Genomic DNA, 139,083 nt, shown 5'->3' on the forward strand with positions numbered 1-139,083 from the left:
GGTGCAGGAGATTCTGTTGGTTCAGGCTTTACACTTGCTCCTGCAGGAAAAAAATATTTATTAGGACTGTACACTTTCTGCTGTAAGAGGAAGTGTTTACCATGACTGATAGGCAAGTTTTTCCCTTGACATTGAATTTTAGTGTTAGCAATGGATTTAACACCAAAATCTAGAGGGAACTAAGTGGCCCACATCTTATTTTTGGCAAATTTTAAATACATATTCTTATTCCCTGAGGCTCTAAATATAAGCTATCCCTAATGCACAAGGTATTATAAACTACCTTGAAATTTGTTTGAATTATATTAGTAATTATACTTACATAATTATAATTATATAGTAATTATATTTGGTATTCACTGGATGCTGAAAGCCTCCTGTCCCAATGCATTAACACTATCAAGACTGCCCTGTATCTTCCCCTCCCTCCTTTCCCCAGGTCATGTATACAAGAATTCTGGCTTAAACCAGAGACAGCAGGTGATCTTCTTCAATGGTGCCATAGCTACTAGAGTGATGTTGTTGCCATCTTCTCTGAGAAGAAAGAGCTTCTTAAAAAATTCCATAGGAAAATTCCCACTGGAAAAAGATATGCTCCCAAGAAATGAAATGGATCTTTTTAACAAGAAGATCTCATGCTACAGAATTCCCCTATTTGTTTTGGTTATGGCATGATAGAGATAGCATCATGGAGGTCATCAGCATCTCAGGAAAACAATTTCTAAAACAGGACATCTCTCACTTTACAGGTTTACCCATTTATTTTGTGGTAAGAACAGTCTTATAGATATTGGCACTTAATAAAATATTCTCTGTCCAATAAATCCTTTTACCAACATAAAGCAGATCTGTCCATAACCCAATGAGGCATATTTATTTTGCACCCTGCCCTCCCAATATATGAATGTGGTAAAAAGTTTAACTAAGGATTTTCCAAAATACTCAAAGGTAGTTAGATGTGCTGTTTGTGGAGTTCAGAATTTCCCTATAAATTTTGTCTTGTTTTCAGAAAATTAAAAGAATGCAAAATTAGATTTTGAGGGCACTTTGCAAGAATCCAACAAATGAATATAAAACCTGGCCAAAGTAAAATAAAATATCCCCAAATCAGGCTGCATCTTGCAATTATAGATTTAATTAGCTGACCAACGCCAAGTACCTAAGCCAAGTAAAGGAGGGAGTTTTCACATATAAAAATTCAAGTATGTGAACTGATTTGTGAACCATTTTCTTCTAACTCTTCTAACAGGTAATTCTTATGCCACTTTCATATTTCACCTTCCACAGGAAACCATTTTGATAAACACGTTTTGAAAATTTTTGTTTCTCAAAGTTAAGAAAAAAAATCAACCAAGAATCTTTTCTTATTATAATAATATGCAGAAGGAAGCATTAATACCTTTTCTTATCTGGCAAATCCATCCATATAGATAATCACAGTGCCTGTCATTCCAAAGCATGCTGGAATCACCACTGATCTCTGCACAAAGTTCAATTCCTTGATAATTATTGGGTTCTCCAAAGCCCCAGTTTTCATACCTCACCTATGACGGAAAAGGTTTTGTGATTCTGTTGTACAGCAGAGTAATAAGAGAGAGAGGAAAGATACAGCACCTAAAATCTGTTCCTACTGTCAGTCTAAAAACCTGAGACAGGAGGAATCCAAAACTTCCCCCTGCAAATGCTGACTTTTCAAATTTGTTTTCAGATTGTAACTGGACCACCGCTTAGATAATTTGTTTCTTTCCATACTTGGAAGAATATTGACATCTTTTTTAGGTATAAATTCTGTAAAATTCATCTGACAACAATGATGATACATGCTACATGGCATTATTAAAATAATTATAAATCCTATACGACTAAAATAGTAGGACATTGCTGAGACACAACAAAAATGTTGGAATTTTACTCACAAAAATACTGCTATTCTAATTCTAATTTTCCTGCATGGATTCCAAATTTAGTTTTCTCTCCAGTAAACTTCCATCAATATGTTTTGACCAACCTTGAATGAAATGCAACCGCATCTCTAGAACCACTTTTGTTTCTACAGTTTTCTACACTGGCATAAGAAATTGCCTTCAGCTCCATTGAATGTAAGTAATTTCAGATCAAGAGCTAATTAGCAAAGAAGAGAAATATTAATGATGAACTATTTTACTCAATATATATATATTGATAATAAACTATATTTACTCAATATATTCGATTATATATATGTATCCTTTTTTCATCTACATGATTTTAACTTTCTCAATAATTTAATGCACATTTTATTATTAAAAAAAAAAAATCAGTATTTTTAGCCAAAAAAAAACAAGTCATTAAATTTATGTTCATAAGCTTTCCTAAAGAGAGCATGACACAGCAGAGGATTATGATTAAACATAAAATTACACACAGACATCTACACCACACACAGTTGAGAAACACAGGGAATGCAAAATAACAGCTGTGAATAATTAAACCACTCACTGGAGATCCATCACTCCAAACAAAGCCATCATCAGGATTCAAATAATATAAACCCATCCAGAAACGCTGGTGATAATAACCATTGTTCCTAAACAAAAATTAAAAATATCCAATTTATAAGAAGTTTAAACATAAAAACAAAGCCAATAAGGGCATTACAGTATTTTTTAAATCTATCATTCACAACAGCTGATAAACTTCTGCAAAAATCCTTAAAGCTGTTAGAAACAATAACAAGGGAGGACAACAACTAAAATACAACTATTTCTAGCTCTTAGCACTATACCTTAACTCAGACGATTTGGAACACTGGCCAAGACTTCATTCAGAAAGTGTGCAGCCAATCCAACTGCTGAAAATCTGATAAGGTTGTTTAATACTTTTCTCTAATGGTCCAATATCTACTGTTTCTCATTTTCTCTTTAAAGGCACTTAAAATTTCCAAGCTGAAAAATACTTGCTGCAGTTGAACTGCATTAAAAACAAATAGCATCTTAAACGAATCCTTGTCTGCAAGCAGACACAGTTTACAGATTTATCAGAATTTAGTGAGTCAATATATGGTAACACAGCATCTGAGACTTCTTCCTTTCCAGAAGTACATAGCTAGGATTCTAGTACGGTTGTAGTATTTTACAAGGCTGCCATGTTTCAGTCATGCTTTCTAGAGAGACAGATATGTATGTGCTCATTGAGCCCAGCCTCTTCAGGTCATATCACAAGTGTTATCTTTTTAACAGTACTTAAACACATTCAGAAATCTTTCACCTATTTTTTACAATTCAGGGACCTATAAACTTTATTTACATCCCGTCTATGTAAAAAAAAAAAAACTAATCTGAAGTTGCCTCTGCTTCCTGATTCGTTCATAAAATAATGAAACAAAACATTGATCAGATTTATATCATGACTGTTTCCCTATTTGTACATTTGCTTATGCTAAACCAACTAGCATCTGAGGTAATTTTATAATATCCACAAATCCACAGGCAATAATTTTATATCTGATCATAAACGTTGTCTCAGCAAGGTATCCTGCCAATCTCACAATAGCATTAGCTTCTGGGGTGACTGCCACTAGTCATACTACAACTGCTATTTCATCAGCTCTGCTTTCTTGCTGTGCGTTTGATACAGGTGCTGATAATAAATCAAGACTAACTTATACTGAAGTAATAATACAGACCTAAAATGAAATATTTCAGAAAGATCAAAAGGGTAGTTGAAGCGGATGGATGACCACGCTACAGATACTCACGCAATAGAACGCCATATCACGTACTGTTCTTCTTTACCATTAATGGAGGCCAGATCTCCTCCTATAGCTCGACAAAACTGTTGCGATTCAAGCCATGTTTTCTTTTGCTCTCCTTTTGAAAAAGGCTAAAGAGAGCATATTTTGCAATCAGACATAGTAGACCATACAGATCACAAGAAAAAGAAACACCGGCAACACAAAAGCAATTCATTTACAATTAACTTGTTCTGTGGGGATTACAGAAACTTGGAATATAATGTTAATGAGCATTCATCTGTGTGAAAACCAGGTTTCACATGAGTGTCTTTGAGGCAAGTTAGCAGACTGCATTGCTGACAGCAGTATCTGCTCCAAGACAACAGACAGAAGAAAGGTATTTACAATCTTAACAGAACAGGGATGGAAAATTAAGCTCAGAAGATCAGACCTCAAGATCAGACTTTAGAGGAGTAAACAAAGCCATAATCATTTCAATAAAAGGGAACAAGACCTCCACATATAATCCATAAATATGCTTATGAAACAGCAAGTCTTCCGTAAAACAATTTTTATTGCATATAAACACAGCAAATAGAAATTACCTTAACGCAGAACCAAGCAAAATACTTACTTTGAAACAGAAGCTGATACGATTGTTTGAGTCCCAGCCTTCTGGACACCTGGGAACAGGGGTAGTTGTAGGAACAGGTGGTGGCGTCACTCCCTCTGCCCACACTTTACATAAGAATTTTGCCTTTTCTTCACATTTTATTACATCCCATAATCCACCTGCAATTCCAGTTCTCATGGCAACACAGCCTGGCTTTCTTCCTGGTTGTAAACAGGAATGCATAAAAGCAGCATTTCAGATGTCACTGTAAACTTCGAAAAACTCCATATTCTATGATGATGGAAATTAAGTCTTTGTACAGAGTCAAAAATGTTTCAAATTCATGAAAACAACAAATGGCAAAAAATAAAAATCTGTTGTTCACCCATATGTGAGATATGGAATTGTGGCTCACATCAGATCACATCAGCCTCCAAGAAACATCATAACCTGCAATTCTACTAATTCTCTCCTAAAACTGAAGATATGTTTAGAGCTATTTTCCCAAATTTGTCTCATTTGACAATGATTTTCAAAAATGAGCTGGCTGTGTGCAGACCTACTGTTGGCTTCACAGTCTATGTAGCCTTAGCACTCCACCTGACACATTTAAATCAGCATTTAAGGCACTGCAATTAATGAGGATCAGAGGATCTCCTGAAAGCCAAATACAACACACCAGAATCTTGAATGCTAGAGACCATCCTCTTTCTAATGTGACTGTGTCAGAGACAAAAAGGCTTCCCATCCCCACTGTTTAATTAGAGCAGGAAAAAAAAAAAAAAAAAAAGCAAGGTTTTCAACTTAGTAAATAAAGAAAGCACAACTCATCTAGAAAAGATATTAACTAAAAAAGACTAAACTTCCTCTTGTCCTTTCCCACAATCCCATTTTCTCTAAGACCAGAGACTTTATGTATGCTGTGATCTCACACACCTCAAAGCATGCAGTGAGCAAGTGTAGTATGAGATACGCTGCACAGGCAGGGCTTGCAAGCAAGGCAAAGCATGTCAGGAGAGACTGATCTTCTAGAGCAGTACATGCAGAATGGAAGTAAATCAGAAACTTGACCTCAGTTTAAAGTTTTTTTCTGAGCTCATGTTAAAAACTCACTCGAGCACCAAGCAGGAAGTTAGCAACAGCATTGCATGCTTGAGAGAGCAGCCAGATATATTTGAGAGCAATCACTCTGTATACCATCAGGCAGGGGCTATGGATTGGAAAAAAAAAAAAAAAAAAAAAAAAAAGTGGCGAGTGATGCATTGCACTCATTAAAGAGCATAGAGTCATAGCTACCAGGCATTTCAGAATTCCAGTGTGTAAATAAGACAGATTCGCCATTAGCCCACTTGAAAGTTCCCTTTTCTTCTACATCCGAAAGTCCAATCCAAAAGTATCTTTCTGTTCTCAGCCCAACCAGGCTAGTCAGATAGGCTTGTTCGTATCTGTTCAAAAGAACACAACCGTTAAATTAATACCACTAAAATATTTTTAAAAGCTGTTAATAGTTCCTTATTTTCTCAGAATTACCTTTGTACCTTCTTGAAAGAAGGTTTTAGATGGATCTACTTGAACAAACCAAATAAAACATTCATTATATTTATTCTGTAAGCTTGAATACCAGAATATTCTGTCTTCTCTTCTGATGTCCAATAAAGAAAGTGATATAAGGGTGGACTGATTGGAGAGGATATGGGAAAGAAGAAACTTTGTAGGACTTAACAGGAATATCACTGTATTTCTGAGTTTCTGGTACCATTGAATTTAATGAATTCTTGCTACAGACAAATCCAAAACCAGAAAAGAAGTCTCAGCACTACTACGGAAATGCAATAAACTAAAGGCCAGAGTAGTATGATATTAAACTATTAAACTAAGGAAAACCTCAAATTAGATCCAATGATCACACCTGAAAAGTTATGTTGGGAAACAAACCTATGAAGAGGCAAAATCTGCCATAGTTTATTACAGCATTTAAACAAACAGCTTTTGCAAAATCAGAGCAAATTAAAAAAAGGCTTCACCATAACAACGTATAGCCTAAAGGCCACATTATTGTTAAACCATTTTTATCAGAGGTGCGGTGCTACCTACATTTAGAGAGTTACCATCCATATCAGATTTTTCAGGCTAAAACAGGTCTATTTAAATTACAATGAAACAAGTAAGAGAAAGTGTAAAGCACTGAGTCAATTGCAGGTGCACTGAGCTTCGTTTCTTAACCCTATCTCCTTTTCACAATATGCCATATTCGATAATGTGTATCAGCTGCTCAGAAATTTAGCACACTCTGAACCTTGATGGAATTGTGATGGGTTTTCAGGCACCAAGTCCTTCCACCCTCATTTAGATTCTCATTTTAACTTTGAAAAAGTAGCTCAGTTCTGAGAAGAGCAGCTAGATGAAACTGTTGTTCTCTTGCCCATTCAACTAACTTTTGAGAAGAATTCAGAATCATTCTGTGTACTACACTCAAGTAAATCCATCCTCAATCCACTGCAATTAAAGAAAGAAAATAAAGTTCTATTATTTTCCTCAGCAAAACCACCTATAGCAATGATTTTACAGCCATTGCCTATTTTTACTATGAACTGAATTCCTGGATTTGAATACATATGCAAAAACTTAGAAATTCTTTATCTTCAGATATCTGTCCTCTCAAGCAAGATTTTCATCCAATCAGAATCTTTATTTTGATATTCCGATGATGTTTGATGTTAAATCCTCAGGAGGCCCCTCATGCAAGCAGTTTTCACATACCTGTCTTCAACAGTTGCTAAAAAAGCCTTATGCCTTTCACAGGTTTGATTTGCTTGAGAAAATGATACAAATGTATTTCCAATGAAGTAACAATAAAAGCCATGTCTTTTCCAGCCCTGTGAAAATAAACATGAAGTGATCATATGTTATACCTTTTCTAAACTGCTTATCAACAATAAATGAAAAATGTAAAAAAATATGAAAAAAAAATATTTATGACATTGTCAGCTAACCATTGGACAAAGGAACAACTGAACTGGAAAAGCCAGAGTGGAAACAGCCCAAAACAAAGTTTTTAAAGTTTTGATTCATAAAATAATTTTTGGTATATAATGAATTAATAAATCAGTGCTTTTCACTTCTATAAAGGCATGAGAGGCTTTGTTGTAGGCCTTCAGTGCTCACTGTTGGACTATCTGGCACATAAGCATGCAATCATGAAAATGCTCATGAGAAGTAAATATCAGTTTGTCTTTTCAGAAAGGGAATGGCACCTCAAACATGGTTGGTTATTATTAACTACCTTTAACACTCTTTTCTAATGTTTTATCAGTCAAATGTCATTAGCTCAGGAATATCCTTATGGAGGAATAGTTTGCTGTGACCCAGCTACAATTCACACAAATTTTCCCAGATGGTCTTAAATTTGTCACCAAGGAGACTTCTTTTTCTACCAGTATGCACTTAGTTCTCTAGACAAGAACAGCAAACATAAGCATTAGGATCACTTTATCTTCTCCCAGGGACTCTTTCACAAATACAGGGAATTAATATCAAAGAATTCTCTGTGGCTGTGTAGAGCAGACTTTGGGGGAAAGGATTCCCTATGACATAAGACGTTACAGTCGGTTTTTTGGAACCACTTGTGTCAACAGAACATTACCAAGTGAGCAGTAGATCCACTGGCAGTTCAGAAAGAGCACAGTGGATCTATTTTGCTTAGGCACTGGTAAAAAATTCTTTGAAGTAAGGAGCACTGCCAGAACAACATGAAGACAAGCACACCCTTACTGTTGTGAATAATATTGAACAAATTGTAGGTAGAGCTGAAGAACAATTGTAGGTAGAACTGAAGAACAATTGTAGGTAGAGCTGAAGATCAACTGCTGCTGCAAGCCTATTTCTTATGAAGGCCTGAATGCCAATCACTGAAAAATAGTCTACTGCAGGGACAACATGTTTGAATTTTGTTTGAAGTTCTGGAAAACTAGAGGGAACATCAAGAGTCAAATGACAGTCAGAGCCTGGATTTATTAATACATATCACCTCGCCCATCTGTCACTGAAATGAGAAGGCCAACTGTTCTAAAGATGACAAAACAGAACCCATTTTTTGCCTCTCTGTTCTTGCAGAGCCATCCAGGTGCTATTTTCTCCTCCTAGTCATTCCTAGCAGCCTGCCCAGCTCTGACAACTTTTCCTTTACTTACTCTCTGGCAGCCTGTGTCAATAGTTTCCTCTTCTGTTGGAGCTTCTGACATGGGTTTCCTTTTACAGATGTAGCCAATTTTCTTTTCACAAGAATGGTCTGCCCAAAATCCATCCTGAACATCAGAACACAACAACACAGTCAAGTTGGATTTAGTTTTCAAAGAATGTGCTCGATGCTTTTAAGTATATAATGACTTTTTTCTACCTTTAAAGGAAGCAAAACCTACATGTAACTTCAGTAGTAGCCATTCATTCCAACCTCTGTTCTTCTACGGAGGCTGATTCACCACTGACTTACACTTTCCTTCATTATTAACCCTGCTGAAAAATGAATGCTTTGAGGTGGCAACAATACACTGTCTTTACAAAGACTACTAATTTAATAACCATGCAAAAGGCAAGGGAGATCACAGAATCATGGAATGGTTTGGGCTGGAAGAGACGTTAAAATTCATCCAGTTTCAACCCCATGCCATGGGCAGGGACACCTCCCACCAGATCAGGTTGCTCAAGGCCCCATCCAGCCTGGCCTTGAACACCTCCAGGGATGGGGCAACCACAGCTTCTCTGGGCAACATGTGCCAGTGCCTCACTACCCTTTGAGTTAATAATTTCTTCCTTATATCTAATCTAAATCTACCCTCTTTCAGTTGAAAACCATTACCCTTTGTCCTGTCACTTACACTCCCTGACAAAAGAGTCCCTCTCCTGCTTTCATGTAGGTCCCCTTTAGGTACTGGAAGGAAGATGTCATCTCTAATTGCAGAAATGCAGTTACAACAGAAAACTGAAGACTTCATTGTAACAACTCCTTAGAAGATGCAGAAAGTTCCTTGTAAAAGTTAGTATTAAGATTGTTACTCGCCAAAAGAATGGAACCGTATATGACCCTATAATTGTGTAAGTTAGACAAAGCACCTACATCCTTGTCTAACACTGCCATAGCCACTGCCCAGGAAGCACAGTAAGTGAAGTACAAAAATCCTTGTGCCCTTAAGAATCTCTTTGTTTGGTTACTATGTATACCATGGCCTGGTTGTCGTGGAAGAAATGCACATTTACACCCTTGTCACCAGAGCATGACCACTACAGCAGTGGAGAAGAATTTTAACAGAGATTATAACCTCACCCCAACTTTGGCCCAAAGAGAACAACCCCAATAAACACACACAGCTCTTCTCAATTTGTATGTTGTAGCCTACACAGTCCTTCCTCTTTCATGTATATTACTGTGGTTTTGCTCTCCCAAGGTTGTTATTCCAGTTCTTCATTTCTTCCTGGAACTGGTGATGTGGTCTCTTCTTCACTTTCTGCTAATGCTGTACTTGCTAACTCCTCCATGCCCCTAACAGCCAGATGTGTCACAGGGCTGGCTCCCTCTGCACTCAGTCTCACCTTCTGAACTGGTGTGTTTGTGCACCAGAACAAAGCAGACACACAAATCGGCTGCATGCATAAACACCTCTGTTGCTCTTGATAGCACTAAACCTCTTGGGAAAAAAATCCTAATTTCCCTAAATTTAATGAAGTCTCCTTTTTTGAGTCCATTAGTCCATATTGCTACCCTCACACCTTTGGATTCACTTTCCTTCAAATTTTCTTCCATCTTGAATATCTGTTCTGGTTTCAGCTGGGAGGGAGGTAATTTTCTTCATAATGCTGGTAGGGTGCCCTGTTTTGGAGTTAGTAGGAAAATAATCTTGATAACACGCTAATATTTTAGTAGTTGTTGAACTGTGCTTATACTAAATCAAGGACTTTTCAGCTTCTCATACTGCCCTGTTAGCAAGGGGACTGGGGGTGCATCAGTCAGCTGGTGGTAAGCAATTGCATTGTGCATCACTTGCTTTTTGTATTCTTTTATTTTTGTTCTCCCCCACCATTCTCTTTCGTATTAAACTACCCTTATCAACCCATGAGTTTTTACCCTTTTTCCCCCTTCCCATTATGCAAGAGGGGAGTGAGCAAATGGCTGTGTGGTACTTTGCTGCCTGCTAGGTTAAACCACAACAGTCTCTCAAATAGCTTCTCATTCTGAGTTAATAAATACTGAAGTCTTTCCATATTTTGGGGGATATTTGCCATTAAATATATTTATGTCATTAAATAGTGTACTTCCCAGGAAGTATACTCAGGAGTTAAAAAATAAAAGACTTTTTTTCCCACAATATCAATGACAAATACAGAAATATACAAATACAAAACAAGCAATATTTGTGTATTTGTTCCTTATGTATGATAGAATATTCTAAGACTTGATATTTGATAAATATGGGAACTACAAGCAAGAACTAAAGTTTCATTTATCTTTTCTTTAATTTTGCTTCTGCGCATGGGCTTGCCTGTGAGGTAAGCTCTCTACAGTCTTCCAGCCAGTTGGGAAAAGTCTGTAGCTCTCCTCTTTTAGAAGTGCACTCACCAAATGTACAGCCCTCAAGTGTTAATTTTGCTAAATAAGAAGATGCCTTTGATATGGGTAAATGCTCTTTTTTTCTCCTGATAACATGGTAAACCCTCAAGGAGGTGCTAAGTTCAATATTTTTAATTATCACTAGGAGGAAAAATATGGTTTTGCAACACCACACTGTCTGACTTTTATACCAGATGATTATCTCAGTTCCTATAGTACACCTAGATATTGATCATTGCTATACTCCTAAAGGAAGCCTTTTCAAAACAGCCTTGTAACTGGAGGCACATGGTCACTGAGGAAAGGCTTCCTCTAATGTCATTGCTAAACACTTTGCTCACAGCTTTTCACATGCAGTGCAGATACAAGCATAATACGTAATCTGTCTAGATCCCAGACGCAGGTTTTATTACTTTGCCTAGAAAAAGAAAACAAAGGCTTCTCTTTTGTTCTAAAGATAGTATTTTCCTCTAGCAACAAATAAAGATTGCTAGTGCATTTTCTTAAAGTACCTATATACAACATACTCAGTCAAAGCAGAAAAAAAAATCCAAATGTATCTATTATGTCTTTGTAGATTCCTGAAGAAAATAATTTCTATTTTCACATGCTTCATAATGTAATTACAAGTTTCTTCCAAAGCCCCCATGCAAATACTGAAATCTCTGGACCTTGCATGTCATTTACCTTGAAGGAAAGCTACCACTTCCTTCTTAAAGAAGCAACAACAAAAAACTTTTAGCAAACTTGAATAGGGAACTTTCATCTAAAAAGTAAAACCTAAAAGAGTCTAAAATGGGCTGCTTCAAATAGCAATGTCCCCCACTCCTGTGTTCTTGCATAGAAAAAATCCTGAAAGACAAATTAAATGATAAGATAATTAGGTCAATAGCTACACATGACTTTACCTTTCCCTTTATAACAACACAGTCCTCTTGCCTGTTGTTTGCATGCGTGGGCTCTCCACGAAGCCACTTGGTGTACGTGACAGGTGTCCCATCACTCCATTCGAAATACATCTGAACCTTGAAGTCATTCAACCCAATCCACAGTTCATCATCTGGCTCTAAAACAAGATTAACAAGATTGATAACAGTCCTTTTATATGATGGGAACTTATCTTCATGGAACAGCAAAGAATTTATTCTTAGGAAGGCTAAAAGGCAGTCACAGGAAATTAAATCTCCCTGTTTCATAAAGACAGCACACCATTTCTCATATACCTACTCTAGTCATCAGGAAAGACCACTCACTCTAGTGGCAATGCAATAAAAGTGTTTAGCTTTGTATAAAACAGCACATTTACTCTCTGTGTTGAATTATGATGTAGCACTATTTGGTTTGTTCTCATTTTCCAGCTAAAAACCCTTGTATAACATAAACAAGATATGACAACACCTAAAGAAAATTCTACTTTCTGTTTTCCTCTTACCTTTAGTACAGCAAAGTAGAAGTGCCATCTTTTCTAATGCTTACACACCCAGTGCTGTGTTTTAGAGTTAACAATCAAAGTACTTGCAAGTCTTCCCATTACATGTTCCTATATTTCATTTCATTCCAGACCAAAATGAAATTCATGTAGTTACTGGACTTTTTTTAGTTCACGGTAGGGTAAACTACTGGTTTTTAGCTGGAAGTGCAGGGATAATCAAGTACTTTACAGTAGATATATCTTGGAGGTTTATTTTTCAGTGCTTAAAATTATCTACGATACTGCTACTATAATGATCATTATCTAATTTTCTTCTGAAGAAAAAAAATCTATTTGAATATGGAAAAAAATGGGCATTTAGAATGTGAACTCAATCATCATCAAAGGGAATTCCTTTGTAGTACTGATTTTATGACTTTGTTAAGTGCATTTATTATGAGAAGCATAAAAGAGATTTAATTCCATCATTAGCAGCATGGTAGAACTGTACTTTGAAGTAAATGTACCTTTGTGGAGAGAAAAAATCATAGACTGATTGATATCTGAATATGACTGCAGTAAAAGGCCTGCTTTCCTTCTGGTATGTCCCTGTTTTTAAGGTCTGCTATAGAACTCTGTCATCAAGCCTATACTAAAGGCAGTATAGATGTCTCCTTTGGTCCACAGCACCATGAATCAGAACACACTGACCAGCTACACACACAATCCTTCCCTTGGCTAACATTCATTCCAAGCAAAATGTGCACAACACTCAGAGGTCTTTCCTGTTCACAGTTTGTTCCCACAGTTCTTCCTTCCTGAATTAGTCTTCCTCTAACATCTTCTACCCAGACTGACCACAGTCAACTTGACAATGGAATCACCCATGAAAATTAAAAATGGGATTGTGAGTCCACCCATAAAGATATCTGCTGGTAGAGTGGTCTCTGAATGGAAGCTGGAGCTGTTTCTATTCTGTTACTGCTGTCACTAGCAACAGAAGTCTGCAAAGCACTGTTAAAAGTCATCTCCCTTAAGGCAATCCTTTTCTGATAACACTTTTTGGATGGAGGTTTTAATAGACACCCCCACAACTTAAAACTCTCCTGTGACATTTCTCCCATCTGCTAGATAGAAGAACATGGAGGCTTCCTATTCTGACAAATTGAGTTCCTGCAAAAAAACACCCTCCCAGTGTGTCACTTTAATGGAGTCACCTCTCTCCTTTCTGTTTCCCTCCATTTCCCTTCCTGTCTTTATTATACCTGAATACAATCAGTCCTCATAGCTCATCCGTACTGACCTTACCATCTCTCCCCCAATACCAAGGGCTCAGACTCACAGGACACCAGGTCCATTTTCAACAGTCACCTTTACCCCTTCTTCCAGACTGCACTTCACATTCAGAACAATACACCTCAGTACCATTCTTCAAACTCTCCTCTGATACCAAAACTGAAGCTTCCTCTTATTTCACTGCCCATCATGCTCATTAATGTCTTGTTCCCTCTTTAGCTGCTGTCTTCCATGCTCTCTATTTTTTTATTTGTTTATCTGTAAAAAAAAATAATAATAATAAAAAATAAAAAAATAAAAAAATCTGACTGTGTTTATTATTTGGCACCCAGGACAACATAGGTCCATAGCAAGAAATCCTAATGTGGTGGGCTCATACCATGGTAATACCAACAAAAAACTGCAATCCATAACAAAACATTTACATCTAAGTCAGCTAAATAAGCCACGTAAATCAGAAATCACCTAGTATTATTGAAGCCACTTCCTACATCACATTTTCTCCTCTGAAGAAGAAATGCTGTCAGAGACTCACGATCTTCTCTAAAGCCAGGTGACTAAATACCAAGATTTTTTTTTCCACAGCCACATTATAAATGAGTTATTTCCCCCTCTCTCAGATATGCACTGGGCCACATTTGTGCAACATCAGACGTTGCACTTCTGTGTAAACATATACAATGCACTTCTCTTTTATTCTTCATGTTCCTCTCTAAAGTTCTCCTTTGTGGGTGATGCCAAGAAAAACTGAAGAAGCTTGGCTGCTACATCAATACTTATCTCATTGTACCCCTTACTGCTTGGCTTCATCACGGGACTGTGAATTGCTTGGTGTGAAGATGGACTTTTGTTCTGTTTGTACAGCACTTTTGTAGCAGAGCTTGATGCAGACAGGATTTTCTAGGCACTGAAATACAGCGTTCTCATCTCAGTGGTGAGCAATGGCAATCTGATACTGTCTTACAAATGCCTTAAAAGGCTTCTTTGGTAGTTCCAGTTTTCCCCCTCTGAAAAAAATACTTTCAAAATAGTCTGTTGCAGTGAGTGTGCCATATGTGAGAGGCCTGGTTTCCTTCAGGACTATATGCCTTTCAGAAACATTCGCTTTTACAAAAAGAGTGCAGTGCAGTCAGTCTTGGAAAGGCCTTTGGAAAAGGCATTAATCTATCTGTGAAATGATCAGCTTCCAAGGAATATGGTGAAAACGCATCTAATTTCCTTTAGAGCCTAACTTATTTCAAATGTCTAATGCCTCATCAAGAAGTCTCACCTTTCCTAATTGCCTCATTTGAAAGAATAGAAGTTTCATGCAAAAAAGTGGTTGGGACCCAATGGAATTCATCCCAGGGGCCCCAGAGAGCTGGCTGATGTCATCACAAAACCTTTCCCAATTATTTTTCAGCAGTTTTGGGAATCTGGAGAGGTCCCTGTTGACTAGCTGGCAAATGTTGTTCCAATTTTCAAGAAGAGACTGAAAGAAGATGCTGGTAACTACAGGCCTATCAATCTGATTTCAGTGCCTGGAAAAATTATGAAGAAAATTATTCAAAAACACCTGAAGGAAAATGCAGTCGTTGGTCACAGCCAACACAGGCTCACAAGAAGGTCCTGCTTAACAAACTTCCTTTTATGACAAGGTCACCCATGTAGTTGACCAAGGAAAGCCAGCTGGTGCAATCTCTTTGGATTTCAGTAAAGCTTTCAATACTCTTTCCCATGGTATCCTTCTGGACAAAAGGTCCAGCATAAAGCTTGAGAAATACGTAATATGATGGATGAACAACTGGCTGACAGATCAGGCTGAAAGAGTTATAGGAAATGGGGTGACATCAGGCTGGCAGCCATTCACTGATGGGGTTCCCCAGGGCTCCATTTTAGGGCCAGTTCTCTTCAATGTTTTCTTAAATGGCTTGGATGCAGGACTTGAAGATAGACTAAGTAAGTCTGCAGATGACACTAAATTGGGAGGAGCTGTTGATTGTGACAAGGATGGAGAGGCCTTGCAGAAAGATCACAGAATCATCTAGGTTGGAAGAGACCTCCAAGATCACCTAGTCCAACCTCTGACCTAACACTAACAAGTCCCCCACTAAACCATAATCTTGACAAATAAAAGGCCTGGGCAATCACCAGCTATATGAAGTTTAACAGCAAGTGCCAGATTCTGCACCTGGAAAGGTGCAACCCTGACTGTATGTACAGACTGGGGGTCGAGAGGCTGGAGAGCAGCCCTCAAGAAAGGAATCTGGGCGTTTTGGCCAATGCCAAGCTTAACATAAGTAAGTGGTACGCCTCCTGCCAGCCAGGAGGGCCCAGTGTACCCCAGGGTGCATCAGGCACAGCGTGGCCAGCCAGCTGAAGGAAGGGATTGTCCCACTCTGGTCTGTGCTGGTGTGGTCTCGCATCAAATACTGTGTGCAGTCTTGGGCACCAAAATATGAGGAGAATTCAGTACTATCACAGGGTGCCTAAAGGAGGGTGACAAAGATGGTGAAAACTGTAGAGTACAAAACATATGAGGAGTCCTGAAGTCATTTGGGTTGTTAAGCCCAGAGAAAAGGAGACTATGTGGAGGCCTTATGGCAGCCTGCAGCTTCCTCATGAGCAGAGTGGAAAAGCAGGTGCTGAGCGCTGCTCTCAGGTGACAGAGACAGCATGGAGCTGGGACAGGGGAGGGTCAGGCTGAGTTTTATGAAAAGACTCTTCACTGAGAAGGTGGTTGGGCACTGGAAGAGGCTCCCCAGGGAAGTGGTCACAGCACTGAGCTTAACAGAGTTCAAGAAGCATTTGGACAATGCTCTCAGACACATGGTTTGATTTTTATTGGGTGGTCCTATTTGGAGCCGAAGTTGGACTCAATGATCCTTGTGGGTCTCTTCCAACTCAGAATATTCTATGATACTATGAATGTGAGGACAAGCACAAGTTGCTATGGAGTTGGACAGGATGCAAAACTAAAGCATGCCAGCTGTTTTATGATTGCTGCTCCAAGACTGCTGTTAAGTTGCCCAAGGCAGCTTACTGCACTTTTAGTGAGGATAAACTAACTGACACTTACCTGGCATTAAAAGCACACACAGGATCAGTTACTGCAATGAAACAAACACAGATGTGAACATGCGTCCCTCATCAAAAAGTCATGTCTGAGGCTAAATACAAAATCAGGTCCATGTAAAGCAATAGCAACTACTAAATTGCCTCAGCATCAGAATGGTTGTTTCTCACCTAAGGAACACACAGCATCTGTGGCTTAACTAGTCTTGCAACAACCTGAGTGTGTGAGCACCTAAATACCACATTTCAGATGAGACACATCTGAGTTCACATACTGGGACAGACAGCTTCCTTTTTCAGAAGAAACTCAAGTGACATGACATGAAATATAGGAACATGGCAGTGCTGGTAACAGGATCCACATCTTCCCAAATTCTCACCAAAAAAAAAATTGTTTCCCCTCACCCATCTTTGCAGACTGTTAGTAAAAGTTCTTCCAACTTCTGAAAAGGTTATAAATTGCTTAATCTGTATAAAAGGAGGTAGAAGCAGACCCAGAGATACAGGAGCCTGCGTTTGATGCAAGTCTTAACACTGAGCACAGCTTTTCCATGACAGCATAGTCTGTGTAGTTTTAATTCTCATATTGGTATTTTTCTTCCAAAGATTTTTGAAGTTTAAAATTCTCCTTCTGTACTCTGTGATCAAGACTATTTTTTAAAAATAAATTTCCTTAGTAGATAAGACTTATTTTAAACTCTTTATTTTCTTAGAATAAAAGTCATTATGCTATTGCAAAAAAATACTCACGGTACCCAAGCTGAGAAATAACAAAGCTGTACTCTTCAACGTTATGGATGCTTGCCAGATCCCCATCCTCCTTTCTACAAGATGTTAAGGCATCTTTCCATATTTTGGGATCCCTGTGAATTCTGTAACAGTGACCAGCATATGATATCCATTGATCAGGACATCTAATAGGCACATTAGTCTCTGAAAAGAAAAATAACCATGAAGAATTTTAGGATTCTATTCTCAACTAAAGACTGAAAATTACATAAGGAAAGATTTAACAAACAAATAAATTATATCTTTTCTAGACGAACAATTGCAGAGTTGAAAAATATGTAAAAGAAGCATAATGTACAAGTATGACCAAAAGTTAAAACTTCCAGATTTTTTTTAAGAACAATACAGTTGCAAACAAGTGCTTGAAACTTGTGAAAAGAAAGATTTAAACTGACCACAAAAACACACTTTTGACCCTTATAAGCATTCATGTATACCAAAATATAAAGTTTACAGAGCTGTGCTCTGTCACTTTCCTGTACTCACATCAGCATGACTCTTCATTCCCCATGCTGCATAGAACCTAATAGGAACCTAGGCTTACAGAAGGTATATAGGAAGGTGTTTTTTTGTCTTTTTTTTTGGTGTGTGTGTGTGTGTATGGTTTGTTTTGTTTTTTTCCTTTCCTCAGCAGACTTTTAGCATTTTATGGATTAGCCACATTTGCTAGATTAGCGAATAAAAAAACCAAAATGATTCTATAAGATCGTGCACAAATCCAGATAAGAACACTGCTTTAGGAGTTTTTTAAAAGCTCCATTGAGAAAATTACACTGTCAAAGTAAATGATCTATGCTTTAAAAATTGCTTTTAGAAGTTCAGCAGAACAAAGCAGAGTACTGCCAACAACCACCCTGCTGTTCAGCAAACAATTCAGCCTGAGGAGAAGTGCCATCCAAATGTATAATCAACAGAATACCACTGTTACAGAAACAAATTATGACTCTTGAAGCATTTTATTTTTAATCTGCAGACGGGTTCAGCAAACACCAATATAGAGAGTAGAACAAGGACAGCAGGTTTGCAGAAATTCTGTTGGCAAAATAAACTTATATATGTTGGGGAAGGAGAAGCGATGAGTTTCTATAGGACAGGGGAGTACATTCCATGGAAATATATAAGTAGGCATCCAAGTCACGATCAGTCATGCCCAGCTTGCAAATATGTACCCTGTTTCAGCTGGAGTATGCTGACAAGTAGAAGGTACTCAGTGTCAGAACCCAGATTTAAACTACAGCTATAGTTTACAGCTATAAACTACTTGGCTGCCTGCAGACCTCCTCAAAAAAGCACCAGCATCTTATCAAAAGGTCAAGTAAAATTGAACTTTGTCACCCCGGATCTCAGTGCATGGTTGGAGCCCTGTCACTCCTGCCACAGAACCAACTGGAGTAGAGACTAGGGAAACTGCGGAAAGACAAACTGATTGCTTTTGGTGTTCTTCAGAGAAATGACACAGATGTGGCAAATGCTGTTGCAGAGGCTTGTCCAATGCTTTAAACAGCCGCCTAATTTGTCTTATGTCTGCTGTCAACTCTGAGCATATGGATTTTACAGTGCTTTGCTATAACAGTCAGTGAGCAGCTCTTAAAAAACAAACAACAAAAAAAAACACTAGGCTTATATGCACCTTCAACACACTCCATGCACCCTTGTGCATTAAACAGAATAGATCAGAAATCAGCAGTTCAGACAGGGCTACAAAGAGAATTACAAAGGTCTTTATTCCCCACTAAATCTATGAGAGTTTGACTAAATCTGTGAGAGCCAGACTGAAGGAGACTGCAGGACTATTACTGTTAACACTAAAGCAGCTATGGCAGGCTGGGAGACTCTTTTGGTTGTAAATCCAATAACACCAGGGAATTTGTTGCAGGCAGAGAAACAGGAATAGTAGATGACAGTTCAGCTTTTTTTGGTGGTCTTATTGGGTTTCTTTTGGTGTTATTGAATGACACAGCTGGGCATTTCTCAGTAAAAGAAAGCCTTCAGTTCTTCATTTCCATTAGTCAGCAATGAACTCTGTGCTTCCCTCTTCTTTTAAAGACAGCGCTCAGTGATACAAGGCCATATGATATATTTTTCGTCTTAAAAGAAACTGGTACTAAACCCTGAACTTCAACTGACTTAAGCAAAAGAAGCAAGGCAAATTAAAACAAATAAGATGTAACAAAGGGAATCATGCTATTGTATAAAAATGTTATCCCAGATGACTACCTGATGAATACTGTGGAATAGAACACCATACAGAAACGAAGCAGAGATTGTTTTTTTCCCTCAAAAACAGAACAAATAATTTTGTAACCTATAAGCTTGGCTTGCTGAAGGCTGAAGATCTCCCAGTGATTGACTTGTGTGTCTATGAGGGTGAAAGCACTAGCTGAAGTTTTAATTTAGGCATTAAAATTTCTCTCTCACACATCCATTCTCTGCAGTCTGATATGAGAGAGCTCACAGAGCACTCACAACAGTTACACTAAGAGCATTTAATTCTCTCACAGATATTTGATTTTATGAAATATTTGGAAACTTAATACTTTAAGATCATTGCACATTGTCCAATTGGGATAAAATCTATTTTGTCAGTCACTTGGTGGAGGTAGACAGTCAACCAGCCTTTCCGTAGAAAATGAAGTTAAAAAATAAGAAAGTTATGCAACTGAAATTAACAGGTTCTTATTGATCCACTTTGCTGTATTACAGGGCAAATGCTTTGAAGCCATACGATTCTACATGACTTAATGTATATAATGATGTGGCCCCCTGCTGGAAAGAAACTTTTTCTGGGAAAAAAGATTCTAGAAATATTTTTCTCTACTTTCTTGGGGATACAAGCATGATTATATTTTGTTGTAAAGTGTTCTTTTATCCCACGGTATTTATACTGCTTTGTTGGACTTAACTGTAGTGTTAAAATAAAAATGGATTGCCTTTGCATTTAATGCATACGCTGCTAAGTGCATGCATGAATTTGTGATTAAATTATATTTTGACTCAGGAACCCTAGTCAGGAAAACATCATCTGCCAGGAGTTTTCCTTTACATCATTAGAAGCTGAGGGCACTTAACACCTTGCATGATTGCACACTTATTCTTTTTATGACTTCCTCCCACAGGACATTTTGGAATATAGTTTCTGATGTGAACCACCACCAATCTCTGTTTAATCTGTCACCTCACCATGTTTACTCAGTAATTTTCTGAACAACTGAAAACTTTTGTCTCTTTGGTGTTCTTCCTCCAAATTATTGATGCACTTGCGGTGTGGGAGGGAGGGGATGAGTTAAAGCCTAATGCATAAGAAAGAAGTGGCCATTAGCCCTGAATTAAAACTTAATTTAGACTGAATTTAAAACAAAATAAAATAGCAGCCAGAACTAAATCAGTATTATATGCATCAGTGGCTAAAGATGGATGTATGAATCTGAAAAGCTGAGCAGTAGCTAAATGAACAAACTAAGACAACCCAAATTAATTAAGCTATCTGGTTATCAGATGTATACAAATACTAACAAAAAAATTAAATTTAATTCAGGAAAGCATTAAAATATGCACTAAAGTCTTTCCCAACCCAGACAATAAATATGTTTGATTTAAATACTAATGTATTATTTAATTAATATTAACTAATTTCAATATTTAGTTAACGATACACTAGCTCATTCTTGTGTTCTTTTCTCCTTGCAATAAAGCAAAACAAGTTTGCCAGAAGGCTGTTCAAAGTGCTTTTGACTGGACTGGTTGTATATTGGCTATGGCAGGAGAAAATATTTTAAAATGTTTTTAAGCTGAATATTTTGGAAATTCAGCAATTGACATCTGGTTTGCCAATAATGTATATTAATAAATGGACTGGAAATAGGGTAGTAGTTTGTCTGCTTCTAAAACCTATGCAAAATTATGTCAATGGATTTGGGAGACACCTGTATGTTCTAGAAAGATAAAGAAACTTGGAAATAAGGGATAAAAGAAGGAAAGAGTGAAGAAACAAAGGAAGAAGCTAAAAGGTAAATTATAGAAATAGGTAATCAGGTCTAAATAAAACTATGAGATCCTCTCACTGGTTTCTTTCTCCAGTGTACCTTAAGCAAGTACCAGAATTACATTTCTTCTGAAAAAGTGCCTTTATCTATATAATTTAAATAATTTTAAAATTAGGTGAAATAGTTTTTATACATATAATAATTTTGTATGTATGTATATTTTAAATACTTTAAAATAAGTGTTTATAAATATCAAGAGAATTTTTTAAAATTCCACTACCAACTTGCACTGTGAAACTTACTTTGTTTCATAAGTAGAACAAATGACAAGAAGAAATAGATGTGTTTCAATGAGAACATGAGGCTTTAGATAATCACACACTTTTTTAAAACATTCATTTACCTTTTATTCTATCTACAAAAATTAACAGTTCTGTTTGGTTTTGGAAAGAGAACTCAACCATTTCTGCAATTTAGAAAAGCTTCTGAAAAAAGATGCCTACACAGGAAGTAGTGAGGCCAGAATAAAGGGGAAGTACACACTGTTCACTTTTACATTGAATCTTGGCCAAGCCACATTCTGCACAGATATAACTTTGCTCAGTTTTACCATGTGCAATAACAAATACCTATTAGAATTATAGATTAAAAAAAAACACTGGCCATTAATTATTTGTTAGGGGATTATTACCAAACCTACCTGTAGGAACAATGAAGGATTCTAAAGTTGCATTTCCTCGTTTACAAATGTAGCCAAGTTTCTGACTGCATTCCCGATTCTCCCACTTAGCACCTTTGCCAGGATTTAATGCTGCACAGATTTTTCCAGGTTCTGGAGAAGGATATCCTTCAATAACAATAAAAAAAAAAAAAAAAATATTTAACAATAATAACCAAATATAAGCACCTCGTGGTTACACTTCCAATTGCTCACATATTCTAAGTTGTTCCATGCCTTAATTAATTATAAGATATGTTAATATACTGGCAACTGTAATTCTCAACAGTCCCTTAGCCTAAACAATGTAGCTCGTTTCCCTTAGCAGATACTCTTCTCATAGCAACCACAAGCTGAGATATTTATCCAGTTTACAATTTTCAACCTCTTCACAGGCTCAAAGTCTCAATGTAAGGTATTACAGTGCACATACTTCATTTGTTTTTTCCCCTTTCTCAGCTCCGGAATATAATCTTCAGGTGAAAATCTGTTCAGTAAGCTAGTCAAATTCTGCAGTTAGTATAAAAGACATAAAAATAGTAAGTGGTTATGCTGGTAACGTGAACTTCTTGTCCACTTGTCTAAACAACACAACAGTGAGATATTTGGCTTTCTTCAGTTGAAGATTAGCATTAGCACTAACAGGAACATCTAGAAGGAAAGCAAAAAGTGTAGAATACAGCACATTTCTGCAGTAAACTGGATGAACTTTCCAAGATCTGGTCTATGATTAAACTTAACATGGATTTTCTTTCATATCTCAACAAGTTGCTACACCACATAACAAGGAAGTGATGGAATGGCTCAACAATAAATACAGCAAAACAGTAATTTCTAGTATGCAAGATTCAGTGAAATTTTTCCAATGTCATTATTATTTCATTTTACCTTAAATTACAGTCCTTACCATGGGAGGAAAAAATACTTTTATGTCAAGAACAAAAATTTTGATTGGTTTAATGCATGAGAAAAGCTCAGCTGTTGGCAGTTAGCTCTCCCAAATGCCTAACCAGCATAACTTTAGTTTAAATGTTGATAACTTAGCTCCTTTGTTGCAGATTTTTTTCTGTTATCTATTTAAGGCTAGTGAGATGGAAGAATGTGAAGCTTCCACAAATTCTTTTAAAACATCCTAGTAGAAGAACAGTCAACTCTTGAACATCTGGGAAAATGGGGATGAGAAAAAGATAGGCTGACCAAAGTAAAACTGTGAAGGACATATTACAAGCATAAAATTTGTTAGATAGACATAAGAGTATCACCTTCAAATAAAATTAAGAAACTTAAAGGGTTAAAGAGAAATGGAGCCCATTTTGGTTACTCCAAAACTCATATAATTCTTTGCAGGATAGCTGAGGTTTGTCAGCAGTTTTAACAACCATGAACAGCTTCCCTTGCTGATTTGGCTCTGTCTCACAAACAGGTTTCCTCTACTCTTTGTTACATGCAGATTCTCACCTGTGCTCTTAGAAGACAGACCTATAAATACCCTCACAGCAACTTGCAGTTCAGCCCATCTGTTTTCCTCATGTGCTCTCTCAATTGGAGAGCTATTTATACAGTGGTTCAATTCATGTCAAAGCTTACAAAGAGGTTTTCTCTACCTAGAATGTAGTTTGGGCTTATCTACACAAGGAAGCTACTGGGTGATAAAATGGAGTTTACACCATAATTTACACCATCACTGCAGGTTAAATACATGTGACATGCTTGGTGAAGATGAAGAGCATTCCCACTGCATAACTTCAGACCTCAACTTTGTACTAGCTTCCAAAGACTTCCTGAATACTCAGGGCAAGGAAACAGGGGTCTTGCTAAAAGTCACCTTAACACAGACACTGCAAATAGTAAACCGGAAAATCACCTCTTCTCTGCTGATGGCATAAGAGGCTAGCTTTGTAACACCAGCACCAGAGCTTAACCTGCTATGTGCAGGTGTGGAGCAGCTGTTTTGGCTTCAAAGTAACAGCCTAACACGTTCAGTTAACCCAGACCATGCATCAGTTAATCCAAGATGAAAATAAAAATTGAATCATTAAGCAAATAACCAAAACAAACTGGAAAAGAAAGGAATTTAAAAAATAAATAAATGACCAGTTTGAGCACACAAATGAAGACACCCAGAGCATCAGATTTACTCTGTATTCGCGTAGAAATGAAGCAAAGCAAGATATACAGATGGCTTAAAACTTTCCTCTGAATTTGGAGGCTACGATTTGCATCCTAAATAATAAATTACACTCATCATCTATCCGTAGCATGAGGGCTGTCATTAACACTGTTTATGGCCACAGTCAGAATCTTTCAACTTCAAAACAAGGTGAGTAGCAGCAGGACAGTAGAGCGCAAGAGAAGAAATCTGTTATACAAAGACTTTTTTTCTTTCTTTTGAAACCTATTAGAAACACATTTAATCTTACCTGGAACCCAATTTAAGTATCGAAAAGGAGCACCACCAACCCACTGCCATCCACTGTTGAAATTCAAACTGTTAAGACCAAACCACAGAGCTGAGCTCAGCCTGCCAGTCAAACCTAGGTAACAGAGACAAAGAGAGACACTGGCAGTGCACAGCAAGAGCAAACACTCACTTAGAACTTGAAAGCTGAACTCCTTTGGTTCTCCTTTTTCCCAGTACAAGTTTTTTAAACTTTTAACAATATACTTTTGAGGTGGCTATGCTAAACTTGCACAACATGTAGTCTTACATGGCCATACAAAAAGATTAATTTCAGCTTTACAGTTTTCACAATTCCAGGTAGGGAATTGTGTTGGAATGGAAAACAAAATGACATACATGCTCTTTGTAAGCTCATTATCATAAATATGAAGCAAGGTGCAGAATTATAAAATATAAGATGGAAGTTACATAAAAGGAAAAAAAAATAAAAATCAGTTTTCCAAAAAACAAATATGAATTGTTTCCTGCTATGTATTTTCCATCAGTTTTAAATATACAAAATATTTTAAACTAATATTGTAAAGTGTTCATATTTTATCACACTATATTTAAACATGTTCATTCCAAAAATCATCTTTTTAACAGCACACCTTGTGCATTTTCAGACTCATCTGATTTCACTTCTTTAGCCAACTGTAAGTCAGGTTTCCAAATGCTGTTCCAACCTTCTGCTCCACATCTGAAAACCACTTATTATGCTCATGTATGGTCCTACTGAATTCTCTGGTATTATTTATAGTAATTATTAATCAATTGTCTCTCTCTGCTTTGTGTATAAGACTCAGAAGCCTTGCTGGATGACTGCTGATTATTTCTGAATTAATTTATTTCTGCATAGCTTACAGAAAATCATTGCACAACATATATTATTAATTTCTGCTGTTACTGGTGGCATCATGCCAGTAAGCAATTTTGCTCCACGTATTTTAGTTGTCTTTGACACTGTGGTTATGAGCTGCGCGTGAAGCATGGCCAGGTTAAAAGCAGGGGTAAACACTGGAAAAGGCTGCAATGTCATACTGGAGCCTGATCTGGCAACAACACAGTGATGTGTTCCAGTACTACGTCTGTACAAACAAGTGGAGGTTAAGAGAAGCAAAAACTGAGCATGACAGGAAGTCCTGGTTCTGCCAGAATAGTTGCAGAATGAAAAATGGATTTCCACATACATTTGGCAGCAATATATAATAGTCTGCAGTTCAAACATGCCTACTAGTAATTTACTCCTAAATTTCAATGTTCACTTGAGCACTAATTTTAACAATAAATGTATCATAGTAAATAAGACTCAGGTTTTGACCAAATACTTAAATTGAAACAGAAGTTTACACAGAAAAGGCTATGCATCACGTTAAAAATGCATTTACTGAGTACCCAGTCATCCTCTGAATTTACAAAGCACATGTATGTTATATCATAGAAAGGTTTATCTCCCAATTGATGTGACATATTGAAAGTATTTTCTAATTTATTTAATAGATGTAATAGTGGACTGATTCATGTGTGTGCACAGGCTCAGAAGGTAGTAAAGACAGGACTGCCGCTTTACAGAATGCAAATGCATTCAAGCGTGAATTCAGGAGTGAATTTTCTCAGGAGAGAAGTTTGAAAATTACTTTGGGAAAAAATGAAAGAGACTGAAATTAAAACAAGCTATTTGTAAGTCCTCTTGTATGTTGCTTATTTTTCATTCTTTTCATATTTCAGCACATAGCGATGATATAACAGCTTTAATGAAATAGGCCAAAATGCTTACTAGTACACACAGCAAGTGCAGCTTAAAAAAGATGTAATCTTGGTATTTGCCTTTTTGCTTTGAAAACTACTTTGTATTTTCATGCATTCCAAAATTCTTTATTTCTTGCATTGCTTATTTGCTGTTATTTTGCATGTTACTGTAAGTTTCTGGCAATGTTGATTAAAGATAAAATAAGCATTAACTTTCCAATTTTCCAGGTGAATTATTCAAGACAACAATTTAAATCTATTAGTTAACAGAAATGAACAACATACAAACTTTCAAGATGGAACATGCTATATAAGTGCCACTGTTACAATAATTCCCTTTTTTAAAAAACTGCTGGATGATATTTCTCTACCTGTCAGGTATGTTTGTTCATGCAACTCTGTGATGCTTAATAACTCTGCCTTCTGTTGTTGACAGCTTTTTCTTGCTTGGTGCCACGTCAGCGCTGCCTCAAAATTTATCTGATACTGGACATTTGTTAGAGGATCAGTATTCCACAGTGAATCGATATTAACTGTAGGGAGAAAAAGAAATGCTGTAACTGATCACAAATACTAAGTCAGATAAAATATAGAATGAATTGCCCAGCAAAAATACACAAACCTAACAACTGCAGTATAGAACTGGTTTAAAAGGAGTCCCAAGGCTCTCTAATATGTTATAAACCCAGGCCTGAGCTAAACCATGACGATAGCATGAGACAATAGACACATAATGAAACAACCCCATTATTTTCTCTGGTATAACAAAGCTTCTGTTTACAATGGAAGATGAATGGCCAAAGTCATTCCAAAAGAACTGATTTTTAACTATGGAGAAAAACACTACAACCTGACAGACTCATGCTAGCTAAGGTGTACATGAAGCTGTTCTGAGCTAAGAAATCCCTGTTTATTTTACAAATGTTGGGTGCTCTATAAAGTGGCTATGGATTTTCTGAGATAGAGGTAATTAGACCCAAATACCGGATGCAAAATTTCCTTATCAGCATGAGTCTCACACTTTTCTGCAATTCCTGACTTGTCTTATGCATGTATACGATATACTTCCATGCATTCTTCTCTGTCCCATGACTTGACTGAATCTTGTTGAAAACCTGAAGTTGGCAAATCTTGGCAATGTCAAACCATTGAAAATGTCATCCAGCAGGGCCTGACATTAGAAGTGGCCCCAGAAGGAAACACACTCCTCAAACTGTTACAGCCTTTCCTAGCTCATATCAGGTTAATCTCCACAACACAACATAAAACAGCATGATCTTGCTCTGCCAAAAACAGGACCTACTCTAGATCCCAACTAAGTATCACTCCATAAAGTTGCATGACAAAAGTAGAATATAGTAGAGGTCATTGTATGTCTGCAGACAATGGGAAAGGGACTGAAATTCCTGCAGCGTCTATCAGCTCCTTAAGTTGCAAGCTGTGAAAAAGTTAAGAGAAAGGGGTCTTTTCCTTTTTCCGAATTCAGAGATCACAGAAAACATAAGAGTGTAAATAAGAGGAAAACAGTACAATAAACAAAACTCAAGACAAAGGATGGTACATGTTAAATGTCAGCAGGTCAGTAACCAGTTCCACTTTTTCCTGTATTAAATCTGATAGACAATATGAAGTGCTTCTTTTCAAATTACCCTTAGACAACAACATAAATCCATAGTATACTGTAACATAGACACTCAATATGGGAACTTTCATCCAATTATCATTACCCACAAACTAACTTCTATCCAAAGTACTTTGTGACTACCAGAAGCCAAAATTGCTTTGCTACACTGAGTTCTACAAAAGCTTTAATTCCTGGGTCCAAGCACATGCCTGGAATAAAATAGAGATTGTAATATTAAAAGTCTATAATTTGTAAAGAAATTTGTCTCTGACCTGATAGAACGGGTTTTAAAAACCTTGTACAATTACTAGAGAAGAAAAGAAAAACAAGTCTCTAGCATTCATCCAGTCTTCAACCTCCCTCCCTTGGTCTCTTAATTTATAGATGACTTGCTTTTGGTGCTGCTCTATAGAACTTTGGTCTTTCATCAAAATAAAGTTCATTTCTGAACCTTTTTTTTAAAAAAAGATATTTCTATTTATGAGGACAAACGCCTTCACGGAGCGGGTTTTTAGGAAACCTCCATGTTATTGTTTAAAACTCAGTATCCCCAGAGAAACCAGAAGAGGAATCACTTTTCTAGAATGATATGTTTTAGCATCTAAACTTAATTCGTAATAAAATACACCTGCATAACTGGAAGAAGAATTTTTAAAAGCTCAACTTTATCCCTACACTGATGAACTCAACATGCATTTTTGTATACATGGAAATTAGTGAGAGCTAGCTATTTCCGCTAAGTGGAAAATTCCACTATCTTTAGTCTTTAAAAACAAAGTGAAGCAGACCAAAAATGCACTGAATTTCACTCATAGCCCTTGACAAACAAGCTAAAACCTACAGGAAAGAAAAATGTCTCTATTGATGAAAATATTTATTAAAATTAAAAAAAAAAATGTTAATAGGTTTATCACATACAGTATTTCTACTGAATCTGGAAACAGAAGAAACGGGAAATCAGTAATGGTCTTGAGAAGTTTAAGTTCCAAAAATGCTAGCTGAAATCTTGCCTTTGACTAGCAGTAACAATACAAGTGTTCTTGTTTGCTTAGTTAGCCATCCAAAACATGCTAGAGTCTCAGTCCAATATTCTTGGAAACCACATGAACAGAATCATGGCAAAAGAAAACTGAATATAAATCTTGCTAGACAGCCCATAATATAACTGCCATCTCTTCCTCTCTGACCAGATAGTCAGGAACAAGTCCCATAATAAAGACTTTATAATTTATATGAGTTTATAATATAGTATATGATATAACTAAATGCTGCCAGTAGTAATAAAGAAAATCTAAAGTATACTAAATTTCCTTCACATAGTTATCTTCACTTAGATATTTTTTCCTAAAGTGTCTCTTTTTCTTTTTCCTAGATTAATTTGTGAGGTCCAAAGTCTTTTGGGTAAATCAGAAAAAACATGGTAAATCACCCTGTGTAACTTATTTGGCTATTTAACATGGCATTTTGAACTAGAAATAAAACCACACTGAAAAATTCCTTAAAAAACCTTGAAATGCCAGCATGGGGGAAAAGCCTGACATAAAAAAATAATAATAACATTTTAAAAAATCATTTTTTTTGAATTAATGCAAGGATTTAGGTTTGCCCAAAGATTAATATGCAAGGCTATTTAACTATTTCCTTACTCCCTGCATTTTTGTTTACTTTCTGGGCTTTCTAAATTCTTTACAGAAGCTCTAGCTCTTTCAGCTCTCAAGAAAAGAGCCTCAATGGACTTTTGCCCACTTCAGTACAGCTATGGACATACGTCATGACTTGATCTCTTGGTGATCTTACCTTGTGCAACCTGTTCTCTTCCTCAGCGCCTAGTTCTACATTGCAATGTAACATACAGCTCAAAAATACACAGCGTTAACCTGTAAAGAATCAGTATTTCCTAAGGTATTAAAAATTGTCTGAAGTGGCAGAAACACTTCTCAGTTTCTTCCTGTGGGATTTAAGTTTCATCTGTCAGTGTATCAGCATCTCTTTTTAAAGAACCAACTAAAGGGCTCATACTCACAATTATGTTACCTCTACTAGTCAAATTTCCACATTTCTTTTGAGTATAATAATTACTTATGAGTATAATCTTAGCCCTCTTCGTACTGGAGAACATTTAGGTTCTGCTCACAATAAAATGTGACTGGTTCAATTGTAATTTCAGAGTGCCCAGGCCCTATTATGAAGGGCTGTAAACGCCTTCATATCAGCACCTTTGCCCCCTCCAGATAGTTTAGAAAAAGAACAATCCTTAAATCTTATTAAATAAACTTTAACATACAAAAGACTTCAATGTTCTCTGTCTAAAAGGTGCTCTTGAAGTTTAACAACTTACCACTGTCATGCAGTGCAGTTCTCAGTCATACGGCTGGCTAAAACTTTTCTACCCCAGCCTGTCTCTCATTAAAATATATGATCTAAACATGAATATTTTATAGCCAGCACTGAAGAATTAGGAAGGAAACATGCAGGCAATCAGCATAAAGCAGCTTTTTCCAAAAACAATCACAGTCATCTGAATGGATTTCCTTGAATTATGCCAGAGAACTAAACAAAAATGTAATGATACCTCCTATTTGCGTTGCTCAAAGAATGCTAGACAGGTAGCATACTTAAGCTGATTTGCATGTGCTCTATTTATGGGACTGATATTTCCAACATGTTTTTATATCTTGAAAATAATATTGGCCTAGGAAAAAAATAGCATGCAATTTTTATTTTTCTGAAATAATGAATGCAACATTCATGGAAATCATATGATGACACTGATACTTCATCATCAGACCAGTTAAGATCAACCCACTCTGTTTTCTTCATATCAAAGGAAAGATGTGTTTTTCTCTTTTGTTCTTACTGTGGTCAGTTGGAGCTTTACAGCCAAATACAATCATCACAATCATGCCACCTCTCCCAGCATGACAAAAAAAAAAAAAAAAAAAAAAAAAAAAAAAAAAAGCTTGCAAATTGCTTCGTACATATCTTACAGAAGTTCAGATAAACTTTACTCAAACTGCAAATAATTCAAATATATACAAGCATATTACTCCAATTTACTTAAAGGAATGTCAACATTTCCACATAAAGATCTGTATTTTCATAACACTACAGTTAAAACCTAGCCATACTCAAACCAGGGAATTTAGAATATAGACCTTTCTTACTGCTTTTAATTACAGAAGAGTAAGTAATGTAGCATGTACTAGGATTTAGTAACAAGTTCACATAAGTTGTCTTATGTCACAAGGCAATTCATTTGTATGAAGTCTCATTTTTCAGTTGTGAAATTCTAGCTTACAGTTCTGCAGCAAACTTCTTTGCCATCTTTTGTATATACTAATGTAATACCTTTACATCTAATTAACTTGCTATTTGAGCAAATGCTGCAATTATAGATACCAGTATACGATTAACACACTTTCAACAGGATATATTCAGACAATTTTTGTATGCTGAGCCCTATTTTCTCATATTTAAGTTGTTCCTAAGAAACAGCAAGCTGCATGGTGACAGAAAGCATAAAGTTTTAGATTGCATTTTGTACAGTAAAGCACACAACAAGGACAGCAATATTCTCAATAACAGAGCACAGCAGAATCTTCAATATACAAAACTCACACTTCAGTGGGCAAAATCCATACATCTTGTCAACATCAAAGTTGGAAGTGGTTCCACACCAGAACCAGCCATCTGATCGGCCAGCATCTGTGCAGTCAGCATACCATTTGTCACCAAACTTAAAAGGGAATACACAAGGTGCTCCATTGGCATTTCCTTTCACTGTGTAGGTATCTAAGGAGACACAACAATTTAAAGATGTATAAGATGTAATAAGCATGGGATATGTATCAGTTCAGCTTTATGATCATGTTATAGCCAGCAGAGCTTGCTAGCTTAGTATCCAATCTGTACTTGAAATGGCATGTTGACTGTTTTTACTCTCTAGGTCTAAGCTGATACCCAGTTCCACAATGAGACAAATTTTAATCAGTTACAGAGACCACTGGCCAGAAAAGGAGACTACTGACCAGAACTGACTGAGCCAACACAAGTGCTTTCCCACGCTAAATTTTACATCCATAACAAGTATAACATCCAAAAAGTTAAGTAATTTTCTTTTTAAGCCCAAACAACTGTTGGTTCTTGTGTTGATAACTCAATTATGGACCATTTTAGATGTAATGTCACACAGGTATAAACTTGCAGGATATACACCACAGAGTGACTCCTTCATACTATGCCCAAATAAAATTTACATCAGCATCTAAAGGCCAATTTTATTTTCCAGAAAGCCGAGTTAATGAAACTTATCAAAGTAACTAAAGCAGCTTTCTACATGTGCACACACGATGTATGTACCTCGGTGAGAGGATGTACAGAGGAACACCACTTGACAGGGACCACTACGGAACTGACATACCAAGGTCACTGTCTCACAGAGCTGCTAGAAAACAAAGGGCGAAGGAGAGATGGGGCATAACTCCATCTCCTCCCTGCCTCCTTTCACATAATTTGCTTCGCTAGGGTTCTTTTTTTCTGGATCTGGGTCAAGGACTAATACTGTAATCAGCATTTGTGCTAACCCTAGAAAATGCATCCTTCCCTTCCTCTGCCCCTTTCTGTTTACCAAAGGGAAGCCAGATGTATTCCCAGTTACTATCATAAACATCCATGTATGTACATTTTCATATTTAACTATTTAAAATATTTTCTTTGTCTAACACTTCAGCACCAACCCTGAGAGGAACTTCAAACACCTAGAAATGCACCTTTAGTATACTGGACCTGAAGATACCATGAGTTAATTAAATCCTCACAATATAATTTATATTTGCTCCCCAGGAGGGGGGGGGAAAAAAACATAATCAACAGACTATACACTGATACTATGTTTTTTCTGTAGAAATATAGTCAAAGCTATCACTAACAGTTGTGTACTGGTTATACACGTTCTGAATAACCACAGGCTTTCCTCTTCCTCAAAATGAATCACCGCCTTATATCGTTAATTATCTACCATAACTTGGACAAAAGAAAAGCAAAACAAACCCCTCAGAAAACATAAAGCACACTCGCATTGTTGATTTCACCAGAAGTTACACTCACTGATCACTGACAAGACTAAGGGAATTCTCCTACACTTCTAAATATTTTAATTAGATACACATAGAAATGAGCTTAGAATACAGAAATTAATGTATAGAACTTTACCTTCATAGCCTCGAGAACACAGATCGTCTGTGGTTCCGTAGACTTTCCACCTACTCCATAAACCAGATCCCTTGTACAGCATAATATTCCTTTCCTGTCTGTTTCCATAGTTGAAAAACAAATCTTCCCCTTGGATTGCAAAGAGAGTCTCATTTCTGCATTCCCATCGCTGGAGTTCGCTAGCCTTGTCACAAGGATACAGAGTGATCGGAACCCAGTCTTTCTTCGAAGGCACTCCCAAGCACAATTTGAACGCTACGCTCATAAGCTGGTGATCTGAGACCCACCTGAATTTTTGTGACTCACTTTCTTGAACGCAAGGAGCAGTAGTCACTGAATTAGAACTTTGAGCCAGTACACAGCGCTTGTGGTCTTCATTATATATTAAAAAGATGCTAGTATCTGTAAGGCAAAAAGCAACAGAATTATTTGGAGTAATCTTACGTACTATCTAAATGAAATATGAGTCTGGTTGCTGCTCTTGGGGTTAAAATCTCATCTTCTGTTCAGCAAAAGAAGGTGTGTTACTCCAGTGGACTACATCTGTTCAAGTGACTGAGAATGCAAACAGTTCAGATTTCAGGACATTTCAACTATCTTGCATCAGTGAAAGCATCTATACTCAAAAGAGCAAGGCAGTAGAGACAGATCTAGTGTCTCCTGCAGCTTTAAAGCTTTTTTTTTTTTTCAAAAACAAAACAGTTTTCCTCTTAAGGAAAAAAGCCCACTTAGTTTCTTTCCAAGCTGCAGCCATGGGAGTTAATGGGAGGAGGGAGCACACACACCATACACTGCAGATCCTGGTGCTGAGCGCTCAGCTCCTTGATCCTGGCTCCCAAGTGTGAGAAGATGCCTACAGCAGAAGTTCTTCAGGCTCCATTTCACCTTGATGGAGATTTTTGCTCTCATAAGCTCTGCTGAAATCCTTGAAGTCTTAACTGAGGGGAAGGATTTTTATTTTTTACCCTTTGTAAACAAGCTACTTGTAGGGCTAGAACAGCATATTATTTTTTCACTCAACTGCAGTAATCGGTGATTACTTTGTCCTTTCTTACATTTTTCCAGTGACTGAGAATTTCTCCTCCTTCCTCTGATCGCCTTGAGATACATTTTAGGATGGTAAATTAACAGTTCACTGATATTCTATCTCAAAATGTAACAGGCTGCACAAGGTCTTAAAATTGTATTTTAACTGGGCTACAAGCTAGGAAAAAGACCAATTTATGCTACTCCGGGGATTGAAGCTAATTGAAATATTATTTATTTTAATGCTAGATTACCAAATTAAACAAATTCTACAATGAAAAAAAAAATATTTAACGGGAAACAGGTTAACCACAAAACATTTTCCTGTCTCCGCTGTGGTCTCAATGTGGAAATGATCATAATTTACTACAGGAGAACAACCTGGGAACAAATAACCTCTATCTCAGACAAAGAGCTGACCTAGACTTATTTCACCCCTGATTCAGTTTCCTTCTCCTGTCCTTTGGCTTCCAGCTCACTGGGAAGCAGTATAAAACTGATGAGCACTGGAGACAAAAATTGTTGCCTTTTGCCAATCAGCTTTACTCATAGACAATACAAGGAAATATATAATTATCACTTCTGGTGATAACTTTATTTTAATTCTGCATTTCTACTAGGATTTAGCACAATGATACATGCAATGCTTGCAACTCTCCTTTTCCTGAAATCTTATTTAAAGCTTCCGGTTAAAAGGAAATGTCACACTTCTTCACAAGTGTGGAAAACACTGCTTGATCTTTTAAGCTGCTAAAATTTTATTTGTGGCTTAATATAACATTATATGTTTTATGCAACTTGTGGTGTTAAAGAGAGGACACTAGGCATGTAAAAAATGTACCCCAAAGTCAAAAGCCTGGACTGCTGTACCCAGGCCCAAAAGAGTGGGGAGTTCTGGCTTCAGAGACAAGGTCAGAAAGCTGAATAAAGAGGACTGGCCAGTGGGAGTGTGAAAAAATCTTTGGTCCTCTGCTTTTCTGACTGTACCTTTACAAAGTGTAAGCAGAATGTAAACGCAACATAAAAGCTTTTACAAGGGCCCCAGTGCACACAGGGATCTGACAGCAAATAATACTTATGTATTATAAACAGCTAAAGGGCCAACATAGCCAAGTAGGCGTTAAAAAGAAGTTGGCACTAAAGCAGGATGGAAGAACAAGAGGTAAAAGAAGGCAGGAGTAACTGTGGTTGAGACTGCAGTTGGACAATTTCCTTTTCCTTGTTGTAACTCCTAATACATCCATGACCACACAGCTGATTTGTATCATGGTCCTGTGCTGCTCCAGGTTATGGCTTTACTTCTGTGTCTGTTCTGCACACCCAAAGCAGATTCCCACACAATACTTTCTTGTGTGAGATATTAGAGTCTACAAGAATATCAAACAAGTCAGGTACCTGTGAAACCCTGCCAGCTCTTCTCTGTAACCACTTGATATCACTTCTTGTCAACATATTGAGTTGTATCTGTAAAATGGGCTGTGCAGAATTATTCATGTAACTGTTAACTGTGTTTCTGCACTGTTCTGTAGCAACATTTGTCATAGGGCTCCCATAACAGGGGGCCATTCTTCACTAGAGATGAGCTGGAGGTGGTACACAAGAAGGTTCACTAGAGCATCACCCAAGTACTACAGTCTTGGTACGTTGAATTATGGCAATTTCTAAGAGAGTAACATATAACAAAGGTTTCAGAAATTACTCCTGGAAAAAGGTTCATAGAAACCTTCCAGGCATAAGTACCAGCTCATCTCACCCTTAGAACTGTACTGGGTCTGTCTGGGATGGAGTTAACTTTCCCCACAGCAGCTCATACAGTGCTGTGCTTTGCACTTGTATCTAGATCGGTATTGATACTGTACCGGTGTTCTCGCTGTTGCTGAGCATCAAGGCTGTGTCTCTGGCCTTAGCCCCCAAAAGGTCACTTGGCTAGGGGTGGCCAAAAGGCTGGGAGGGAGCATAGCTGGGAATAATCCATGCCATAAGATGCCATGCTCGATGCTAAAAGCTTCAGGGGAAGAACAAGGGAGGATGTTCCAGAAGTTGCCTGGACATCATTTGCTAAAGGGTAGCTGAGAATAATTTTTTCTTTGCTTTTCTTTCATTAAACCCCTGCCTCAAACCCACAAGTTTTCCTCCATTTAATTTTCTCCCCACACCCATCATCCTCCTGCTGAGGAGGGGGAGTGAGATAGTGGCTGTGCGGTACTTAGCTGCCTGTCAATGTTAAATCACAATAACCCATCCAGAGGCATCTAGCATCTTCTACCTCAACTGTCCCAAGCAGATCCTAATAGATCCTTTTTCCCACACAGTTTCATTTTTCTTTACCCATCTCACTGATGATTTGCCTATTTCTGGCCCCAGAAGGCATGTACTGTAAAATGTTACTGACCAAGTACCTTTTCCACAGCAGAGATCACATTTTAAAAGTTCCAGTGTATGTCAACACATACACATACACAAGCTGTGTATGCCAACACAGCTTCAGATTTTGCAGCTTTTTCAAACTACCACGGAGTACATGAGTGTAAATAAAGAAGTGACTCATGAAGTCAGTGAAGGGCTACCAGTGTCAAACACCTACTGAGAGCACCCCAACAGCACACCAAAGGCCAGAGGCAAGAGAGGGGCAAGTAATGAGGCAGCCAGCAGGATGACTGTCTTCTCCGTGGAGGCTCTCGCTTACCAGATAGCCTACAGTGATTGCTGCTAACTACACAGAAAAAAAAAAAAAAAAAAAAAAAAAAAAAGGTAACAAGATGGTGTTAGGAACCTCAGCTTCAGTAGACCTCAAACTGGACTGCAAAGTATGCCAAGAAGGCTTTCAGGAAGGGCTGAGGCGAAACTTTTGCTGGAATATAGCTGTGCACTGAAAATCAGAAATTCTGAGGTGCAAGATCCACATTTCACCCAGACGACCTATGACAATATCTGGGGTACTCTAACACCCCCAAGCAACCCTGCTTGGTGCCGACTATGCCCCAAAAAAACCTGAAACCCAAAGAGACACCTCATGGTGCAGCTTCATCCACAGATCACCTCAGGGTGAGGATGGGGAGGGGGCAGCATTTGGGGCGGCTTGAGGGGGGGACGGACGGGTGGCGGCCACCTTCCCTCCGGCCCTCCCCGACGCCCCGAGGCTCCCCTCGGGCAGCACGGAGGGGGGTAAAATGGCGGCGGGCTTCTCCCCGTCCCGCGGGGCTGCCCTCCACCTGCGCCCCACACACAGCCGCAGGTCGGCGCCTGCCGAGACCCCTCTCAATTCCGGCGTATCGCGCACAGCCCCTGCGGGCACTTACCCAGCAACGGAAAAGCCCCGGGAAGAAGTACGAGGAGGAGCAGGAGGAGGGAGGGAGCCATCGCCGCGGCTTCGCCCGTCGCGCCCCTCCGCTGTGAGGAGAAGGCTCCCCGCCGGGCAGGTCCTCCGCACTTGTGCAGGGCTGGTGGATCGGGGGAAAGCTCTGGGCTCGAGATGATAAGGAAATATCCTGTCACATGGGGTGCTTTGAAATAACAGGAATTAGCTGTTCAAACTTTGCTTTCCTAAGCTGATTTTCCTCAGCGGGGGGAAGAGCCTCCTTCCAGGCACATGCAGGTGATAAAGTGATGATAGCTGAGAGGCGGGCTGGGTTGTTTTTTTGTTGTCGTTCTTTTTTTTTCTTTTCTTTTTCTTTTTTTATGCCCTGCGTGACCCTGTCAGTGCTGCACGTGGGTTTTTGCTCGCTTTTATAAGAAAATCAGCCCTCCGGGGAGGACGGGGAAGAGGAGCATCCACCGTGAGCGAGCAGGACACTGCTCCTCCTGCCTCCTGAGGGGAGCCCGCACCTCCAGCAACCCCAGCTCGCCCAGGCTTCTCCCAAACTGCAGGAGGAGGAGGAGGAGGAAAGCCCTACTTTTTGGAAATCAGGATTTCTCTGGGCCACCCCCCTCAGGTAGCAGGTGCCCGGCGGGGATGCACAGAGCTGCAAGCTCACACCAGCTATCACTGCCCAAGCTACAGACGAGCACATCGGCACAGATGAAAATGTGCCACGCATGTGTTTACTTGGTTTTTGCTCACCAGCTGCTATGAGCAATTAGGTTTACATCTGTAAATGCTGGCTTTTACAGCATCGTTTGGAAACAAGCCCTGATTACTGTTATTATTTTGTCTTGTCTGCACTAATACCCACGTTTCAACGTTAATGCCAAGGATCAGAACCAGATTTGTTGCCTGTGTGAGTAAAGTCACTGGGAGTCGTGGATACTGGAGGAAGAAACGAGAAGGACTAAAGCACCTCTTTAAATATTTCTCCAGCCTTTTCTGAGCTCTGATAAATTTCAGTAGGTTTTTGTTCGTCTTCTGACTGATGGCTGTATTTCCTTTTAACGTATGTAAACTATGCTCACACAATCGGAGCATGGGGGGGAGGGGGGAAATAGAAACTTGCTAGCTGGGTTTTCACAGGCTGAAGCATTAAGTAGTCTTTCTGAAAAGGTGCCTTTAGAGCACAGTCTGTCTTGAGTTTTTTACAGCTTCTTCCTGGGTGGACCTCACCAAGTGCTTTTTTTGTGGGGAGCTGCACATTATTGCTTAGAGGCTGTCATCAATATTTGGTCTGAAGGGTCCCAAACTGATACAAAATATCAGTCTTACTGCTGTCTTACATATAGAGGCTTTTGTAACATATTGGACTTACTGAGCATACACATACACATGCCTGAAGAATTGCACCATGTGCGTGGTGCAGGTTGTGCAGTTGTTCTTGTACCATCGTGCACTCAGAAATCTCTGGTCAGTATAGAAAGTCTTCTAAAGCCTCTTTGCTGGAAGTTCCAGGTGGAAAAACAGAGCAAACATCCATGTGAAATTAGTATGGAAGGAAACGGGGCAGAGAGAGCAGGTACTTTTACAGTGCTTTTACAGGAGAAGAAACAATGGAGATGAAATCCAAGCTCATTTGAATTCCATGACAAAACTCCCAGTAACACAAGCAGGGATGCCAGCCAGGCACCCAAACTCTGTTGTGCCCTCCTATGGACAACATATGGGAAGTGAAGAGGAAACTTTTCATAATTTGTATTGACCTCTGTGGTCCCATGTACACAGGAGCTGGGAAGTATTTCAACCATAATCTGCAGAGTTCTGTATCATTATGTTGATGAATTTTCATATGGGAAACTCCATCCCACAACTGGTATGAATTTACTTGCTGCAGTATCTGGCATTTGTTATTCACTAACTACTTGCAGTAACCTTTATGCTGAACGAATAAAAGATCCAAGTGCTTCCACTGAGGAGATACAGCCAACTCAAATGATCATAATACAACTCAGAAATGAAGAGTTGCCTCATATTCTACCACTATCACCTCAGAAACATTAAGGCATTGAAAAGTGTTTTTAGATGTGGAGGAAAAAAAAACAGTTTCCTAATTCACATTAATATTTGTTCACGTTTATTTTAATAGTAGTTAGCAACTATGGGAAGCCTAGGAACAAACATCTAGTGCTAGAAGGAACAAGTCAGACCATGGAGAATAATGCAGACATCCCAACAGCAGACCATCATCCACATTCTGTTTGGGAATCCTTGGTATTCTTCTGGCTAAGGATAAGAAAAGAAGGGACACACTACATGAAGTTCAGTCTCCATGTACGTACATCTTCTATAAAAGTCTTTAAATTCAAATAGCAAAATGGGCTGCATATAACCTAAGTGCCTATGTGCTTCATACAAATAAGGAAACAGTCAGTGGCCACACCAGGAATGACCTATATTTGGAGGTAACAGAATAAACAGTATCAGACAGTTCTTGGAGATTCCCAAGACTGAACTGTACAAGCTTAGCAACTTGATCTAAATTTCAAGGTAGGCCTGCTTCGGTGAGGGGGTCATACCAGATGGTTTCCAGAGGTCCCTTCCAACCAAAGTGAGACATCAGAAGAGCTACTACTAAGACTAGAATTTCAGCATTTCTTGAGATCTTTGAATCACTGAATTAGTTCGTTTCCTAATTCTTACAAAATGCTGTTTCCTCATTGTCCCTTGCACATGCTGGAGGTACTGCCACTTCAAACTCATTTTGATTGTGGTGCAGATATATATAGACACGTGCCCCGCTTAGAACAGCCTCCATGATGGGTTTATTCAGCCTCCATGTCTCATCTGCAGAACAGTGCTCATCAGTTAAGTCTGGGTCTAGCTTACTCTTTGGGAATCAGTGTACAAGTACATAAATAGTATATTCTGATTATAGTGCAAGGGGAAGAATTTCTCTGTTTTGGACAAAAAGATTCAGCAAAGTCTTAGGCTATGGTGATTTGTGGGCAAATAGTTACCAGAACTCCAATCAGCTAAATAACTAATGACAGGATACGACTTAAAACACGCCCTAGATAGACATATGTTTTCATCTTTCTCTGTGGGTAGCAAGCCAGCTGCCATTTACATTTGGAACACAAAGGCCTAAATTCCTCTAAAGCAGGTCAGACCCTCTCCAGTTCTGGCACATACAGTACTTGCAACTGGTGACTGTTCCTGGCAAAATACCCTGAAAACCTGAAGTTGCAGTGGCTCTTGACTTTTGGTAGTCAACAGGAAAATGGAAAGTTCTGTATAAATAAAATAATATCCAGAGCTGAAACATAATATCTCTATTTTGTTTGTGTTGAAGCAAAACAACTGGATTAGCCATTCTTTCACATTTACATCCAAGATAGTTTTTTGATGTTTCGTGTGTGAGTCTGTATCTCTCAGATGGCATTCAGTAGTTTTCTATACATTTCTAACATTTGCATTTTTGTGTACAATAAACATGTAATTAAGAACAAAAAGCTCATCATCACTATTATGACAATACTTATACTATATTAAGGAGTTATATGAATAAGATATTGGGCGCTGAAAAAATAGGAATTGGCAAATTTAATGTTTCATTTTTATGCAAATCAGATTGCTTTAAAATGTTATTCAGAAATTGATTTTGACATTTGTAATTTCTAAAAATGAAACAGAAAAAATGCTTTAGGAAGAAGAAAAATCAAGGCTCTAATACCTGTCACCAGAGAGACTTTACCTAGCAAAAATCCCTTGAAGATACCATTAATGTAATGAATAATATTGACTTTAAGTTCAACTAATACAAGCTTTAATCTGTGCCTTAAATATAAAACAAAAAAATAAAATAAAATAAATCAGCATACTGCCTCTACTGTAAAGTAAGAATGTCATTATTCCTTATATACATTTTAATTGTTTTATAAACACACATGAATATTGATGGATATTGGGAATTTATTTATACTCTCATGATTTCTAATGTGTCAAGTCTGGTTTATGCCTGTCCCACCTTATGAAAATAAAGAGGAACTTCCATGCCCTTGCATGCCTGGTTGCTTATACAAATAAGTGTTGCCTGTATAGTTAAAAGCCACAGAAAATGCAACCAAAAGTTTTCAGATGTTTAAGTCAAGTAAAATTTGAGAAGGTTTTTTTGGTGTCTGTCATCAATAGACATCATAGAGGAGTCTCAAGAGGCAAAGGAAAGAAGACCCATGGCTGTAAAACACCCAGTGTGTCTATACAGATCATGTTGTGTTTTTATCAGTTTTTATTCAGTTTTTCAGGGTATTTAATTATGTCTTGTTTCAGAAATACAGCTAGACATTAGATTGTGTAGAGGGACTGTATTGTGTAATTCAGGTTGTGTAATATATTATAATTGTGCTCAGATTGTAATATATTGTAATACAGTGTTCAGCTTGCGTAATATATTATAAATCAGGCTCATGCTGTGTAACTCAGATAAGAGATCCTTAGTTATTAGGTGTTCACATCTTAAAATTAGTGTATTAGGAGATAGATAAACACAGCCAAGACAGACTTACTTTGAAAGTAAGTCTTTCTACTTAGGCAAGCCACCACTTCAGCGTATATATGATTTTTACCTCAAAACCAGAAACTTCATAAGGTATAGACATTTCAGAAAAAAAAAAAAAAAAAAAAAAAAAAAAAAAGTAAAGACAGTCGGCTTATAAACACGGAGAAACATTGCTAAAAAATGTGCCACTTCCTATCTACCCACCAAGAAAAACCATCTACTTTAAACAGAATCCAAACATACCAAAGATTTTTGTGTTGAAAGATTTCTCTCACATGCATGGAGATGCCTTCCAGCATTAAGACACCGATGTTTGGAAGTTCTGCAGGGGAAGAAGAGGCAGATCACCCCTCTCTAGCTTATTTCTCTCCAGTGTCTTTTCTTGAATGCTTGACATCACAGTTTACTTGTGAGAAAGTTGTAAATGCTTTCTCTCTTAATATAGACCTCATGCTCTTACTCTGTCAACACACGGGAACGCTGTAAGCTTTGTAGCAGTCAATCTTAGAGTATTTAAACAACATTCTCACAATATTTAAAGATCTTGGAAAGTTAGCTTTCTGGAAGATTGTTTTGTTGTAAAGAGCTAATTAAAGAGAGTCTAAAACATTATTTACAAAGATCATTTTAAGAACTTTACTATTCTATACTTTAGCTAAACTAAATATAAATAGTATATAGGAGTCAGAGAACTTAGCTGTATTTAAACCAGAAGCCTTCAGATGTCAAGGATTAAAAGCTAAGACGAAAATCACAGAAAGTGGACAGAAATCTTAATGTTTCTCATGTTTTTTCTTGGCAGACAAACTGAATATTACCATCACATTGAGGAAAATTATAGCACTGTTGTGTATGAAATGAAAGAACCAAAACACAAACCTATGGATGCTGACTAACAGCCACCAGAGCTCATTTTATACATAGCCAAGGCTAAGTCAGGCATCTTTCCTCCATACAGGCGATAGTAGAAAGAAGGTTCTTAAAAGCTTCTTGATATAATCATAGAGCACTTTTTTTTATCTCACATTTTACTTTGCAAGACTTAAGCTCGTCCTGTTCCCTTCTGCAAGCACATAGAAATGAGACAGCTGATAGGAACAATGACCAAACCAATGCATAAGCAGGGTCCTGTTCAGCATTGGTTTTGCAATATCATTATCACAACAAACAATTTTGACCACTGGTCAGGAAAAAAATAATAAATAAATAAATAAATACATACATACATAAATAAAGCACTGCCAAGAAAGTAGTTTAATTATTCTTTAGTTACTTCAAATGACAGAAAGAAATTTCTTCTAAATACCCAAATGTGTTCATCATACCAACACAACTCCCAAGACGGCAGCAGACCTGAATTTCCTTTGCTGTCAGTGGAGAGAAAGAGAGGCTGTAAGAGAACAGCTTGGATTTCGTAGCCCTCTGTGAACACCTCAGATAACCAGCCTTACCTAAAGTGAGCCTGGGCCTGCACTCCTGAATGGGATACATACACTGCTGTGTAAGTAGAGAAACTGAATAAATACTAATTCTGGATAACCATTTTGTTTTTCCTCAAGGCAGCACCTTAAGCCTTTATTTTTAGCAACCTGGTCTGGTGGGAGGTGTCCCTGGCCATGGCAGGGGGTTGGAACTGGGTGATCTTTAAGGTCACTTCCAACCCAAACCATTCCATGATTCTGTGATTATCTGTGAAGCCTTACATATTTCTTTATCTTCATAAGAATTACATCGATTTTTTTAACACTTGGTTATTACCTTTTTTTTTAACCTTTCAGTTTTCCAGTATAAAGCAAATGGTATTAACTTCATTTCTCTGTCTGCCTACAGGTATTTCAGCTATCAGTTTTATAGGAAGAAAATAGCTCACTGCTGATTTGGGAGATAAAGCACCTTACTTCACTCTCAGAAGAGAATTCATCTCAAACATGAAATACAAGCTGCAGATCCTCTCCAGACAGGATGGAGAAAGGGAACATTAATAAGCATTCTTTGCTGATCACATTGTACTCAGTTCTCTCTCCCATTCTTTAATAACAAAGCAATCCTAAGTGATAACTGTGGATTTTTTTTTTTTAATTACAGAGCCCTGCGTGACAATACAACCAGAACAGTGGGAGACATGTCGATGTCATCTGCACAGGAGATAATTATAAAGTCATAAACTGCCATTTCTCATTAATCTAGGTGCCAAAAGTCTTTTGGACACACATCTTTATTCCCCTATAATTTTACAGGTGCACCGCTGGTCTCTGTAAGTTTTCTTCATGCATAATAATATCCATATGCAGGTGTATGCTCAGCAAAATTTGGAACTCAGTGTCAAACAGAACACAGATCAAAATTAATGCAATGCCATGACGTATTGATAATAGTTACTACCTTTGCATACTACACTCACTTCTAGTTATTTGCCATGGATGAAAAGAAATGCAACAGAAAAATGGCAGTTCACAGATGGAAAAAAAGACCTTAGTAAAGGAGGAGGAGGTTTTCTCACCAGGAAATAGGCTTTTTAAAAATGAAAGACAAATGTTGAGGCATGATAGAGAAAGCTGAAAGAACAAACAGTACAAAGCTGGTTTATCCATCGCTTCTATTTGCCACATCATGGTACAAACATAAGAAAATCCAGTTTAATTCAAAGACAACAGTCTGCTAATCCACTGTCAGTACTAACTCAAAATATAACCATAGACATGAGTTCTCACAGGGCCATCAAGAGCTACCATCCTCTAGGACAGAAAGAAATGAGCAGGCAACTGTATATAAGAAGAAACTTCTCCGATCATAGGATCACTAGGTAACTGTCAAGCAGAGCATCTGGGTTGGCTTTGTTTGCAGGAAAGAAGGTTATCTGGGGGGTTCTTTGTTTCTTTGCTTGCTTTAGCTTTACTTCAGATAATCTATCCTGCAACAAAACCATAGACCACACCCATTAATCACTGGTTTGATCCAGTAAGTATTAAGATGATACCTATGAAGTCTTTGAATTCTGCCTCTTCTTATAGCAAATATTCTGTTGGGTAGTAGCTGAAAAACTTTACAACATTTTTTAAATAAATAAAAGTCTATGCCAGTAATGAGTATTTCAGTAAAGGCACTGAGAATTGCAGTTACATCTACCATTTAATGTTCAGGTCTCCTTTCTCACTCAAAGAAGCCTTGTGCTCTATGGAATTTTTTCAAGGTTTTTGTAGATTCTAAAAGTCTTTTTTCATTAGAAAATGAACTCAAGAAAACTGAAATATTTTGAAGTATTGTGTAAACAGTCTCTGACTAAATATTACTGTGTTTTCAATACAGTAGGGAGAAAGTGAAATTTTATGTTGCAGAAAATTGCTAAATTTCATTCTAATTTCAGCAATAGCCTTTTTTGTTTGTTTGTTTGTTTGTTTGTAACATTCCATGCAGAATGAGAAAAAAAAACATGCCTCGGTTCCCCCTGTGGCAGAAGAGACTGAGTGTCCCTCTCAAGGACTTTCCTTTAGGCCAGCACCAGGACCAGGAGATGGCCCTGTGCTGCAATACAGCTCACCCTATGTTTGCTCATAAATGCAGTAAATTTTTCTCTGCTGAGAATAACCAAGTTTGAGAATGATGTTTTTCTCTGACATTTCAAAATTAATAAAAAAATTAGTTTTGATTAGTCCACAACTGTTTAGAATCCAGACTCAGCTCACTATTGTTTAAAAAATGCTTGTCACGGTGGATTCACAAGATGGGCTGAGTCACTAGACCACAGCAGGGTGCATTGGAGCTGGGCACGTGTACAGCGGTGGATGCCTCCCATGGGAGACTTCCCATCACATGCACAGAATGTGTCCTGCTGCTGCTGCTGCTGCCCAGGAACATCGCCGGTCCCGATGAACACACAGTTCTCCACAAAGCAAGCCTGAAGTACCTAACCTGGTGACTGTTTCGCTTTATTCCTACATTTGCCTGCTTACCCTTAAAATGATATTGTTACTACCCACCAAGACTTACTGGAGGAGTAAATACAGAGATGCATGCATCTGAGTAGTAAATACACTGAAATTTATGAGCCAAGAAGTGGCTGAGACATTCTCACAGCTATCCTACCCTCCAGCCTATTTCAAATGAAATGAAAGCCATGCAACAATTTCATAGATTGTGGTCTGAAGAAGAATCACTTCTGAGACAGGGAGAGGGAGGGAGGCTGATGCTACCTGACCTGTGGGAGTAGCTCAGGTGGAGGGATTGGGATGATGCCGAGTGCTGTTGTGAGATGACATACTGAAACAGTGCTATAACAGACACTTGTGGGCTTAATCCTTACCTGGACCTCGGGAGGCTGCTGGAGTTGCGATAATGAGCTTTCTCAGCTTTTCTCCATCTGCTCACCCATAGCTGAACTTCAGGGCAGTGCTGCTCCAAGAGATAAAGACCTTACCACCCTCTTGATGCAGCATCTGCTCTGCTAGATCCTAGTGGGAGAAAGATAAAGAGAAAACAAAGTCAAAAGTATTCTCCTGTTACAACATTTGATAAAATGGGAAGGGCGAGTCTAAGTTCTTGGAAATTCAGCAGCCTTGCCTTGAGTATTTAGAAGTTTGGCAAGAGCCCCAGAGTTAGTAAGAAATGTAGCAACATGTTAAACATAAGAACAGCACTACGCCACCCCAAAGGACCTGCAGTCTGAACACTGTTGTGAACACTGGGATGAAACTGTTGACTTGGGCCAGAAGCACCCTAATGTGTGTCATCACTTCAGCTCTTCACTGGAGAGCATTTTCAGCAGAAGAGCCCTGGCAAACAAGCAGAGAGGCCGAATTACCTTTTTCTCTTCTACGAGGGAGTGTTATGAGGAGTCAGAAAATCTCATGCTGCCCAGAGCCAAGCTGTACCTGCTACGTACTTAGAGAAAACAGCCAATTTCATTGTCACTTGTCCAACTGGCTTCCCATTAAAGTAACTGTTAAAATAAGCATTAAATGCTGAGATTTAAGTGAAATGTCTTGTACCACCGTGTAACAGACTCAACAGGCATTTCCTTGAGAATATTTATGAATATTGACTTTGTAAAATCTAGAGGGAAGTAGTCCAGATTCCTGGGAGCCATGCCAAGAGATTTCAAATCCAGGAAAATAGCACTCCTGTGACGTGAAAACAGGACCAGAATCCACAGCTCCTGGAATTTAGACTAAACTACTGGGTTTCTGCATGTTCTTTGTGTACATTTCACTAGTTTAAGGCATGCCAAGGTAATGTACTGAGTAGGCTGACCAATGCTTGTATGATGACCATGCATAGATGAGCCAGTAATGTTCCCAAAGATAACACTTGTTTGCAGAGTGAATGATGAAGTACTCTCATGAAAGTTTCCCTCAGAACACCGTGCAGCCAGACTCAAACATCGCTCTGAAAACCACATAAAAGACCAAAGCAGCATCGGTCTGAGCACAAGCTGATAAAATCCTGCTCCACAAGACAATCTGCAGAGCACAGGAGGAGTGTTGTCTTTGACTTCATCCTTTTTTTTTTTTTTTTTTACACCAGCAGTGGGGCTCAGCCCTCACCCGTGGATGCTGACAGCACCATAGGGCTGAGGAGCCTCTTGTACACTCCCTTTCTCTCCTAGGAAATAATTCTGTACCTCCTATGTGGTCAAAGAGCAATGGTCCTGTTACCAGGAAAGCCTTCATCTCCTGTGTTCACACAGATATGGGTTGGTTGTGGGTGACTTGGATTCCAACTTTTGTTGGACAAGATGGACAAGGCATTTCTCTTGTAAGTCAAACTTTAAACACACACACATACACGGGAAAGAACATCCAGAAAAATGCAAAAGGTGCCCAGCAGAAAGGGATTATAGTTCAAAACAGGAAGGGTTTGGGGTTATTTATTTGCCTTTCCTGGTACCTTGGCTGGAAGCAAGAGATCATCCACAGTCATGGCTGGATTGTTTTGATGCCTCATTTCAATGGGAGGTAGGCATCAAAATGGCTTTGAAGATGTGAAACCAGAGGCAGTTAAATCAGAAAAATTCAAAAGGAAACAATTGTCATGATGGATTAAGAATAGTTTTATGATAGGGTAATGTTTTTTCCCTTTGAGGGCACATTTCTTTTGGAAAGACCAATGCGTCTTCTATAATTTGCAATCTCCATTTCACAGAAGACATTCAAGCCTCTAGCTTTGAAAAACCTAAAATTTCAAAGCAATTCTCTGTCATTTCAAGCAATGTCTATAGTTAAAACACCCCGATTTTTCATTGCCTCATTGGCTGTGCTATCTGCATTTAAACCCAGATCAGCTTACCTCCCCTGTCCCACAGAAGCTAGATGTCTGCACTGCTCGGCTCCGTACAACAACTGCTCGCAGTCTGTTTCTGAACGTACAACAGTGAGCGTGCCATTTGTTGTTTTACCCAGCACAGTGTGTAACTGCTCGGGCAGACCGAGCGCGGCAGCCCGCCAAGCAGCCAGGAAGGCTGCACCACAACAACTTCTCTCTCTCCCCTTCCATTCCATGCTGACATTGTCATCTTATCAAGTCGTTCTGTAAAGCGACGGGTTTGAAGTCACGAACGACTTGAGGTATCTGTATTTTCTGAGAACAGCTTCCTCCTGTGGTATCAAAACATGCCGTTTGCTTTTTCTTCCTAAAATAAAAACACTTCAGGTCAGTGCTGCATGGAGGATTTATATGGACTATTCTTTTTTTGGAGCCCTGGCAGCTCTTCCTGCCTGTTATCTGTGACCAGAAGTGAGCTGATGTATCCAAGTTTTTACAGGAAACCAAATCAGCAAATGTCACAGAGGCAGTAAAGCAGGATGTAGCAAACCACGCTCTGCATATACATTCCTTGCTTCCTTTAAGCCTTTGTAGCAAAGTGCCAAACAGCAAGCACAGGTATAGGGGGAAGAAAGCTAAAGGGCTTCATAAATCATAGAAACTGTTGGTCTTTTTTTCCTACAAGCCAGTAAAAATGTAAGCAATTGAAGATGAACACTGATGGTCAAGAAATCACATGCCATAGGAGTCAGAACACCAGCCAAAAAGATTTGCCTATTTATCCTCCATTTTTCTTTGTTTTGAACAAACCTCTCCTAGGTGAGGCATCTTACTACAGCACCCAGGGCAGGAAGCTCCCATAAGTCCCTTGACATCACAGAACACATCCTAGTTCTGTTTTCACCCAGAGCCCTGCCTTACTTTATAGCTTTCATAACAGCTCTGTGAAAAAAATAAATAAAATAAATAAATCTTACTTTTTATGCAACCTTAAAATACTGTTTGGTTTATAAGTTTGCATGGATTAATCCCCTATATACAGAACATGTGTCCTTCTAGAAGCAAAGTTTTAATAATGAAGATTCATTTATTTGCACAGTCTTTTTTTTTTTTTTGTCTCCCCTTATTGAATCTTCCATCTCAAGTGGTGATTTGCTTTTTTCCTCCATTCCCTCCACCATTTTTATGACTTTGAGACACTACCCACATCAGACGTGATTCCAGCGAAGCCAGTGCTTGACAAACCTGGCAGGGAACTGCTAAGAAAATAGATCAAATCCCTTTCTTCAAGGCCTGTTGCTTGTCATTCCTATTCCAAAGTGTGTTACCCAAGAAGATTGACTATTATATTCCCCGTTTTTAACACCAATATATTCAACAGCTGTCCCTTCTGCTTGTAGCTTTGCATGTAGCCCTCTGGTTCTGCGAGACATTGTCAAACAAATATCAGCTCCTACCCTCCAACCCCCCAAAGAAGACCAAATAGCCATAGTGAGCTATGGATAACAAGTCTGATTTAGCTGAGAAGTTCAGACAAAAAAGAGTTTCTTGGTAATTATGAAATCATGACAAGCTAGATCTGCAGTTAAGATTCATTTAATGGCACAACATCCTTTACAGTTTGGCATTCAGAGTCACAACAGATGAAAAGTGAAAGCATCAGCAGAGCAGAGGCTGCTGTCTGTGAGAAGCATGTGCCAGAAGTGACATTTCTGTCACCACCTGAACAGAGCACCTGCCTGTCACAGGCAAACAACGTCCCTCAGCAGCTTTCTCAAAATGAAGCACAGACTCCTGAGACTTTACACTTGCAACGCTGATCCTGAGTTTATGTAGGACTGATTTTTATTCTATAATAAATGAACCCTAAGCTATTGTACCACAGTGATTAATCCCTTTTTTTTTTCTTTTTTTCCCCAAAGGACAATTTAAAAGTTTGTGCCTCTCATGGAAGTAGATAAACCAAAGAAATCTTGATATTTTTGCAAACTCAGTGCATAAACTGGGCTTAAAAATTGCCTGAATGTGTAGACATTGCTGTCCTGTAGGATCCTGAGGCTTAGGAAGGAACCATGAAGGAGATTTTTTTATTTTTTTTTTCCCAGAATATGTTGATAAGAAAGTTGCTTAAGCCCGCAGAATTTACTGCTGTGGAACGTGCAGCAGGGCTCCTGATAAAAACCAGGCTGGAGGTGATGAACCAGGAGATCATATTCTGTAATACAACAGCACAACCGTCAAACAAAATTACACGTGTGAGAGGTCAACACCATTTTTCATAGGGCTGCTGCCTGCCCGCGGAGCTGCGCTGTGGCAATAACAGCTTTGCTGTTAGTTGGGATGCAGAACATGGACTGGGCAGGGGGCCAGCCCCTGGGACACCCCTGTGCCTCGGTGAGGATGAGCGTGCAGTGCTGAGGTCTGCAGCTCTCCTTCAAAGCTCTTGGTTGAAGTGTTACCCCGGCCCGGACCAGTAGCCCAGGGCACGGTGCGTGGGTATTTGGATCTGGGGATTTTGGAGCCCAGCCAGGGAAAAAGACTCCTGTGCTTACAGCTGCTCCAAAACGAGTTACCCTAAGGTGCGGGGCTGGTCCCGCTCGTTATCAGAAAATGATGAACTGCTGACTAGAAATAGCTGTGGCGACAGAGCTCCTGGGTGCTTGGGGTTGTGTTGTTGCTGGTTGAGTTTGGTTAAATCTGAACCAAATGTCTTACAGGAAAAAAAAATATATAATAATAATAATAATAATAATAAAAGGATGAGTTCCAAAGTCATAACCTCAGTGTTGTCAACACCAGTGTCGTACAGGTGAAACAGCAGTAGGTTAAAGACACTATTATGTAAAATCCTAGTAGCTGCTTAAGCAAGACAATTCTCTCTGAACTCAGAGAAGGGGGATTACAAAGTATCCACCGCTGTTCTGAAGCATTTTAAAAATCAAGGTAGTAAAGGAAACGACAAGAAACAAACCAAGAGACCAGAAACAGCAATGAATGCAACAGGATTCCTGACAGACCACTGGAGGATTTTGTAGCAAGTCTTCCGCAGTGAACCACTGCTTCCACGTGCTCAGAAGAGCTGTGCCACAGCCCTGGCTGCGGCCTGGCTGGGTTACTGGGAATTGTGACCAGTGATGGTGAGGTTTTTAGGTAAAAATGAAAGGAAAATGCAACCACAATAAAGACTAGGAGGCAAGACTAGATACTAGGAGAAAAATACCAAGATCACCGCATTTTTTGTGTACAGTAGTTACTGATTTATCTGAAAATTAGCCAATATAAACAGTAGGGAGAAAAGACTCATTTTTCCACCTAATACTCAAAAAAAAGGGTTGGTGAAAGAGGCTTGTTAAATGCAATATTCTGAAGACCAGGATGGGTATTCCCAGTGTGACTACAAATGTGCTGCATTTGTACCCATGACTGACTCTGTATTTTATGAACACAATTCTGTTTTAGCTGGGACTTGCCTTCATGTAAACTCAATTAAAAAAAAATACCCAAAATAATAATAGGAAAAGATGAGGAGGGCACACAGAATAATACACGTAGCATGATAAACATAGATAAATGTACTGACTTACACCGAAGTGCAAACTCTTACAAGGCCTACTACAGATCCCACTTCTCAGTAGGGTAGGCTAATGAGGCAGACTGACGTTTCCGCTGGACTATTGTCTTCAGCAGTGTACAACACTTCACATATGATGACTTCCAAAGAACAGCATTCGCTTTTAAACACTTAAGTTTCTTTGCTGTACCTAATGGTATAATTAAAATAACTAGAATAGCCTCCTCCTGTGAGAAATTTGAAAAAGAAGTGAAGAGCTGATTATGAGAGTTTGGTTATTACCTTTAGAACTGTTTCATAACAGAATGTTTTTCTAGCAGTTTCGTTTCAAACTGAGGTGAGAACATGTCAAATAATTTCAGAGCAATACATGGTGTTTTGGAATAACTCCCCTATGGCCTTGAGAATTTTTATGTTGAAAAACCTTTTTTTCAGAAAGTTGTGGGAAAAACCTATGGTCTTAAAGGACATAATTTGTATCTTCCAAAGTGAAAGTAATGCTGGAAAAATCTAGAGACACACTTTGATAAATGCAGGATAGGGATAGCCTGCTCTTACTTTATTAGCTATGAATTTTCTCCTACACTCCCTGCCTCCCATCTGCCACGTGCAGAAGTCCTCTGCGACAAGCTCGAGTTCAAAGCATGTCCAATGCCTCTAGCACAGATGAACAAGGCTGCAGAAATTGCTAAGCATGCAGCCTAGGGGAAATGGAAGCTGGAGTCATCCATGGGATTGTATAAGCATAATCAATTGCCAATCAGAAAATGATGATCCGAAGTCAATGGCAAGGTGCTACCTGACAAATACACTGTAGGCTAAAGCAACATTAGAGGAACTCGAAACATATGAAGCCCAGTTATTGGAGCTGTGTGACTGAACCAGTGGGGAGGGAGAGACAGTACTTCAAAGGCTAATGAGCAGGGCTGTCCGCATTCAAAAAACAACTTAAAGCTAACCCGGACACTTAAAGACTTATGGAAGGAGAATCTGCAGAGTGGAACTGTCCAGATATATCAGTATATATGTGTATATATAAAAAAACTAATTAAATTTAGGTATGACTAGGCTTTAGTATTCATGGACATGCTTACCATAAGGATCAAGTATGAGAAAGTGCGTGAAAGAAGGGGATAACCATTAAGAAACAGGCATACATACGGAGCTGCTGGAATATATGTATGTATATACACAGACACAAATATGTTTTTATACTATACATGTATGCACACACATCCACAGCTCTCCTGTTTATATATATACATACAGGAGATGGGATTTGAATTCTTTGTATTTCTGCTGCTGAACTACAGGATGCCACTGAACGCTGCTCAGCTCAGTGCTGTTTACAGAGAGGCAATGGCTTGCTACCTACTATCTGTACTGGAAAAATAAACCGAGCAACAAATCTAGTGTCAATTTTAGCTTCATAGATAGACAAATTCAAGGGAGTCTGGTTCTTGGAACAAGCAAAATTAGGAGTGGTTTGAGCAACCATGGCAAACAGCTGCCCTCTGAAGTGATCAACAGGACTCCTAGAACTCAGGAGCAACAGCCAGCATTTACAGGAAGCCTTGATTATCAGGAAGATAAAAAGTACTCAAGAGTAGAAAGCATGGCTGCTTTGGTTGAGAAGAAGCTTACTAAGATAAACGACTAAATGGAAATAAAGTGCTTTACAATTAAGTGAGCAGGAGGAATTTTAAGAATTACTAATGCTGAACCCTACTTGAGTGCCATTATCCACACAAGCAGATAAAAATTATGATTCAACAGAAGGTGCAAGAAATTGGTTTAAAAGTGAGCTTGTGGACACTTAAAAAATTTTTTTTTTCTCCTCACAGCGCCATGAGGAAAGAGAGCTCCTCTGAACAAACATGGATCTAAGGAGAGAACCTGTTAGAAAATACCCATGGTTTATCCAAAACCCCATGTCCCATGATGAGCCCACTTCCTTTTGTGTTTGTGTAAGGCACCACATCATCATATTACCTGTATTCCTGAGGCCACCGTGCTTATTGCAGGGTTGGCCTAAATGACTTCTGCCACAACCCTTCACCATCAGCTACAAGAGTATGTTACCAGGGAACTAATGCAAAACTAATCTGGGGAAGTTTTCACAGCCCTAAAAGACATCAGAACCAGTGATGTAATGTTCACAATGCTTTGTGAAGCAGAGAAAATTGGGACAGTCTGACACTCAGTTTGCAAAAGCAAGATGCCTGCATGATCCACAAATACCTGAGGATGGATGAGTCAACAGGGGTGAGCCATCACCACTGGCTAGAAATAGATTTCAGTGTGATTTCAGTAGCAGCTAAGGCAAATAATTTGCTTATTAGTAAATCAAGGTTAGGAAACAGCTACAGAATATACAGTGTAAAATTAAGTGGACCAGCCATAAAGTGGTAGAGACACCGGCCAGCCAAATAATTATGAGTTTCAGCTAGTGAACACTGTTGCACTGGTAGCAGGCTTTAGCAACCAAAAAACACATCCCTGCTGGATTCAACAACTCTAGAGGATCCAAAGCGTAACTACTACAGTAGTTATCACCCATCTAGGGAGTATGGGGCATAAACACCAACCTGCACTGATTTTAGGAATCCAAGATGCAGGTATAAGCACTCAGACTTCATGCTTAAGAGGGCTAAGCAAAGTCAAAGCAAAACGTAAGGTTCTACAATCATTAGTGGTTACTTCCTTACATTTTATGTCAAGAGGTTGTACTGTGTTCCCAGTCTACAACTAGAAATAGGTACTTCCCCCCTCCCCCCGTATGATTTTCTGTATTATTGCATGCTGCCCATATATACCCCATACATACTCAAGCATCAATGTGAATATAAGAAAAATGCAAATCAGCCTTTATCTGTGGAAGTTTCTCCATGCATTGTCTCACATTGGCTTATGACTCATTTCTCACTTAAAACGCAGATCACAATCAGTATCAACTAAAACAGCCTTGATTTAGAATGATCCAGGTAATTTAAATTCACAGATATGGTGAGAGATGGAGGTTAAGGTTGGACCAGATGGCTGGACTGACCAAGGCTTAAGGTTGGACTGTGTGATCCTAGAGATCTGTTCCAACCAAAATGATTCTGTATTTCTACGAAAGCCTCCATCCTGCAACACAGTAGCACAAGATTTTGAAAAACAGGTCTGGTTGTAAAACGCTGCATCAAACCCTCCAGCTTCATAATGCAGTATGAAGTGACCACTTTGAAGAGACATTAGGTATGAAGCAGTTCATTGAAAGTTTAAGTGAAAATAGTTGTTTTGATCTCCTTAGGTGGAGACTGATGCTTATTTTATGTGTTGCACAGATTCATGGTGGCAGATTTACAGTAAGCCTTAAATACCATGGGACAAATTCTTAAACTATATTTTAATCACATGTACCTCAACAGAAACATGCTTCCCATCCAAAAGATAGGGGTGACACAGCAAATTTAATTTCAATTCTCCCTCCCTTTTCCAAATCAGAGACATTACATGTTTCATTTCTTTACAAACTGCAAGACTTTTATTCCTGTCAGCCAAGTTGATATTTTCTCTTGAAACACAAGAACTGTCACACTGAATTAAGCCACAGTGCACATAATCAGCTATCCCAAAGTGTTTAGCTCATCTTATTTAGGAACAGACCCTAAGCACAGGCAAAACCGCTAGTCTGTCAGTCACTGTTTCCAAAGTCCTCTGGTGGTCTTCAGTACTTACATTGGATCAAGCAAGGAACCTGTGAAGTCTAACATTGTTACGAACACAGCATAACGCTGTCAAAACCATTAGGCTTCAGGTGTAGCCTTATTTTAAGCAGTAACATATTCATGAACCAGGCTTTAGCCTGATCTTCAACATATTTTACATAGATCTAACAACCCAATCTTCTGAAATAAGTATAATGTATTATTTGGATTAACTGAAGGAAGTTAATCACAGATGAAAAACTCAAAAAGAAAAGATTCTATAACCTACCTTTGTGCAAGCATCAAACAAGGGCAGTGGCAAAAACACAACAGTAAGAAAACACACACCCCTCCAAGAAATCTGAAAGTTTGATTTAGTGTTTTCCTAACAGACCTTGCCCATTGCATCCCCAAGTCCTTCCAGCAAAGTCCTTTTCTGATTATTCTTCTATGAAATTTATAAATTGACTTTGCAACATAATGAAGTAAATACTCCAACTTTAATATTTTGCATTCATACCAAAAACAATCAACAGTTTTTACAAATAGTGTTATTTACTAAAACAATTCTTGTACAACAGTGCAGTATATCTAAATATATACATATGCCAACATCAAAGGGAGCATCAAACCAAACAAAACCAAAAATGCACTTTGCTACTGTGTACACTTCATTACAACCAGAACAGACTGCAGCAGGCTTCTTTTCTTTTTTGTGACAAAGAAAGAAATTATTTGGATTTCCAGAAGCACATGCAAGGGAGAAGAACAAAAACTCTTACCACCTTTTTGCTAAGGTGGCAGCATGAAAATTGAATGAGATCTGCAATTATACATAATAGCAAATGGAATGTTTTTAATTACAAACATCGTAATTTAAGAAACAAGGCTGCAAAAAAACCTTAGTGTTTTTTATTGAAGCAAAAACTTCAAACTTCAAGGCCTTCCACGGTTTTACTATGCTGTTTGATAGTATTAAAGTAAATATTCTTCACCACAGCCAGAACTGAAAAAGGAGGATCTGTAGTGTGAAGATGGTCAGCTTTACTAAAATTGAATAACAGAGTAAAAAATGATTCTGCCTGCTGTTAGCAGTGGAGATTTTTGTAGATTTTATGTTGATTTAAAAACAAACAAACAAACAAACAAACACAACTCCTGATTTTTAAATGGAAAAATCACGCTCCCTTGTTCTTCAAAACAGATGCACGATCTCCAAAGGAAACTGCAGTAATGTAATTCAAAGTGCCATGGTAGCCACTGCAATTAGAGACATTCTCTTCCATTCTGTCTGTGAAACCCAGCAGACAAGGAATAAAGTATGACCTTTAAAAGCGAAGACAGCACAGAAATCTTTGAAATTAGATTTAAAAAAAAAAAAAAAAAAAAAAAGTGATATTAGAAAATACTAAAAAGAAAAAAAAAATGAGGTATTAAGCAGTTCTCCAGTGTAAATCTGATGTTCCTGCCATCTAGATGAAATCAGAGAGAACTACAATAGCAGCCTAGATTTGATTGGAAAAATATGTACATGCTATTAAAAGCAGATTTATCTCCTTTGTTGCATCTAACCATTTGCAATCTGACAGGAATTGAATCTGATAGGAAGCTCTGGTTATGCAAATTCATTCTAGTTCCCCCCTCAAAACGTATGAAGAGTCATGGTACCATGAGGGCCATCAATATGCTGCTCCACGCCTGTTGAGAAGCATGCAGTACTTCTTCTGCTCTGTTCTTTTCACTGTTGTTTTACTGCTGTATGCAGACCCGCCTGGTGACATTAAATACACATCTGCATGGGTAAGTTATTAAGCACAGGTGGGTAAATACGTTGTAACTGCAACTGCACACTTGAACATACTGCCATGACATCAGTATAGCATACCAAATTTTAAACACGCTGCCTGAGTATTTTTCCTGGGATGCTTTACAGCAAATCTTTACACCTTTGTTATGTCCACAAAAACTGAGATGATACACGTTGTTAACCAAACTTTGTTTATAGATGTGAAATGTGCAGAAGGCACTTTCCAGAGTTTGCTCCTGTTGACGAAACACAAGCTATGAAGATATCCCTCCTTAAGTTAATGTTTTTGTATTCCTTAATGAAAGGGTTAAACAACCAAGGGTTATACAAAATATCATAAAAATATTTCAGCCTTTCATTGGCAGTTTACATGCGAAGAAACAAGACATTAAAAAATTAGTTCTATTGGAACACGAATGGCATGTCTTTTCCTGGGATTCTTAACTTTCAGATTAACTTCTTGACACTTCACTTCTTTGCTAAGAAGCTTTTCCATACAGTAGCCGTACATGTACTTTCCCTCCCTCACCCATACCCAGTGTTCAATACCATACTGAGACAGAACAGACATCAACTTGGTCAAAACAATGCATAAACAAGGAAATTCAGAACAAATCACAGCAGAGAAGCACCAGCAAGGTGCTACGCCTCCATGTAGATGATACTTTATCATCAGAAAGGTGAACTGAAATTGCTGAATTATCAGTTAGAGAGGATATGAGAGGATGAGTGAAGGAATGAATGCAAAGACAGCAGCTAGTGAAGTAGGAGGAGGCATCACTGAAGAACACTAGAGTGAAGGACACAACTAAGTGAGCAGGCAAAATAGTCTTCCTGCTAAATGGAAAAAAAACTACATGAAGTAATATAGCTCCAAATACAATTTAATCTGAAGACTGCATCTGAAATGAAAAAAATGTAGGATGCAATGGAAATGCTAAGACTGACTCAAAAAATCTAGTGATCTACTACACCAATTGTGGACAAAGAAAACTTATTATAGTCACCTTATAGTCAACTTATAGTCACCTAAAATTCACAGATTTGTTCCAGAAGATATTTTAGAGCAGTGACTCTAATAAAGGCATGAAGAAAAAAAAAATATATATATATATGTAGAGAGAGAGAGAGAGAGAGAGAGAGAGAGATTATACTGAATTTAGATGGCATTGCATTTTCAAGTGGTTTTTGGTCATGATGAACACAATTAAAAAGTGATTTTAATTTCTTTAAAAAAATTGATAAACAGCCCAAACCAGTAAGTTAGAAGACAGAAAAGATGAAGATACATACAGGTTTTCAGTGCTCAAAGAAGAAAACAGGAACAGGCATTTCTGTGTTAAGGTACGAAGACTTGAAAAATTTTAAAAAGAATGACAAATTAGCAATACAAAGCATTTTTGCTGAGCCATTTCTGTACATTATGCAACATGTGAAAAGCTAATACAAATCATCAAATTCAGCTGGACTACTTTGATGCTTCAGGCTCCTCCTTGCATCAGGAAGTAAGAAGTATGGAGCAGTTATTTTCATTTTTGTGTAGAAATTATACACTTCTATACGCTGTTTCTCTGCTTTTGGAATACCTAAAGCATACAGAAGACACTATCTAAATGATACTTGCACCCCCTTTCTACAGAAAACCACCTCTTTGATCTTTTTGATCTATTAAAAATGATCTATGACAGAATGGCTTAGATTGTTTTTTTTTGGTAGCATTTCCTTTCCAATTCCACAGACTCTCGTGATAACACCAAGTACTGATGTACTGACAGTTTGTGAGTGTGCTTAAGAATTCTGGAAAAAGAAGAAAGGAAGACAAAAAGGAAAAGAAAATACCAATAATCAAAACAATCAGTTGTCCTGGCTAGAACATCACCAACTGGGAAACACCAGGTATGGGCATGGTTTGTAACCACCCTGGCTACAAAGTTATGCAAATTAGTCATCTGAAAACATTATCAGGCAGAACACACCACTGTCTTAAAATAGTGAAACAAAGGCTTGTTAGGTAACTGCTTGTAGGCAGACAAAGCAGGAGTATGCGGGGTAACTGAGGTTAACTTACAGTATAATTACAAGTGCAACATTTAATTCCAGAAGCATCACACTAAAATACAGTACACAAAAGCGAACAATTTCTGGCATACACACTAACAAGACTGAGAAAACAGCTTTGATGTTGAAGCCACAAGTTCTTTTGCTCTAATCGGAATTAGAGTCACCAGAAAAGGTAGAGGAAATCGGGATGCATTAGTAGATTGAATACAAATGCGCAGTAACACCAGTCTTTGTACAAGAAACTCTGATCAGGCATATCAGAATTCTGCCTTCCATAACCATAATCCTTTTGCAGAACCTTGGCTGTAGAAAGAAAATATCATGCTTAAAGAGCCACCTGGCTCAGTTTCAAGGAAATGCAAGGGTTAAAACAGGCTAATGCATGTTGCTGCAAAAGAAAGTTCAAAGTAATCTGAAAGTCAGTGAAATTAAGAGGCCTCGTAAAACTATTTATACTGCTAAATAAACTGAAGTGGTAGAACAACTGGAAATTGAAAAATTAACAGATGTTTAAGGCAGAAGTGTTTGTGTTAGAACAGTAAACAGAACAAATTGCTAAGCAAGGCCACAAGAGATAAAAATAAAGCCCTGAAAGTTTGTTCAGCAAAGAGATTTAAATGTCCATCATTCTCCATTAATTCTCTAACTAAGAAGACTTGAATAAAGTAGCGTTATTCATGTTGTGTGTTCCAGTTTACAACTCCGTCATTTCTCCTCCATCTCAATTTCTCTGTCTTTGGTGTACTCTCTACCAACACATATAGAATACAGTTCTTGTTCTCATTGTAAAAAAAAACAACCCGGAAAAAATAAATTATGTGCTTCTCATGATAAAATGCAAAATCCTGATCTGTTGTGTGGTCCCATGATACGTTTAGCAGCTTCCGAATAGTAGTTTTAGTTGTATGTGAAGCAGAATCATAATTTGCTGTTATCCTCCCAGATCACTTACTAGTTAACTAGTTAACTTTGGTAGATAAAGCCATCTAATAGTCATGACACATTTGTGTTCATTTCAAAAAATAATGAAACCTAGACCCAGTAAGTTTGGAAATTCATATATAGACCTTAGCTTGTGAGTGTAACTATGATACGCAGAATTACCATTTTTCCCTGCATTGGAAAAAGACATCACATCTGTCATAAAACTAGATAAAACTATGAAACATGGTTGTCAGTTCATGATTAAAATAAAATAGTAATGTAAATTATTTTTAACATTGTGTTAAATATATTCACATGATCACCATAGCTATACGAAATGGCCACTACTGCAATCACACGCTATATGTACATAACACATATGCCACAACAGTTTGCAAGTGTTGAGCTTTAACAGACTAGCCAATTTTACCAGACATAAATAATCTTGTACCAATTTTTAGGCATTTTAAAAGGAATTGTATGTCCTAAATATATCCGTTCCTCTGCAAAATTAAAAAAAAAAAAAAAATCCTAAAAAGTCAGTGCAAATTGAACTTGTTCACCAAGATAGATTCTTATTAAGCGGGGGATAAACAAAGTTTAAGAGATTAAAGGAAGAAACTCAAAGCACTGTCAACTGCCTTTAGCAGAGGTCAAAGAAGATGAGGAATCCGAAGTTCTGGATCCTATAGCAGAGCCTTCTGTGAATAAGTATGCTGTGGCTGTTGAGGTGGAGGAGGCTGTGGCTGTTGTGGAGGTGCTTGTTGACTGCCTGTTGTCTGTGGCAGAGACGTTGAAGCTAAGTTATAGTTTGGCACCTGGGACATATTAGTTCCAGCATTCTGATAAGCAGCAACATCAACAGTAGCAGGTGGTGGACTGTACACTGAAGCTTGGTTAGAGTAAGTGTTTCCAGCAACAGAGCCAACCATTGCACTGAAAAATAAAATAAAATATTTAAATTAAAAAACAATTTACCAACACAACAGCAACATTAACAGAACTTTTATTGTTCCCTTAACTGTGCTATATATACACAGAAAAAGCTACCTCCTGGCTCTGGACACCTTGCATAGATAAAGTTGTAGCCAATGAATATTCCAATTAAAATTTAAATATACTCCTCAGATTTAAACACACCGAACACACTTCTAATAGATTTAAAACTAAAATAAAAAATAGATTCAATCTAATATGCAATATGGAACCCCATCTATCTTCTGTTCTGCTCATGAAAAAAAATAAGTGTTTCAAATGGCAAAACAAGTTAGGTGAAGTGTGCAGAGGCTTGCTTTATCTCTTTATCTGGCATGTCTTACCACCCTAAATTAAAATAACTTTGGGAGACCAGAGAATAACAAATACTTTAATAACTCAAAATGGATGTCCCTCTCAACTTTTTAAAATAAAATTACCTTATACAGAGTACTAAGGTCAATTCAAAACTTTTTCACAATATAGATAATTTAGCCTACTCACTACATCTTCCCAAAATAGAAAGCCACTTGTAGCGTCTTTATATGGGGAAATTGTATAAACTTTATCAAGAATTCATAGACCATTCACTTTGTTCCCAAAATGAGCAGAATTCTCCCCATGCTTCCATGGTAAGATATTTGAAACTAGTGTGATATAATATACACTATCTCAAAAATTATGCAAAGCTAGACAGAGCAGCAGGTAACTTTTTAAAAATAAATTTTAATAGATGTTTAATGATGAAAATTATGACTATAGCATTTTCTCTAGTTTATATAATTTCCCTAATTTTATATATACACATGTACACACATGCATGTATGGTTGTACATACATACACACACACACAGAAATGTTTGAAATTTGTCAGGAACTTTTACCAAATGCACACCAATAAAAAACACCACTGGAAGCAATTGCACTGAAATATATTTCAGTTGTCATTGACATTATACTTCTAGAAGACAAATATTCTCCTTCAAGTACGTAGTCCTTTATGTTTAAATTGATTTAAGTTTACATAGGAAAATAACTTAAAATTACTTTGTGTAAGACGTTTGTGCAGGCTGGCCAGGAAGTACCGAGCTGGCAGATGGAGTAACTGTGCCTTGGCTGAGAGAGGAGAGCTGTTCAGGAGGAAGATTATAGCCTTGAATATGGCCCATCTGTGCACTGCCTGCCACCAAATATGCATTACCTTGAGGTTGCCCTGGATAAACCTAGGAAGTTAAATAAAGAATAAAAGAAAATAAAATTTTGATAGTTAATATCTGGTGAAGAACTTAAAGACAGTCTCTCAAAACTTTTATTACATGTATTTTAAATAAAAAGTGAGTGATTGTCTTCTATTTGGTGCTGTAGTACGAAAAAATACAGGATTTGTAAAGGACATTATTTGCATTTCTGTCCTCAGGCTCTAGTACCAAAAAGGTCAGACAGTTCACTGGACAACTTGTATTCCACACTTTATTTCAATGACTATCATTCATGCTAGTTAGAACTTCTACTTTTGAACAAAAATACTGATTATGTTGTATAATAAATAGCAGTCTACAGCAGAGGTTTTTGATGCCCAGATAACAGCTCTACTTAGTCAAAATTAAAATGGACAGTGAGTCACATATTATTTTCCTACCTTTAGCTAACCTATAATTTCTTGTAAGTAACAGCTAAGACTGCCATTGTGAAATTGTTTGAGGAGGGCAGAATGAAAAAAGAGGTTTTAAGAAAAAGTTTCAATTGAAAATGAAGTTTTACAATTAGCTGGAGGGAAAGCTTGCCAGTAGATATTTCAACTATATTCCAAATGAAGACTAACTTTCTAAAATCTACACTTCAGTTCATTCTGAATTATCTGCCTTAACAAAAAATAATAAAAGAAATTATGAGGTCTCATGCATAACTGAGTTCATATAAGTTAATATTATATAGCCCTTCTATCTTAAGATCCATGAATCTGTTATAAAATTTCGAGAGTGTAGATCAATATCACAAAATAATTTTAGAGGCCAGAAAAGGCAGGAGACCTTCAACTTTTCAAGACTTCATACTGGTTTATGTTCACCCCCAAAATCCAGTTTTTCCTTTTGAAAATCCCCAGAAACATGTCCTTTAATAAAATATTGAAATTACTATGTAAGAGTTATGACATGATTGCTTGTATAATATGCATGGTACACAATGTTTTCCTTAATGACACTGGAAAAACATACATCTATTTAAAGAGACGGTGGAAGTAGGGGAATATTTGTAGGATGCTAAAAGAACTACATCTTCTCCAATGCTTATATAATACTGCACGAGCATTAATAAGTTGGCTCAAAGTGTTGGTTTTTTTTGACTCACTAAAAACCAAAGTAAATAATTGAAAAAACAACTTGAAATGTTACATATTCCTACAAAGATGAAGTAGAGAAAACGTACATCAGACAATGGAATTAAAAGCAAACTAAAAGACAACTCTGATTTTAGGGTCGAGCATAAAATTTTAGGGCGGAGTGTAATTGTAATCTAAGAATTACAATTCTTAAACAGGAATTTTACTCCTTTGATTCTGTACTTTCTTTGACCCACTATGCAAAGGCCTAGTCAGCTTCAACTTTCCAGCTGTTTAGTTTATGTGTGACTCAAAACAGGACAGCCTTTTTCCTTGATCAAAATAAACTGAGCAGAAAAGAACTAGAATTGTTAAAACTAGCAAATGGAAAATCTCTAACGCTTGCAGCTGAAAACACAATATTCTACTTTCAAACTGTACTAAGAAAGATTTGCTAGTTCATTTTAGAATATTTCTGAGGGAGCAAGATGATTTTTAACCAAGCATTAAGGCAATGAAGTTTCATAAATAGAGGTTTCCAGCTCCTAGGGTAGAGGAGGCAGCAGCAGCAGGGCAGAAACAGGAAATAGGTAACTACTTGCCACCAACATGTCCCACCACACTTTAGAACTTGCATTTTCTTACAAAATCAGTAATTTATTTCAGTAATGTACAGAAGTATATTGTAAACAAACATTTCAGCAAAATTTGAGCAAATCAACTCTAGCCTAGTATGTACTTGATAATGTTGATGGCTCTTAAAGCTTGCATACGTACCTGAGAACCAGAAACGCCAGATGACGGCATGTAATACTGTTGGTTTTGTAGCTTTGCATACATCGAATACATCGGGTCCTCATTCATCAACTTGTTATACAAAGAAAGAGCCTCCATTGCTTTAACATTGAGCTCTGAGAGTTCTGAGTGTTTCCTACAAAATACATTATATAGCTTATTCTACAGTCTAGATAACTTCAGTACAGAACAGACATAAACAGGGGAACTTACACAAGGGGCAATAAGCAAAATTCTCCTACAGCCTGTCAAGTGATGCCTGTTAAGTGCCATAATGTCAAATGGTAGAATACTATAAAATTCTATGGGACCTTGAAAAAAAAAAATCCTTCAGACCTCCTCCCAGATGAGAAGATACAAATAAATACACCTATTTTCTTTACCAGTATTGACAGAAATGGCTAAGAGTATATTTAAGTAGCAACTCTATTACATCTAAGAATGTGTCTTAATTGAGTCAAAACACGTGTTTTACCTGTCTATATCTTCCAACTTTTCATCTATGAGAGGTCCCATCTGGTGGCACATTGCTAGAAAAGAACATTAAAATATTATCAGACCAATAAGTATTTCTATATAGTAAGTCAGAAAATAGCTTTAAAATGAATTATTGAATAGAAATGTGTAGATGAAAAAAAGAAAAATGTTAAAAAAGAAAATTATCTGTACTATAAATTATATGCAAAAGAATTACAGTAACAGGTGCAATTTCATGAAAATGAGATCCAGCTGAAGTTTTCAATAATACTACAGAGAAAGAATCCAAGTTTAAATAGAACAAAACAAAACACATTTAACATCCAAGGAGTGTAAAGCAGTATCAGCTGTGGACACAGCACATAAGAAAGGTAAAAAGAATGATGAACCTATTTTGCATTTAAAAAGCTCAGGTAATCTGAAAGGTGATCTTTCTTCAATTTGCCACTGGAACCTATATCATGTGCTCCATCAACATTACTACAAAAAAGATTGCCTATCAAAACAATGAAGGGGGAAATAGACTGAAATAATTTAAGTTATCTGCACATCAAAGACACTAACAGCACATTGTTATTTCATTGGAATCCTAACTGCATGAGAGGGATCCTGTCAAGTAAGGCTTTTTCAAACCACTAAGATATTACATGCAAAAGCCAACACAAAGAAAGACCTAGCAGAGGTAGATTGGAAAAACATTAAAACAGAAGTGCACCTCCTCACCCCAATTTCCAGCATAAGGGTATAGGGTTCATGTAACTGCAAAGCAAACAATTAACTAACAGAAAAACTGATTTTGTCAAACGTAAAACAAACAGAAAGGAAAGCTGAAATGGGATACTACAGCCTAACCCTACTTCAGAATGCAAAATGTGCTTACTTATCCAAGCATTGAACTATTTACTAACTTAAGGCAACCTGCTCTAGGGAACCTGCTTTGGCAGGGAGGTTGGACCCGATGATCTCGAAGTCCCTTCCAACCCCTACAATTCCGTGATGCTGTGAAAAGATTGGAAATATCCAACAGTTTACAAGCTCAAGTACCTTTTCTTGCTCAACTTCTAGACAGATTCAGAATCTCCCATTTTCTTAAAGTCTGGTCTTATCTGGATTGTAAATTAAAGTCAATGTTCTGTTCAATAACAGGCAAGTTTCTTTACTTCCTTCTCCAAAGTTCCCTCCTAAAACCTCCGCTGCATCTATTGACCCAGATAGAATGATCTATAATGCCTCTTTGAAGAGGTATTTTGAATAACTTCGAGTCTAAATGAAGTCTAAGTATTTGTAGTACTCTGTAAGGTATTTCTTAACTCTAACATCCTAACAGGAAAATGCATGCAGGTGAAATACATGTGGAACACCCACAGGCCCATCCTAAGTCACAGAAATATTTTTATTCTTCTCATGGAATTCTCTTTACATTGCTTTTGCCACTTATGCTGTGCTACTCTATGAAGGAAAAAAAAATGGAGAAAGTTGAATTAAGTATTCCTGGGTCTTGAAAAGTAAATGAAAATGTAATATAATGTAATTGAAAGAAGAGTAGATTTTCTTTAAATTAAAATACTGCATTTTGGTCTCTTAGATGTGGGAAACAGGAAGTGAGAAGACAGTTAAGGCTTAAGCACTTTCCTCAGGCATATTTGCAGCACGCATACAAAGCTGAAGTAGTTTCAATTCGTTTTGACGTAGGTAATTACTGGAAAGCAAAACAATAACAAAATTGAGATTTTCTTACCCTCAAGATGAAGCAATTCTGGGAGATCAGGTTGGTCATCAGATGGATCTGCACTTTGTAACATCTGCAGGAGTTGGTCCATTTTATCCTAGAACAAAAATTGTGTAATTAGTGGGGATGGAGTGGGGGAAGAATCAGCAGTTTCAGAATAGTAACTTAAAGCAGCTCTTTACAACATCCATTTGTGTCTCTTGGAACTTGGAAACCATCTAAACTAGCTTTAACAAAAGAAGATATTTCAATGAGGAAAAGCCAAGTGATAAAAAATGATTAGTAGCAGCAGTATACCCCTTTAATTTTAGAAGTCATTCTAAGCAGTATTTCCTGAGCAGTTTCCATTTTTCCATTTTACTTATTACATATGCAATACTACCACCTAGTGGGATTACTGCAGATGTTTTGACAGAATACACTGAGTAAAGAAATAGGTACTTACAACTAAATTCACTGAAAAAACAACCCACATTTTGTACATGATGCCCATCAGCACATGAGCAATGTCATAACTAATATACAGGAAAGAGTTTTTAAGATGATGTTCGGAGGGATTGTATGGTTTACTTCAGAATTTTACAACCTCAATAAACATGGTTACATGTAACCCATTTACAAAAATACCAAGGGAAAAAAATTAACATGCATAAGCTCTTCAAAAAATATGCCTTGCTGTAAACTATACTGCTTAACAAAAAATTATGTGTAAATGTTTCAGAATCACTTTTTAGCTGAGTGGTATGAAATAAACAGTCTTAACAGGGCAGAGTTAAATAGGCAGTATGAAGTGGAAACTAGACTTTTTTTTTCCTCAACCCCAGGGAAACGTGGGGAGAAGCCAAATGAACTACTTTCTTAAAAAATATACCATGGGAAGTTTAACAAGAAAACAAAATAGTAACACGCAAACCAACATGGAATCATCACAGAAGACAAGGCTGAAAGGCACCTCAACGCAGGCCTGAGATAAGTCATTTCTGCAGATTACAAACTAACAAATATCTCTGGACGAAGACTACCTGAGAAAGGGACAGATTAGGCAGGAGATATATAGGATTTTAGGAAGGCAGTAACTCATTTTTTCATTCCACAAAACAGTGACAGAACCCTAGTTGAGAAAGAAATAGAAGCTCATGAGAGAGAAAGGAAAAAAAATCTTAAGACAATAGATCTAAGCCCCCTTGGAAAAAGAAAAAGGCAGGGGAAAACAGCTTTAGCTGAGAGCTCCTGGGAACCCTGCAGTATCACCAAGGTGAGACTGTGTGAATCTTAATAAATACCTTTTTGGAGCTACAAAAAGCTCACAGTTTTCAGAGAAGGAAGTGCAGGCTAAGACAGCAGTGGTTATACTAGAGATAAATCTAAGACAGTGTTTAAGATTGGTACATCTGAAGCATCTTGAGGTCCTTAAAGCTAAGCTTTATAACAAACACATCACTCCACACCAGGCATCTGGATGGGAGGTAAACAGCTGTACAGTCCTGGAGTATGGCCCTAAATTGAATGCAGCCTCCAAATTCAGTTTCAGAAATTTCTAAGAACTTCAAGGCAAATGAACAAATTAGAGCACTGTAGATACTCATAAAAAAAAGTTTAATTTTTCCTTCACGTCTCTTTTGGTTGTGCTCTCTTGATATTTCAGACTGATCACTTTCAAGGTAAAGGATGAAAGGGTTAAACATCACATGTTTAAACATACCACCAGTTGAAAAATCAGTACCTGTATCACACTTACTTCATCAATATAAACTGGTTCAGGCTCAGGTTCTATTGTCTCTACTTGAACTTCATCACTGAACTGCACTGTTTTCTTCTCGGTTTTCACTGTAAGGTAAAGGCAAATCTTTATTTTTTTTTTTTAATAGAAATAAACAAAGCAATGACAATGTTACACAGCTAGCATGTTATCTAAGATCTTTGGATTTGAAAAATCTACCGTGACAATTTTTGAAATTATTTTGTTGACATTTGAAGGACAAAAGCATCTCCACAGACAAGGAATTTTCAGAAATAAATTAATAAATTGCACTAAAAAAAAGACATCAGTTCACACAAGGTCAATGGAAACTTATGTTTTAACAAGTAAATGTCTTTATTATAGTCTCCCTCTACACACCACCACGTAATAATAAATCATCAGGAAAGCAGACTAAGAGAGTGACTGGAAGAAACAAGGCTAATGAGTAAACCTTAAAAGAAAAATGGTAAAATCATCCATGACAAACTGGTGTCCTCTTTTTCCCAAAGTAAAATACAAAATCGAAAGTGGTCAGATTTTGCTATTCCTTCTCAATCAAATATTGTCTGCAAAAACATCTCACTCCTCTGTCGCAGAGAACCCAACAAAAAAAGCTGCCATATACTACTCTCATTATACTATTCTTACCAGTTAGCCTTAATACAGAACATATGACACCAACAGGGTGTAATTCTGCTGACCTGCTCACACCCTTGACACACATATTGAGAACACAAGAAATTCATCTTGCAAACCCATCAGATTTACAGAAATGAGATTTAGCATCTTAAAATTTGTCTAATATATAATATTATTTTAGTATATGCTTAGAGTACGTTAGACTGATAATAAGTTGATACAGGAAGATAAATCAATATGCAGCAAAAACATTCCCTCCATAATCTACACATACATACTGATATAATTTAAATTTCTTAAACTGTTTGAGCAATGGAAATGTGTTTCTGATTCCTACCTTCAGTTCTTCCTTGATTAAATATGTACTGTTGCAACAAAGTAAAAAGACAATTTGGAAGAAAGCTGCTGTTGCCTACAAAATTTATCTAGCTGTCTATGGAATTGTTAAATGAGTCTCAAGGAAGCTAATGACAAAGCCAGCAGTAGGCAGCATCCTATTTTTCAACAGATGCCAGCTTAGGTAACCTTGGTCTGGCACACAGAGACATGACTGAGAGCACAGGAAGGGCTGTTTTACTTCGAGCTTTACAAATTGCCACTGAACCTTTCCCATTCAGGAAAGAAAACAGGGATAATACCTGACTACAGAAACATCCCTTGAACCAAGGCAAAGCTTAACTTATACACGTAAACAAAGTTACTTACTCATTTCTGGCTCAGCAGAAAGATCAGCTGTTACAAAATTAGATGGAAACAATCCTATACCCTGATGAGTTTCACCCTTCCACCAATTTGGATCACTAAAAGACAAAAATAAATAAATACACATTTAAAATCCCATACTGACATGGAAGTTTTCCAAGAACTGCACCTTATTACTTGTACATAAACACAATTTGCATATATGCAGAAATCTTTATATGTTAATCTTTATACCATTACATTTCTGTGTCAAAAATCAAAAATAACATATTTGATGTATAAATATATTTTATTGCAGTGGTATTCCAATATGCTTCTACATACCAGACACCATTATTCCTGATCGATTTTTAGAGTCCGAACCACTTCTAGAAAGCATTCGATACAAGTTACCTGTCATCGAGGATAGTTATAAGTTCTCCAGCTTTAAAGGTTAATTCGTTGTCTTCAGCAGCCTCAAAATCATAGATTGCACGAACCTTTCGGCCCTCATGTTTGTGATTTGTTAAAAGACTTGAGGTGCTTGGATACAAGCTGGAAAGTGTTGTTTGCTGTTGCCTTTGTTCTTTTAGTGACAGTTCAATAGCTACAAAAGAAAAAGTTATTCAGTTACATTATGAAAAGTTCTTAATCTGAAAAGTTATCCGGATGAACATTCACTTTATAAATGTGTTGAATTATTTGAAAATTTAACTCCATGAAAACTTTTAGTATAATTCCATTCTTTTTGCATCATAACCAACTTCTGACTTTCATTTAGAAATAATCGTAAAAAGATTTAAAGGTGTTTTACCACTATGGAACATAATTCTGCTCCTACAGTTACTGAGACTTTCAACATGGACAGGACAAATAAGTAGCACTTAAGCACAAACAGGATAACTCAGTGAAGTGATCCATTTATTATTATCACTATTACTGTTAGCATCTTAAACAGATATGCAGATCTACATTCTAACTAGCATACACAAGGTTCAACTCTTCCAGATTGTTTAAAATGCTAAAAAGATACAGCTGTTCAGCTGCACACTATTTGCCTTTTAGATCAGTATGCTTTAGCCTAAATCAGAGAATCACACAGATTAATTAAGGTTGGAAATGAGCTTTAGAGATCATTTGCTCCAAACCCCCACTCAAGCAGGGTCACTTAGGGCCAGCTGTCCAGGACCATGTCCAGATGGCTTTTGAATATCTTAAAGAAAGGAGACTCTATCACCTCTCTGCAACCTACACCTGTGCTCAATCACCCTAACTGTAAAAAAGCCTGTCCTTAAATCATAATTTATAGAAAGCCTTTTGCTTATCTATTTGTCTATCCCTTTTTTCTCTCCCTGTCTCTCCTGGAATAATTTTAAATTTGTTTGATCATTTTCAACTAAACTGACTAAGCAGAGAAATTTCAGTCATAATAAACTCCTCCAAATTTGTATATAGATGACCGTGTGTAAGATGGGACAGACTGGGACACAAAAGAAGAGGACAAACATTAAAGAACCCATGCAGAATCTGAACCTTGAGACAGAGATAAAACCCTTGAAAACCAGATCAACTAGTGAAGAAACCACACGTAACATTTACAGATGTGCTAACGGTGATTTAAATAGGTCAAAGTTATATTAGATAATAGCTAAACAAATAATTTTTCTATCAAAGATGAGAAACTGCAAACATCCACCAACTACTAGCACAAGAGCTTCATTCATATAGTGAAGAGTCATTGTTATAGCTTTAAGTCAAAAGCCATACTACCTACAAGGGCTAACTGATACCTTTACGTTGCTGAAATCTGAACACTACGTAAACCGTAAGGATCAGTCTAGTCTAATAATAACTCTTTGCACATACCTGGTATAGGTTCATTAAATGATCTTTAAATATACCTTGGTACAACAGTAAATAAAAAAAAATCTAGATTTGTTTACTAGAACTGCAGTGAGACATTTAACACTCTGCTTACAGCAGCAAAGGGCTTAAAGTTATTTGAAGTATATTAAGGAAGCATTATTCAAAGAAATATAAAGTTTAAAGTAGCATGCCCAACATACTGAATCCAACTTTGTATACCACTTATACTATAATCTTTATGGCCTGCTTCAATCAAATGTTGAAATTGCAAGTGAATGTGCTTCACTGGCCCAAGAGAGGGAAAATCCAAATGCAAAACTTGTTTCAAATGTTTCCATTGTGGAGCACGTTCTTAACATGAGGTTTTGCAGATTTTTACGTTGTTTTGGTCTGGCAAGGGTTAAAAAAAATACATAGAATAGTTTTGATCTCTAACCTTCCAGAAAGGGTATAGAACGGAAGGAATAGAAATCATATCTACAATCCGTAAATGCACTGCACACAGTGAGGAAGGAAGCAAAACATTTGTTCCTGCCTTATTAGATACTTACCAACAAATTCTTTGGGTCAGCAAGTGAATGAACTCACCTTTAGCTAAATCCTCCTCTTCCTTTTTGTTAGCTACTGCACCAGGATCTTTGGCAACTAGTGCTGGACTTGCTTTTGCCTGTTCAGCAGCCTAGCCAAAAAATTAAAGACGTAAAAATAAATTAATTGAAAAACTGTGACAATGCAGTAAGTTTACCATTTTGATTTGTATTCATCTGCAATATAAAAATCAAAGGAAAACAGAGCAGTTCAACTCTCATATGTTTTATTTAGAAAAGAAAGATTTTGTTTTGTTTGCCAAATGCATTATAGAATTCAAGATTACAAATTTTAAAATACAGCACTGAGGATAAAGAGAATTTATGAATCCTTTTAAGAACCACCACAAAATGTATTATACCTGTGAACCAATAGCTGGGAAGGTAACTCCTTGCTCTTTAAGATTTTTTATCATAGCAGATATTAAACTAAGCTGGGGATCATTCTTGAATTCATCAGTCCACTCCACCATAAGGGCTTTCAGCTTTTCACAAACTTTTGGATGACCCTGCAGAAAAACAGAAACTAGATAAATAATGCAGGAATCTGTTCTTCATTCCTAAATTTCATGTTACTGTCAACATAAACTGTTAACTTTAACATAAACTGTCGACATAAACTTTAAAGTCAAGTATATTACTAAGTAATGTTCTCATTAGAAAGGGGACACCAGCTTTTCAGCACTGTGTTTGACAGCCTTCAGGAATATCATTTAAACAATAAGGACTAGACTAGCCCCAAAACAGCGTAAAACAGGGCTACAGAAAGGTCCCATGTTATTTCCATTTGTATATTTACAAAGTAATCCCACTGCCCACGTGAACAGAATACATAAGTAACAGTACTGTGAAGTGATATTCCGGAAGCTCTTTCTCACAGTCAGTCTTCACAGTAATTTGTAACCTTCTGCCCAAATCCCCCCCCTTCTCCTTGTATCCCCTCCCAAAATTTACAATCTTCCAGAAGTAGATTCCACTCCAATTTCAGGTTACCCAAACTCTCTGATCTAGCTTTTATATGAAACATATAAATCAATGCAATACGTTACCTTATTCAACACATTGCTTACTTCACTGGCAAAATCTCTTGAACAGACTTCTAAATGAAAGATTTTACCACAGTTTGATACACATGCTCCTAGAAGCTAAAGAAAGAAAGATTAAAAGTCAGAGAAGAGTTTTTGCAAAATAGCTTTCTAGGAAGGAAAGAGACTACATTAAAAAGTAACCTACTGTTAAAGCCTGCATAGCAACATGGGGATCTTTATGGTTGACTCTCTTCATAATAGAACGGAGACAATCCTTAGGCCTAAAGAAACACAAGACAGCTTTAAAATAATGTACTGCAACGAACATTTCCTATTGCAACACATGACAACACCAACATAGAGCAAGCTCTCCTGAATACAAACAGTCAATTATTTAGTAGCTTAGAAGTGCAACATTAAATTAAAAAAAAAAAAAAAAAATCAACACCATTAGCTCTTCTAGCCATTTTTATCTGTATGATTGCTAGTCTTAGATATCCAAACCTCTCAATAAGCTACATATCCTTTTTTAGTTGGAGAGAATTACTGTAAATACTGAAGAAATGCATAAAATTCCTGACAATTAGAGTACTGTAGCTCTCTGTAGTCTGTACACCTTCATTAAATATTTTTTTCACTCTAAGAAAAACTCTTATCAGATAAATTATCATGTAAAATATTTGTATATGATTGCAATGTATTTCAAAATTCCATAACAGGATTTTAATGAAAATATTTTTTGGCTACATCAAATTTGTCTGGCTGCTTTTAATTTCTTTTTAACACAGACCTCTTAAAGAATGTGGTAGCAAAACATAACATCTCTCAGCATCTAAGACATGCAAGTGAATTTACAATCATCATTTCAATGGTATATTTGTGTTCTAAGATATTTCATAATCAGAAAAAGGAATACAGAGTGTTTCAATGATCAGGATTGCAACTTCTTGTGCTTCTCTTCTACCTGTTCCCCAGAGTGTCTTTTCCCACTCCTACCTTCTCATGCAACAAACACATTGAACTCATTCAAATATCAGAACTCCTTGTTACTTCCCCTTCTCCAAGTGAGCTCTGCAAGTGCCCAAGGACACTGACCACTTGCTGCAAGGATTCAAAACTCATACTCCAGTAATGACAATACAACTTGAGAAAGGAATACTTGCATTTTGTTTAAGAAGGAGCAGGGATGAGGTTGTCACTTTTACATGAACATAACCAAGTTTTTGCACTTTAAATCCCCTCCTTTTCTCCCTCATTTAACATGTCTCTAGTTCCCACATGTACCCATTCAAATCACAATGAAAAAATTCTGACTTTTTAAAGCTAGGTTACGAACTCTACTTATGTCAGTTTTGCAAACAACCTAAGCTTAAATCAGTTTAGAATCTTCTCTGAAAATACATATAAAATACCATAACTGTCAGCGTTAGTCACTAACACGTAAAACTTCATAAGCAAAAAATTGAAATTAAGACACAAATGCTGTAGAAGTCTCCTTCTCGGATATTCAATGTTTTAATGCCACAATATATTTTTATTAGTAACTGAAGTTAAGCAGAGAGCAAAGTTTCCTACATTTAACTTGTGTCATGCTTATCAATTGCCATCAAGAAAAATGCTCAGTAAGTTTAGCTTCACTTCCAATACAACCCACCCCATACTTAAAAATTAGTCTGAATATTCTATTGCTTTTAGTAGATATACAATCACCTTATGTAATTAATATTTATTTAATGAATTAGGGTTATAATTACATCCACGTTTCCTTAAAATCTGCTACACCTCCATATTCTGCATACATATCTAAGAATATTTGCTTATATACTGATTACCAACACGCCTTTGCTGCATTTTTTTTTTAATTACCACTATGCTCCTCAGAGTCCATTTTAATCTACAGGATAACATTTATAAAGAAAATACATAGCAAAGAAACAAGTGGGAAAAAAAAGTGTTAGACATACTGCATAAAAGATTTAAAACAGCTAAATATAGAATTCACGTTTTACCTATGTTGCCCTAGATGGACATAATGGGAAAAGGAAATTTAAGAAACAATTTGAATGTGGTTTTCAGACAGTTTAGTGTATTTAAATCTGTGTGTGTCTCAGTTATTTTGTTTCTGGAGATGGTAGAAGGCTGAGCAAGTGTAGGGTATAATTACCATGAGCATGCAAGCATTACCTATTGAATAGCCCTAAAAAGACAGCCCTGAAATAGTCAACAGTAGGGAAATAGAAAAAGAGAAGGGTAAATTTAAAAGTAAGAGATTTTATGCTTTTCTGAGTATTTACAGCGACTTTGGGTGTTTTTTTTTCTTGGAAGCAAAATCAGTTTTCTATTGAACTGATATCCAAGAACTAATATGAAACTCAGGTATAAGTTACACCACTGCTTGGCTATACTATATTTGGCAGTGTCTACATTTTACAGAAATGTCTCTCTCATGTTTAGTAGTACTAATTATAGAAAATGCTGTCACATTGAGAGACTACATACTACTCAGTGTATACCTTCATACAACCAATTATTACTGCAAATAAAGGCTGTAAACAATATATATATAAATAACTGCATTAATATAAAAATATTAATATAATTATAATATAAATATTAATATAAATATTAATATAAATTAATTAATATAAAAATAACTGCATTCATTTATGAGGAGGATATCAATGTGTTAGAATTGCAAGCAAAAAAAAAAATCATGGACAATGGACATTAATTGCTAAGCCAGTATTTATAAAAGTAGGCTACATGTTCAGGTGCTTAGTGGTTCAGAAACAGGACCATTGCCTGAAGATGATTTTGTTATGGTATCTCCTTCTAAAAACTAATAAAGTAACAGGAAACCTTCAAAATCAAATGATCTTCCATATATGTCAAGTACAATTTCAAAATATATATATATATTAAAAAAAAAAAAAAACCTTTCTCTTTAATTAATGAAAACTTATAAATACATCAGCAAAGATTTTGGACTGACCACAGCCCCCATTCCCTGTTCCCCTGCACTGCTCAGGGGAAGGAGGTGGAAGAGAGTGATTGGGGGGGAAGGTGTTTTTAGTTTGTCACTGCTCTAGCTTGTTAGTAATAGGCAATAAATTTCTTTAATCTCCTTACGCTGAGTCTGTTTTGCCCTTGATGATAATTGTTGAGTGATCTCGCTGTCCTTATCTCAATCCCTGAACCATTTCCATCAAATTTTCTCCCCCATTCCCTTTGAGGAGGAGGAGTGAGAGCAGTTGTGGTGGAGCTCAGCTACCCAGCAAGGTAAAACCACCACACCATGTGTCTCCATTTTCCTCCTTGCTCCATTAGGAACAAGCAAGTCCAAGAGCTTCCTGGTTTCTGTATGACACATACGCTGGATGACTATGAATGACTATGCAAAATGCTACTTACATTGGGTAACTTGAGGGGGCAGGAAAAAAGATAGGAACTGGTTTAGGAGACTATCAAGCATGCAATTTTACTGTTTTCTCTTGTACAAACAGGCACAGAAACAACAAAAGGAGAATGAGCTAACCAGAACACAGACTCATTGAGGCAGTGATTAAGCCATAAGGACTCAAGACAAAGTTAAACAAGTAGCGACACAGACAAGCCATTTCTGAATGACAGGTTTTCAATATCCAAATCCCTCTCTATGAACAGACAGAACTGCAATGAATGTTTCTATTTTCTCAATCATTGCTATCTTCACCCAGTCACCAACTTCCTATTTATTCATCCCCTTATTTTTACTAACTACCATTCCTAGAGAAAAACTGCAGTAGTTACAGTTTCAAACATTTCAACAGTTTCAAACAGTTTCAAACTGGTATTTCTCATTAAGTCAAAACAAAAAGGTACAAACTTCTCAAAGCCAAACGCAAACAGACTTGGACTCAGGAACTGGTTAGCACTGAACTAAAACTCACTGAGGAATTAAAAGAGAGCAAGCATGATGGGTGAACCTCATGCTAAAACATATTACATGTGGCCTTTAAGTTTCCCTTTCTTTCTGTTTAATGAGTAATTTCAGTGTCGTAACATTATTTTACTAGGAGCTGATAAACTATAGATTAAGTTGTGTGAGCACTTGGATTGCAAGCCAACAATATTCAGAATGTATACCCTTCCTATAGTGAGTTGATTTAAAATGCAAGTCAAACACAATCAAAGGTTTTAAAATAAACAAGTTTTCAAAAACACTGTGTTTTAATCATCTTTTCATGTTGAAAGGGCAGCTTGCTCACTGAACAGTTCTGGATACTAGCAGTATTCCTAAAAAACATAAAAAATGCAATATGCAACTGCAGAACTGGACAACTTACTAAAAATATATATATAAAATCTCAGAGATTTAAAAAGCTGTTTTGATTGACTCAAAGTTAGACAAATTTTAGATCACTGTAAGAACCTGATATGCAAAACATGCATAAAGTATTGAGTTAATTCCAATTAAAAAGAGGGAGCTTTGGAGGAGTTCCAACTTGCTAAAGCAGTATATTTTTTGGTTGAATTAAGGGAAGAAAGATAAAATTGGTAGCTATTGGTGATTTTCTATACCCAAGGTATGGCAATATAAAAACCAACAGTAGCACAACTGTATGCATCCAGTTAGCAATTCTGTTACTGAACTCTAACTAATTTATCTTAGGAGGAAATGAAACTTGTTTGTAGCACAACAGGTATCCAACAACTACCCTGGATGCAAATAAATAGTTAGCAGACACAAATAGGACAATGTGCCAGATAACACTATGCAACAAAAAGTGCCACTTAATAAATAATATAATCCTTCTAGTCTATTATGGCTTTTGGTGTAAGGTGATTTCCATCTACAGTGTTGCAGGGCATGCAATTTAAAGACTAGTAAAAAAGAAAATCCACGAAATAGGGACTATATAATCTAAACTTCTGCCAAGAACAGTTTGCATCAGACCTGAATTGGTGAAGAAGTTAAAGCAGACACCAGTTCTGATGACCAGTATCCCTGCCATAGGAACTTAAATTGCAGAAGAGTTACGGTGTAGCATATCTGACTTAAGCTTAATGGGGAATTCTGCCTTGCTTTACCTTGCTGTAGCATGACGTAATCCATCAAAACAAAGAAAACACACTATCAGCAAGTTTTAACGGAATCTGATGTTAAGCAATGAGTCAGCTGGCAGCTTATTAGAAGAAGGGTAAGTATTACAAAGGTTAAAGTCACAGCCAGTATAAAACTACTGTTGTTCTGTTCTGTTTTTAAAATCATAACAGAAATTCCAGCTGTCATGGAGACATTTAGCTGTATGTTGTCTGTACTCCCAAGGAGCTGTCTCTCACAGCCCAACACATTTGAGCACTGCTCAGGGTAAGTCACTGTGAGGCTAAATCTTGCCTATGCAAAAGCTTTCAGTGATGAAATAGAATACTGAAACCTTCAATAATATTGTTATTGTTACAGGCTCAGCATCAACACACATACAGCAGAAATACAGTTTTACATATAGGGACTAACACCATTAGGGACTAACACTCACCAGCTGTTATCTTAACTGGAGTTATATGCAACTGCACAGCAGTCTCAATACACCATGCTATTTATAAACACTCCTCTAGAGACCATCTCTAATCCCAAGGAATAAGCTTATTTTCAAACCTGTCCTTGGGAACAAAAATCCCAGGTGGGAATTTGCTGTCTGACATCCTGTACTGTTGCCCACAGCCTTACAAGGCAGCCCTAGTCTTTCTCAGAGAAGCGTTTCTCTAAACAGCAGCAATGGCATGGCTCACTTTTTGATGCTATTCCTTACATGAATTATTTCAGAGAATGCTTGGGGAGGACGTATTTAATACATGTCCAAAATCTAAACACAACACTGAATAAAAACATGATAGATACACTGAAATACTGTCTTTAAGCTGTATTTTTATTTGCCATCAAAACTTAAATTTTAACTTTTCATGTCCAAGATATGAGGCCATGCATAAAGCCTATGAGAAAGTTCATTAAATAATTAATGATGGAAGCATTAACAGCCCATATCAAGGTAGGTTTCATTCAATAGCACATTTTCAAAATGAACAGTTAATAAAGCCCTGATGTCATAAAACAGCTTCTCAAAACAAAGAAGAACACACAACCTCACTTCTGTGACAAAGAGGGGGCAGTGGATGCCTTCTATTTTGGTTCTAGCAAAGCTTCTACACTGTCTCATAGTCTCCTTATCACTCAACTGGTGAAATATTGGCTGGATGGAAGGGTGATAAGGGGGATGGAAAGCTGGCTGGACTGCTGAGATCAAAGAGCTGTCACTAGTAGTGCAAATTCCAGTTCTTGGGACCAGTACTGCTAAATGTCTTCTCTAGTGTCCTAGATAATGGGAAGCAGTGCACTCTCAGCAACTTTGTTGACTGGTTGGAAGAAGCAGTCCCAGCACTGGAGGGCTGGGATAACTACAGGGATCTGGACAATAAGGAGAGATGGTCTGGAGAAATGGGCAGACCTCAGAGAAAGGCAAGGTGTTACATTTGGGGCAGGCAGCACCAGCCTGCCACCAAGAAGGCAGCTCCACGGGAACGGATTGGCAGGGTGACAGCAGTCAGCAGTGCAGCCTGACAGAAAAGATGATCAGCCACATCCTGAGCCACAGGAGAACATCATAGCCAGTAGGCCAGGGAAGTGATCCATCCCCTCTGTTCAGCACTTGTAAGACTGCACCTGGAGTTTGCCTGTTTTGGGGTTCTCCAGAACAAGGATATTGACACACTGCAGCAAGTCCAGTGGAGTGCTGCCAAGACGGTTAGAGGAGAGTCACATACAAGGAGACATGGAGATCTGGGTTCAGTTTTGAGAAGGGCATGCTAAAAGGGGACCTTAGTGCCTTCTTCAGCTCCTTAAACAGCACAGAGAAGATTAGGCCAGACTCTTCTCAGAGCTGTGGTCGCAGGGCAAGATGTAGCAAAAAAGTATGAACAAGGAAAATTACAATCAGATGGCAGGTTTATTTATTCACTTGCTTACTATGAGGGTAGTTAAATACTGAAATGTGTTGCCCATATAGGTTGTGGAAACTCTGTCCCTGGAAGCATTCAAGGCTCAGCACGGTCCAGAGCAACCTGATCTAATTAGACTTGTTTCAAGCAGGCGGGTGGACTAGATGACCTCTGGAGGTCACTTCCAAGCCAGATTATGATTCTACAAGAAAACCCCTAATGATGGCTCCTGGATTTACAGTAACACTGCTAAAACATATCAGCTTGGTTATTCTGTTACACCAATGAAAAACTGCTGTATGTAATTCCTAATTTTAATATATCAGTTAGTATTTCCAAAGGAAGAGCTGTAAATATTTGGGCAGAAAATCCCTATGTTTTCCTTTTACTTGTAGTACTTACTTACCAGAGTAGATTTCAATTAAGTTAAATTGAGCTGCTTCAAAAGTCTGTACAAGATAACAAAATTTCATTCTTCTCATCTGAATATGAGAAAGGCTGAAATAACAAAATTAAAATCTATGAGGAGACAATTTCTAAAATCACTTACCCTGTGCGTGACTGTCCAACTTTATCACAAATGTCTAAAATGAGGCCCCAGTCCTCCGCAGTGTTCATCTCACTGGTTGCTTTCTCTGATGAATAAAGCATAAGTAAATCAAAATACAAAAAATATAATAATTTAACAAAACTGACAATAAAGATGTTGCAGCATTACATCTGTATACTGCTAAATGCATGATATATATCTTTGCATGATAATGCAAAGGATAATGCATGATAAATATATTTAATACATTCATATATTAAAACTGTTATACTTAATTCTTTTTACTTTTCAAATGTTCACTTGCAGCTCTGAAGTTATATTAATAAGCAAATTAATATAAGTATTTTGTCCACATAATAAATATATACCCAGAATATATATACAAAAGTGTATCAGCTATCAACAGATTTACTTGGGAAGCAGGAGGGAAGTGAGCATTTGGAAATGTTAAGTTTAATACAACATGAATACTCCAAGCATTAGTTCATTGCTAGCAGAATCAAACATAACAGCATTTACCCCATCATCAGACACTAAGCTGCTGTATCTTGCATTTGCTTCATATATATTTTCTCCTTTCTCCTCAGTAAGGAGGCTTCAACAATTCTTTAATAGTCACTAAACTTTTATCTCCCCATTCTCATCTCTGCTTTGGGTGATATATTCCACTTCCTCTTTTCAGCTACCGACTGCTAAACTAAAGCTGATCTGATAGAAGCCACTGGGACTCCTTCTTCCAAACCTTCTGAACAGGACAAGAACAGTCCCTGCTGAAAAGTTAAGAAATAAAGAGGGTAGGTGGAAACAAAGCAGAAGTAAAATAGACTAACTCCTTCCCTATTTCTCCACCAGGAAAGCTTGGGTACACAGAGTATAACGATAAATAAAAGTGATAAAGGAAAGGGAGCCTTACACAGGAGCTGAATGGAAGGTTACCTGAACGCTGACAGGTCACATCAGGGCTGGAGACCACAAGTGAACACACAAGCAATTTCCATTATTCTCCACACAGGAGAAACGGGGACAGAATCATAACCTATACCTGCTTCATCTAATATTCACCTCCATCTGTAAATCACAAAATACACCTCAGCAATGAGTACCATCCCTCAGGAAATGTCTCAGACTACTTAGTTTTGTAGGAAATCTCTCATTCCTTTCAGAAAACTTATCTGTCAGGAAAGATTTGTTAATCCATATCTATCCACTTGCAAGACTGCAGAGAAGAGAAAGACAAAACAAGACATCTCATTTCCAGAAACGAGAAGGAATTATTAATCCCAAAGTTGATGGCCTCTGTCTCTCTGAATGAGTTTCTCTGTCCCACAAACTGAAGTCAGATTGCAGTTATTTAGCTTCTTTAATTCAGAACTAACATGCAGAAAAGCAAAGCACTCCGGTTGTGTTCTCCCAAAGTATTTCTGAGGAAAAATGAAAAAAATACCATACACAAATGACACAATAACCCATCAGTTGTATTACTTGCTGAAATGAAGACAGCAATGCAACATAAATCGGAACTTACTTGATGACAAAAAAAGTCAAAAAAAAAAGTTTAAACCTACGTAGACAACATGCTAACATATGGCACTAAGACATACCACTAGATCAACTGACAACTTCATTTTTCGTTCAGTCTGCTAATGTTCTAAATCACGCTTGGGGCTAGCAGAGAAATTCTTGATTTTTAAGTCTTATTCATATAGGAGACAGAATGGCAGAACCCAATCATCAAGCAAAATAAGAATGCCAGAACATGAGCACAGAGCAATGAGACTGTACCCTGTTTGTATCAATGAGCATTGTTCCATTACTTGAGAATTTCAATTCTGTTTTTGAGGATACCTTATAACATGCAAGTAAATGAGATACTAAATAAAGGCAAGGAGAAAGCCAGACTGCAGACAGCTGGTCAGCACAGTCCAGAGCTGCACAAAACAAACCACACGGAGGCAGTTTAGTTCCAGGACTCCCCTGTTGAAGTTCATCGCCTGTTTTGCTGGAGTTGGACCAGCTCCATCCAAAGTGTGTCTACACAGCGCCCTGCAGAGCCTTAATTTGCAGCCAGGCTTAGAGCTCACATGCAGCCTTGCACACCCACACAGTTCACCCCTGCCTCACGCTGTGCTTCAGCTAGGGCATCCTTCAGCAGTCAGAGGGCTGAGAAATCCAATGGAACTGAAACTTTGAGCTCTTACATTAATCTGCATAACTGACAGTACTTCTGGCAACAATTAAATTCTTCTTTCTTCATGACATCATCAGAGAGAAACAGTGAGGCAAACTAAGAAGTAAAATAATGGATGCTTAGGGTTTTAAAATCAAAGAATCATAGAACGGTTTAGGTTGCAAAGAACCTTAAAGGTCACCCAGTCCCAAACCCCTGCAGGGACACCTCCCACCAGGCCAGGCTGCCCAAAGCCCCATCCAGCCTGGCCTTGAACACCTCCAGGGATGGGGCATCCACAGCTTCTCTGGGCAGCCTGTGCCAGTGCCTCACCACCCAATGAGTGAAGAATTTCCTCCTTCTATCTAACCTAAATCTCCCCTCTTCTAGTTTAAAACCATTCCTCCTTGCCCTATCCCTACACCCCCTGACAGATAGTCCCTCCCCAGCTTCCCTGTAGGCCCCCCTTTACGTACTGGAAAGGCCACTACAAGGTCTCCCCAGAGCCTTCTCTTCTTCAGGCTGAACAACCCCGGCTCTCTCAGCCTGTCTTCATAGGAGAGGTGCTCCCAGCCTCTTGATCAACCTTGTGGCTTCCTCTGGACTCATTCTAACAGGTCCATGTCCACTTGTGCTGGGGGCAGCCTCAGAGCTGCTCTCAATCCATTCTACACTCAGCCTGTTTTTGTGCTTGGGATTGCCCCAGCCCTGATGCAGGACCTTGCACCTGGCCTTGTTGAACCTTATGAGGTTTGCACAGGTCCCTTCCCTCCAGCATGTCAACCACTCCACACAGATTGGTGTCACTGGCAAACTTGCTGAAGATGCACTGCTCATGTCACTGACAAGGATGCTGAACAACGCCAGTCCCAATACCAACCCCTGGGGAACAGCACTTGTCACTGATCTCCACCTGGACATAAGAGTCACTGACCACGGGACAGGATCAAACACTTTGCACAAGTCCAGGTAGATGATGTCAGTGCTCCTCCCCTACCCACCAGTGCTGTAACCCCATTGTAGAAAGTCTCCTGATTTGTCAAGCATGGTCTGCCCTTAGTGAGGCTGTGATGGCTGTCACCAGTCACCTCCTTGTTTTCCACGAGCCTTAGCAAAGCTTCCATGAGGATCTGCTCCATGATCTTGCCAGACACAGAGGTGAGACTGACTGGCCTGGCATTCCCCGGGTCCTTTTTCCCATTTTAGAAATGGGGATTATGCTTCCCCTCTTCCAGTCAGTGGGAACTTCACCAGACTGCCAAGACTTCTCAGATATGATGTACAGCGGCTTAACAACTACATCCACCAGTTCCTTTAAGTCCCACAGATGTATCTCATCAGGTCCCAGGGACCTGTGCACCTTCAGGTTCCTTAGATGGTCAAATATCACCAAACTGTGGTTTATGTCAATTTAAATAGCTTGGCTAAAACTAGAGATAAGATGGTGATTAATGAAATCTCTGATCCACATCAACCTCACCAATTACAACCTTCATTTTAATTCTTAAATGGAACATTTTGCAGCTTTACCCATGAATACACCTACAAGTGTTCTACCACAGCTACGTTTCTTCTTAAAAATTGAACCTAGTCCTGTCTAAAAACTGCCATGTGCTTGTAACACCTCCCCGCCTCCTGCTGTTCGAGGGACATTTCCTCCATCACCACACATTAAGTAGTTTCTTACCATATTTCAGTCTGAAACCCAGTTTCATTGTGTGTTCTCTGTCTTCTCGAGTAATAAGCATCTATTACTTCCCTTGGATAAAAATCAATCGCAAGACACGAGCGAAGTTTTCTGCCTCTAAAAGTTCAGTTAAATTCTGTCTCCAGCGAGGGCAGTTAAAAGCTAATGGCACAGCGTGAGCGTTAGCAGTACAGTAGCTGACAGGGACTGTCCACAAAAAAGGCCAATAGCTCTGTCAGAGCATTAGCAAGCAACTATCACCTTTCACCATGCTGGCAGCAGGAGCAACAGAGACGCTTTGAATAAATTGCTATGTTGCATCAGTGTTTTGTAGACAAAATTACAACTTAGGGCTATTTAAGTTAAATTACTTACATTATCATCACTTAACATCCATGAACACTCTCTCCTCCAACATGAGGCATGCATTTGCAGCCCAAAAATCCTTCTAGTTCATTCAGCATTTCCTTACTCCAACTAACAGCTGGCATGCCACTATCTTAGCACCAAAACGGACTCTGATGGGGAGGTAAAAACACAGATTTGGACTTCAAGTCTTAGCACAGGAGACAGAAGAAAACCTGAAGTTAAACTTTGAAACGTTCTTCATCCTCCACCTCTCATCAAAAATAATCCTGTCACGGCAATATTAACGTTTACTTCTGACCCCCTGAGTGCACCTCATCACTGCTACAAAATCTTATTTGGCTTATGGAGTGCAAACATGAGATCAGAGAACATTTCAAGCTTTACTCAAACAACTTTTAAAGACAGCACTGGCTCCTTCACGAAATCAGTGTTAAGACTTATTAATGCTATTTCAAATGCAAAGGAAAACAGAACTACATGACACAGAGGCATGCCTTACCAGACTTTGTCTCTAGTTTTCCAGAACAGCTCTCTCCCACAAAGTTATCTCACTAATGAAGTAAATGCTCATTTATTTTTTTTTCCTAGCATAAGCAAGGCCTACAAATTAACGTACCAACTTCAATCTCCGCAACACTGTACCATCTTATGTTGCCTCAGATTTTAGTTGTTCATTTCTAAATTTTACAGCATTGCTTTCTTTCTTTGTCTCCATTGCAAGTTCTCAACTTTCACCTCTAAGAAGTGGCAAAAGTTGTTGTCTCAGAGGAAAGGGATACTTAGACCTATGGCTTCTTTGGACAACAACTAAAATTCTGCATAATACAAGAATGTCTTTCTAGATAGCATCTAATAAAACAAAAGAAACACATACAAAAGTAATGTAACACATTTTTCAGGCAGTTGGAAAGACACAGAGTGTGAAATCAGTAGTCTTCTCCCTTTATGTTTCCTCTGTACTCATACAGCCTATCACACCAAGTAAGACCAATTCCATCTTGCCCCAAATTCAGTCTCCAATATGCAATATACCTAAAGAAAGAGATGCCTAGGAAAACACAGAAAAGACTAAGGTAAGCATTAGTTGTACTTCCCTCCCACACACCTTGAAAGAACCCCCCAGAAAGCTGACAGGATTGCTTAAGTGCATCTACACCAATGCACACAGCATGGACAACAAGCTGGGGGAGCTGGAAGCCATGGTGCAGCAGGAAAACTAGGAAACTAGGACATAGCTCCATCACCAACACATGGTGGGACAGCTCGCACAGCTGGAGCACGGCAATGGGAGGCTACAAACTCTTCAGAAGGGACAGGTTAGGAAGGAGAGGTGGGCGGTGGCCTCTTCAGATTGACTAGAGCTTAATAATGGCAACAACAAGGTTGAGTGTTCATGCATAAGAATCAGGGAGAAGACCAACGAGGCAGAAGTCATTGTGGGAGTCTGTTATAGATGACCCAACCAGGCTGAAGAGGCAGACAAAATATTCTATAAGCAGCCGGGAGAAGTCTCGCAATCACTAGCCCTTGTTCTCATGGGGGACTTCAACTTCCCAGATGCCTGCTGGAAATACAACACAGCAGAGGAAACAGTCTAGGAGGTTTTTGGAGTATGTGGAAGACAACCCCCTGACACAGCTCATGAGTGAGCCAACGAGGGATGGTGCCCAGCTGGGCCTTCTGCTTGTAAACAAGAACACAGGCTAGCGATTGTGAGAGTTCTCCCAGCTGCTTATAGAAAATTTCATCTGCAATTTATCAGCAGTCTGGGCTATCAGGGGAGGTCCCAGTCAAACGGTGGCTGGCAAATGTGACACGCAGGTACAAGAAGGGCTGGAAGGAAGACCCAGGGAACTACAGGCCTGTCAGTCTGACCTCCGTGCTGGGGAAGCTCGTGGAACAGATTATCTTGAGTGCCATCACACAGCACTTGTGGGACAGCAAGGTGATCAGGCCCAGTCAGGGTTTTTAAAAGCGGGTCCTGCTTGACAAACTTGACAAGGAACCTGTCCTTCTATGACTAGGTGGCACGCTTAGTGGGTGAGGGAAAGGCTGTGGCTATTCCCTACCTACACTTCAGTAAGGCTTTTGACAGAAAAGAATCTGAAGGCATTGGTCGACAGCCAGCTGAGTATGAGCCAGCAGTGTGCCCAGCATCCCTGCTTGTGTCAGAAATAGCGTGGCCAGCAGGACCAGGGAGGTGATTGTCTCTGTACTCAGCTCTAGTGAGGCCGCACCTCAAGTACTATGTTCAGCTTTGGGCCCCTCACTACAAGAAGGACATTGAGGCGCTGGAGAATGTCCAGAGAAGGGCTACGAAGCTTGTGAAGGGCCTGGAACACAAGTCCTGTGAGGAGCGGTTGAGGGAACTGGGGTTATTTAACCTGGAAAAATGGAGGCTCAGATGAGACCTCATGGCTCTCTACAACTGCCTCTAAGGAGGTTGTAACAGGACAGGGGTCAGTCTCTTCTTCCAAGCAACTATCGATAGGACAAGAAGAAATGGCCTCCAGTTGTGCCATGTGAGGTTTAGGCTGGATATGAGGAAACATTTATTCACTGAGAAGTTGATGAGGCATTGGAGCAGGCTGCCCCGTGAGGTTGTTGAGTCACCATCCTTGGAATTATTCAGAAGACGTGTAGGTGTGGTGCTTAGGGACATGGTTTAGTGGCAGTCTTGACAGTGCTAGGCTGGACTTGACAACCTTGGAGGTCTTTTCCAACCTGAATGATTTTATAATTATATGATCTCACCATGTCTGAGGCAGCCTCATCAACACAGACACCACTCAGCTCAGTGAGCTGTACAGAACGAAGACAGAAGGATTAAAGATCTGAAAAGAATGCTGAAAACAACAGTAAGACAAGCTGGGCAAAAAGAGAGATTTTATGGCAAACTGTAACAAATCCTCAGAACTTAAACAACCTTTCACCCAGAACTACAACAACAGAGCAGGAAGGTGAGCACATCAGAGAGATATGATAATGATGATGATGACTCCATAAACAGGGTGCATCACAGGGAAGTAACCCAAACAAATGGTGCCAGGATCTATTTGGAGAGCCCCACAAATCAAGCCATAGTAGAAGTGGCATTTCAGGAAGATCAGCAAGAGACATTACTATCCACATCAAATATATAGTGTTATTTTTATCAGCTAGAGGAACAGATTTTACATGCTGGAGAACTACTTTGATTATTTTGCATGTTGATGTTATAATGTATGTTGCCACAGCTGAAATGAGGGGAAGCACTTAAAGTGACAGCTCTTCCCTGGGAGGAAAGAAAAAGAATTGCTAGTAAAGTACAGCTACAACAACTCCTTTGCCTAGGGAATGTGCGTTGTTGGCTTCGAATTTGCCTAGGTCAACTCAGAGTCTGGTGATTCATTTGCAAAAAGTGTGATACTGAAAAAAAAAAAAAAGACTATCCTACAGAAGAAATATTTATTTCACTCATCTGGATCCTGTCAGCATTGCCATTTTTCATTGAGAATGTACACCAAAGTGAGAAATCCTCGTTCTTCAGAAACATTTATAAATAACTGGAAAGGGGCTGGCTACAGCTTCTTTCCCACACATTTTCTGCTCAGCTCACAGCTAATAATCCTTCTCCCTAAAACAATGCTGACAAAAGCAGTAGGCCAACTTTAGCAGAACAAGTGCCAGTCTCCTGACAATCTGAACCACTCCTTGGAAGTCATCCCTCCTTGCAGCCAGAGGTAAGTTAACTCAATCTGCATTCTCCAGAATTCTTCAGGGTCAAGAGTCTCCTCGGCAACAATTTGCCCTCCTTCTGGCAGACAGAGAAAAGCCCAGCTCACAGAAACATGCACTCGGGTGGTTGGTTTTGAAGACGTTGACTACCAAATGGGAAAAATCTAAAGTCTCGCCAGTTTAAAGAGCAAGGGGATTTTATTATGAGAAATTGCACAATGCGACTTGAGGTCAAAGCATTTCTTACACCCTAATGCATCAAACTTTATGCAATAGTAACTTAACATACTTACTGTACCTACATATGATTGTGAGTACAGTCATATGTAATCCATGCATATTATTACATTTCTAAAAGAGCTTTAATAATAAAATGGTCAATAAACACCATAGTTGATAAAAACGTGGGAAAAGCAATTATATCAGCTTAACAGTTCTACTACATTACTAATATACCTGCTTAATTTCTATTGGCGTAAATATTAAGCCTGAATCTTTCCTTTGTTCCCACCCCTGTGATGCCTCAAACCAGTACACCAGCTACAATGAGAACAAGACTAACATGCAAATCAAATGCAGGATGTGCCTTCATCCCTCGCTGTGGGTAAGGGAAAAAAAATCATCCAAAGAGTTACATCATTTGGCATTCTGGACATTGCTGAATGACAGATCAACTTTGAAAAGTTTTTATTTGAATTGCTTTCAAAATTAAACACCTCCTCTTAAAATTGTGTGATTTTTTAACAACTCATACCAGAATTTGTATTTTTATACAAATATAAATCTCCAGAAATATATTGAAATAGTAAGTTTACACCACAAAGTAAAAAGTTCTTCCAATTCTCTGCTTACAACATAGATTAAGTTTACAATGCTTAATACCGAGTCAAGTATGCACAGCATTAAGTCCAGTGTTACCAACTGTATTCTCAAAACAGCATCTAAATAACACTTGAGAACTGCTTCAGCAGTGAGTTCTTCATCAAACCCAGCCTAACCACCACTACATTACTAATCAGCCTGTCATGACAGACTAGCAGACAGTCTCTTGGTTCATCAAGCACATTACATCGTTATCTTGCCTGCAAACTTACAGATAAACCCGCACTTCTCAGGAACAATTCTCTGCAAAAGATGTTATGACTGAGGTTATGAAACATGGCGGAAATGGACTTCATGTTACTCTAAGAACATCATCAATTCTAAACCCTCATATGGAGAACTAACTATATCTTAACTCTTAACTACGTCCTCAGCAGTTCAGTATCTTGAAGGGTTTTGTTACTTAAAATTCCAGTATTACATTCCTTACATGGACACGCTGTCAAAGTTTTCCACAGTTGATTGTGAAAACCCACACCAACTTAACGTCACCACTTATTAGCATCCCTTCGGGTTGAAATATTCCTAAATATGGTAAAAAGAGGGTTGAGAAAACAGAGGTATTTGGACTCCTTGAGGGTGACGATGACCTATCTCCTGAAATCTAGAGGCAGCTTAAACTAGTAATGTTTTTAAATTGTTAACAGTAATCTTAACGTTATTTTGACGGTCACATCTAAAGAAGTGTACCCCTCAAAATCTGTGTACTAAGCTGACTCCAGGTGGTACACTATTCCGGACGACCAGGCTCCACAGCATGAGCATGCTAACAGGATTAGGCAGATGCTGATGACCGGAGAGAAAAACGGAGAAATTTCTCCTCCTGAGCTTAGAGACGCCTATGCTCCTCAAAATAACGGCAAACAAATTAGTCCCATATGCGTTCACTGCAATCCATCGTCCAAAATGATTCCAAAGTCATTTCCAACTATTACACAGCACTAATTGGCTGTCCAGGAGTCAAGAATTCACAGCTACCCCAGCAACACTATCAACTAGATTGATGTCCAGCTTCGTATGAAACTAAGACTAGGTTTTGACTGTTTTCCTACTTCAGGAATCTGATTTTCAAAAGAAAACTTTATTGCTGAGCAGGAGCAAAAGCAGAGCACTCAATTTTCCTTCTGAGAAAAGAACTGTAAAGTAACACTACTGCTTGACAACTTTTGGAAGTTTCCTGAGAACGCGAGAGCTTACTCTACAGCTGACGTTATCTTATGAAGCCTGCCAAGAAGTTCATCCAGATAATAGTGCATTCCCAAGAGGCCTCGGGGAAGAAGGGCCTGGGGACACTTTCCTGGAGACTTCACCATTGCTGTCTCCATGGCACAAATCCAGCTAAGCGATGGATAAAGGCAGCAAGTAGTTTTGCCACCAACTCGACTGTCTGCTGCTTTGCTCTCCCTCTGGGCACTATGAAAGTGGGCCCACACAAAGAAGCTGGATTAATTGCCTGAGGAAAAACAGCCCATGGCCCACTACCTGCTTTTCCAAGAACAATTTGGAAGTAAATGGTTATTTACTAGTGTTCATACAATACACAGAATAAAGCTTTTGAAAAATATCTGCTGGAGTCTGTACTAGGCTGTCACAGCAGGTAAGGTGTTGGCGGCATCCTCTGTCCTCAAAAATAGCAAATAGCCCACTGAAGGAACAGTTGGGCACTACTACTCCACATTGTCAAACTTACAGTGCTGACAAAAATATCGGCCTCAGCTCTCTATAAACTCCCTCAAGCAGCCTGATCTTCACCGCTGCTAGACAGCTGCCTTAAGAAATAAGAAAACAAGCACTTTCCAGAACCTCAGCTATCACTTTTGAATCCTATTAGTTCAAATAATTCTCACAGATACTACCAATGTTTCAGTCCTCTAACGGTTCACAGAAAATTGACAAGCAGTGCAATGTCTTCCTTATCTTCAGCTGCCAAATTATGCTACAGGACAGTGAAACAATGTGGAAAAGATACTTACTACTTTTCAAAATATGTAATTGTTGACTTTGCCATCAAGAAAATTACAAATTAAAGGGAAGTCTTCACCAGGGAAGACCGTGGCACACTTAATTATTCAAAATGGGAAGAAACGGACCTACGCTTCATTAAGATGCAACAGATTAACAATTCCTGATAACATACACACAGAGTCCATGTAACACTCACTTGTTTGTGCATTAACCCTTCCTCCAGAAAAAAATACCTACTTTCCAAGCAGTTTTGAGTTGTTTTTTTTTGAAGGCCTGTAATAATTGAATTGGAGCCCTGACTTCTGCAGTTGGGTAAGCAGTAAGAAACAAACGGCACATTTGTAGCTGAGAGGTGCAGCAAACACGAGGCTACTGAAGAAATGCGTTCCCAGAAACATCGACAGTGTCACACCACTGTTATGCTGTGGGGAGGTAATGGGGGGAGGTGGGCGCGTATCCAAACATGAGAAGAAGTCACTTTATATCCTGCTGTATCACTGGGAATTACACAGATGTCAGCAGCAGGTATGAGACAAGCTGTATTACACAATCAGACGTGCAAATTTTCGGACTGCCTACGTGTTGTTTTACCTTGGGTTTGGCCACACGAGCACGAAGCCTAATTTCTCTCAGGTAGAAGCGTCCCCGTGCAGCCTGGCCTCGAAACGAGCCAGGTGGGGATGAAACCTGACCACAGCCCAAGTTTCACTGAGAGGGGAAAACAAAGCTCCCGCAGGGATTCGCGTGAAGGCAGCGATCGGAAACCCGCTTTGGGAACCGTGCCTGCCTTTGAGGTGCCTGCAGCTGGCGGCCCCACCGCTTCAAACCCCCGGGGCAGGACGAGCTCCGGCCTCGGCCCCACACCCCTCGGCCCGGCACCGCCGCCCGGAGCCTCCCGAGGCCGGGCAGGGCCCGCAGCCGCCCCGGGCAGGCCGCAGCGGGAGGGCCGGGGCCGAGCAGGCCGCGGAGGGGAGGCAAAGAGGGAGGGAAACAGGGAAAGAGGCAGGGGTGCCCCGGCGGAGATGGGGCTCCCGGAGCCACTCACCCACATCCTGGTCGAAGGGGTTGGTGGCGAAGAGCGGCATGGCGGGGCGCGGCGCGGCCACCCTCCGCTCCCGGCAGCGCGGCGACCGAGCCACGGGCCCGCGGCTCCTTCTTCTCCTCCTCCTCCTCCTCCTCCTGCTCCTCCTCGTCCCGCCCGGGGTCGCCTCGGCCGCCGCCTCCCCGCAGGCCCGGCACCGGCCCTCCCCGCGCAGCACGCCGGGAAAGCGGGGCCGGCCCCGCCGCCGCCTCCCGGCCCCGGGCTCCCCCCGCCCCGCCCCGCCGAGCCCTTCCCGGCCCGACCCCGCCTGGCCGCCGGAGCCCCGGCCCCGGCCTCCCGTGACACGGACGGGTGTTTGTCTGCCCGGCCCCCGGGCCCCCGGCCAGCCTCAGGGGCTCACGGGGGACCTGCTGCCGCAGGGATCTCGTTGTCCTAGGCTTGCAGCGGTTTTAATCACTCTGGGCTGTCTGGGGAGCAGGCTGAGCTCAAAAAAAGGGCTAATGCCCGACTTGTAGGCATCAGAAAGTAATAGAAAGGCCAGAGGGGGGCCGCGAAGATGGGCTGGAGCACCTCTCCTATGAAGACAACCTGAGGGAGTTGGGGATGTTCAGCCTGGAGAAGAGAAGGCTCCGGCGGGACCTCACTGCAGCCTTTCAGTACCTACAGGGGGCTTATAAAAAGGATGGGGAAGGACTCTTTACTCGGGTAAATAATGACAGGAAAAGGAGCAATAATCTTAAACTAAAAGAGGTTAGATTTAGACTAGACATTAGGAGGAAATTCTTCACTCAGGAGGTGCTGAGGCCCTGGCACAGGCTGCCCAGAGAAGCTGTGGATGCCCCATCCCTGGTGGTGCTCAACGCCAGGCTGGATGGGGCTTTGGGCAGCCTGATCTAGTGTCTGGCATCCCTGCCCAATGCTGGGGGTTGGAGTTGGGTGATCTCTAAGGTCCCTTCCAACCCAAACCATTCCCTGATTCTAATATTGGCACATAACAAAAAATGGAGAAGGCACAGCTAATGTTCGCAGCGCAGAAACACTAGATGAAATCAATAGCCCTAACTATGCTCAATAATGAATGTAATTGCATGCATTAGGCAGGCTTTTGCCACATTAGATGAAAACTCCACACCAAGCCTTTTCCCATAGGGATTTGCATTTATCAGGAGCTACTTGTTTTCATATTTTCCAGGATCTCAAGTTCTGTTTCTTTCCCTATCCACAAAGACGGATGCAGGTCAGCATAGATCTACTGCTCAGGACAGACTCCTTTTAAGGAATCTAGTATTCTCTTTTTAGATTCTGCCTCAATTTAATGACATCTGCTAGGTATTCCCAGGGGCCGCTTTACCTCCTCGCTATTCATCATCCCCCACTATGTTCACAAGAGACATATGGCAGATGTTCTCGGAGCCTGCTTTATCCCCTCCTTTTTCATCCCTTCCTCCTGATGGGTTCGAAATGAATTGTAAGAATCCTTTTAAAACAGGCAGAGCCTTTATAATTTTTTTTTCTTTAGTAAGAGCAAACACGAGATGTGGGGAATTTGGCTTTTAGACCCTCTTCAGCCTGAATGGATTCCAGCCCAATGTTACTTCCCAGGCAACACTCCATTCAACATTCTGAAAAAGGTAGTCCGTAATCATGGAGCATCTTAAGGCTATATAACTATGGCTCGTGTTTTGTTTCTGTCATTATTATTTTTCTTCTGTTGAACACAGCATAAAGTACAAGACTCCTCTGAATGCTCAATACCATACTGAATCTCCCCCTTCTCCCCGTCCCATGGCTCTCGCTCTCTTATTGCACAACACTGGACGATGGTTAGAGCACTCCCTCATGAAGCATAGGTTTTGCCCTCTCAGACAGGGATGGCTATGGAAACCAGCTTTTCCACTTTATGTGTGAGTAGTGTAAGGAACATGCTATTAAAAAGGGTGTGTTAAGCTTCCCTTATTTTATGTAGTTCAAAATGTTCGTATTATTTCCTACTGTATTTGAAATAGGACTCATGCTGCCTAAGCCAGCTATCTAAAAGTAAGGAATCTTGTCCAAGGGTACAGTGTCAAATTGCATCTAATTTCAGGGTAACTACAGCTGATACAGACTGCAGCAACACTGCACTCCCCATGCCCACAACTATGTGCTGCCATCACATTTCTTGCTTTAGATTTGGAATTTGATCCAATTCATTTGTGGCCATACAATCAGCTGATCCAACTGAAAACTACCTCACTGCAGAAAAGTTCCCTGTTGGATCATGTCACTCATCTTCCTCACCTTGTAATTAGATCCTGTGCAAGGGAAGAGCTGGGAAGGAGTTGCTGGGGACTGTACACCAGCTTCACCAAGCTGAATCAAGAAAAACAGGCACGTCCAGGGGATTATTCATCTATTTCTATTTCAGACCTCCTTCCAAAGATGCCTTCTGCAAAGGTCTGACTATTAATTTCATAGAGGAGCCTATCTGCCCAACACTTCTCTGATGCAGAACTTGTCTTCTGACACCTTTATAGCAAGCTCTTTTTTTATTATTTTTTTAAAGTATGTACTTTTTTTTACCAAATAGAACAATCTCCAAGCATTGGTACAGATATTTGTTTCGGCACACTTCAATTTTATATATCGCACGGTTGTTCATGTACTGCTATGTGATCAAAGTTTGTATTCAGTTAATTGCCACTGCAAATCACTTCCTGAGTTTTAAAGATGTAAAATACTTCTAAATTTAGTTATGAGTCACTATCCAATAACTTGCCCTGATATATATTCAAGTCATATCACTATCTATATCTAAATAGTGAGAGTACCAGCAATATTAGAAAACACTGCGTAAGAACTGATGTGTGTATGCGAAGATGTTGCTATAGAAAAATGTTATGATATGTAGGACATTCACTAGAGTTACATTTTCTATTTAAAATAGAAAAAGCTGCAAAGTGATGCCACCTGGGTCTTTTCTGAACTTAGTAGTGTATTTAGGAAATGCACCATAGTAGTTCATCTACTAGCTAACACAGAGAATGATTTTGTAAAAGACCACTGTAAACACATTAATTTTCTAATTTAAGAAAAGTTTAAAACCTGCTAGTTGTTGTTGCTAACATTTTAAAATCAGAAGCAGCCAGTGTAGTCCAGTTTCTTTGCATTCTATAACAAAACTGACAACATGCACTAACAGATTATTTTTTGAAGATGAACACTTCCCACTAAGAAATTTACCAAATCCAATAATGTTTTACTTCTTGACCACGCCATATTCATCCAATACTGAAGAAGCAATTAGGAAACAACACACAGGTGCCAAGTGCAGAGATCATATTTTATTATTACGTGTTAAACCATGTAGAATGTTGATGTCCAAGTAGCTGTGTGTTTTGTTTCCTGTTGTTGTTGGTTGGTTGGTTATACAAAATATTACTTATTTTTAAAATGTTGATAAGATTCTTCTGTACCAAGCTCAGTGCCAGATTCTGACGTACCCAGTGAATCATTTCCCTATAGTCTTTTGCTAGGAAAGGATACTTAGAAACAGTAACTTACCTGCTAGGAAAGTTCTGATATTTTTAGAAATCCCTCATTTGATACACAGTTGCATAAGACAAATGTATTTTTTTAAAGGAAAACAAAAACATTGTGTTCATTGGAGGGAAGGTTCACTGCAGTTCCAGTTCACTGGAGGAAAATCTTACTTGGCATCCCCATTTATTTTAGCACGTACTAGTTTGCTAGCTGCTGCACTGTAAAGATAAGGTGTATAACTCCAGGAAAATGTCAGTTCAGTACACTGTTAACAAGGAGACAGATATGAAGACCAATGGTTGTCTCTGGGATCAGTCTCACTGACCTTGGTTTTAACTGCATTTTCACTGCAGTCTATTGCGTACATTGCTTTCAGAAATGGAAGCTGAGCAGAAAAGAAAATCAAAAGAAAAGAAAGGTCAGAATGGAGAAAGTGCCAGGAGTCCATTTAATCACAGCTTTTGTCTTTGACAGGGCAAGTACAAGATGTTTTGGATGGCACACAAGATGCTGCAATGCATAACAATGCAATGATATGACTAAGACAAAATTTATCCCAGTCACAAGCCACATGTAGGTATTCCAAACACTGGACTGCAAGGATTTAGTTCCCATCATAAGTTTATTGTGCACCCTAATATTTTGCTAGTTCCCAAATTGCATGGCTTGCTTATGGTATTCTTACATATTGCCTTATATAAAGAGAATTCATGAAACATATCAAAACAGTAAGTCTGGTGTCTGGTGTTATACAAGAAGTCAGGCCACAATTATTTAATTGTCCTTTTTGGCCTCAACATTTATGAAGTATGCAAATGGAATTACATGAAGCATATACCTGGAGATTCTTCAAGCATTAGGAATAGGCAGGTAATCAAATAATAAACTTAATAGAACAATTCCATTTGCCCTGACCACATTAGAAATCAATGTGCAAATTTCTAGTTAACATTTGCATGTATTTTTGCCAGAAACTAGGATCTGTCTTCTTATTTTTTTCCTCACTCAAAGCAGTACTTGCAGCTCACATTAAGTAATATTTAATATGTTTACATTGCAGTTTTGTTAAATGATTTTGGATAACAAGTTCACCAAAGATAAACATAAACATAAAGATGTGGTTATACTATTTGCTTTAGTAATCTTACAATGATACTTCGTGATATAGCTGTAAGAAGCAGGTAATCTGTGAGCTGCTGGAACTTCTGGGTGCCTGGGCTTCCTGGGGTGCTGGCAGGAGCATCACTCTGTGCCAGGTTCCTGACACAGCCACAGGGAACCACTTGTCCTAATGCTTTTTTTGGCACCAGCACCTGTTCTCAGTGTGGCCAAACTGACTACACCCAATATCTTTTCCTTGCTGATAACTTGGACCAGATTTCCACCAATGATGAGGTTAAAATTAATCTTTATGTTCTCTACCACTCTTCTAACAAAGAAGATAGAGATATTTCCACCAACCCTAATGGGATTTAGATTGGAACACTATTCCCTTGATAAAGAGCCCGTTTGAACTGAAGTCCTTGAAACAAAACTAAATGTCAAGTGAAGATTGTATGTGCTACAAAACTAGTAATGAAAGCAGTCTCTTCTACAGAGACTGGAGTACTCATGTAAGCAAGTTACTTTAGAAATACACTGAAAATCAAAAGGTATTTTTAATATTACTGTAGTATGCATTTTGTAAGCCGTGTGAAAAACCTGCATGACACATGTTGACAAGGTAGCAAAGCTTCTTTATTTTAGAAAAATATTACATGGTATAGGGAAGGGAACTTATACTAACAGTTGATTTTAAACATGTACTCTAACTCACATCAACAGTACCATTGAATTTAGTGGTAATAACTTTAAGCTTTAAGCATTCTGTATGTGCTTCTGTATAGTTAGAACATTATAGCAGAGTTAGCTTCTTGATACAGCCAGTCTGCAAGCTGTGCAGAGAAGCTAATTGCACGGGCTACAGGCTGTGGGACAGGTCTATCCATCAATCTATCCAAGCCTAGCAGTGCAACAAAATGTCAGGATAGTTGAACAGTGGTACAGTCTGAAACATCCCATAAGGAAAATAATTATTTTACAGAGTCCAATTAGTCTATTATAACAAAAAGCACACTGAGTGCTAAACCAATCTCACATAAGGGGGATATTCATCTCCTAACATGCGTGCATCCTTCAACACTGCAGTTTGAATTATACTTTTGTTTCTGAAGAGGATTAAACAGGACAATACACAATGGCATCTCAAACCGGTGCTTTTCAGATATATAGAATCAACAGTTTTCATATAAAGATTTCTAAATGTTCACACCAGAATTTTTGTATTTTCACATAATTTCAGCCTGTGTTCATAACACATTTTTCTTCTCTGACTGCTAAACTATATAGTCAGAGGCTTAATATGAGTCATTTATCTTGTGATAACAGCACAAAACCCCAGCTGTTCGAGACGTACCAAACAGAGACATCTTCTAGTTCTTTCCAGACGACATGCAATCCATTCTACACCATGCCTTTTGAAAGCATCTTCTATCCTATTCCTACAACAGTAAAGAAAATCGTGGATACACGTGCCTGGATGAACTCAACACACAAAAAGTGCATAAACACTGTGTTGTTCAATCTAAACATAACTAAACCTAAAAATAATTAAATTCTGTTTATTTACCCTTGAATACCTCACTGACAACTCAGAAAATCCAAAATAGTATGTAAGTCCTATACATAAGTCTGTTGTCTCAAAACCTTGTTCTAGCAAGGTGTCTTAGGAACATTAAGAGAAGAGGGGGCAGGAGGACAAACAGAATTTCAGTTGTTACCTTTTTAACAATTTCTCCTTCCTTGGGATATAGTTATCATCTGGCATTCAGCTATTCTGAGGTGTAAAAGGTGATCGCATGATGCTGCGGGGCTCATTCTAAGTAATTTCTGCAGCATTTCATGGTAGGTGACCTTCCCCTGTGATAGTGGAACTGAAAAGTCATTACAATATTTTCAGAGTACTGCTACTTTTCACTTTATAGGAATATTCCTGTATTGGACAGGTAAATTTTGTAACAACAACAACAAAATGTTATAGAACACTGCAGGAGAAAATAATTCTCATAAAAGCGTCACCTTGTGTTCCTGGAAATAAATGAGAAATAAAAGCCATTTAGGTTTACAAGGTGTTGAATATCTATTTGTGAAATAGGAAAGGTATAAAAGAAATGTACATTGATAACATCGATGATGAAGAAAACTGAGGAAAATGTTCATTATTGTAATAACAGCGTAGCAATGTTTATGGTTTGAAACTAGAGCAAATAAAGGAGCCTATGAAAGTTATGAACGAATATAAAATGTAATTGTGTGCCCACCTACCACACAGAAGACCAAATATCTTGGAATTTATTCAGAGGTTTGATTTCAGACCATACCTGAATAAGAGCCTAGCTGAGATATGCCAGTCATTATATCAGTTTAAAAATTCTACTGGTTTAAATAATGCAATTAATGTATAAGCTTATTCAGTTCTATTGATTAAATTTCTGTGTGTAGATAAAATTTGTCTTAAGAATCATTTTGAGATTTTTTGGGCCAAAAGGTGCGAGGCAAAGTTTAAATATTTCAGGAAGAAATTGCACTCTGGAAGACATTGATGATGAAACAACTTTGAAAACACAATATTTCTAATCAAACACAGATATTGTACTCAATGCTTTGAAAATAGCTGACATTTTATTAAAGTAGCTTGTAGTGATTCAGAAACTGCAAACTAGTAAACCCTAAGTATATAATGGAACACTGACAGAAAACATAATTAAAAAGAGAACAATAGAAAACTTATGAAAAGGAAATTATGTTTTAACTAATTTGTTTTAATTCCTGGAACACATCATTACAAGAACGGGTAAAAAATAAAATAAAATTATTAATGCAGCAAACACATTTGGAAAAGGCTGCTGAAAAAAATTTCACAGAACTACCAAACATAAATAGTTAGAGGCATAAGGAAAAAAACACGGGAGAGAGAAAGAACGAGCAAGTGTCCTTTGTCATGGGAAAAAGAAATCAGTGGGGTGCTTATGAACATTCTGCAATAAGCTGTGTGCTTAGTATATTTATAATAAATGATTGGGAAACATGGTCAAAACACTGAATGGCAAAACTTGTAAACGACACAAAATGTTTAGTTAATTCAAATCCAGAAAGGACTGTATGGATCTTCAGAAATTTTTCGTCAATTGGATGAATGGATAATGTGGTAGCAAAAGAAATTGTACTTTCACAAATAAAAAAGATAATACTGGAGAGAAAACAGTGAGAAACTTGTCCTCAATAATAAGTTCTTAATTAACTAATCACTTAAAGACAGAACTGGTTATATTAAAAATATTTTGTGTATCAAAAATCAATCATTTTGAGCAAACAAATAATGAGAAGGAAAATAACAATTTTAATGAAAATATTTATATATCATTGCTTATCAAATTTAAAAACCTTTTGTGCAAAAGCATGGAAAGGATCAATTAAGGATTTAAAAACTGAAAATCCCTACTTCAGAAAACGAATGTGACTTATTCTCTCAAATCTGCTGTGGAAAAATCTTGAAAGAGAAATGGCAAACTATAGTGCTAGTGGTATTTTAAAAACTACAACTAATATTAAGAATTTGGGTCAGGTAATGACTTCCTCCTTGTATCAAAAGTTAAGATCGGGAAGCCATTAGTGAAGTCACAAGGTGGCAAATTCAAATGAGACAAAAACCACTTTTCACATAGCACGTGGTTAATTTGTGATATCCATTTCAACCCCACATTGTCAAAGCCAAGAAGCTGGGAATATAGAAATACAGAAGAAAGTTTCTGAAAGCTTTGGAGTTTAAACCAACTTATAAGCATTACATTAAGATGAAATTTAGGCTCAGATAAACCATGTATTTGCCTACTATGCAGTTTTTTATGCTTCAGATACGTATAAGGTTGGCAAAAGTTTTTGAATTAGGTTGTTTAATCCTGTGTGTAAATTCCTCTCAGTTTTTTTACTACAGGATTCCCAAATGGGGTTATATTTATGACTACTTGAACATAAAAAGTGCTTATGTATGTATGCATATATATATATAAATATCTATGTGTATGCATATATGCATATATGTATATATGCATACATACACATATAGATATATATATATATAACATTGGTACTTCCTATAGTCTTAGTAGCACATATCTGGTGCCATTTGCCAAAGGTTTGCATTTTTGCATGCATGTTACACATTCGCTGTTGCCAGTGGTGTGAAACTGAAAGCTGAACATCTGCTTGTGTAAGGAGAGTGAGAGAAAGTTTCTGTATGGCACATCTACTAATCCTTTAACCAAAGGCCCATGAACTGAGACCATGTAAGTGTTTAAACAATAAGATGATTTACCCCATGTTGAAGGAAGTAGACTCAGATTCTTGAAATCTTTTGGGGCTGACAAAGTAGGATTTCAAAGATAGGTCCTGACTCACTTTTGGAGTTCTTCTGTCTATATGACTGCATTCAAGGGATTTGTCCCTAATGGCAGTGGTTGCAGTGCCTAGCCGTGGAGATGAGGGGCCTGAGGTTCCATGCCCACCACCCAAAGTAGCGCAGCTGGCATCCCTGGGCTAGCACAGACTGAGCCAGATGGCAGGGTGTGGATATGGCCTGCACCTCTGTGGGACCTTGTCACACCAACGCAGCTCACAGCGATGCTGCTCTGGATCCTCAGCTGTCCAGGCTCTGTTTTCATGTGCACAGGCTGCAAGCTTACAGTTTAAGACAACTTATATATTCAGATCTCGTCCTTCAGTCCATAGGAAGGACTTTTTCCCCTTGTCAGGGGGCCTGCCTCAGTCTGCCTCGTGTATGTAGGGTGACGCCGGGACACACCACACTGGAAGGGATCCTCCCCTTTAGGAGGACCTCCGAGCTGGGACCCCACGGAATTGGTCCAACAACCAACCTCAAACCTCCTTGTGCTTTTGTGTATGTGGTTGTGTTTTTTTAAAGACCGATATTTTCTGTCACTGGCGTTTGGAGCCGGGGACAAGGCGCCAGCTTCCCGGTGTCGGGGGGGCGTCGAGGGGCGGTGAGGGGCAGCCGGGGGCAGCCGAGGGCGGCGAGGGGCGGCGAGGGGAGGCTAGGGACGGCGAGGGCGGCCACGGTGAGGGGAGGCGAGGCGAGGGGCGGCCGCGACCCCTTCCTCCCGCCCCCTGCCCGCCGCTGTGCCCGGGGAGCCCCGGCGGGGCGGAGGGAGGAGCGGGCAGCGCCATGTGAGCGGTCGGCGGCGGGCGGCGGCCCCCGGGGCAGCAGCCAGATGGGCTGAGGGACAGGGCGAGCTCCAGCTGTCAGCGCGGCCTCAGCCCCGCCGCGGCGGGAGCCCCTCCTCCCCGCGGGCGGGCGGCTTCGCTCGCTGCGCTGCTGGGGGGGGGGGAACCATGGCGTCCAGCGAGGAGGACGGAGGCGGCAACGGCTCGGTGGAGGAGAAGGAGAACGGCAAGAAGAGGAGCCTGGGCGCCCTGGCCACGGCCTGGCTCATCTTCTACAACGTCGCCATGACCGCGGGGTGAGCGCGGGCCGGCAGCGGGGCGCGGGGTCGGCGGCGCGGCGGGGACCGGGCGGGGGGGACCGGGACCGGAGCCGGGGCCGGCGCGGGAGCCGCCGCGGGGCAGGGGGAGAGCCGGGGGCGGCGGGGAGCCGCCGGCAGCGGGGCTGCAGCCCCGGCTTGCCCGGCATTGCCTAATACGGTGCAGCCCTACCAGCGAGCGGGCGCGGCGAGGTTAAGTATAGCCGGGCCAGGAATGCCGGGCGGCGGGGCCGCGCTGCCTGCTGCCCTCACAGCCCGCACAGCCGCCGGGCCCCAGCGGGTGAGAGCCCGGTCGGGGCCCCGAGCTGCCCTGGAGCCCCCCGGGCTCTGGGGACGAGGCCGTGTGGGCGCCCGCTGTCCCTTCAGTCTCCAGCGAGGCGAGCGGTGGGGGAGAATTAGTCGTTAAAACAGCTTTATCCTGGGTCCCAAAGGGTGAACTCTCACTCTTCGGAATACCGTAGAGCAAAACTGGTGATGCTATAGTTCTGTCAGGGCTTTGGGTGTCGACACAGAAGGCCAGGAATAGGATTTAAATGTCTTTCGTCCCACTAGCATCCGTGTGCTCACTATTCGTGTATCGCAAGCCTTTGGGAAGTGCTGTTACTGGCGATTTTTCTAGCTTGCAGGTTAATTTCACCTCACAGATTTCCCTGCCTCCTCCTCCATGTGTGAATTTGGCAGTGAGTGCTGACTCTTGCCATTGACTTTTATCTGTCAATGCCATTGCCTGTCATCTTTTAATCTGTGTAGAAGATTATTGAACCATTTTAGTTCTGACCTTAGGTGCTGAGTCAGGCTCTCCCACTTCCTCCTCCCCATCTTCTGTTGTCGTCAAGAGGGACACGCTAAACTGCGTGTTTTATGTGGAAACAGAGAAAGAAGAGATAGGAGCAAATTACTGTAATCTTTTCAAAGAAATAAAATTTAAGAGAAAAAGAAAGGTTTGAAGTAGAGAAACATTTCACAGGGACACTACAGAGGACAGGTGAACACGAAGAACAGAATGTTTGTCCAGATGGTGCACTATGGCAAGGTGTTTCTAGAATTTTAAAAACCTCTCTGATACGTAAGGGCATGTGAACAACCAGTCTAATACCAAATTGCATTTTATCTTTCTTTCTAATAAAGATTTAAGGGATACATTCAGTGACTAAAATGGCAGGTCAGTACCCAATCTTATAGAAAGTCCCAGCTGGAAATCCTACCTTTATTATACAAATTGTTTTCCATTTCCTGCTGATTTACAGTACTCACTACAAGGGCTTTCCTGAAATCCAAAGTCAAAGCCACTGAAAGCTAAATAAAATATTTGGCAGAAATTTCAAATGTCCAAACAATAATTTACTTAAGAAAAAACATATTTACAGTCTTTGGTTCTGAATGTAGTCCAGGAGTACTTCTCTCTGCAACGCTTTTGTTAAGAATGAGATGCAGAAAATGCCTTGTGAGATTAGATGTAACGTGACTTCTCAGGCTAGGGCTAGCACAAAGCTGTGGCTGTCACCATGCGTGCTGCCAGCTGGATGCACACGCACTGTCACCTTCCTCTTGTCAAACACATTGCTGTAAAACAGGGCAGCCTTGCTGTGAAGGACTACCAGTGAGATTCCAGTAATTCCTCATTTCCACCGTGACAGGAGACAACTTCAAATTCATGCATTCACTTTTAAAATCTGTTATAAATTCTAAATAATATTTGGGGAGGGAGGCAAAGTTTGGAGCTCTGGCAGATCAGATTCACGGGCTTAAGGTAGAAAGGATGAAGGAGGGGAATCATTCCAACAGTGTGGGGAAGCCTGACTGTAGTGGTAGACATCCCTCAACAAGTGAGATACTGAACTGCATGTCATGCGTGGGGAATACGGAGCTGTTATGATCCATGCAAATCTCATGCCGTTACAACATAACGTCTGATCAAATATCCATCTTTCCTGGTGTCTTGTTTCCAGTTTTAGTCAGTACATTATGTGTAGGGGGCAGTGTGAAAGCTGGGGAAGAGTTAAATATTTATCCAAATGTTTATATAAATATAGAATCATTCAGGTTGGAAAAAGATCTCTAAGATCATATAGTCCAAACTTAAACCCAGTACTGACAAGACCACCACTAAACCATGCTACTAAGTTCTGCATCTCTATGTTTCTTTAAGACCTCCAGGGATGGTGACTCAACCACTTCCCCGGTCACAACCCTTTCAATAATGAAATGTCTCCTAATATCCAACCTAAACCTCCCCTGGTGCAACTTGAGACCGTTTCCTCTCCTCTTTATCACTTGGTGCTTAGGAGAAGAGCCTGATCCCCACCCCACTACAACCTCCTTTAAGGTAACTGTAGAACACAATAAAGTCTCCCCTAAGCCTCCTTTTCTCCAAGCTAAACAACCCCAGCTTCTTCGGCTGCTCCTTGTGAGATTTGTTCTCCAGACCCTTCACCAGCTTCGTAGCCCTTCTCTGGACACACTCCAGCACCTCGATGTCCTTCTTGTAGTGAGGGGCCCAAAACTGAACACAGCACTCGAGGTGCGGCCTCACCAGAGCCCAGTACAGAGGAATGATCACCTCCCTAGTCCTGCTGGCCACACTATTTCTGACACAAGCCAGGATGCTGTTGGCCTTCTTGGCTACCAAGCACCCTGCTGGGTCATATTCAGCCGGCTTCCAACCAATACCCCCAGGTCCCTTTCTGCTGGGCAGCTTTCCAGTCTGCCCCTAGCCTGTAGCATTGCGTGGGGTTGTCGTGCCCCAAATGCAGGACCTGGCACTTAGCCTTGTAACATTTACGTATTTCTATACTCTCCTAGTCTGCCTCTGAATATTTCTCAGACCCCACTGCTTTGTCTCTTGGGCCTGCCTTAGCCAGAGTTCATGTTGCTGTACAACATGCATGTGATGGCTTTGTGGAGGATGAAAGGATTGAATGATCGCTCCCAAATATCATCAGACAAGAAGTTAAACTAATGTTATTGCAGTTCATGTATTCTCATTTTTAACTGTCAAAATAGCCACTTGCAGCTCTGGCTATGCTCATAGGTTTATATTAAAGAAATTTTGTACGTAGCCTTTGTGGCTTTAAGCCTGAAGTTTCAAGGAATCTTGCTACTGTGATGTTTGTAAGAATTCAGGAATGCATTAACACTGGAACATATGGCATATTATTTTGAAAATTTTAATTATATAAACATGGATTAATTATGTGGAAGCAACTGCTCTTACCTTGGGTTATTGTACTTGATCTGGGCTGGGATGGTGGGGATCGATCCACCATGGTTAAGAAGTGTTTTTTTTGTTTGTTTGTTTGTTTTTTTGGTGTTTACTTTGTTTTTATCTCAGTTTCCACTTGAGATCTCAATTTGCATTTTATATCAAATTTCAGTTTGGTTCAAAGATATTGTTACCTTCTTTCATTTACATTGAAAGGACGATCAGTTAATAGCATCACTCGATTTCATTAAATAATTAAAAAAAAATAGCCAACACCATCAAATCTGCAAGTTAAATGTTCTTGCCTCTGGAAGACGGGAACTTACAGCACCAATCTGACAGCACATCAGAGTTTGATTTCCAAGATGACTTCTCAGCACTTCTGAATTGTAGAACAGAAGCACTGATCCCCAGTCAGTTCTGAAAATGATCCGTTAAGGTGCCATGAAAAATGTAAAAATGAGACCTGAGACCAAAATGGTAGCCTCAGTGCTGAGTTCATGTGATGTTTTCAAATAGCATTATTTTACAGTAAAGATGGATGGGGATTTAACAGTAAAAATACAGAGTCACTTCTAGTCTGCTGGGCCCCCAGTTTAGGTAATTCGGGTCAGTCCTCTGAAGGTAAACAAGTCATTCTCTATTGTTTTCCAGGTAAAGAGATAAAAGAGTGTAGTGTTGATATAACACTACATAATATTTCTGTCTAAAGATATTTTTAACAATCTCCTAAGAACACCGACAAGTGAAGAAGCAAAGATATTCTGTGAAGAAAATATTCTACTAAATTATTTACAGCGGATGGATATTTTTAGAATTCTTATTTGAAATGTATCCATTCTCTTTCTTTTGTAGGTGGCTGGTATTGGGTATTGCCATGGTGCGATTTTATATACAGAAAGGAACACACAGAGGCTTATTCAGAAGCGTGCAAAAGACACTTAAATTTTTCCAGACATTTGCTTTGCTTGAGGTAAATTTCAAACATAGTTTGCTTTATTGGATGCTGCGTATCATAGGCAAAACACATGATTAGCCTGAATTTAATATCAAAATGTTATATTAGTGCTGAAAGTCGTTTTACCTTCCTTATTTGATGACAATTTTTTGTGGCGGAAAGGAGATTAGTTGAAACAAATGAGCACATTTTAAAAAAACTTAACTCTTAATACTTTCATAAATCAAATACTCTCTGGGAACTACTGTGCTTCTAGTTATTTCCAGACTGGATTCACACACTCCATATAAATCCTTACAACAACGTCTGTGCAAGTTGTGCAAAGCATTCTTGAAACAGTATGACTTTGCCAACCATGCACTCATGGTCTCAATTTATGGTACAGCCATGAAATAAAACTGTTGGGTATATTGAGCAGTTATGGTTCTTTTCCAAGCTCAGCAAAGAGTGTCTGTCTGCATTTTTACTCTTTTTCTCAGTCTGCCCCTAACATCTGTGGTTCAAGCAGCTGTTTAAAATCATGTGGCCAGCTGTCTATAGTTGTTTTTTTTGTTATTAAACTTTCACAATAGGTAATTCCACTTGGATCTATCAAAAGAATTAAAAGCACTCTATTTGCTAACCATTACTGACCAGAAAATAAATCTGAAGATTCGTAGCTGTCATTGGTAAAATGAAAATGCTGATATTAATCCACAATGAATACAGAACATTTAAAATTTTCTATTTATTTAGTGTACATTGTATGACTCCTTCCACATTGTCCTGTGAAATTATTCTTTGGCTAAGATAACGGGAGGGAAATTTACCAGTTCAAAAAAGAAGCAGTTTGTAAATATTTAAATGTTCAATGTATCCAATTATGAAAATAAATTTCTTTCATTTAGGGTTTACACTGATCAGATACTGAGCCCATCACTGGTTGTTAGAGTTCCAATGTGTACTTCTTTTAAAGATGCTGAAATATTAGTTGGAGAAAGAAACAGCAGAAATAAACCTAGGTTTATATTAATATCAAAAAGCCCGTGTTAGTAGTGCAGATGGTAACATCCTGTAAATTAGTAACCTTTAATTTATTTTTATTTACAGGTAGTCCACTGTGCAGTTGGTGAGTTCTTTCTTTAGTTTCTCCTGTAACTAATTAAAACATGAATAATGGAGCAGAGATAACATGTTTCTCTTTTCAAGGAATAGTTCGCACATCTGTGCTTGTGACGGGGGTCCAAGTGAGTTCAAGAATCTTCATGGTGTGGTTCATTGCACATAGTATAAAACAGGTATGTGTGTGAGCAAATTGTGTCTTAATTGTTAATAAGAAGGAATTATTAATGCAGTTCTCATTTCATCAGGAAGACAAATTTAAAAATTAATAAGATTCATACAGAAAAGATTTACATCCTCGAGTGCAGTTTCTGAAATAGGGGTTACAGGGCTGAATTTATGTCCTTCTACCTAAGAGACTAGGTCTGGGTCTCAGGTGTGAATCAGCACTGTCTTCTGCATCATGCCACCTATGGTCTGCCTAAGTGAAATCAACAACTAGTGCTTACATTTACCTGCATGTGTACCATAGTGCTACCTATTCCCTTTGAAGAACTTAGCATTTACTGAATGAATCTAAGTGAAAATGTGTCTTAAATTGAATTTACCTGGTTTAAATGGTTGTGATTTTGCAATTTATTTTAGGAACCTTCTCAAAGTGTTATTGTTATGGGAATATCAGCATTTGGTGGCACGCATACTGCATTGTTTTCATTAAAAGTATATAAAGTTATCCAGCGTGCCACAGGAACACTTAAGGTCCTGAATAAATGACAATAACTTATTTGCCTGGCTGTAGGTGGTTATTGTAAGTCTAGCAATTTGTTAGCAGAATGAAACAAGCAGACTGCTTATAGATAGTAGATAGGACATTTATTCTGCTTTCTGTAATGGGTATGTAAGAATTCAGTGATAGATTTTGAGTCTGTGCTCCTGAATTTCTTTACATTTAAAAAGCTGAGCCATTAAACTGTCTCACCAGCAGATGGCATATGCCCTTCTGCCGATGGGATATCATAGCTCCTGCCTCAGTTGACAAATCCTTTAATTTCAGTTCACTGAGAACTTTTTCTCAACACTTCATCTTTTCCTTTATTGTGCTTTTTTTTTAACATGAAATAAACCTTTCATAGATTTTTTGTAAGTTAAATGTATTCAGTGTTTTCTTTTTTCCATTATGTGAAAAAGTCTCAAAGATTCACGTTTTTTTAATATTGAATATTTACACGAATGCTAGAATTTAGCACTGCTTTTTGCCATTTTTTTTTTATTGCCTGCAGTGGATTAAATCTTTAGCATATCCAGTCATTTCTCGTTTCCTCTATCTTCAGTACAGCTGTATCCAAGAAAAATACATCTAAATGTATGTCTGATTGTATTTCACGCTGTTACTGCTTAGCAGGCATGAATGTTCAGGGTCACGTAGGTGATGAGAGGCATGTTAGTGATAACAGCCAGACCCAGATCTCTCTACTTGACTGGAGATTTGCAAGGCAACAAATAGGAATTCTCTGCATACTTACTTAGAGCACTTCTGCTTGGCTTTAGCACTGTGACAGGAATCCAAGTTTGGGTTATCAGTGTTTGTCTCTAATCGCATGAGGCTAAGAACAGCCTAATTCTGTCTTTTCCTTTGCTCATCTGTTTGGATGTCTTAGCACTGCCATTGTTGCTGTTTCTTTGTGAGCTTGGTGAGGTTTTTGTATCTTTTTATTTTGTTTGTGAGATCCTTTCACTAAAATTGCACCTTCTTTGACTGACACATTGAGGGCGCGATTTTATGAGAAGATGATCAATTAAAATTCTTCTTGACTTTTGACAGAGTTGTGCATTTTCAGCATCTTTGTGATGTGTTAAGCTTTGTCATCATGTTGCATTCTATTAAAAAAGTAATTTCCCTTTTTTGTCATGTTAACAAAATTTATGTTACTTTATTTTATTTCACAGACAACCCTGGAGCTTTTCAGCCTTCAGGCATGGAAGTGTATTACAAAATTCCTTCCCTTTTAAAGAACAGAAAATTGCTTGCATGTAATTCTTCTTCTCAGAAGGTAGTGTTTGTAATAGATCCACACATGCCTTCTTCATATTTGGGGTCTTCTGTTTATTTGTTCACTTAAGGTGAAAAAGATCTGATGTTTTGAAAGAGCAGATGGTTGTGCTACCTACTGATGAGGCAATTTAATGACTCAGAATTTAAATCTTAGACAGGACAGTTGAGTAAGTTTACACAAAACTCCTGATCTGCTAACTACTCTTCATTTAGTGTTCATCAGCATTCCAACTCCTTAACCACCTTGCAGCCAGATTTGATCTGCTACTAAGTTCCAGTCAGCAGGCACTACTAAATTCATTTCACCTGAAGTTTCATGGAGACATGCATTGTATGGTGGGGAAGAAGCAAAATAAAAAGAGAGAATTTAGGAGACAGAGAGAGTAGTGACATACGGAATAGGTAAAAGCTGGTTATGAAAGGAGTATATCTTATGTAGTATTTTCTTTTTTTATTTTGAGGAGCAAGAAAATAAGCAAATCAACCACAAATAAAGAGGGAGACAGTTAGATACCATAGTGAAAGTGCAGATAAAGGGGAATAAGCTCAAATAGAGTTTTATGGTTTTGTGTTTGCATAATGGATAAAGATTGCTGAGTTTGCAAAATGTCTCTATGTTAGTAAATATATATATTATAGTAATGGTTTCAGCATGGTTTCAAAGAAATTTTCTTTCTTTACAAGATGTTAGTTCTGTTCCATATATCTTAAACAGAAGACTGTTGCAGTTTGCACAGAAAAGAAGCTTAAGGATGAAGAAAGTGTTGGTTCTTTATACTTCTGCAGATCCAGAATGAGGAGAGCGTTATTCTTTTTCTGGTCGTATGGACTGTGACAGAGATTACTCGATATTCCTTCTACACATTCAACCTGCTCAACCATTTGCCATACTTCATTAAATGGGCCAGGTGGAGATGTCTTGCATTTCAGTTTCTCATGGTTCCGTGCATGTTAGTTTCATGCATGCAGAGCTAACACACGGGAGAGCTTTGGTTAAGTGCCAGCAGAGTGCAAGTTGGTTGCTTTCTCTTCATGTGATTATCATTGCTTGGTTTAAAATATGAAAAATATTTTAGCTGAGATTTTTGGGTATGATTTGCTCCATGCTTTCTGTGTCTCATGGCTTGAACTCTGTTTTAATTCACTTTAATATTTTTTCTTTATCTTTGGAGTCATCTTTTAACTTGCAGTATGATTCCTTAAGATGCTTTTGAATACAGTGCCTAAAATTAAGCACCTGAACTAGTCTTTGAACTAGTCTTTAAGTTCTTTGAAATTATTGGAGCTGTTGTCTTTTTCTGTACGCATAGTATTGCTTTGTGAGAAGTTCTGCTTTATCAGAGCTTTTGTAGTTACATTAGTGTAGTGAAGCTAAATATTAGCATAGTTTAGCCAACATAAAAAGTGTGTTCTGTATCAAAACTGCTTTGATTTTGAAACACACTTAAGGTCTGTCACTATATCAGATATATTACAGAGACTGCGTGTTTATCAGGAGATTTAACTGGAAGAGTAACATTCTCTCTAGTTATCGTTTGAAAAATATATGCCAAGACAGACTTCCCCTGTTAGAAAGGAAATACCTACATTCAGCACAGGTGACTATTGAAACAAGTTTGTGTGTTTGTTTATTCTGCTTTATTTGTGTGCTATAGATAATGCAGTTCTGATGCTTCTAATGCACTTCTTTGAGGTGTCTGATAATTATGTCTGTTATTAAAAACGTTATTTTTTTGCTAATACCTGAGGTTGTAGGTTTGGTCATGTTTAAGCACTAAACTTAGAAATTATCAGGTCCAGTTTCAGTAATGATTTTTATGTAGTCTTCAGAAAGAGAAATGCATTCAGAATGTACTACACTGACTGATAGTTTTCTTACCATCAAGTCAGTGTATGTTGAATGATAGAATTTTTATTTTTTCATAACAGGCAAGCTGCCATTCTCACAGCAGAGATGTATGGCAAAATATATAAACAAAACATTCAAAAATGTATTATCTTTTCAGGGAGTCCAAAATATCCTATCAAGATTTTTAGGGAATCAAATAATAAAACTGAGCATAAATCCAGGATTCCTAAGGAGCTGGATGTTTCTGATCTTTAAGATATCGGCCTGTCCATAGTTAATGGTATAGGTATGATCTAAATTTTAGCTCAGTTTTTACGTTGTTTCTTTTACACTACGTAGAGACAATCTGTGTATAGGTCATGGCATCAGTTCCTTCTTATACCTCATGTAATCTGTTCTCTGACCTATGAGTCCTCTAAGCCCATTGGCTCCTGAGAGGGTTTCAAGTTCAGTCGCTACCATTTTGGATCTCATCTCTTTTGGTCATGGAATGCACGCTGTACACTTCTCTCGGACCCTGTGTGACAGCTCTCATTGCTCTTCTCTTGAGTGAGCTCAAGAGAGCTGTTCCTTAAGAGAGACTGCAGCCACATGATGCACTGTGCATAAGGACTGCACAAACCCCGTTGATTACATTTTTCATTTTGTCTACATGTCTGTAGCCTGTGGCATTCAAACCATATTTTCTTTAAACTCAGTGTCTTTGCCCTTTATTTGAATGTGTTCTGCCTATTTTCAGATGGATTTGGAGATTTTCTGGAGCTGTTGTTTTCTTTAATTTTAAATTTGTATTAGTGGTAAATGTAGTATTATTTAGATTTCCCTTGTGGCAGTGGGTAAAACAAATTCTGATATTTCTCAACATTTTCATTGTCTTCAAAGAAATCATAGTACATAGAGTTGACCTAGCGTGCATGCGCTGTGACAAGGATGTGCAGGATCATCTGAATTTGGGATCCAGTTATAGTTTTAGTCCTATCAGTGACAACAGGAAACCAACAAACAAAAAAATTTAAAAGACATTATTGCAGACTACAAATTTACAGAATAATTTTTGACTCTTTAGTATTAGAAAGGCATACATGCATTCCAATATTTCTCTGTTTTTAAATAAAATGACTGAGGAATTCATTCTCTGTAAACAAAAACGACCCAATCCGAAGTAATTGAAACACATATTCTGTGCCATCTGAGGAGGTGGTCCTTGACTTTGATGCAGGAACTACTCCAATATACTGCCGTGCCACTAATAATAGCAAAATGAAATTTTAAATTCATGGGGCATTTCTCACAATTTTTTATTTATTTTTTAATGCAGATACAACTTTTTTATAATTTTGTATCCTGCTGGAGTTGCTGGTGAACTACTGACTATATATGCTGCTTTACCCTATGTGAAGAAAACAGGAATGTTTTCATTGAGACTTCCCAACAAGTACAATGTCTCCTTTGACTACTATTACTTCCTTATTATTGTCATGTTCTCCTATATACCATGTAAGTATTATTTAACTTTAGTAACACTAGCAACATAATAATCAATTATCAGCAATGCTGGCAGCACTGCCTGTAGTTAAATTTCCTGACACTTTCCACTCTTAACATCTGCTTTCTGTTGTTTCAAGCTTTGCTGTGCTTTAATTATTTAAACTGAAATTTTCTGTTCTGTTATTTGCCTCAGAACATAAGGTATCTTAAAAATTTCTGTGAAAATGCTAAAAAGACCAGCAATAAGTAAAAATATTTACATACAGAAATGTCTGTCTGTAGTTGTATCTCTGTGAATTCCTAGTGTCTCTGCTGCTTTGAAGCAATGATTTAAAAATTCTCCTGCAAGATCCAAAGATTTGCCGCCTTCTTTTTTTATTTTTATTTTTTATTTTTATTGCTGTTAGTATCCACTTACCTCTGACCATTTGAGCAAGCATGCTTAGGAAAAACTTGAAGAAAAATTCTCCAAAATTTCACCTTCACAGAAATCCACCCCCTGCCTCCAAAACCACTCTGAGTGTACTTCAGTCCTGGGTTTAACCAGATCTTCCTTGTACTTCTGGATACCGGGAGCCACAGATCAGTCGGCTAACCGGAACTAAGACTAGAGAGACTATCTGTCTTGAACTTCCATTGTTGCTTCCACTGTAGGCTAAACAGTGCAGACAAGGAGAAAGCAACCCGATTTAGATATGACAACTGAAATGGAGCTAGAGCAAACTGGGCAAGTAGTTTATGGTAGATATTCTGGACAGTGAGGCTAGAAACAAAGCAAGAGACTAGGGAGAGGAACTGAGAAGCAGGAAAACCCAAGTTATAACTGAATACATAAAATGTATTCCTTCAAAAAATGGACTTAAAGTATGGACTTTGACTGTATAGACACACACTTTGCATTTTCTTGTAAGAAATCATGGGGGCCAATAAGAGAGATTTATATGAGTAAACTGATGTTTGAAGTTATCATAACTTACTAACAGATTTACAATTGTTTGCATAACTATATGTTTCATGAATAAATCCAATTTTCTTTGCATTAAAAATAATGATCAAATGCATCAGAACCATAGTATAATATCACCAGGAGAAAGAGAGAGGTCCTCATTTCAGACTTGGACAACTAGGGTAAATTTGGATCCTCAAAGTCTCAATTCAAACATACTTACCTTAGCACAGGTTTGAAGACTCAGGTACTGCTAAGTCCTGTTAAGTGGTTAAGTCTTGTTCATACAAATAAAATGTTGAAGGGAAGATCCATAAAAGCAGAGTATACATTCAGAGGGCTTTGTCTGACTTTTGAGTAATTACTGTTTTGTAACTCACTGCGGAATTCATGACTCGCTGTTATTTGCCTTAACCAGCTATGGCACTGTGTGCCATAATTTTTCCTCAGTTCATCATTCTGCAAAAGTGTACTTTTCCGTAATGTGGTCTGTTGATATTTTTTTTTAATCTAATTTGCTTTCTTCTATGCTTTGATCAAGTATTTCCACAACTCTACTTCCACATGCTGCGGCAGAGAAGAAAGGTGCTTCATGGAGAAGTGATTGTAGAAAAGGATGATTGAATTGAGCCGTGTAATTATGGTGCTTTTAACGGAAAAACAAGGGTAAAAAAAAACAAAAACAAAACTTCCTGTGATTTTTCTGAGTCCAAGTTTTAAAACATGGAACAAGAATAAACAACTGTGTATAAAGTAACATGGACTGTATTATTTATACAAATAATATATCATCAGAATTACCTTTTCATCTTTGCTTTCACTTTGATTTTTAATTGTTCATTTCTTCAAACGTTGTTTTCATATTTTCAATAGGCTGACAAATAGCTTTAACAAACTGAGTAGTTGACTAATGTGCTTTCTGTTGTGAAAGGCCTTGATGATCTGTAGTCATGCTGAAGAACAGAAGGAGAGTTGATGAGTTGTATTGAAAATGAGTCTTCTGGAAAACAGAGCATAAATTAGGTAATGATATTTTTCATAGAGTAGGTGGCTTAAATGTTATTTAAGTTGTATGTTAAATTATACCTTTACAGTTATAAGTACTGTTAGTGTGTTGTTGAACATTCTTTGAATTACAGGATCACACTGTAGAATTCTAGAAGGATTTTTGGGAGGAGCTGATTCTTGATTGTCAGTGCGAGTTTAGATTTCTCTATATTTTTGCATCTAATTTAAAAGAAATGTTGATTAATAGATATAATATTAACTGGTTAAAATTTTGTGCTGAGGAGTAGTCTTGATGTTCTTACCTTTCTCTGGTCAATGGCTGGAACAGGACTCTTGTGGAGGAAGACTGATCGTCAGCATGTTTCTTATTCTACATTTAATTATGTATGCAGAAAAATTATGGTATTGCATTTAGAAACTCTAGCTACAGTGAGATATTTTTATTCTTATAATTAGGTAAGAGGGATAAAATATACTTGAAATAATGTCTTAAAATATAAATTGTGCTTTGAATCATCCCATTGTGCAATTTTAATTGCTCCCTCCCCATTAATTGTTTGTAATGTGATTATGTAATTCTAATTAACATCTTCAATAATATGCAAGAGGGATCTACAGTGTATTAATAAGAGTTACAGATGGTACTGCACTATATGATACCTGAGGGAAAGAAGTCCAATAGATGGATTAAATATGGGCAAGAGTTGGGCACAGCCTAAGAGATCCAAAGAAAAGGTAATGCATTTGAGGAGACTTGGATAGTTAGTGGGAGGGAGAGAAGACTGAAAAGTAATAACATAGTAGGAAGTCTTGATAATATAGGCAACAAAGTTGCTTCCAGAATCACTAATTTCAAAAGAAGAGAATATATGCAGAAGAGCTGCATCAGGCAGTTGGAAATTAGAATACTCCCAGTGATCACTGAGGTAATTTCTAGAGTACTGTCTTATACTTCGGGTACCTCGGGAGTGCAGAGTTGAGTCAGTTCTCAGAAAGGTCAGAAAACATTTTAAAAAATAGTTAAAGTAAGAAGGAAGTTGGATAGGTTGAGTCATTAAGTATGTACAAATTTTGGTTATGTGACAAATACATGGAGAGGAAGAGGCTTTATTATTATGAAGGTGTAACTAGAACTGGTTATATATCTAGTGAATGTCAGGATAAAGATCCTACCAGTGAGATCAGTTAGGTTACAGAATCATAGGGTCATAGAAACACAAGGTTGGAAAGGACCTACAAGATCGTCTGGTCCAACCATCCAGAATGATACAGTAAAGCTTATCAACGCATACAGTTTCTTGAAAGGTTTTAAGTTGGATGTAATACAGTACTGGAAAACAGTCTTTCTTTGGAAGGAGTTTGAACTTCATACTTGAATAGGCAGTTTCCACTTCTAGCTTTGATTATTAGATGATAAAACAACTTTTTTTTGAAAATTGTAGATGCATCTTTTTCTGATGTATCAGGTAATTTGATGAAAAAGCAGGGATTTATTATACCCCTAACTTTAAAATTCCATTTTGTGCCTTACATTTTTGATATTTACATTGTCTTCATTACATGTAGATTAGATTCCTTTTAAATGATAAGTGCATAGTTGACTTGAGATAGAATAACTGTATTCCTTAAAATTTTAAAAGATGTAATCTTTGTATTTTTCAGAACAAATGTATGCAAGGTGCTATAAGTTAAGTTATTACTTTTCTGTTTTATATGCAGCTAAAAGTATTTAAAGTTTAAAATATAAACCACATTTACAATTCTGATTCACAAAATACTTGTGTTACACGTTCAGACTAGCAGTTGTATTTGTCCAAAGTTCTTAGAATACACTTTTATAAACTTTACTTGCATTTTGAGGCATGAGGAGCAAGCATTATGGCAGTTTTTAGAAATATTTCTCAGTTAGTAAGCAGAAGAGTATGATGAAATATGAGTAAATAAGATTAGCTTAAGTTCTGTGTCTTTTTTTTTTTTTTTTTTTTTACTGTCAGGGCAGCTCACCAAAGACCATAGCTATCAATTTACTGAAAATGCATTGAATACTTTCAGTATGTGATTTTGAAATCCTTTATTGGAGTGTATCCCACAGATACTATTCTTGTAATAAAAGAAATACCTGAGCTCTAATACTGTATTACATTTGTTTTCATTGTGCCTTAAGGCTCTTATCATATGACAATCCAGGAGCTAATTTTATATCCTTTTGTAAATGTGACATAAAAAAATACAGCACAGCTTGTTAAAATCTTGTTTTTCATAAAACGTTGTGCAAGATATTGATACAATTGTAAAAGTAATTTTCTTCTCTTCCTCTTATTTTCTTCCTCTTCTTTTTTGGTTAAAGTCTTTCACTGAATCCTCAATGTATACCTTTTGTTTTAATATCTTCTCTAGAGTAGTGAAAAATTTGGGTAAAATGGGCCAGGACTTTATCCTTTGTAGCTTAATTAAACTTCAGTATAACACCATGAAACATATAATTAGTTAAATGGACATAGAAAGTTAAGTATGATTTTCTTATGGTGCTCTCTTTCCAACTTATTTTTGACACCTCTGTTTTTGTATTCCTCTCTGCAATATTCCTGGTTTGCATTGAAATCCTCCGGTTTATGAGAGATTAGAATGTAGTCAAGCATCAGTGTCTGTAATGTTTTGAAGTAGTCTTTAACAAATTGTTTGTATGAATATGTTTTCTTACTTGTGCTGTATTTGCTTTCTGAAATGGATTAATACAAAGTATGACCTTATGAAGGGTTTTCTTTTTTTTTTTTTTTGTTTGTTTTTTTATGCTAATACATAGGAACAGCCATTTCAAATGAGATTTGTAATCATGAAGTGACATTTCTTACTACTGCTAGTAACATAAACATATGGTCCTTTTTATAAACTCCAGTTGAAAGCAGATGGATTTCTTGAGGTTCCCCCCAACACGCACGCTGGGAAAGGCTGTTTGAGGACAGGTTGGGCGAATCACCTCATCTCACAGCTCTGCCCACGATGTCTGGAGGCCAAATCCTGACTTTGGGGTGAGGCCAGTACAATGGAATATAGTGCTGAGAAATTGCATCCTCCACATTAGCTGCCAGGAGGATCGTGGGGGCCATTGTGAGCTGTTATGCATCATTTCCCTCACTTCTCTCTGCTCGGGATTTGAGAAGAGAGATGGGAAGCTGAACATGCTCTCATACCCTCTGCATAAGGAACTAATGAGATAGCTGAGAGGATCTCTGTGCACAAAGGGTGTGTTACAGAAAGAGGCTTTGTGCTTCACTCAGCACTCTGTATCTGTATCTCGATCTATAAGCACGTATTTCTTGAAATACTGGTATGCCCAGATAGCTCTGTCACGCTGCTGTCAGTAGTACAGCTCAAAATTAACAGCCTTGGAGAAGTTGGGCAGTATGCTTTTTCTCCTAATTCCCATTGAACACAACACCCGGCCAAGTCCATGTTAATGGGCAGATTGCAATGACTCGTTAACAAGGAATTGAATGGAGACCTTTTCCGTGACCTTCATTTGTCCAGGAATATGTGCAGTTTAAATCTCAGTCTAGCTACTGCTCTGACTGTGGTACTTGCACTCTTCATAGTGGCGTACCTTAGTGGATATTGTATATTTATGTGATTAGAAGGCAAATAAATTAGAAACATTGCAATAAACTATAATTAAGAATAACTGCTATGTTAACAGTTTCTGTGAATTGAGCTTTTGCTTACTCTGTTTTAGGAAAAAAAAAAAAAAAAAAGGGGAAAATAATACAAGTAAATATTCTGCACTAGGCAGAAGGGCTTCATAAATCAAAATTTCCAGGCAGGCATGCGGTTCTTTATAAAGGATTGGTTAAATGTGTTTTTGAACAAAAAGATGGAATGCTTTTCTGAAAATTAAATTTTATTTCATAATGTATATTTTAAAATGTGCTCAGAGAGACTGTATTATTTATGATCAGTTTACAATTTAAATTTGTCCTTAGCACATACTTTTATAGATGATTAACCATAGCCCATTAAAATGTTTTAATATATGTTTGTTGTAATGACCATTTAAGAAACAAACACCTTATGTTTCTGCAACGCTTTTCTGTCTGTGCCCCCTTGCTCAAGTGAGTTTTGATGATGTTACTGCCTAAGTTTTGCAAGGCCATTAAAGTGGCAGGTTCACATTTGCCAAGGATAGTCCCTTAATCTTGCTTTCATGGTGGCACACCTTAATAGGGTATGGTACTTTTGTTTAAGTGTCTGATATTGTAAGCCACTGATGCCTTTCAAGGCGTCTTGAGTGCCTTTAGTAGGACAGGAAGCTTTACAGATGTTAATAAGTTGTTCCTCCTTATTAGCAGATTCAGAAGACCTATCCAGTGAATTCTTAGGTCATAGTAGGAATAAGTCTATAAAATGAACTTAAGTCTGTACCAAGAGAAACTATGGAGAACCTGAATGTTGGGTAACTAGCTCTCTTACAGGAGCTGGTTGTCAAGATCAGGCCTGCAACTGCTAATGGTTTTAGAGTTCTAAAATGTAAATGTGTACTACTTTGCATGTCATGTTGTATCAACTGAAGCATGTTGTCTTTTTGTTCACAGTTCTCTTGCTTCTCTGTTCAGTCTTGACTGTATTTTATGTCCTTTCAGATGGCTTTGTAAAAGTGTAAGTACGGAAATATTTATGTAAGCATATCATGTATAGATTGTACTTAAAGATTCTTAAAAATGTAAATGCACTGCAGCTGTTCATTATTGTTATTTTTCCTGGAATGCGTTATTATCATTAGCAGTTTACACAGACAGGAAAATGCTCAATATGATACTTTTAATAACTTATTTATTTGTAAAGATCATAAGATTTGATGAGCTAGAGATTCAGATACTTGTTTTAGAGATTGCTAAATTGCTGTAGTACTGTAGAAATTCATCATCAATTAAAAGCCATATTTTAAACTGTGTTCTATTTGATTTGATTTGATTTTTTTATTATTATTTTCCTGTGGTAGCATGTAGAAGTCAGTTCATACAGACATTATCATTCAGTACTGTTCATACTGTTCAGAGTATCACACCAGACTGGTATCTGTTTATAAGTACCATGTGTATACATATATTTTTAATCTGGAATTACTTCACAAATCTTGAGTCTCTACCTTTACCGTATTTACTAGTAGTCAGACTTCCTTTTTATATTCCATTTAAAAAGAGGTAAGTGGGAATACTAATATTGGTTTAACTTCTCTTTAACAAAACACAACAATACAGGGCATAAAAAAAGACATATAGCATCTGTCAACATGACAGATTAATGACAATATGAAGACAATTACATTACAATGATCCTGAAATAGGTATTACAACAGTGGATATTTCAATGTTTTGGAAGAGGGCTTTTAGTGGTATTAACCTTTCAGGGGTGCAGGCAGCGAACATCCTCTGGCTGTCCTTTGCTACATAACTAACAACGACATTGCAGCTATGAGATTTTGTTGCCATGACAGTAAGATAAAGCAGTATGTGAGCATTCACACCTACTTCTTTTGAATTAGGAATCAAGTGGTTGTAACCCCAAGGAGCTTAACTGCATATAGAGGCTAAATCCTGTTAGTCAGAGGTATTAAAATGCAGACTAAGATCTCCTAATCTGAAAGTTGCAGAAGTGGACTTCTGATCTAAATTTATAAGAGAGGATTTATTTGTCCTGGCCCACTACCAAGGTTAAACCAGCATGATTTCTATAGAAGTTAATGGAAGAATGTCCACTGATCTCAGCAGGAGTGTGATGGGACATAACCATTCATATATTCTCTGTAAATCTAGATTTAGCAGGAAAAAAGTAAACTGTGGCTTCCTTGTTAGCACCATCTGATAAAGAGCATAGGCTGTTGGTGGCTCACCAGTCTCACAGCTTTGCAGTGACTGCACCCATCACTGCTCCTGGAGGAATGTGTCAAAAGACCAGAAAATCTCCAGCAGTACACTGCTGTTGCATTATACAAATCTGAATTCAGCAGAGTCATACAATCTCTTTACTTATCTGCAGAAGTATCTTTTATTTCTGAAATTAATCTAGGCCCAATGACACATCTCATTAAAAATAGGCAGGGTAGATCAGCCCTCACAGCTGCTTTGACATTCCTGGCGTGGAATGCTGGTGTCACTAACTTTGATTTTCGTACGTAGTCTCTTGGCGTTCTGTGTTCATACCACTCTCATAAAATGGCACTTTGCCTGCCCTTAAGTGGCTGTTCCAGGTTCACTAGAACAAATTGCAAATGACGAGCAAAAACAGATTCAGATGGGTATACTACTTCACACTCCAAGCCCTCTGAAGAGGGTCTGTAGTCCTGGGTGTGTAGTCAAATTCATGTGTCTCTTAATCTATGTTGTTTGAAATTGCATTGTATAATGGAATGAGACCTTCATGTCATGAAGGAAAGAAAGAAAATTGAGTACTGAAACAGTAAATTACAATATTGTCTAAATTAATTCTGGGAAGACTATTAACACAGATTCACTCTGTGAGAAAACAGAGCGAAGCCAAGTGGAGGCTGGAACTGGAACATGGCTCCTATTTGCATTCTAAGAGAGGTGATATTGCTGAAAGTGAAAATCCGGATTTTCTTTTTCAGAAGGGGTCTTTTATAGTGATTGTCTGTGACGACCTCAGTTGATGTTACTGTCCAATCTCTTCATCGTAGCCAGTAAACTAGTGAAATGGCCTGTCTCAGAACAAAATGATCCTGAAAATAAAAATCTTCTAGAATTCCTATTTAGAAACTATGCAGAAACTTCCTATACAGAACCTTCACCTAACCATGACCTATGAATGCTTTGGAACATTTTCAGTCTATCAACTCTAACTCAGATCAAATTTAATCAGATGCAGATTAATTAACTTATTTATTTGTTCTCTGTGCTTACTATTATAATATCAAGTATAATATTTGCAGATTTGGGAATCTGGAGAAAGATGCCCAGTTACTAAATATGATGGTATTGAATCTTAAAAAAGTTGGTAATATCGTAGGGCTAACAGGAAGAAAGCAGAGACACAAACTAACTCTTTTTAAGACAGGAAAAGTGGCTCAGATCTTGGGTCTGCCTGTTCAGCTCTGTTTGATCCATAGGCAGTTTCTGCTGCTGCCTACTGTGTTATAATTTTCACTGTGTCCATACATAGTTTTTAAGTTTTTTTGGAAAAAATCAATAGACATAATTAGTGACTGATAGAAATATGTTACTACTGTGTGCAACTCAGCTCAGAAAAAAAAAAAATGGGAATGGTTTCTCCAGTTCTCAACCCTGTTAAATTGAAAGGTTCTCTCATTGTAACAGCCACGTTAGACAGTGTTGCCATGATATTTTTCTTTTGCCATGAAACTAAAGTTAAGGTACTTTTTGAATGGTTATTTTTATTTTCCCATTTCTTGTGTGTGTTTGTGTGGGGAGGAATGAACGTATGATTTAGAAGATTTTTTGGTTCTCTTAGTGCCCTTCTTTGTTATGAGTCAGCAGTAATCCACAGTCCACAGCTGGAAGAATGAAGAATAAATTGATGCAGCTGGTAGGTTCTGTAGAGAAATCTTCATTCTCCCAATGACTGCAAGTTGAAGATACAATATTAAAGACTAATTTTTTTATGAGTGTGATTACCTCCTGAATAATGTCTGTTTTGTGTGAAGAGGTTTGGGGTTTTTGTCTGCTTTTTTCCACCTGTATAGTTACTTAAATGTTACTATGATATTATGTACTGAGAATGAAGTCACTACACTTGTGTGGCTGGCATGTGGTGTGAGCTCCTTGAGTTTATGGCATTTTTATTGTCCACTTTCTTGTACATTAGTTTTAACACTTAGCTGCAAATATTTATGGGAAAGATAAGAGTGATTTCACCTCCTGTCTGAAGTGTGAATTATACTTCAGGGTTTCTTGCTCAACGCATGCTATATTTAAGCATGCTTCCCTTTTTGTCTTGCATCCTTCTGATCTGTGCAGGCTGCTGACAGAAATTGAACAATCACAAGATCTCTTGTGAAAGGCAGCCATTTCTTATCAGTTCTGTTGTTTCACTCCCCCAGATCCAATCCTTCAGCTGTTAAACAGCGCTAAGTTGCAGGTAACTCCATCACCTTCATATTGTTTGTAAAGTTTCCTTCTCACCTTAGAGCAAGTCTGTGGCACATTCCATTTTCATGCTGCAAGATCTGACGGTGCATCTTACTCTTCAGCACTACTGCTTGGGTGCCCAGCAGCAGCAGGGGGCAGAGTGTCCTGCTTCCAGCGTGCAGAGGGCAAAGTCCGCAGAGAGCAATGGAGCTAACATTAAATTATGCGTGAGGCGAAGAACAGCCAGCTTTAGCCATGTGCTGAGGACAGTGTGTAGGGTGTGTGTTTAGGGATCTGAAGAAGAGACGGTGTGTTTCTGAGTCAGAGTCACTCCTAGATGGCTGCTGTGCTTGTGACTGGAACAAACTTGCTGTTTAGCCCGTGGTATTGACAAGATACGTGAGACGTGCTTCATTGTGTATCTGTTCTGTGTTTCATCTCTGGGCACACTGCGTGTTTGCAGGTGCTGCTTTTTACATGTTAAAAAAAATTAACACCTTCCTCTGGTGTTGTAACAAAGTTTACTTCCGAAGTGCCAAGAACTCCTTGGAAGAAACAGCTCCTTAGAATGATTTGATTCCATCTTGAGAGCATGAACATTTCACGCAGCAGAAGTAAAGCTACTCAGGGTTTCGGGAGCTATGTGTAAATAGTTCTGGCAGCTAATTTGGTTCTGTCCCCTATCTTTCTCATGACATCTTTTTCAGCACAGCCTGTATCATCTTCTTCTTCTTTTTTTCCCCTTTTTCTTTTTCTGTGCTATGCAATATCATTACTTGATGTATGAAGGAGGAATACTGGGTGTGCAGGCAGACCAGCATGCTTAAAATATGGAAGCTATCCTTCCTCACTACAGTCTTGTGATGTGCCTGGGAGGAACGTCAGCCAGACAATCCTGAGGACTAGCAAAAAGGTTGGTCATTAGCAGTGGTCTTAAAGTTTCCTGACTCAGTTTGAGGAGAATCTGCTCAGAATCTATGTATTTATTTATTTATTTGTTTGCTAGGTGCTTGCTGAGAAGGCAGTTGCAAAGTCTCTTTTCCAAGGCTTGTTCTTCACTTTGGAGGTGATCCTTAAACCTTCAGGGTGCCTTCTGTTATTATTAAGATTTCTACCTTTAAGGTGGCTTTAACCTTATTGTTATTCATTTATACTTCCATTGCAGGCACATAGCATCCATCCAGTGATGATCTTTCCTCAGTATATATTCCATATTTCCCTGTGTTGCTGTGACTGTTGTACTCAAGTGTTCAGAGTAGCGTTTCTGAGTATTTCCTCTAGTTTAGGTCAGGTAGTATCCTTGTTTTGATAAGGTCAAACATTTCTTTCTTTATTCATTTTGACCAAGGAATGCTTAGTTTCAGAATTGTAGCATCCACAACAAAAGCAGGAAACCTCAAATTGCAAGAGGGGTTAAATTACTTAATTATTTACCAGAAACTCTAAGGCCTGTAACAGGTGCACATCGAAAGAGATAATTAGGCATGCTTTAAAGTCAGCTCCAACCAAGCTATTATTTCAGTATTTCTCTCTCAGAAACCACAGGAAGAGAATTATTGGTCTCATGATGATAGTGAATGCCCTCAGAGCTCTACTCAGGCTAACCAGCCTTGTTTCCCTTTGCAACTCCTCTTCCCTGGGAAAGTGAGAAATAATTACCGTGCGAGTACGCTGAGCTCTGAACAGCAGGTATGCTGTGGTGCGGTCTTTACCGGGGGTTTCATCTGCAAGTAATACATTTTGAGCTGGTACATGGGGAGGATGGGACAGATTAGAAGAACCTTTAAGAGATCGATTTTTAAAATTTCATAGCTGGGTGAGCTTGCAGTTCACAGTAGGTTTGGAGCTACAGATAATGGGAGCAGATCCTCTGCTTCCTCGCCTCAATGGCATTATGATGGCTTAGACGAGCTTGAGGACTTGACTCTTTAAAAAGCTTTTGTAAGGACAATTAGTTTGAAATCAGGATGTGTAGTCCATGGGAAATGCTGATATTTTTCCTTCCTGAATTTATGCAAACAGTGGAAATACTACCATTTATTTCAGAACAAGAATTTTAGAAAAATGAAGCGGGAAGGTGTGGATTTGTTCTGAACCAGTTCTAATTTAAAACTTCTTCTGAACACTCCATTTTTGTGAAAACGTAAAATTTGCTGTCCAAAACACGTTATGTGTGTGGGAAAATCCTGACCAGCTCAGCCTCCAGGTCCTGCGACTGAGGCAGTGGGTATAGACAGGCAGCAGAGCAGAAGAGGGTGAATGAGAAGTGGTGCTGCCTCCCCAGCTGCGAGCAGGCCAGCAGAGAGGCTTCCTCGTGGAGAGCTGCTGTACGGGGCTGTAGCCCTGGCAGAATGGGGTCAGTAGGTGGAGAGGCTGCTGGCTGCCAGGGGGAGGCTTTAGCGAGGCCAGCTGCAAGAAGCTGTGGAAGGAGCAACATGGAGCGACGCCTGCCAAGTCGGGGAAGTGGGAAGTGGCCACCGGGAGCAAGGGACAGAAAGGAACAGCTCTCAGTTGCTTAGCACAGGGTCATTAAAACTAGATGAAAGACTTCCTGGGTCTTCTGCCCTGAGGGAGAAATGGGAATGGAAAGAGGTAATATAATATTGCTGGAGGAGGAAGGGGAAAGGATTAATTAATCCCAGACTTGAGGTCTCAAAAATACAGTCTCTTTCAATGAGATTCCACTGTATTAATTTTGCCCTCCTCTGACACTTACACCACACCATCGTTTTTAGCCCAGATTAATTTGTTTCATCCCAATATTAGCAACGGAGTGGGAACATCTTCTGACATGATGGCAGTGAAGAATGAGTCTGTCTGTTTTCTCTGCTGGTGCTTTTGACTTGGAATTTGGAGAACAGTGACAGGAGCTGGAGCCAGGAACCAGCTCTATCCTCCTGACAGCAGTCATGCCTGCATTTGTGCTGCCTGAGTCCAAATGAACATTTGGTTAATTCTCTGCATTAGGAGGTGAACCCTGATTTACCTCAGCTCCATAGTGTGAAAATTCTCATTTTTTTTCTCTGAAACACCTAATGGCCACTTCTGTGAAGCCTTTGGATATCCCTCAAGTAGTCAGAGTTTTGCTACCGATCTGGCAATTTGAGATCCACCTCTGCTGATCTGCAGCAGGGAGGAGACAGGAGGGTTTGGCTTCAGGTTCAGCTAGCCTCCAGCTCCCCTCTGTTGTGGGAAACCTTCGGAGGAAACCCAGCCACGGCCATGAGACGGGACTCTTTCACGGGTTCATCACTTTCAGCCTGGGAGCATAGATAGGGTTAAAATAATCCCCGTTCTAAAGGTTCACCCATCTCATTTTTCACCACGGTGTCCTTTGGGAAGTGTAACCAGCTGAAAGAGACATATTTTGAGGTTTAATGTTGTGACAGACAAGAAATTGATTGAGAAAGCAAAGGATGAACAAAAAGTTTAGATGGGAGGAACATGGGATTTGAGAACAGCATGCAGCAAAAAACAACTAGTTCCAAAGTATACATGCTGATCTTATATATTTGAGGTAAACTGAGAAGGTTTCCATGTTTCCTAGGTTTTTCTGACATTGAAAGTGTACCAGCTGGTCGTTTGGTGGGAACTGGCTGGGTGCCTGGTTTACATCAACTGCTACGTGCCTCCGTACGCAAGTAAAGCAGAGCATATGTATTTTTCCTGTTCTATATTGAATTAGGATTTCTAAATCACATTTCTCTAGATCATTTTTCACTCTTGAAAACAGAAGGAAGTTCAGCAATTCTCGCACTTTGTATTAGGCCTTACTTGGTTTAAGGCAAAGACATTTTTTTTTGTCTGTGTGAGTCCCTTCTGACACTGAGAACATTGCACTGTCTTCACAAAGAATTGATGCTCTTTATTGAACATAAAACTAAAGGGTGCACTAAAGCCAATGATAATAATACAGTATCTGCAGACAAATAGGTTTCCTGACACAAAACAACAAAATGAGCTATTGCCATAAGTATCAATTAATGCTTTAAAATGCTTTAATTGCACAGTATCTATTTCAGAATATTGAAATGCAGAGTTAATTTGAGCTAAAAGAAGATATGATTCACAGTCAAGATGTAAGCTGTGACTTGACAAGGGGTTTAATAGCTGCCTCAGGCAGATCAGAAAGTGTGATAATGAGAATCCAGCAGAAAAACATCACGGAACCGAGCTGCAGAGCTTGCCAGGGTAAGCAGTGTCAGTGGCTGGGTAGCAATGCTCCTTCTACGAAGTAAAGAGACAGAAGTGGTCACTCTGGGTAACAGTGACAGCTCTAAGCTTTCAGTCTAGCTACAGCATACTCCTTTTTGGAAGGAAATACATCCTTTCATATATACTCATAGTCATATATGCATGCGTACTCACACATATAAATATAGAATCTGTTTTTTTTGGAGTGCAGTTTAGTGAAATGCATTTCAGTGTGGCAGGGAAGTGGGTTGATTGCCTTCACCAATACATTGTGCTTCGTTGTCTGCTCATGTCCCCTGCCAAGTCCTTTCTGGGAAGCTGTAAAAAGAAAATCATTTGCTGGCTTAGGGTTGGACTTGACTCTCTACCCTTCATTGCTACTGTACTCTTCTCTGTGGGGGATTGTTTTACATGTTCTTAATTGCAGAGACAGCTCGTGGTGTTGGCAGTGGTTGTACCGAGAAGTGGGTTTTAATGAAGTGCAGTTCTCTTAGTCCACTGGAGCTTCAGCAATCACAAGCTGAATGATAGCATCCTGTCAAGCTAACGCAGACAATGTTGTCACCACGAGGAAAGATTTACTCGAGACCCATGCATTTGATAGCAAGATTATCCTGGAAAAAATGACTTGTCACGTTGCTTTATGTGTACTTGCATTTTTCACTCTGAGAACATTTTTACATGGAAGTAAAATGAAAGAGAAGTTACTGACTGGACTCCTGGGTGAGATTCCTTCCACGTAACTGGGTTTCCATGGTGCAGATGTTTGCAGCTGCAGCAGGCACCCAAGGCTCCCGTAGATGCAGGAGAGAGAAGTGGGCGCTCAGATGGCTCATTCATTTAACCCAGTGCAGACATTGACGTTGAGTCGAGGTGAATCACACTCCAGCTTCTGTGCTGTAGCTGCTCTGCAAACAGCGTTGCCACAGGTACACTGACAAGTGCCTCCTGCACCACATGGCTCATAGGCTGCCCCACCAGGAGCAGGCAGGTTGGGTCACTGCTGCCTAACACCTTTACCTTGAGAAACTCCCCAAAACAGATCACTCTCCGCAACTTCTGAACCTCACGTGGAACAAATGGAGGAAAGCGTTGTAGATGATCTCCCAAAATCGGAAATCAATCTCATATTTTTGAAGTTTTTGCCTACCAGAAGGTTCAAAGTCCTATGTCTCTTAGCAGCTTCCTGAGGGATGATGCATATGGGACTAATTTCTGTTTGTGCCTGATCCTGCCCCCTCTCCAATGGCTTTTCCACCCAGTTGTGAATTTCAGCCACATTAAAAAGAGACAGTAACATCTAACAGACTAATATACTTAAATATATATATATTTAAATTGTTTTTTGGATAGAGCAGGAAGAACTCACTGAGTTTCACCATAAAAGAAAGGCGGCAGCAGCAGCCGAGCAGTCACCTGCTGTGTTTGGCTCTCCGCGGGGTGTGCCCGTGGCTGCCCTGCCAGCACAAACAGGCTCTGAACCAGCCGCTGCCCCACGGGCCTCTCTCTGCCTGGTACTTAGGGGACGTGAAAGACAGCCAGGATTTCAGGGACGTGTCAGCAGAAGCTGGGGCTGCTAAGGCACAAGTCTGTAGGGAATACCTGGGGCTGTGGTGAAATGGGTGGGTTACAATCTGTAGGAGTCCAGGCTAAGAGGGACTGGTAATCGCGTGTCATTCCTGAGCACTCCTAATGTTGTAAATGCCGTGAACATCTCAAAGTCAAAGGAGGACCAGGAGAATTTGAGAGGGTAAGAAGGGTGCGGTGTTCCAAAACTAGAGCTAACAATTGTCTTGCCTTCACCTGCAGCATCCTTTTCTGCAGTCCAGTCTCCTGCTGTGAAATCCTCTTAGCATCCCCCCGAAACACAACTCTAAAGAAAACTGCACTCTGTCTCTGCTCTGTTTAGGTAGCAGAAAAGAGGTCACCTCTGCTGCCTGGTATTGTCCAAATGCTACACTTCCTAACTCTGCTTAAACAACTTAATAAGAGAAAGAGGTGTAGAAAGGCTATTCCTCCAAGCAGTTTATCACAGGAGCTCTTAAAAGGTCAGCGGTGGAAATGCTGTGAAATGTGCAATGCCTGTAGGAAATGGAAAAGCCATTTCTGTTAAGGAAACAGTTTTCTGCCCTAAGCACAATTCATAGCCTGCACAAAACTTGCTGCTCAAGGCCTGGAGCATCCAACCGCAGTCATCAAGTGGTGTTTGAAACAGGGAGATTCATTCTGGAAAGCAGCCCCTTGTGTTGCTTTTCAGTTTGTGTCTTAAACGGGAGAAAATCTAAGTTTTAATTGTATGTGCTGCAGTGTGTTGTGGGGACTGATCAAGGAGAACTTGGGGCTGGAGCACGTACCTGAGCCACATCTCTGTTTTACCTGTATTAATCTTCCCTTGACCACAAGGGCTTTGGGTCATACAGGTTTTTCATTATACATTTTCTTTTTGATCTGTTTTACTATTTTTTTCATTGTGTTTAAAAGAAACTTTAGTGCCCTGCTTTTAACACCGGTTGTTCCATGCTGAGGTGGTGTCTGTGTCAAACAGCAGACGGCAGTCCCTCGGGTGCTGCCCTGGCACCTGGCAGTGCTGGTCTCACTACTCCTCCCAACACTCCTGGCAGTTTCAACACTGCTTTTCAGCAAGGCTTTGGACTGTGCCTTACACGCTTTGTAAAAGCACCTGAAATTATCAAAATCGCGTGTGAGTGCACTACTTCTCATCACCATAGCTGGTGCGAGGAGGGCAGTAGATAAGATGCAGTTTGGTGCCTTGCATTGTCACAGTGCTACTTCTAAGCAGTGCAAACAATAATCCAGATGCCGTATGTATTTATTTAGCACAAATAAGTTCATTTCACGCTATAGTGAGTGCTGTGAATAAAATAGGAGACCCTTCTTTATGTTGTTAATGGTAACTACTTTCTGTTATTTTGTTTCTGTCCCTTTGTCTGCTTGCTCTGGATTATACTTTGTTTGCCACTTCTAGACCTCTGTTTTGTCCGTTGTTCCTTTTATCTGTGTGTTTGCTTTCTGTCTTCACAGACTCTTTTACTTTTAATGAGAATGCGTATTTGACCTCTTTTCCCCCTTACAACAGGTGCAGTAGTCCATTGCCTAGAAAGGAGTTTTTGAGACGTTATTGCCCTTGTGCATGAAGCCCTTGAACGCCCACCCCAGCAGCCCACAGAGCAACCAGCAGTACGAGGTCTTCTCTTTGAGATCCCAGGTTAGCTCAAAAGCCAACGCCAATTTCATACAAACTTTTACTTAATAGGGTCCCCAGTCCTCTGGGTGATAATTCCGCTCGTATGATTCCCTTTCAAAACACTCTTTTTCACTATATCGACTGTGCATGAATCACTGTTCCTTTATAGGTTGTTATAGGTACCCGATCTGCAAGCTCTTACAAAATGTATTTCCCTACAAATGTAACTATTCTTTTCAAAGTCTGCAGGCCTGCAAAAATCCTAAAATTCCTTATTTTTTTCTTTGTCTCTCGGTGACTTTGGGTTTATCCCTCCATACTGCAATACCATCTGCTGTTCCTTCTAACTCTTGCAATTAGATCTGGATCTGTTTTGCTAACACTGAATAATCCCTGCTTTTTCTCAGGTTAAATCTGGACTGTTGATTATTTTTTCCCCCAATATTGATATCTGGTCCCTGTTACAATTCGTTCTGACACAGTGATTATAGCAACAGTATAAAATGTATTTTGAGTGAAGACAAGTTCCAGATCTGCCATACTTGGCTGAGAAGTTTTTTCCCTGAGTTTTGTTCCTTTTGGAGCTGATATCTTCGAAAAGTACTCATTTTCTCCTGGATGTGATGTACCCATTCAGTATCTTATTGTTGACCGATCATTGGCTCAGACGTCAACACTTGAACACTTCCCTGTGCAAACCTGAAAAGATGAAAACCGAGTGCCTCTCTCCTGACAATATTTTTAAAAATACCCACCCCTAAGGGCCATCTTTCAAGTGACTGTAATGGTCCCTTGAATTTCTTCCACTTGTTTGATACATTCCTGGAAAATTTCACCTTCCTTGTAGTTTTTAACCATCTTCATGATGGTTAAAACCATCTTCATTCACTACTTCTTTCTTTTACTAAAACATTCTAATTTTGAATCTAATTTTGTTTACTCTCCCACTCCTTGCATCAAGGAGTATTCCTTGGTTTGGGAGCTTTTTGAGAATTCTGAGTGACAGCTTCTGAGCGCAATGAGTCATTATTACAACAAAAGGTAAAAATTAAGACACTGTGAAGAAATAGTACACGAGGGAGGGAAAAGAAGCCACGTAGCCCACTCTCAGCCTGCCTGCACATCACCTAACTAATGATATTGCTCCAAGTTGGCATCTTTCAGTCTCTTCTGTGGCCCGTTGTCCTAATTTGTGTGACACCCATCTATAATCGAGTGCACTCTGGGAAAAATGTTTCACTTGATCTAGTAAGCCAGAAACGTAGTAAAGAAATAGCCTGGACACTGAAGAATCGTAATACAGCTCTCCGTACAAGAAAAAGCGTCTGTCATTATTTCAGCTGTTGAAAGAAAAAGTAATACAATAGTTACAAAGTATAAAACCTTCCTCAGAAGGTGATACTCAGCTGTTTGTAAAGATATTAGTTGGAAGCAAGAAAAAAAGCAGTAAAGTTGAGTTATAAGCTGATTGTGAGGAGGATCTGTGCTTCTGGCAATTGATGCTTCTTAATTCCAGTGGGGGAATAGATACATGCATGCAAGAGCCAACGGGCTCACATCAACTCAAGAAAAATTGCACTGCTCCCCTAGTAGGTGCCCCCCAAATGCGCTCTTCTACGTTTGTGGAATGAACCTGACTAGTGACTGGAGTGTTGTTGGCAGCAATAAATAACTACCAGGAAGGTGGTTATTGAAAGCCCTGAGACAACAGAGATGAAAGAGACAAACGATTATTTTCCTGGTTAAGAATCACAGCTATTTTGAAAGGTGCATCGTGATGAGCAGGAGGTAAGGGGACCTACCAGAAGCTCTGTAGGCATAACTGACAGCAAGAGATGAAGCAACTTAATGATGTGGGAGACAGCCTCTGGAGTGAAACAATATAGAGGACAACATGTCTGGAAGGAGGGGTGGTTTGTTTTCTTTATTTTTTCTTTTCCCAATAGCTGAGAATAGCAGCAGCAGGAGGTACTGGAGGGTGAATAGACTGGGGGAGCTGGGATTATCAGCAAATGGCAGTAAATAAGTGACTTGAAAGGGCTCTGGGTCCTGGGTGGCTCTTAGAATAGTGAATTAGGACAACAAAAGCAAGAGTGTACTTTGAAAGAAAATATAAATGTACTCTTCCACCTGGCCGCATCTGAACCCTTTCTCATCTGATAGATCAATGCACAAAGCAAAGATCTGTTGCATCTTTCATGTGACTAAGCTGTTCTATAATAAAACTTGAACAAACAGTTTTTGTTTACCAGCCTTCTAGAGAAGTCACATCTTTCAAATGGGAGTCTTCTCATGTCCCTGTCTCCACCCTACAGCAGCAGAGGGCTAGATCTTCCCTTGGCACTGGTGAAGCTGCACCAGCACGCAGTGGTGAGTCTGTAGCTTCTCACTTTGGAAGCAAACTTTGTCATGGAAAAAATCTTTAGGTTTTGAGTATGGGAACAAAAATTGGTTTTGTCAAGTCAAGAGTTCAGCGAAAGGCAGGCACCAACAACTTTTGGTGGTCTGAATTTATGGAGTTTGCAAACAGACCTGAATTTTAATCATCGCACTCAGGTAAATAGCCCACTCATCGCTTGGATAAAAAGCTTTGCACAATTGCATGTTCCTGCTTGGTTGGTTGGTTTTTAAAAGTGGAGTTTGTCAAGAGAAAGAAGAATTTGGTAGGTGTCCTGTAGAGTGCCTAACAAATAGCTCTCTGAATCAAGGATGGGTTCTTGCCTTGTTTTCTGCCACTGGCAGTCTCAGAAGGAGCTTGGGTCAAAGTACTGTGAGTCAGGGATTTGTGTTCAGACTCCATCAGCATATGTTTTAAAACATTTCCTGTTTAGTCAAGTACTTTGTCTTCATACCATGTTTTTAGCATCTCTTTACTGGATATTATTTTGGGGAGGCAAGAGCAGCAGCAAAGACACAGGCAGTAGCGTGGAGCTCTGACCTCTGACAGCAAAACTTCCTTCTCATTCTAGAGACCACAACTTGCCCAAGTCTGAAAACCTTGCCCTCACTCATGAAAAACATAAAAACCTTAATTAAGCTGCCCTAACACGGGCAGCCCAGCTCTGTGCAGCCCCAGGTTAGATACGAAAACTCTTTCGGATATATCCCTCCTGTCTGAACATAATGTCATGGAAAATGAAGTATGACAGTCAAATCTGTTGGTAACCATGAGGAGAATAGTAAGTCTTCCCCCGGCTCCCGACACGTCCGATGTTCACAGCGGTGGTTGGCAGAGCTGCTTCATTCGCTCACTTCCTTTGCTGTGAGCCAACATTCCCAGTAGCGTCAGGACAATTTTAGAAGCAAAATGCACTCAACTGAACTTCATCTATGAAGAGAAGAACAGGTGCTTATAGCTGAGTTTTCAAGTCCATATATTACCTTGATGGCTTTTTTTATTTCTGTCTGAAATGGAGCAATTTTTGAATATGGGCATTTAGCCAATCCCCAAATCTCAGGAAGCAGTCTCTCCAGAATTTGTTCATTCTGGGAAGAAATGGAAAAGCAGAGAAGAAGATAGGAGCACGTCTGCAGCACATGGGTAGCTGAAATAGGTGAAATAATTGTTTGGCAATATCCAGAATGCCTTCTGGTGTAATAACACTCTCCCTCAAGCCTGCTTACTAAATAGATTTTAACTTATCTTTGCTTTGCTACACTGAATGATTTCAGATTATATCTCAGGAAGAAATAGGGCTGAGGACATCCACAGGTGTAAACAAGTGATAAGAAAATGTTGTGGGGAATCAAGAAGAAAGGAGCTGGATGTTGTGTGGGTCTGTAGGAGGAGGAATGCGTGGACAGCCTGACATATAGTCTGGGGGTTCAGATTTGGAAGCGTACAGCCCGCCGGCCTGGAGATGTGTCAGCTGACGTGCTCCAACAGAATCGGAAGCAGCAGACAGCCCATACTGCTGAGCAGATCATCAAACACATAAATCAGTGTGAGTCTGGCTGGCGAGTCTGAATGGACACCCACGCTGGCAAGTAGTGCCATGCAACAGGAGTAGGTCCGTAGAGTGAAACAGTTGGCACTGGGGATCCAATGTCCACACTATTCAGGGTGGGGAGGGGAGGAGGAGGAGGTTCAGATTAAATTAAACACGGGGCATGCTTCTGGACTGTACCTAATGTGCTGGACTGTACCGAATGGAGCACATTAGGTACAGTCTAGAAGCATGTCTTCATGTTTCATTTAATCTGAAAGCAATCCAGCTTGAGCACCCTGAGACCATACCACAAAGCAAACAAAAACAGGGTTGATAGGGTGACTTACTTTACAAACATATTCTCCGGCGTCCTGCCTTCTGCTGGAATTGAGTTAGTTTTCTTCCTAGTAGCTGTATAAATCACTGGTATGCATGCAGCCTTTTTCAACTTCTCTAATGATATAAAAGGATACATGCCATCTGCCTGCAAATCTTTCCTGCAGGAAAGTTTGGTAATAGGTGAATGAGTACACATGGAAACAAACAAACAAACAAACAAAAAAACAGTGTTTGTTCTAGAGTTATCTATTTAGGATGCCAAAGATTTTCTCACACAGCTCTTAACAATTTGTAAAATGCTACAGGCCCACAGTTCTGTCTGGAAAACTTCCTTTGATTGCCTCCGCACGCATCTGTGGGCTCTTGCACAGCAGATCTTTGATCCCCCTGCTGGGTCCTTGGGTGATACTGCACAATGAGTAACATAAACCAGTTGCTATTTCCTCTGATCATTAATCATTCAGGATTTCATCAGTACTTAATTGAGATACTTAAGACACCCTTATAAAGGCTGTAAGATTTCTTATGCTTGGAGCCCTTCTCCCTTTCTAAGGCACTTACATTTTCTTTTTCTAGGAATAGCCTCGGTGATAAAATGAGTCACCTAACTCTTTGCCAACAGGCAACACGATGACTGACACTTATATGGCACCTTTCATCCTAGGAATGTTTAAACCTATGCCTGGAATCCTGCCCTGGCTGCTGGCGGGGCTGTCAGAGTGATGCAAGGGCCTTCCCACCAGCACAGAGCCGGGGGTGCGGTGTGAGGGTTCAATGCCCTTTGTTGCTGCTCTGAAAAGCGTCCGTGCCCTTGGCTACCTGATCTGTCTGACATGCATACGCATTAGAGAGAGGGTTCTTGGGCTCATAAGGAGGCTAGTCGTGCTCTGGGAAGCAGAAATGGAAGGGACCTTGCATGTTGTTGGGTCAGGCTCCGACACGGCCGTGTGCCAACAGCTCCATCCTGTAGCGCCCCAGCTCTCAGGGGTGCTGCAGAGATCCAGGCAGTTGAATATGGAAAGGTGAGTGGCACCAGCTCTGCCTTTACTCTGTTCCTGCTGGCTTAACATAAGCAAGACTTGGCTGTGCATACCATGAGAATGAATTACTTTCTCTGGAACGTGGTGCCTAGCACTTACGTGTGTCTAACCAAGCACAGCAACACTACAAATAATCAGGCAAAGGAAAGAGACGTCGCCTGATCAGAGTCTATGATGATGCTGAGACTAACTCCATTATTTTCTAATAACACCTTTGGGATATTTACTTATCTGTGTTGTCCAAGAGGACCCTTGCTTTATTTCTCATTTAAATTCCTCACTAATGTGTGTCCTAATTGTACTCAGGAGCTAGGTGGAAAAATATTCCCAGCTCAATTTTCAGCATTATCTCCTGTCGCCATTATTAGTGATTTTCTCACCCAGCTACTAACGAATTCCAGCTCGGTAAGATGTGATATGATAACTATAGAAATTGGTACTGTAGCATGGCAAAGTTCCTGAAAAATTAAGATAACTTTTTAGATAATTCAGAAATAAGACAAAATGTGAAGGTCCTTCCTGATTTTTTTAGTACTGACAGAATACCCCCGATACTGTAATTAGGAAGAGGATGTTCAAGGAGTAAAAGAACAGGGTCTATAAGCTTACAGATTGTTGCGCTACGGCAAAAGGAAACACGCCTCTTACTAAGCGTAAATGTCACTCTTCCTACCTTTTTGTGCGAACAGCTAGGACTGATGCCATGGCTGCTGGCAAGGCAAGCTGCGATCCAAAGAGGGAGACTTGAATATTGACAGGTAAAGCACAGCACAAAAGCCAAAGTGCTTCTATACAATTGAAATCTATACTTCATCACGGGCCATTAATTAATATCTTGGTGCCATTCTAAATTACTGTCATGTTACAAAAGTAGAATGACAGGTTATTTTTGGCAACTCGGCAGCAAATTAAAGAAGAAAAAGCCAATAGGAATTTTTAGATGTCAGACTGAAGACTGGAATTATTTAATGCTGATAAGGAAGCCAAGAGTGATCTGCAGATCTCAGAGAGAAGACTAGGAAGTATTTAATATTAAAATTGGTAGTTTACAGAATGCTCTTCATGGACAGAGTCATGATGCAAAACCACCTGAAGAGCAGACACCTCAGCCGTTCCTTCAGCCAGCATGGCAAACACGTCCCTGGCTTCTACATTACAAACTGCCCAATTTGGAGAAGCCTGAAAACTGCATAAGGAAGAAATTAGAAAAATGGAATTGGACCTCATTTTTTCTTTTCTGCAACTTGAGCTTCTGCAGGGCAGATACAGAAGTTCTTAAATGAAAGTGTCAAAATTATCAGATGAAAGTAATCATTTAGTTACAGAAGAGGAGTGTATTTCTGTAGCTAGAAGCAAGCAAGGAGGACAAGAGGGAGATGTAAGTGGATAGTGTCGTTCAGCATGAATGAGAGCCCTGGGCTTTTGAGTGCCTGTGCTCATCTGCCCAGAGACATCAGTAGTTTGCTGTTTAAAGTCCAAGCACTGGCACACTGAACATGTCTCAAAGATAACCACAGCGTGTTTCATGAAACTGCAAAATTAATCAGAGTGAAATGTATTGGAAAACAGTAAGGTTTTCGTTTGCCTCAGCAGTTTCCTTATTAGGTAAAACAAGGTTTTGATTGTTCTCCTAGGGCATACAATACCTCCACACGCTGTAAAATAGGCTGTTATAAAACGAGTCCACGTGACTCGCATACTTCAATGGCCACTTCTGCAACGAATTCAGATTAATAGTTTGATACCAAGGTCAAAGTCTTATCATTCCAATGACAGCAGCTCTGCTGGTGACTAGTTTCTTTACAGGTGAGCCCTGCTGTGTGTTACTAGCTTGGCCGGGGCTGACTGGGATCTGGGGAGGGCATGCAAGCAGAAGGCAGGGACCACCAGCGTCCCTTGTGCTGAGTTCCCTAGAAAGTTACAATGCAAGTTCATCCCCCCCAGATGCAGAAGAGACAGGCATCTGATCAAAATCTTCTGATGGAAAAGGAAAGCACCACACATTAAAATAGAAAGATTAGAAGCTCATAAAACAAAAGGTTGGCTTAGAGTTCCAGATATATCATATTGCAAATGGTCTTTCACAGTTGGCTCCTTTCCTTGGAACTGCTGAATCATTTCCTACTTGGATATGTTTAGAAATGTCAGCTTTTTCCAATTCAATTCTATCTGGTTGCATCACTGAAAATTCAGAGTTGCTCAGTGCCAAAGTCTGGTAAAGACACTTGTGCAGAAGAATATAAATGAATGCATTACCCTAGCAGAATTAGCCTAGTTTCAATAGCACCACCCTCCACCCTGAACAATGCTGGAATAAATATTAAAGTAGGTTCTATAGCAGGAAGAAAGTGTTTCTCTAAATGTGGATTATGTTTCAGCAAGTAATGCGGGTCTGGGCAACTTTTTAAACCTTGAGAAATTGTTATAATGGGAGGAAATGTATTAAGACTTGTGACCTCCAGCTGCATCTGAGCCACTTCCTTGGGCTCTCAGGATTAAAGCCTGCATCCTTCTTACATAAATTTCAAATTGTTCCAAGATATCATTTAGATAATCTTTGATTATTAAGTAGATAAAAGAAATCTGGGATGAGAATTAAAGTCTTAATGAGGAAAAAGTTAGGTATAATGTGAAAGCTGCCATCATACCTAGACATAGGTTTTTAAGGCATTAAGAGCCAGCTTCTAAGGCACGCGATGAAGATTGATGGGGGCAAACTCTCCTAAACTTAATGAAACAGATAATCCATCTTTCCGCTCGTATTAGTGTAAGAGGGAGAGACTGTCACAGGAAGAACCTGGCAGAGCCCCTTGTGAACCTGAATGCATGGAACTAGCCTGAGGAGCAGCACCTCTGTATACAGGGATGTTTTATCACAGGAGATGGGGTGCTTTTGGTGTCTCCTTTTCCTGCTGTCCAACTGCAGGTGGCACTGGTTGGATGCCTTATAACAACTTAGGGAGATCAAGATGACTTCTGTTCTTGGTAGTTATGGAAATAACTGGATTCAGGAGATCTGGATG

The 139,083-nt window shown here is 38.9% G+C and overlaps 3 protein-coding genes and 1 long non-coding RNA gene across 7 annotated transcripts in view; 2 read left to right on the forward strand and 2 right to left on the reverse strand.

Annotated features, from left to right (window-relative positions):
• Nucleotides 1–38,683, reverse strand: part of LOC118161492 (macrophage mannose receptor 1-like) — a 62,594-nt gene extending 23,911 nt beyond the window's left edge. Inside the window, exons 1-17 of one of the 2 annotated variants that reach the window (XM_035316920.1) lie at nt 37,527–38,683; nt 33,202–33,603; nt 31,611–31,782; nt 30,245–30,250; nt 26,738–26,898; nt 24,598–24,711; nt 22,160–22,306; nt 17,438–17,620; nt 11,835–11,992; nt 8,516–8,629; nt 7,086–7,201; nt 5,622–5,770; nt 4,347–4,546; nt 3,737–3,861; nt 2,479–2,566; nt 1,400–1,544; nt 1–40 (exon numbers count right to left, since the gene is read on the reverse strand). The exon at nt 1–40 is cut by the window's left edge and continues 2 nt beyond it. In XM_035316920.1, the coding sequence (XP_035172811.1) occupies nt 1–40; nt 1,400–1,544; nt 2,479–2,566; nt 3,737–3,861; nt 4,347–4,546; nt 5,622–5,770; nt 7,086–7,201; nt 8,516–8,629; nt 11,835–11,992; nt 17,438–17,620; nt 22,160–22,306; nt 24,598–24,711; nt 26,738–26,898; nt 30,245–30,250; nt 31,611–31,782; nt 33,202–33,603; nt 37,527–37,587 (2,381 nt within the window). In that variant the 5' untranslated portion in view covers nt 37,588–38,683. Of the gene's footprint in view, nt 41–1,399; nt 1,545–2,478; nt 2,567–3,736; nt 3,862–4,346; nt 4,547–5,621; nt 5,771–7,085; nt 7,202–8,515; nt 8,630–11,834; nt 11,993–17,437; nt 17,621–22,159; nt 22,307–24,597; nt 24,712–26,737; nt 26,899–30,244; nt 30,251–31,610; nt 31,783–33,201; nt 33,604–37,526 lie in introns of those variants that run through there. The other variant, XM_035316921.1, reaches the window with a different exon arrangement.
• Nucleotides 38,684–56,091: 17,408 nt separating this feature from the next.
• STAM (signal transducing adaptor molecule) lies at nt 56,092–92,783 on the reverse strand. 2 transcript variants are annotated; one of them, XM_035317601.1, is made up of 14 exons: nt 92,598–92,783; nt 80,766–80,850; nt 73,446–73,521; nt 73,262–73,357; nt 72,575–72,721; nt 72,214–72,304; nt 70,174–70,366; nt 69,784–69,878; nt 68,437–68,525; nt 66,708–66,795; nt 64,968–65,022; nt 64,475–64,628; nt 62,425–62,600; nt 56,092–61,338 (listed from the first exon to the last, which is right to left on the reverse strand). In XM_035317601.1, exons 1-14 carry the CDS (start codon nt 92,635–92,637, stop codon nt 61,089–61,091), a joined length of 1,635 nt encoding a protein of 544 aa, XP_035173492.1. In that variant the 5' UTR covers nt 92,638–92,783; the 3' UTR covers nt 56,092–61,088. The 2 variants fall into 2 exon arrangements, with proteins under 2 accessions (XP_035173492.1, XP_035173491.1); XM_035317600.1 differs by lacking the exon at nt 92,598–92,783 and adding an exon at nt 84,620–84,639.
• Nucleotides 92,007–94,535, forward strand: LOC118161888. Its single transcript, XR_004748213.1, has 3 exons — nt 92,007–92,077; nt 94,114–94,225; nt 94,316–94,535. It is a non-coding gene; the product is annotated as an uncharacterized LOC118161888 (long non-coding RNA).
• A 7,801-nt stretch (nt 94,536–102,336) lies between these two features.
• On the forward strand, nt 102,337–120,202 carry HACD1 (3-hydroxyacyl-CoA dehydratase 1). Of its 2 annotated transcripts, none has more exons than XM_035317182.1 (7): nt 102,337–102,691; nt 106,770–106,887; nt 107,962–107,980; nt 108,067–108,149; nt 110,753–110,874; nt 113,134–113,312; nt 114,791–120,202. In XM_035317182.1, exons 1-7 carry the CDS (start codon nt 102,564–102,566, stop codon nt 114,871–114,873), a joined length of 732 nt encoding a protein of 243 aa, XP_035173073.1. In that variant the 5' UTR covers nt 102,337–102,563; the 3' UTR covers nt 114,874–120,202. The 2 variants fall into 2 exon arrangements, with proteins under 2 accessions (XP_035173073.1, XP_035173072.1); XM_035317181.1 differs by having other exon boundaries at nt 102,339–102,691; nt 108,061–108,149.
• The last annotated feature ends 18,881 nt before the right edge of the window (nt 120,203–139,083 follow it).

This window comes from Oxyura jamaicensis, chromosome 2, assembly GCF_011077185.1.
Source record: "Oxyura jamaicensis isolate SHBP4307 breed ruddy duck chromosome 2, BPBGC_Ojam_1.0, whole genome shotgun sequence".
Taxonomy (NCBI): Eukaryota; Metazoa; Chordata; class Aves; order Anseriformes; family Anatidae; genus Oxyura; species Oxyura jamaicensis.

Bases quoted from the DNA above. Each gene is read 5' to 3' on its own strand.
- STAM (XM_035317601.1), bottom strand. From the start codon at position 92,637: ATGCCGCTCTTCGCCACCAACCCCTTCGACCAGGATGTGG. The intron at 64,629-64,967 runs GTAAAACACGTG...TGTATTTTGTAG, and splicing joins AAGTTGGAAGATATAGACAG to GAAACACTCAGAACTCTCAG. The intron at 61,339-62,424 runs GTAATTTTAAGT...TTTATTTTTCAG, and splicing joins GCACAAACGTCTTACACAAA to TGCAATGGTTGGCTCTGTTG.
- HACD1 (XM_035317181.1), top strand. From the start codon at position 102,564: ATGGCGTCCAGCGAGGAGGACGGAGGCGGCAACGGCTCGGTGGAGGAG. The intron at 108,150-110,752 runs GTATGTGTGTGA...ATACTTCTGCAG, and splicing joins TTGCACATAGTATAAAACAG to ATCCAGAATGAGGAGAGCGT. The intron at 113,313-114,790 runs GTAAGTATTATT...GCTTTGATCAAG, and splicing joins CATGTTCTCCTATATACCAT to TATTTCCACAACTCTACTTC.